The sequence below is a fragment of the Lissotriton vulgaris genome, chromosome 11 (assembly GCF_964263255.1).
Source record: "Lissotriton vulgaris chromosome 11, aLisVul1.2, whole genome shotgun sequence".
NCBI classification, from domain to species: domain Eukaryota; kingdom Metazoa; phylum Chordata; class Amphibia; order Caudata; family Salamandridae; genus Lissotriton; species Lissotriton vulgaris.
The window spans coordinates 3,647,577-3,777,086 of NC_141699.1; the positions used below are offsets into that span (position 1 = coordinate 3,647,577).

General features: G+C 46.8%; 1 protein-coding gene across 2 annotated transcripts; it reads right to left on the minus strand.

Annotated features, from left to right (window-relative positions):
* Nucleotides 1-15,677: 15,677 nt before the first annotated feature.
* Nucleotides 15,678-109,230, minus strand: LOC147678869 (catechol O-methyltransferase-like). Of its 2 annotated transcripts, none has more exons than XM_086942627.1 (5): nucleotides 76,127-76,198; nucleotides 45,312-45,594; nucleotides 37,401-37,594; nucleotides 35,918-36,049; nucleotides 15,678-16,798 (listed from the first exon to the last, which is right to left on the minus strand). In XM_086942627.1, the coding sequence occupies exons 2-5, from the start codon at nucleotides 45,592-45,594 to the stop codon at nucleotides 16,619-16,621; spliced, it is 789 nt and encodes a 262-aa protein (XP_086798753.1). In that variant the 5' UTR covers nucleotides 76,127-76,198; the 3' UTR covers nucleotides 15,678-16,618. The 2 variants fall into 2 exon arrangements, with proteins under 2 accessions (XP_086798753.1, XP_086798754.1); XM_086942628.1 differs by lacking the exon at nucleotides 76,127-76,198 and adding an exon at nucleotides 109,117-109,230 and having other exon boundaries at nucleotides 15,745-16,798.
* Between the last annotated feature and the right edge of the window lie 20,280 nt (nucleotides 109,231-129,510).

Here is a 129,510-nt window from a genome sequence, read left to right on the forward strand (position 1 = left end):
GACAGAGCACTACTGTGTCGTGGGCATCTGCAGTGTCCAGCATGGTAGAGGCGAGGGGCAGAACAATACTGGCCTCTGATGGGAAGGTCAGTAGACCGCCTCTCACCTCACCTGGGTACGAGGGAGTCCGCCTAGGTACTCCCCACCACCTCATCCCCACCCATCATGCACTCAATGTCACAGCAGGGGAACGGGGTAGGGGTTGATTTGCATGGGCAAGCGAGTCAGGGGAAAGACAGCCAGACCCCAGTGAGAGGCCAAGGGGTGAAAATGGGCCTTGTTACCTGGGTTTCTAAGAGGCCACACCTGAGCAGCTCCCCTCCTGCCCCGCCACACTCATTCAGTCTGCACACATAACTGTGTGCAGACTGAATGTCCCATACACCATCTAACAAGACGTTCCAGTATGGAGGCTGTTGAGGCCAATGAGAGCTTCCATCTGGGTGGGGAGGGGGCAGAGGCCCACTTACTGCAGCAGCAGGCCTCCAGAAGGTCGCTCAGGCCCCATTGTGCCTCAACACAGCTGAATGACCCAGACAAACGGCAAACATGCTGCAAAAAAACAGGAACCCAGCTGGCCCTCGGCCCCGGCCGGTGTCCACCTTATCAATTCGCCCCAGAGTACCGGTACTCTCCTTGGCAGTGGAGAAGTGCCGGTACTCAGCTTGATAACATTAATTAGTGCCGGTACTCAGTAGCGGTGAGTACCGGCCCATTTAAAGCACCGAGTGTGACTTTGTATGGGAGACAGACACAAACGCCGGAGATCCGCGTCAGGCGCTACCTGCTGACTTTACAAACCTGTTGGCCCGCCTCAGCACGGAACAAGTATCCTTGACACCGAGTCACACACGGATGATAAAACACAGACTAAACTCAATGCAAAGAAAGACTTCCTGCTGGAAGCAAAAATATAAGCGCGCACACCTTACACATGGTCGACTTTCGAACGTGTATGTATTTTACACGTTACATCCTGTATCAATGTAGGCGGGCTGGCCTACAGGGAAAAAGGACTGCCCGACAGACTGATTGATGTCTTTGAAAGGCTGGTACAGCCTAAAGCAGGTCAGGCGGTGTCTGACTGACCGTACCCCAGACCTACCACCATTCCAGGTGCAAAGGCCCCGTGTTTAATCTGCCCTTTCCCCCCCAAGGCCTTTCACTGACTGTGCCGCAGTCCTTGCACACTCCCTGGAATGCTGGTTCATCCCCCAAACCCGACCGACAATCACCGACTCTGCACCAGGCCCGCCAGTTTTTCAGGTGTATATAGTTTCGGATTTTATCTGCATGTGGGGGAGGGAAGCGACCCCTTGACCCACGCAGGGTGCGGGGGTTATATGTTTTGATATTAAAGGCTTCGAATAACACTCACTTCACCTGACAATATGGCCCGGCCCCCCTCTCTCTGAAAAGACCAGCGGCAAACTAATCACCAAAGATGCAGAAAAGATGCCCCTCGCCCAAGTACACAGTGGAAAAGCGCCTTGAATATACCACAGGAGTGCAGCGCTTAGTGGCCCCAAAAAAAATATCTAACATGTGTATCTACAACAGGCTCAGAGAGAGAGAGAGAAAACGAGCTAAAGAAAGAGAAAATGCAACAGAATAGAACGAGAGAGTGGGAGAAACGAGGACAAAGGCAAAGAGGAAAGGAGAAATACATAGGGAGAGAAAAGTGAAAAGAGAAACGAGCCCAGCGCAGACATCAGAGAATAATAAGAGACAGGGGGAGCAAAAGAGAAGAGAAAAGAAAAAGGGCAGAAAAGAAACCCAGACAGAGAAGAGAAACCGGGGAAGTCGTATGGCAAATACAGACAAGAACATGACGTCCTAACACCCATTTCCTTTATGGCCTTGAATAAAGTTCCCAGGATATGTTGTTTACAACACTGAGGAGTAGTGACATGAAATAATATCTGAACTCTTAACTCCGATTAAACTATTCCTCGTTATGGGGCCTCCCACTAAGAAAACTCCCGCACCTGCGACTTAAAATTGCAAATTAAGGTTCAAAGGTGGTACTCACGGTATGGAGGCGCGCGCTGCCTGTGATGCCAGACTCAGCTCCGAGCCGGTTTGGTGGTAGCAGGCCGCGTTATTGCGTCATCGCCACGACTTACGTCACCGGAGTACGGTACCGACGTACGCCATACGTGATCGATAAGAAAGCCCCCTCCCTCCCCACATCCCAACCCTGCCCAGGCTCCCCATGTCACACACACGCATGGTGTTAGTCCGAGGGTTTCCCCAATGCATCCTGGGAAGTGTAGTCTCGGTTCACTCCACTTGAAACAACTGGATGAACACACCTGGCAGCCATGGCTGGGAGCAGCGCGCAGAAAACTCGGAGTCACGGTGACTAGCAGCCTCTGATGCACCTACCCCGAGGCAATGACCTTTAAAAAGTAAAGAAATAGGGCCTAGTGCTGTAGTTTAAAACACACGTCCAAAAAAGCATTCAGGATCCAGAAAAGAGAGGTCTGAAGGGGACTCAGGGTTTAATAAACCCGTTTAATAAAGTCAATACACCAGTATGGACGAATTGTCATCACCCCACGTCAATGCTTGTAAATAGGTCATTCTGAAGGGGAAACCCTGGTTCTCAACCCTATAGCACGCATTTGATCAACCTCAGAATGATGAAACACTGAGTGGACCACTCCAGTTCTGAATCTGTGACCTGAGACCAAACATAGATCACCACACTGCATACTTTAGCTCACTGAGCCACCAAGCCCGGGGTGTGAAAGAATCACTACAGATCAGTCACAGTCGTGCTGTGGGGCTTTTAAAACAGAGTTTGTCCTGGGGTATCAGGGCACCCCAAAAGTCAGTCAGAATAACTTTATTCGATCTAGCTAGACCATAAATGTATAAAAGAACGCCAATACATACATCAATCAATCTATATTCCTTGTAGGATAAGCAACATCATCTTAAAAAAAACGTTAAAACATTAAATATCCAGTAAGAACATAAAAAGCTATACAGACAAGTAGACGCGCGTCACTTTTCACATAATAGCAGGAGTCCTCTGTTGTATGGCGCGTTGGATATAAACTGCAGTTAAAAAGTAGACCTTCACAGGAGGGAGTGACTGCAAACGAATAAAAGCTGCAATATTGAATATTCTCGTCTTTTTAAAAAGAGGTAACAGATAGGGCCACACGGTGCGAATTGCAAAAATCGTCCGTTTACCACTGCAAAATAGCCTTTCAAATTGTATGAAATATATATTCATCCTGGCAATGTACGCTCTGAAAAAATGTTCTCGGTTGTCTTGATTGCAAAGATGACTACAATATACGATTCTTAAAATCTAAAGCCTTGTTTCTCTATTCTGGCCAGATAGATAGATTCCGTATGACAATGCTTTGTAAAAGGAATAGATGGCCCTGAATAGGGTGCCCCTGGTGACATGGCCTATCCGTAAACGTACTATGCGTTAATACCAGCCTAAGGGCATGAGGAAGAGGAGATTGTATATCTGATAGACATTGAGAACAGAGCCAAACTTTGCAATTATAAAAACTTTATTATGTGACACCCCACCAAGTCAGCTATGCCAGGTTTGAGAAACTCCAGACAGTCCTGGCCTTCGAGCCAATAGCAGGTTGCATTTTTGGAGATGTTATTCATTTCCCTCATGTATGAGGTTGGAAATTCCACCATTCAGTGTGCTTAGCCGAAGAGCTGGAAAGGGCTGAGGGTATCACACTTGCTACATATCAATCTTGCATAGATGCAGATATTCACTCCCTGCCTCTCTCTAGAGTATGCACAAGCACAGCCTGGCTATGTGGAACTTCAAGATCTGATTGTGCGGAGTCACGGGATGCCTACTCTGGCTTGAGACGAGGCTACTATGCTTCACAGGTAGGAAAAGACAATGAGGAGACAGGGAGGCAAGGGAGAGGGCAAACATGTGCGGCAAATAAAGAGCACGAGGGAGAAGCTGAGTGAGACAGAGACAGAAGGACAAAGAAAGGAATAGACAGGCAAAGAGAAAACAAGCATTTACAATGCAATGGTCTCGGCATTATTAAAGTTAGAGCTATTGGCATTGCTCATGATTTTTTTTTTAATCATAAATAAATGGCATTGTCATTTACATTGCCAATAGCTTAATCATTAAATAAATGGCATTGTCATTTACAATGCCAATAGCTTAATCGCTCGCAAATTCTTGACCTATTGCATTTACACCCACACAGAGCCACACACACAAAGCCACCCACACACACATAGAGCCACCCACACATAGCCATTCACATAGAGCCACCTACACAGAGCCACCCTCACACAGACAGAGCCACCTACACAGAGCCACCCTCACACAGACAGAGCCACCCACACATAGAACCATCTACAAAAAAAGTTATCCACACATAGAGCCACCTACAAAAAAGCTATCCACACAGAGCCACACACACAGAACCACACAGAGCCACACACACACAGCCACACAGAGCCACACACACAGAGCCACACAGAGCCACACACACACAGCCACACAGAGCCACACACACACAGAGCCACACACACACAGAGCCACACACACACAGAGCCACACACACACAGAGCCACACACACACACACCCAGAGCCACATACACACACACAGGAGAGCAAGCACAGCAAGGGGGCAGGAGAGCAAGCACAGCCAGGGGGCAGGAGAACAAGCACAGCGAGGAGGCAGGAGAACCAGGGGGCAGGAGAGCAAGCACAGCCAGGAGGAAGGGGAGCAAGCACAGCCAGGGGGCAGGAGAACAAGCACAGCGAGGGGGCAGGAGAACCAGGGGGCAAGCACAGCCAGGGGGCAGGGGCGCAAGCACAGGCGGGGGGCAGGGGAGCAAGCACAGGCAGGGGGCAGGGGAGCAAGCACAGGCAGGGGGCAGGGGAGCAAGCACAGCCAGGGGGCAGGGGAGCAAGCACAGCCAGGGGGCAGGGGAGCAAGCACAGCCAGGGGGCAGGGGAGCAATACACACCCAGAGCCACATACACATACCGAGAGCCACACACACACACACCGAGAGCCACACACACACCAAGAGCCACACACACACCGAGAGCCACACACACCGAGAGCCACACACACACACACCGAGAGCCACACGAACACACACCGAGAGCCACACACACACACCGAGAGCCACACACACACACACACCGAGAGCCACACACACATACACACCGAGAGCCAGACACACACACACACACCGAGAGCCACACACACACACACACAGATTCACAGACACATACCTATCCACAAAGTCGTCTCCAGTTTATCAAAATTGATTGGCTGATACACTTACCGGTTATCTCTTTCCTTGCCTGACTACCCAATCCTTGAATATACATTTCCACTGCTTTCATTTACTTAAACACTCATCTTTACTTCGTTACAAGCTAGAACGTTTTTGGACTCTATAAATATTCTGCAACAGACTTTTGAGGTTCAATAACCTTAAGCTACGAGCCAATGAGCATTCAGACGTTAAATGCCACAGGCTAATGTGAGCTGATAAAGCAATCTGGAAAGCATTGCAGAAGAACACACTAGAGTTATGTGACAAGGCTAGGCCATGCATGCATTAGTAAGTAAACAATTTCACATAAAACAGAAGTATGGTTTTAACTTTAAAGGAAAGCAACACACAAGTAATATGTGCTCAACCTGCGTGGAAACGTTTGCACCTGTGACAGCATGTTTTCTGACAGAGTGTTTCAAAACAGAAAGGCTTGGCGGACTGTAAATAAGGAGTATTAGCTACCAAAATGGCTAGGCAAAGCATACGAGTTGAATGAATTACAACTATTTTACAAAACGTCTGTGGAACAGGACCAGTGTATTTTTTTTATGTGTTTATGGAAGGTTCAGAATCACTGCATACTTGGAGTATTGTGAACATCAGACCTTTGAATAAATACTTCCATCAAGGAAAGTCAAATCCCACGCCATGATCCTGCAAAGAAAACTTTAGTGTTTCTAGAATACGAATGGTGCATGAATTGTCATAACTTATTTCATTGCTTTTATGTTTCTTGCACATTGTTTGGGCATCCAATAAATGGAAATTTAAGTTCTAAAGAGATATGGCCAAAATGATGGCTTTAAAACATCCTCTGGGCATTATTAGGAACGTGGACAATTTTTGCATCTGATGAGGGTTTAATTAAGCACATAATCCCCCCCGAAAGAATAAAGATGATGGCCCACACTTACAAGCACTTTGCGTCAGGTTTGCATTACTTTTTTAATGTAACCACAAATCAAAGTGTAGTGGTGGTATTTGCAATCCAACACAAATCATGATTTGCAGTGGATTGAAACCAAAAGCAGCACAAAGCTGCACAATGTGCTGCCTTGTGCTACTTTGAAGCAAGGGGGCCTTCAATGGGCGGTGAATGGGCGTTCCCATGCAACGATCATGGTAGATATGGCGCTGTTCTGCTCTCTCCTGTTCCCATACCTTAGCAACTTTACTTGCTGTGTTGCATGATTTTTTTTATTAGATCTGGGCCCATCTATTCTCAGAATGATTTGAAGGCAACAGAACAGATAAAGCAGCAGAACTGTAAGGTTGTTTGTAAGATTAGTGGCACAACATTCTGCTGCATCAAAAGCTGTCAAATTATTAGGATGGGGCGCATCTGTGCAGCGAATACCGGAAGGCAGCACATGTTTGTTGCACAGCTGGATTGCACTAAAGATTGCACAGCTGGATTGCACTAAAGAGTGAAGAGCACAATCCGGAAGATATGGTTAGCAAGGAGAGCTAATGCAATCTCAGTCACAATCAACCAGATCATGGTTACCACCTTAAATACAGCAGCAGTAACACATTGGTCAGAGTAAAACTAGTTTCTGCATTACTCAAAACAGGCTGCATTTCATTTCCAAGATTAATGTACAGCTACATTGCAATAAATGTTATGCAAGCAGCGTAAACCCTCAACTTTCAGTGAAGAATTCTAATTACCTATTTAAAATATGAAGCGTGGGTTTTTATAAAAGTCTTGACACACGTGCAACCACAGAAAACTGCTGACACTGTATTTACAACAGGGAAGCCGCCCTTGCAAAAACGACTTGCAAGATCAATAGAATTCATCACAAGAGCCACTACTCTACGAAAGCGAAACCATAAAATCACTTTGAACAACTAAACCACTGCTTTAAATGAGTTAGCCTGGGTGAGTCATGATTTGCTTTTAATGCCTAGGCCTCAAAGAGCTTTGGGATGTACTGGAGTCAGAAGGTTCTCGGGTTAACGCAAGGGGAGAAGCATAAGTGACCTTTCCAGTCGTCGACACCCCACCACCTAAGATTATTACATTCTTACACTCCATTTTTGTCGGTTCGACTTTAAGTTGACACCTTGCCCACCCGGAGCACACACTCGCTAGCAACATACAAATATTACCCTACTTGTTCAAGAAAATATAGTGGGAACTCGCTGACCACTGCTTCCATCAAACAGCCAGTCATATGACTCAGTCTCTTGCGCATTGGGGTTTATAAACACAGTGGAGTTGTTTAACAGAATTTGAGAAGACTGTCAGACACGGCTTGTAAAGAGCCAAATTCAAAAGTATGCATAAGTCAAGGTGTGGTTCAGCTCACATATTAATAGAGGAAATAGTTCTATTCACCCACGGCTATGCATTACGACATACATCATGGGAAATGTTTGATAAAATCACCATCCAAACCCATTACGTACGACTTAAGCCATTAAGATGTCTTGGCAGCCAATTTAGCCTATTTAATTATGTAGAAACTGGATAAGATAACCTGCATTGGCGATGTCTAATGGTCTGGCCTTGGCAAGCAAGCAACATTTTATTTTGTTTATGCATTTAACTGTATAGCAAACATTGGCACTTTATTTTGCATATTGCATGACATTAAAAAAAAAGGAGTGACCTGAAGTGCACTACTTTAAGGGAGCTCTGCCATGTGATCAAGCAAAATGCTGCCACTCGCAGTGCAAGAGAGCAATGGGTGAAATGTACTTACCCACTGCTACATGGGTACGATGAGGCGGGCAAAGTGAAATATGAAAGACACCTAAACATACCAATGATTGAGAGCGCTGAACCCCCTGTATTCATTCATACTAGTAGGTAATGGCAAAACAGTTCTCAGGTCAAAAGGTTGAACGCTGCATGCAAGGCAAATCTTGCACTATTCTAACAGGGAAGCCATACTGCACCTTTTAAATGCCTCTGATGCATTCCTCTCACATTCCCCAGGTTGCAGGAGACTTTGAACGGCTGGGTCTTTTAGCTTCTCCTCATAACCAGACATGAGCCCGCTTTTGCTGATCTGCACCACCAGTCCCCGAATGAAGCCTCCAAGGCACAGTATCAGAGTCTTGGGCCCTGCACAAATGGAAGCCAGCTGGTGAGCTAGGCCACAACAACTCCGTGATGAGCGCCGTCTTACCACTCCCAGGTCCCCCAACCAAAAGCACCCCCCAACCCGCCCCTTTCCCAGAAGGGGCGGTAGTAGCATTGTTCCCAGAAAGAGACCCAGGAGATGGATCCACACCCGAGCTGCTACAGCAGATGTTTTTTTCCTGGAGGCAATGCTGAAGTTTGTGGAACACCCACTCTCTACAGTAAAAATGTTTTCCATGCAGAGCAATATTATGTGGTGTATTTATTAGGAACACTAATAATGAATACAAATAATGAAAGCAGCAATATAAGGTACCGACGATATGTATTTCCAGGTAGGCCGGCAGCAGAAGTGTTCAGTTTCTCAAAGCAGACCACGTTTGTGTCCCTGAGGTGCCGACCACGGAAGGACAGTAACTAGTCACACTCGACAACGTGTGCTTGCCCTGGACCGCTTCCCTCATGCGCTGCCTCAGGACCCGCCATCCGCCTGGAGTCCCCATTCCCACTCCACAGCTCAGCAGACACTTCCACAGCCCGAGAGGTATCATTCACCTTCCACACAGCCCCCGAGTCGTTACTCACATCCGTTACTGGCCGTTCATGGTCAGCCCTTCCCAGCAGCCTCTGCGGCTCCCGCACTCACCTTGGCACCCGCACCGCCGCCGCTACCTGCACAACCTGTGACAGCAGCGCGAGCCTGGCACCTTTTGCCCACACCCCTGGCCCTCGCGGCCACGCCCACCTCCAACCTCCGCAGCCAGTCCGGGCGCCGCTCCTTCGACCCGCCACGCCTCGCTGCCCGCGTATAGAAAGGATTGGCTGGCTCAGCTCAGAGGGCGGATCGTGAGAGGAGGGTCAAAGTTACGTCAACAAAAGTGTGTAGACTTTCGGTCACGTGACTGAGACTGCAGCCTAATTGCCACGTGGGTCAGTTGCGAAGCAACAGGATGACCCTGACTGTACAGGTGCGGCTACTATTAGGCTGCACGCGCAGCTGCATTCCGTTCACTTTACTGTAAGATGTGCACAGCAATGTACATGCATGACTTGAAAAACAAGACAGCAGTGGAGTCTCTAATAGGCATTTATAGGGCCAACGGATACAAGTGCTGCTGCAACATGCATACATACAGCAATTAAAACATTTTAGGCCGACTATTACACATGAATGTACCTGCCCACATTTCGTAACAGGAAAGAGGGTGAAAGTGAAAAAACAATTGGTGGCATGTATTTTCCTCATTGTATAACATTGAAATAGGGGCAAATGTAAACAAGAGACGGCTAAAATAAAGCAAGAAAAAAATGGCACAAAAAACAAATGGCGGCCGCAAGCTTCCGAAATTTTCGGAATCGGGGGCGTGTTTTTGGCGTTCTGAGTGACGGATGACGTCACATGTGGAAAGAACGCCAAAAACACACCCCCGAATCTGAAAGAGACGGGGCTTGATCGGAGTGATGCCCCTCTCCTCCAATGGCTGGCCTCCGTTTAGGAAGCCAGCCAATGGAGGAGAGATGGAGGAGAGAGGCGAGTTCAAGCCCCATACTCAAAAACATAAAATCTCCGACTAAAGACTGCGCAAGCGCAGCCTTTAGGTCCTCAACCTAAAAATAGACTTATAGAGGGATATGGAGGAGAACAGTGAAAGAGAAAGAGAAAGTGAGTCAGACGACTAAACAGAGAGCCAGAGAGAGTATGAGAGAGATAAAGGAATATATATGGAAAGACAGAGAGGGCAAAGCAGGGCACAGCAGTGAGCCTGGGTTAAAGAACAAGAATGTGGAAAAGATAGAAAAAGAACAAAAGCATTGAGAGAGGGGTACACGCATACAGTTTCTAAGCGATGTTATTAAGGTTCCAACTCAATGCCAGTATTATTGATTTTCAGTTTTTTAAACTCTTGTTATAGCGCTGGCATTTCTAGGTAAAATAAGTGCATAACCTTTAGATGAGCAACAAGAACAAGCACACTGATACACATAAGTGGGTGTGTTTTCATTCTGGGCAATGAGTACCTACGTGTTTTGTACATGACTGCAATCCCTTCCTTGTTTTATGATCATTGAGACCCTCAGCTGTCTCCGGCTGTGCACCTGATAACACTTAAATTAAGTGCCCACGTGCTGCTTTCAAGCCGAACAAGTTGAATGAAAAGAACTTGACACTCTGACAAGTCTGAATCAGAGCTTTGAGTAGCAAGACATTAGTAAAGGAAAAGCCCATAGAGCACATTGTATGTGGGAGCTTTCTGTTGCTGAAATCTGCCAAGTATCTGCAGAAGCGGTCAATAAAACCTTATTGATAATATTGTCCAAACTTAGACCCCATAGACTCCTCAAGTCTGAACCCGACTCACGCATCCATGAGGTCACCAGCAGGTTGTTAGCCAAAGCGGAAGTGCGCAAGGATCTTAGGAGCATCTGGTTACAGTGAGCTCATCCAATCATGTTGAACGAGTCCCTCGGGCGCGCGCTGCGATAGACGTCACAGGTGGTTGACTCACGAGTGGTACGAGGTCTTGTTAGTGAAACTGCTCTTCAACACTAATTTACACGCTTTCATTGCTGACCACAGGGCAATGACTTTTAAAAGAGTTCCTGCTTTTATTATTTATTTTGTGAATCGTTTATAGGTGTGGGTTTTTAACGTGGTGTGAAATATTCTTATAGTTCTATTTACAATCATATATTGAAAACTGAACAAAAAAACTAACTGCTCGAACATCTAATTTGGCTGGTAGGAGCCAGAACCCTGCCTGCTCGATGACCAGTAGTTGTAAACATAATATCCGACTGGACAACCCAGTGCAGTAACCATGTAAATAGATTATGATCATATGAAATACCCTAAAAAGACCTGCACAGTTGCTCAAAGCTGCGCACATACCAAAAAAAACAGGAAGTGCACGATTGTCTCAAATTAATATAATCTTTTTTTGATTTGTACTTTAGTGGTTGTCTATTTACACACTTTTATTCTATCGGGAAACTTCCTCTGTCCGTGAAACTTACCTTTTAATCCGAAGTTTTGTCCTGAATTTTGATCTTCTGTCCCTAATTCTTGTCCTGAATTTTGACCCTTTGTCCTGAATTTTTACACTTAACGTCCTGAATTTGCACCCATGCCAGTTAGTCACCATACTTCCTCCATCAACCAATGCAAAAACAAGTATGGCACAAAGCCAATAGTAAATTATATTTGCACATTTGGCATCTTCAATCAATTCCACAAAAATACCTTATTTCGGCAATAGCCACTTTTTCCCATGGCATGGCAAACTGCTCTTTTATCCCTAGTTCAAGTTCAAGTTCAAGAATTTATATAGCGCACTACTCACCCAGAGGGTGTCAAGGCGCTTGGGGAGGGGGTTCATTATTTATCGAAAAGCCAGGTTTTAAGTTATTTTCTGAAGGAGATGTGGTTCTGTGTAAGGCGGAGGTGAGTGGGGAGTGAGTTCCAGGTCTTGGCCGCCAAGTAGGAGAAGGATCTACCTCCCATGGTGGATCTTTGGATACGTGGAACTGCGGCTAGGCCTTGATTGGATGATCTTAGTTGGTGAGTGGGTGTGTAGAAGGATAGTCGAGTGTTGAGGCATTCGGGCCCTAGTTTGTAGAGGGCCTTGTGTGCGTGGGTGAGAAGACGGAACGTTATTCTCTTGTTGACGGGAAGCCAGTGGAGGTCTTTCAGGTGGCCGGTGATGTGATCTTGGCGAGGGATGTCCAAAATGAGTCTTGCTGATGCGTTTTGGATACGTTGGAGTTTTTTCTGTAATTTGGCTGTAATTCCGGCGTAGAGGGTGTTTCTGTAGTCTAGCCGACTCGTAACCAGTGCTTGGGTGACAGTCTTTCTTGTCTCGGCGGGGATCCAGCTGAAGATTTTTTTTGAGCATACGAAGTACGTTGAAGCAGGAGGACGAGACGGGGTTGACTTGGTCATCGAAAGTGAAGAGTCTAGGATGAAGCCAAGGTTACGTGCATGGTCCGTGGGTATGGGTGCTTGCCCCAGATCCAAAGGCCACCATGAGTCGTCCCAGGCAGAGGGGGATGATCCTAGGATGAGCACTTCCGTTTTGTCGGAGTTAAGTTTAAGGCGGCTGTCTTTCATCCATACGGCTACTTCTTTCATGCCTTCGTGAAGATTGGTTTTGGCGGTGTTGGGGTCTTTGGTGAGAGAAAGGATCAGTTGGGTGTCGTCAGCGTAGGAGATGATGTTTAGGTTGTGTTGACGCGCGATGGAGGCGAGTGGGCTCATGTAAACGTTGAAGAGGGTGGGACTGAGTGATGATCCTTGTGGTACACCACAGATGACTTCGGTGGCTTCTGATTTGAAGGGGGAAGTTGGACTCTCTGAGTTCTCCCGGCTAGGAACGAGATGATCCAGTCCAAGGCTTTTCCTTTTATGCCGACGCTGCTGAGGCGTTGTATGAGTGTGCTGTGACAAACAGTGTCGAAGGCGGCGGAGAGGTCGAGTAGAATGAGGGCCACTGTTTCTCCGTTGTCCAGTAGTGTTCGGATGTCGTCTGTTGCTGCGATGAGGGCGGTTTCAGTGCTGTGTTTGGCTCGAAAGCCGGACTGTGATGACGGCTTTCTCAATGACTTTGGCCGGGAATGGGAGGAGGGATATGGGGCGGTAGTTTTTAAGTTCGGAGGGGTCTGGTGTGGGTTTCTTCAGGAGGGCGCTGACTTCGGCATGTTTCCAGCTTTCGGGGAAGGTAGCTGAGATGAAGGAGCAATTGATGACATCACGGAGATGGGGTGCGATGATGGAGTCTGCTTTGTTGAAGATGTTGTGGGGACATGGGTCGGTTGGCGAGCCAGAGTGGATGGAATTCATGAGGCGGATGGTGTCTTCAGTGGTGATTGTGTTCCATGCGCTGAGGTTCTTAGAGGGAGGTTTAGGTTCTGAGGGGGGTGGAGAGGATTGTTTGTTGGAACTGTTTTCGAAGCTAACCTGGTCGATAAAAAGAGATTTACATAAAGCAATCAGCCTGAGCATTTATCACAGAGCAACTGTCAGTTACAAGACAAATAATTTATTTATATCTTACCATTTGAAGCACAGAGAAATTTCCTGTAACTCTGTAATAAATTATCAAAAATGCCAAACTTCTGTTTTTTAAAAATAATAATGATCAGGAGGAAAATTATCAGCACACTCTAAACAGAAAGAAAATCTAGCCAAAGAAAGTAACAATCAATAAACATAGTTGGGGGTTAATTTTTATTAACTCTGTTTTCACCACAACTTTCTTGGCATCACTTTCAATTCTAAATTATTTATTTGGTAGTCATTAGAAAGCTGGGAATGTTTCTCAGAAATTGTCAATATTGCTATATTGGTACTTTTTACATGATACCATTACAGGCAGATACGCACAATAAAGGGAGCATGAAATCCCCTACAAACACACCTCGCGTAGTATAATAGTTTATATCAGTATACCCTTTTACTCCTCTGTGTCGATCATCCTTCATTAGAAAAGTCAACACTTTCTGTATTTGGTTTATTTGTACCCTGTTTGTACCCAGATAAACTGCTACAAAAAAGCAATAGAAAAAGAACACATTAGTTAAAAATGTTAGCGACTATGCACATTTTTAAAGACAACGTAAAAAATGCTAATTCACATACAAATACAAATGCTGTTACATTACTCCTTTGCATACGTACAGTTTGACCTCGTGTTAAAAAGAACACACAGTTCATGCTTTGTTAACTTTGGACTACTTGAGATCACATTCCAGAAGTATATATCCTCCCAGTAAAGAACAAAAGTGCCACCTCTGGGCTGGTCATCAAAATGTTTTTAATTCTGTTTGCGGTAAGCCAGGAACACGTGTGTCCGGTCCATGGTGTCTAGATCTGCTACTAGAATAGGCCTCATGCACACATGTAATGTTTTCTATCACTTTTCTCCATGCCCACTGTCCAAGAAGTTATTAAAGCATGAAGGAATCCAGAGATTGGGAGGTGGGTATGCTCAGATAGGTTCTTAGCACAAAGAGTGCTGCTTGCCCAAACTCATTGCCAGCACTGAAGCTGGACTCTTCTTTGTGGAGTCTGCAGAATGCTTGTGGTGGAGCCGAAGTGGTCAAATCCCAAATGAAAGGCAATGGCGTGCGTCTGTAGGAAAGAGATAATCTGTCTTTGGTTTTATGTTTGGGTGTTGATGCAACCTGGGAAGGTTGCTCTGCTGATAAAGCAAACTTTTGATAGAGGCAAACACTTCAGGGATGTCATTAAAACCTTCATGCTATATATTTTTCCATAAAGTCTTCCCTACAATCACTGTAGAATCCCCACACCCCTTATATTCCCAGCCACTAACTCCAAACCGTTTTAATTTGCATATCCAGGCCTCTGTTCTCAATCAATCAATCGAATTTGCCGTGCGCGTCTGCATCACCTGTGAAGGTCTTGAGGCGCTGGGAGAACGAGCTGCCTGTTATCCCTTTGGTTCAACATCCAAGTCTTGGGGTCTTTCCTGAACTGCTGGAGTGATGGTGAGGCTCTGAGGTGCAGGGGGAGGTTGTTTCAGGTCATAGTCGCCAGGTGGGAGAAGGAGCGGCCTCGGCTATTGGTCCAGTGGATACAACTTGAGGCTGCTCGGAAGAGGGATTTGGAGCAGAGTTTGCAGGAAGTTCATTTGAGTGTTGAGGAACGCCGGTCCTTCGTTGTGTAGCGCCATGTAAGCATGGGTGAGCAGCTTGAACTTGCATCTCTGTACGACTGGTAGTCAGCAGAGTTTCCTGAGGTGCGGGGTGTTGTGAATCCGTCTGGGGAGGTCACAGATGAGTCCGGCTGCAGTGTTCTGGAAAATCTGAAGTTTCGTCATTAGTTGGGCGGTTGTTCTAAGTTGGAGGAAGATTCTGTAGTCTAGTCTGCTGGTGACACGAGCTTGTGTGACTGTTTGCCTGGTGTTGGGTGGGAGCCATCTGAAGACCTTCCTGAGAATGTGGAGGGTGAGGAAGCAAGCGGAGGAGACGGCGCTGACCTGCTTCTTCATGGAAAGCTGGCTATCGAGGATGATTCCATTGTTGCGGGCGTGGTTGGTGGGTTTGGACCGACCTCAGGTGGCCACCATTTATTGTTCCAAGAGGCGTCCTTGCCTTTACCGAAGAAGAGTACTTCTGTCTTGTTGGTGCTGAGTTTGAGACAGTTGTTGTTCATTCAGGTGATACATCTTTCATGCATCTTTGGAACTTGTCCTTGGTGGTTGTTGGGTCATTAGTCAGGGAGAGGATGAGTTGGGTGTCCTCCAAGTAGGAGATGATGTGGAGTCGGTGGCTCTTGACGATGTTTCCCAGGGGTGTCATGTATATGTTGAGGAGGGTTGGGCTGAAGGAGGAGCTTTGAGGTGTTGTTCTCACTCTTTGGTGTTCATAAATTGCCTTAAAGCAGGAATAGAACTCCTTGTAGGGTCGGGTGCGGTCCCCGCACAGAATCTGTAGGACAACAGTTCCAGCTGTAGACATTTGAAGCCCACAGCAGACTTCAGAGATTGCGTGTGCTGTGGTTACTAGGGAATTCTTTCTTGGTTTCTCTCAGTTTGTGTTTGGTTTCATGACACTGATCTTGATTCATTTACATGTGGATTGAATGTAAATATTTAGCTACAGCTGCTGCCTCTATCCTGGTTAAACCCAACCCTTAGGTTTTTAATGTAGGGCATAGCACCTCTGAAGATCGACTGAGAATTGAAACTAGTATGAGACAACAAAGCAACACCACAGTAAAACACACACATTTTTGTAAAACTGTATAAGTGGACTACTTTTGGGAGTGACTGCACATTGTGCAAGTGAAGAATTACATTGCTCAAAGACCGGTAACTTGATGGCTAAAGTGGGCTGACCCCGGCCCTATGTTCTATACTGTGATGAGTGGGACAAAAAAGAGAATGAGACATGGACAGTCAATTAGATGAAGAAAGCGGGCTGAAAGCTCCTATAAGTAAGGACATAATATACAATTATGTTACAAAGGCTGAGATCAGACGTAGAACAACTTTAATCTAAGGGCGTCCAAAGAGAATTTATTTACAAATAAATACAGCTCCACAGGGGTGATGAGGTGGACACTTCTGAAAACCAGAGGTCCTCTGCTGCCGTCATATCCTCCGACAAGATTTGAACCTGCACAAAAGGCACAAGGAACAACAAACACCACAACCACAACACAGGAGGTGGCAGGTAGTAGGCGCTTATCCCCTAAACACTGCTTTCTCCAGGGCATCCTCGTTCTTCGAGTACTCCACATGAGAGGGGTAGTTGGTACAATCGTAGCGCCCACTTGTGCGAACGTACTGGAGGAATTCCGGCGCACCGGGGCAGATGACATTATCAGCCACTAGCACGGAGCCTTTCTTCAGCAACCCACAGGTCTGTAAAGAGGAACATGGAAAGGTACCAGTTAACAGTTTATAAAAAATTTCTAAAAAATAGTTTTATATCAAAGGCAGACACAGTTTGAATGCGTTCTAAGTTGAAGATTTTATTAATACAAACTCAAAGACACTCATTTAGGGTGAAGAAGGGATTAGGCAACTCTTTACATACAGAGAAAAAACTTGTGGACATTTGGACAACAAATTTGGCAAGTACACAGAGGGAATTGGGGACAATCCTTTGAGTATTTTGTGGAACAAATGGAATATTTAACAGTATGCTTAGCGCATCAATTATACGCATACATTATGTTTGCAAACTTTATGAACCTCAAACAATTGTGATTGGGAGAAACATATGCAACCAAATTGGGTCACAATTGTGTTGCAACTATTAAGCAATGTAAAGGTACTTCCAATCACCCCTCCAATCCTATTTTACAGAAAATAATTGCAGGGGGCTTGTTGGGGAAAAAGAGTCAACAACCCACACAAGGGAACTTCAAGGGAGATACAGAGTGGACGAAAATGCCCTCCTTAAAAAATGTAAATTGCGACCCAGAGTTCACAGACCCGATTTCAAAACTCAGAAAGCAGTAATCACATGGACAGTGATTACATATCTCTTCATGAATAGTTTACAAACCCAATTAGGCATTTACAAATTGTCGTCATCATCAAGTGGTTCCTGATTGACACCCAAGCAACATCTGCTGATGTCTACGGCTTAGTGGACTGCACTGCGGCATGTTTAGCACTTCATACCTTTGAAAAAGCTGCATTTAGCTTCAGGTTCAATGGGTCCCTTTCAGATGTGTGGTTGGAGGGACATTGATCGTAGTGTGTCGTACATGGGCGAAATTAGGTGACCTGCATGATGCCCAAAGACCTCATCCAAACGATGTGTGGTGATAATCGGTGGCATTAAGAATGTAGGGGCAGATGTACAAGCCCCTTTGCGTCACTTTTACACCACCGTTATGTCACTTTTTGTGACGCAGTGGCGGCAGAAACAATGCACCACATTGCGGCCCATTTACGACGTGACGCATCTAGGGAGGTGCGTCACATTGTAAAGCCCTGCACCACATTATACCTGCGTCACGTATAATGTATGCAAGGTGGGTGTTCCCAAGCAAAAAAGCCTTGTAGAAGTGACGCAGTGAAATCTATAAGATTTCACTGCACCACTTCTAGGATGGAACTGCGTCAAAACCTTACACCTGCTTGGAGCAGGTGTAAGGAGCAACGCAGTGTGGTGGGAATAGACCTCCCCATGCATTGCTGGAGATGCATTGTGTTTGCGACATGACTCCAGCACTGCGTGACTTTGGCAGCAAATGATGCTTCAGAATTTCTGACGCCTCTATGGTTCGCCTTATTTTAAATACAGCGCATTCATGGTGGCGCAAGGGTTCTGCAGGGAGGCGCAGGGAAACTGACGCATCTGTACAGAGCGTCAGTTTCTTGTAAATCTGACGCATGGATGTGGGGTGTTTGAGGCAGATCGCTCCAGGCTCGTTGTGTTCTAGTTGTTGTGGTGTATTTAATTCATACCTCATGCTAAACTGCCTGCCACCGACAAACACCCTGCCTAAACGTAACTTATGCCTAACGTACAAGAGTAGCAATGTATCTTGTGATTACAGTCCACAAAATCACATTTAAGCATATGTTCCAGTGCTGTGGAAATCACTCGTTTGATTTGCAGCTTTTTGCCAAGTTCCCTGGTCTCTTCATCTATGGGGATGGTGGGTGTCCACCATAGGACCTAGAGGGCCGGATTCATACAAGGATTTCAGGGCAACCACAATGTAAAGGATTTTCATTTACATTTATTGTAATTGCATATGGAACATCTGACAGAACCCAGTGTTTGTGGACATGTCGGACATGATATAGCGCCTTTGCTCTGACACTTTCTGAACCGTTGGAGTTTGAGGCGCTTTACATTACTGGATGCGGCTTCGCAGGACTCCAGGCCTCACTTGTCTTCGAGTCGTAAGGTGGCGATGAGAGGGTGAAAGATGCTTTCAGTGGTTTGCAAGTACCAGGGATAGTTGTGGTTTCAGGGGCCATTGCGGTTAAATGTCAAAACAGCCTCTCCATATATCTTTAGGAAAATGCATGTAGGGTTTCTTTTCCACTCCATCCCTCATCTGAGATTCGGACCAACCCCATTATTTTTATTTCAACTTGAAGTACTGCACAGATTTCATCCTGACAATGTCACAGTGTTGCACACATTTCATCCTCTCAATGTCCCAGTGCTGCACACATTTCATCCTGACAATGTCCCAGTGCTGCACACATTGCATCTTGACAATGTCCCAGTGCTGCACACATTTCATCTTGACAATGTCCCAGTGCTGCACACATTTCATCCTGACAATGTCACATTATTGCACTAACTACACTTCGCGGTCACTTTGAGGACAAGAGGCATCTTCTGAAGTGCGAAGACATAGTGGCAGAGCACTCAAAGTGAACATCTATCGGTGTCTGCAGGTATTAGCAAGCATTGGCAAAGCCAATGGGTCAGGCTTTACGGTGCCAACACATGGCATCACAGTCAGGCACAAATGTGCAGTGTGCCTCCAGTAGCACGTTCAAGCAGAACTATTGGCTTTGACAATGTGTTTTCTTCTTTGCCTTCCGTCTTTTACAACTGATCACCACGGAATAGAACCCACAAGATCTGAACACGAACACCAGATCTGGTGGCTGCATTACAGAGAATAGCTAAAAATTATTACAAGCAAACCCACTGCATTTGAAACCTTCCTTTGCCTTGCTCAATGCAGAGGCTCAAATAACAATAAATAATATATCCAATTGGAAAACGGATCTTTTGAAAACGGATTGGTGTTGATTTTCTCAGCAACGTTCACCTTTTAACAATGCACACTATTACTAGATACATAATCAGTCTGGAAAGTGACAGAAAAAAACTAAAGAACCATGAATACGGACAGGGATCATTTATTGCATATCCTGAGATTTGCAAAAAAAACTGTAAATGAATGAATGAATGAATTTGGTCAGCACTCTAGCACCATGAGGCTTCTTGGCTCTATGAGAAGAGGTTGCAAAAACAGCTAAAGAAATAGAAACACTAAAACAAGGGGGCAGATCTACGAGGAAGTGCTGCAGCGTAGCACCACAAGCCCTTTGGGTGCGCCACGCTGTGGCACTTCCGAAGCACAGGGATGCAAATATTTACAAGAATATGTCGCATCTCTGTGCTTCTCCCTGCGCTGGCGCACAAACTGCAGCCATGCGCTGGCGCAGACACCCTTGCACCATGGTGCAAGGATGCCTGCGTCGTGGGAAGATTGTTTTTGTGCAGGAAGGGGCACCTTCCTGCACAAAAACAGACATTTTCCCTCTGTAGAATGCAGCACGCATTGAAAGAGTTAAAAACAAGGAGAAATGAAAAGATTTCTCCTCGTTGTGCCTAGCTACGCCACCTCTAGGGTGGCGTAGCATTCACGCACATTTCCAGATTTACGATTTCTCGTAAATCTGGAGATGTGTCTTGTTCCATGGGTGTTGCGACAGAACACCCACAGCAACACCCATGGAACGCCCTTTCCTCACAAAGTGCTGCGTGTGAAGGGGCCGTATTTACAAGGAGAGGAAAAGCCACGCCTTGTAAATATGTAGGAGCCAGCAGTACGTCATGAAAAGTGACGTACTGGTGGCGCAGGGGGCTTGTAAATCTGCCCCTAAGTATGCATGAACTGGGGTGAGCGAAACCAAAAACAGGAAAGAGCTGAATCCCCAGCATCGCCAACAACAGATACACAAGTTTTTAGGCTTTTTATTTTTTCGAAAAATTGAGGATTTTTCCAGTGAGCGGAGAGAGTTCCAGATTCCCACAGAAGCCTGACCGCTTGATTTTAAGCATTAGTACCAAGTGCTGATGGAAGAGCGAAGGTTGTGAGAAGGCATACGGGCATGTAGAATCCCAGAAATATCAGATTTCTTTTGCCCATCGAAGGCTCCTTGGCGATTCCTTGAAGTGAATCCTCCGTTTACCCAGAAGGCAACGAAGGGATTTGCATACTGCCAAAACATGATCAAATATTTTGAGTGTGGACTGTGGAAGCCCTGGCAGCTTGGCCAACAGACAGGCAGCCGGGCTATGTACAGCCTCTTACAACCTTAGAGGGAACGCATGCCACGACCACCAGTTTACGGAACTCCTTAGGGAGAAACTGCAGCGTCGTCCTCAAACCTCGAAGACTTATGGTCAGAGGACCAAACAGAGAGTGATGGTCTGCTGTTTCAGGAAGGGCTCCTGGTCAAGGAGTATTCCAAGAGATTTTACAGAGTGGGAGAAGAGCCCGGGCATTTTGGCCAAAGGTTGTGTTGCCAGCGACTCCGATGTTTCCCAATGATGAGGAGTTTTCTTGCAATCACTCTCCGGTGGTGAAGGCTCATTGGTTGGTGGATTGCTGTGAGAAGGGGCAAAGATGAGCAGATGAAGACGGGGCTTGATTGTCCAGTCGGATATTTATCGATGCCTTCTGCGTAGGATACGCCCAGACAGCCAACAGATCGAAACAAAGCTAGAAAATGCTGGACATAGATGTTGACTAAGTTTAGGGTGTAAGGGGAGCCTTGAAGGACTCTGAATTCTACTTCCATGCTACCTTATCTGAGTCTTAAAGACTCACAGGCACATGCATCAACCATTTTTGCGCGTGCAAACTATGCCGTTCGAAAAAAAACAGCCGTTTGCAACCGCAAAAAGGGCATTTGCAGTGCATCAAGGTTCAAGGCACTCGCAATTTGAGAATTCGCAATTAATAGTGATTTCTCAAATTGTGATTGCATTTTAAGAAATCACAATTTGCGATTCCTTAAATGCAATGCAAGAACCATTTTAGAATAGCGATTTCACTACTAGGGGGTGCAAATTACCATCAAGTTGAACTTGATGGTAATTTGCAATTTGCAAATTGCTATGATTCAAATCTCTATCCTTTTCCCCAATCAATACTAGTTTCAATAATTAGAAATTTAAAAACATTCACCTATCACTTTCCTCTCACAATCCCATACCCTAAAACCTCCAAAGGATGCGACCTATACCTTGTTCATTCCCTAGAAGCACGCAACAGTTAGAATGATATTAGTTCTATAACTGGTACATGCTGAATTACGCTTTGATGATTACCGCAAATTGTAGCTTTACCAGAATGCACCTGAAATAATTATTTGCTTTCATGCCGTGCATGTATGATGTTGTGCAAGCTTTTAATCCTTCATTAATTATAGGACTGACAAGCAATGTTGATGAATTTTGCAATAACGCAATCACCCTATCATGGTCATTGGACCGATACGGAATGAATCATCTTTGACTGTAACACAGTACAAGGCGAAACGCATAATTTTGTCTTCAAGTTACTATTATCTTGAGGTAATGTTTTTGTGGCTTTAATTAATTAATACATTTTTTAGAAGCAAATAGTAATAATAATAATATTTACTACATTCATTGAAGTAATTCCTTAAATGTTGTTCTTTAATGAATAGCGTAAAAATGCGCTAAGTATTTTTTCTATATCTAGCAACATTGTAGTCTATTTCAATGGGAATTAGAGGTTCAGGAAGCAACTTGACAAAGACTAATGCGGAAACGCGTCGTCCTTGGATTTTTAGTGCACAATAAATCGATGTGCTGTTTCCTGGTGTGCGGCCTCTTTATTCATAGCCAAACGAGTTGTGGATCAAGGAATTTGCAAATATATATATATATATATATATATATATATATATATATATATATTCACTGAAAAAACCATAGGTTTCACACCGGTTATAGTTAGGAATTAGCATTTAAAAAACCTATTAAATTCACTGAAAAAAACATAGGTTTCACACCAGTTATAGTAGCTGGAAATTTTACTGATATAAAACCATTGAAATTCCCACGTTATAGTTAGTTGGACTCACTATAACTTGCGCGTGCAATGCACTGCTGATGACATCACATATTACATCACTCATGACATGGTCAGTGACATCACTCATGACATCACTGATGACATCTCAAATGACATCACTGATGACATCGTCCAGTGAATGTGTGTCTTTCTGAAAAATAAATATATTTTATATATGTATATGTTAAGATCGATGGAAGAATAAATGTTTAAATAAGTGTCTAAATGGATGTTTTTTTAAAAAAAATTGATTGGTTAACTGGCTTATTAAGTGTATCTTAGTGAATACAAATATTAGCGAGTTATGTTTAAATATTTAAATATATGTATCAGTGTTTTACTTTGTGTATAAGTGGCTGCATGGGTTGGTGAGTAGCTACATGTGTGTGTATATGGGTTATTAGATGTTTTTTTAGTATCAGTATGAGTGTCTGTATGGTTTGGTGGGGCTGTTACTTAGCACATAGATGCATCAATGACTGACTCACTGTTTGTATGTGTTTTGAAGACAGCATTTGTGTAGGATTGTATGGGTGGATGAGTGTGTATATGTGTGTGTTAGAGAGTGAATGCCTCTCTCACTAGTGTCTTTATGAGTAACTACATATGTTTTAATCTTGTATATATGAGAATTGATGTATATAAGTAAGTATATGTGAGAGTGAGAGATTGAAAGAGTTCCTGTTTAAATAAGTATGTGTTTCTATAAGTGATTGTTTAAGAGAGTAAGTATGTGTAAGTTTCCTTAGAAGTAATGTGCTAATGTGTGTATAGTTGTATATGCAAATAAATTGATGTTTATTAGTTTATTTGCATGTGTGAGTATATGTATGAGTAAGTTTTTTGATGACTGTCAGTGTGTAACAGAATGAATAGGGGTATCACTACATATGATGAGTGAGTATATGTATGAGTGAATACATAAAATTGTTGGTGAATGTGTGAATTTGTATATAGATGGTGAAATTACTGAATTCGTTGTTGTAACTGGTATGGGTATATCCACTTTTTTGTTAATGTTAGTTTCTATTTTTGAATATGTGTTTCAAAGGTTACTTTACAGTGAAAGGAGGTCTGTCACTGTGTTACAAGGATGGTGTCATCAGTGATGTCATGAGTGATGTCACTGACCATGTCATGAGTGATGTAATATGTGATGTCATCAGCAGTGCATTGCACGCGCAAGTTATAGTGAGTCCAACTAACTATAACGTGGGAATTTCAATGGTTTTATATCAGTAAAATGTCCAGCTAACTATAACTGGTGTGAAACCTATGGTTTTTTCAGTGAATTTAATAGGTTTTTTAAATGCTAATTCCTAACTATAACCGGTGTGAAACCTATGGTTTTTTCAGTGAATTTCATAGGTTTTTTAAATGCTAATTCCTAACTATAACTGGTGTGAAACCTATGTTTTTTTCAGTGAATTTCATAGGTTTTTTTAATGCTAATTCCTAACTATAAGTCTCACTTTATAAATAAGACTTTTAGCACTCTAGTTGTTCTTTAGAACACTCTGGTACATTCTGTCATTGGGCTACAGTTGGGCTACATCTAGTTGAAATTTGGGCTACATTTACATTTTTTGGTCTCTGGTGGCCATCTTTGGGCTACATTGGGCTACATTGGACTACATTTGGGTTACATTTTGGCATTTTGGCATATATATATAGCCCAATGTAGCACAATATATATTTTATCAAAGTTAATTTTCGTAAAAACCACTTAAGAATAGGGCTACCAGTCCCTACAATTTTTCCCATTTTTTTATTTTTTATTTTTTGCTTTGGAGCGATCCCGGTGCGCTTCCCGGGGAGCGCCCCGAAAAGCGTACTTTTATAAAGCGCCCCCGGGCGCGCTCCGAGGATCGTCCCGTAAGCTCCAATATCGCGAACGAAAACATGATCATGACGTATCGCGTAGCCGCGTCCGCGTGATACGCACGGCGTAAGCGCACCCGGAAGTACTCGAGCGAATACGATCGCGCAACGTAAACATCCGACGCGCTTACGCTACGCGACCCGAAGCGCCCCCAGGCGCGCCCCGGGGCGCGTAGCGTAAGCGCGTCGGGTCATGTGACCTGAAAATAACACTTTTCATTGGTTCATAACAGTTTTTGTTTCATAATGATGAAGCCCCTGGTCTTGTGACCTGAAAATAACACTTCTCATTGGTTCAGGACAGTTTTTTTTCTAAATGATGAAAGACCCCACCTTTTTTCCTTATTCTGACTTTGTCCTTTGACTGAGGAAGACCTGTTTGTACATCTCTGTACCTTTTTGATATTAATAATGGCTTCAGTAGCAGCAGCTGGTGCATCTGCCCCACCACCACCACCACAACCACCAACAGGACCAGCTCCAGATTATATTGGTGGTCAAGAACAGGAGGAGGAGGAAGAGGAAGAGGAGGAGGGGAGGAGAAGATGGCTGCCTGAAGAAAATACCCCATACAAACCCAAGCCACACATTGTATGGGAGTTTTTTTCAATCCCAGAGGGCAAGAAAAAAGTGAATGCGCCCAAGGTAACTTGCCTAATCTGCAATGATGAACTTTCACGGGGCAACCCAAACAAAAAATATTCATTTGGTAACTATACCATGATTCGTCATATGACCAGAAAGCACCCAAACAACTACTCTTGTGCTGAGTTCAGGGAACTGGCCAGTAACCTCCCCCAGTCGTCAAGGACCACCTCCCAAACAAACCAACCCACTTCATCGGGACCAGAAACATCCGAGATGATGACTTGCATTCAGCCAAGATTTGCTGATTTTAAAATCACTTGTTCTGCATGTGGCAAGCTTATCGCCTATGGTGAAAAAAGCGTTAAGCTCATCGTCCTTGCAGGTGATAATCACAAGTGCCCCAAAAAGAAGTAATTTTTTGGGTTTTTTATTTTTTTGCTCCAGTGGAGCCAGTTTCAATTCCCTTTTTTTGTTTCTCCCCCTAAAAAAATACAAAAAAAATATAAAACTGTTTTGAAAAGCCAAAAAAAGTTCAAAAAGTTCAAAAAACACAAAAAAATATAAAACAACAAAAAGAAGAAAAAAAAAAGTTTTTAGAACTACCTCCAATTTCTAAATAAAAACTTCATTTTTTAAAAACTCTGTCATCTTTTTTCCTCATAGTACGCTCCCCGGGCCGCTCCCCGGTGCGCGTACCGGGCGCTTCCCCCGCGCAAAACGAAAAAAAAAAAATATTTTAAATGCCCCGCGGGGCCCTTTTATAGCCCCTACATCAAACCTAGGGGGTCAAGGGGGGGTCTACCCTGCCCCCTTATGGTCATTTCCCTCTTTGTTTTGCCCACCTCTCGTGTCTCGATCCTACCGAGAAACAAGATGGCGGCCGCTCCAGACTGTTTCGAATGTTTACAGACACCCGAGAGCCAATCAGCTTTCCGTGCGCACCTCGCGTGGCGTGCCCGGTGCGCGTACCGGTGCACGTACCAGTGCGCGGCTATAGATATATATATTTTTTTGAACCTTAATTACTCAAAATCGACTGGAGCACATATTTTGAGACATAACAAAGGCACATCGGGCTACCAGTCCCTACAATTTTGCCAAGTTTGGTGGAAATCCATTCAGCCGTTCCGGCTAAAAGTGAAATCGACCGCCCTATGGAAATTAACATGGGGAAAACGCGTTTTGGGACCCCCCTTTTATCTCGGCCCCCGCTTGACGAATCCCCCCCAAACTTTCAGGGAAGGACCGGAACGCCGCGAGGCCATTTTGAGGAAATTTTGAGGCAGATTCGTCAACCGGCGCCAAAGTTATTCCAAATAGAATTTTGAGATTTAACATTGAAAAAAATCCTAACTATAACTACCTACTGGCGACCGCCAGTAGGTTATATATATATATATATATATATATATATATATATATATATATATATATATATATATATATCCCAAGACTTGGCCACACAACATCCACTTCACGGATAAGGACGAAAACGGACCCAATTTTGCAGTGCGTAAATCTTTATTTCTTGCCACGCACCTCTGCCATGATGCGTTTCGACCATCAAGAGGTCTTGTTCACATAACGCTCATGCGAAGTGTCCCAAAATTTCAACTGCTAGTGCATTATCTCGTGACCAATCACATGACCAAATTTCATAAAAATAGAAGAGTTGGTATGCAGGCATATTTAAAACCAGTCAAACAGTCCTTTATAATTCGGGCACATAAACGTATTGCTGCAAGATGTAACTTGTCACTATAGAACCTTTTAAAAGCATAATGGTAATGGAGCGTTAAACCAATTCATTGCTTTACGTATCAGTTAGTTTATACGGATATATACTACTATACAAATTTACAGACATACAAAATTCTTACGAAGATGCCATTTATCGCAATTACAAATGATTTCATAATATCAACGAAAACATTTTAACTGCAAAAACTCCTGCAAAGGCTCAATGCATACTGGTTAAATTGTGTGTCCTGCACTGGTTACATCCCCGTTTGTTTAAAAATGCCCAAAGTAGGCCTTGAATCAACTCATCACCATGATTATAAACTAAAGTGCTAGTGCAAAAAGTACTATAGCATTTGACCTGTTTATTTCCTACTGAGGTTCTCCGAATATCTACAATAAAAAGATTTTGAAACAAAAAAGAGAAAGAAAGAAAGGCCCAATACAAAGACGGGCATGAGCACAGTGGGGGGGGAGAGGAGGGGGGGGTGACCACCCACAGCGGGCTGTGCCCAGCGAAAACTCATGCATGGAGCAGTGCTTAGTTTGTAAAAAAAAAAAATACGTGCCACGACTCTCGTCAGGAGGCCCCTGCAGCTTCTACCAAACACTGCCCCAGCCATGCTGCCAATGTAGCAACATTGTAAGAACACAACTACTAACCCTCACACTCCTACAAGTGTGACAATTCAGACTATTTCAGGTCTCCAAACTATAAGAATGACTTGGGAGGCAGGTCATTTTTTATGTATTTTTAATTAATGATTGCCTCTTGTTGTGGTTACCTCTAAATTAGCCAGGCAGTGCCATCATGTGGCAGACTGTCACAAGCGCCAGTGTTGGCAATTAAGTGCCGGTGCCAAGCACCGGAAGCCGCCGGCTCAAATTAAGCACTGGCGTGGAGGTATTGGCTGATTGCAGAGGGGTGGGAGCAGGGTTTGGCCTCAAGCTTGGAAACACGCCGAGATCAAGGCCCTTCTCAAGAAACCGAAGGTGGACCCAAAGGACCTCAAGAACAATTGACCCATCTCACTGCTCCCGTTCCCGGCGAAAGTCATTGAGAAGACCGTCAACACACAACTAACCCACTTCCTGGAGGAGAACAACGTCCTGGACTCCTCCCAGTCCGGCTTCCCCAGCAACCACAGCACCGAAACTGCCCTCATTGCCGCCACCGACGACATCAGGACCCTGCTGGACAATGGCGAAACCGCGCACCTGGACCTCTCGGCTGCCTTTGACACCGTCAGTCACCACACCCTACGCACATGCCTCCATGACACAGGGATCCATGACAAAACCCTGAACTGGATCACCTCCTTCCTTACCGGCAGAACCCAGAGAGTCCGCCTCCCCCTTTCAGATCCAAAGCCACCGCGATCACCTGCGGCGTACCCCAAGGATCATCCCTCAGCCCGACCCTCTTCAACATCTACATGGCACCTCTCGCCAACATCGTCTGAACACACCACCTCAACATCATCTAGTACCCTGCTGATCCTCTCCCTCGCCAAGGACCCGGCCACCGCCAAATCCAACCTCCACGAGGGAATGAAGACCGTTGCAGAGTGGATGAAGACCAACCGTCTGAAACTGAACTCTGACAAGATGGAGGTCCTCATCCTTCGGCTCTACCCCCTCCGTGTGGGACGATTCCTGGTGGCCGGCCACGCTGGGAGCTGCTCCAACACCCTCCGACCACGCATGCAACCTGGGGTTCATCCTGGACTCATCTCTCTCAATGACCCAGCAAGTCAAGGCTGTCTCCTCCTCCTGCTTCAACACCCTCCGCATACTCCGCAAGATCTACCGATGGATCCCCACCAAAACCAGAAGGACGGTCACCCAGGCCCTCGTCAGCAGCAGGCTGGACTAAGGCAACACCGTCTACGCAGGAACCACGGCCAAACTCCAGAAAAGACTTAAACGCATACAGAACGCCTCTGCACGCCTCATCCTCAACATCCCCCGCCACAGCCACATTACCGCCCACCTGAGAGACCTGCACTGGTTCCCGGTCGACAAGAGGATCACCCTCAAGCTCCTAACCAAAGCCCACAAAGCACTACACAACGCCGGATCAGCATACCTCAACGAACGACTCACCTTCTACACCCCGAACCACCAGCTTCGGTCCACTGACCTCACCCTCGCCACCATCCCATTTATCCGCCGAATGACCGCCGGCGGCAGATCATTCTCCCACCTCGCCGCCAAGACATAGAACACCCTCACCATCCACCTGCAACAGACCCAAGACCTGCTGACCTTCAGGAGACTTCTTAAGACCTGCCTGTTCGATCAGTAGTGGCTTCTCCCCCCCCCCCAAGCGCCTTGAGACTCTCACGGGTGGGGTGAGTAGCGTGCTCTATAAATGTCCTGATTGATTGATTGATTGATGTTTGCCTAATCCCACTGCTTCAGGGGTTGGCCAACTGTAGAGGGTTGTTTGAAAGGCCTGGATACAAAACAAGCATCTGCAATGCAATAGGTCCCGCATTAGGAAAGTGTGAGCTATTTGTATTGTAAATGACAATTTTTTTAAAATATGTGTTGGCTTTGAAAATATATAAATTAATAGCATTTTTATTTACAAAGCCAATAGCTTACACTTTCCTAATGCGAGTCCTATTGGCTATGGCAATTGGTGTTGGTAGCAAGCAAGGGCAGTGCTGTTGTGGTGCTGAGTGATGCGGTTGTGGTGCTGAGTGATGTGGTTGGGCTGAGTGATGTGGTGGTGTATTAGAGTGATGTGGTGATGTCCCAGAGTGATGTGGTGGTGTCCCAGAGTGATGTGGTGGTGTCCCAGAGTGATGTGGTGGTGTCCCAGAGTGATGTGGTGGTGTCCCAGAGTGATGTGGTGATGTCTGTGAGTGATGTGGTGATGTCTGTGAGTGATGTGGTGATGTCTGTGAGTGATGTGGTGATGTCTGTGAGTGATGTGGTGATGTCTGTCAGTGATGTGGTGGTGTCTGTCAGTGATGTGGTGGTGTCTGTGAGTGATGATGTGGTGGTGTGGTGGTGTCCCTGAGTGATGTGGTGGTGCCCCTGAGTAATGTTGTGGTGCTGTCCCAGAGTGATGTGGTGCTGTCCCAGAGTGATTTGGTGCTGTCCCAGAGTGATGTGGTGCTGTCCCAGAGTGATGTGCTGCTGTCCCAGAGTGATGTGGTGCTGTTCCAGAGTGATGTGGTGCTGTTCCAGAGTGATGTGGTGCTGTTCCAGAGTGATGTGGTGCTGTCCCAGAGTGAGGTGGTGCTGTCCCAGAGTGATGTGGTGGTGTCCCAGAGGGATGTGGTGGTGTCCCAGAGTGATGTGGTGGTGTCCCAGAGTGATGTGGTGGTGTCCCAGAGTGATGTGGTGGTGTCCCAGAGTGATGTGGTGGTGTCCCAGAGTGATGTGGTGGTGTCCGAGAGTGATGTGGTGGTGTCCGAGAGTGATGTGGTGGTGTCCGAGAGTGATGTGGTGGTGTCCGAGAGTGATGTGGTGGTGACCCAGAGTGATGTGGTGGTGTCAGAGAGTGATGTGGTGGTGTCCCAGAGTGATATGGTAGTGTCCTAGAGTGATATGGTGGTGTTGTGAGGTGTGCAGCAGTGTGAGGCGTGCAGCAGTGTGAGGCGTGCAGCAGTGTGAGTCGTGCAGTATTGTGCAGCATACAGCAGTGTGAGTAATACAGCAGTGTGCAGCATGCAGCAGTGTGCGGTCTGCAGTAGTGTGAGTCGTGCAGTAGTGTGCAGCATGCAGCAGTGTGAGTAATGCAGCAGTGTGCAGCATGCAACAGTGTGAGTAATGCAGCAGTGTGCAGTATGTAGCAGTGTGCGGCGTGCAGCAGTGTGAGGCGTGCAGCAGTGTGAGGCGAGCAGCAGTGTGAGGTGTGCAGCAGTGTGAGGCGTGCAGCAGTGTGAGGCGTGCAGTAGTGTGCAGCATGCAGCAGTGTGAGTAATACAGCAGTGTGCAGCATGCAGTAGTGTGAGTCGTGCAGTAGTGTGCAGCATGCAGCAGTGTGAGTAATGCAGCAGTGTGCAGCATGCAGCAGTGTGAGGCGTGCAGCAGTGTGAGGCCTGCAGCAGTGTGAGGCGTGCAGCAGTGTGAGGCGTGCAGCAGTGTGAGGCGTGCAGCAGTGTGAGGCGTGCAGCAGTGTGAGGCGTGCAGCAGTGTGGGTGTGCAGCAGTGTGAGGTGTGCAGCAGGGTGTGGCGTGCAGCAGGGTGGCGTGCAGCAGGGTGAGGCGTGCCGCAGTGTGCGGCGTGCAGCAGTGTGCGGCGTGCAGCAGTGTGCGTCGTGCAGCAGTGTGCGGCATGCAGCAGTGTGCAGCATGCAGCAGTGTGCAGCATGCAGGAGTGTGAAGCGTGCAGCAGTGTGAGGCGTGAGGTGAGGGTGAGGGTGAGAGGGTGTGAGGGTGAGAGGGTGTGTGATGGTGTGTGATGGTGTGTGAGGGTGAGAGGATGTATGAGGGTAAGTGAGGGTGTGTGAGGGTGAGGGGGTGTGAGGGTGAGGGGTTGTGAGGGTGAGAGGATGTGCGAGTGTGAGAGGGTGTGTGAGGGTGAGAGGGTGTGTGAGGGTGAGAGGTTGTGAGGGTGAGAGGGTGTGTGAGAGGGGGAGTGAGGGTGTGTGAGGGTGAGGGTGTGTGAGGGTGAGGGTGTGTGAGGGTGAGGGTGTGTGAGAGTGAGGGGGTGTGAGAGTGAGGGGGTGTGAGAGTGAGGGGGTGTGAGAGTGAGGGGGTGTGAGAGTGAGGGGGTGTGAGAGTGAGGGGATGGGTGAGGGTGTGTGGGTTCTGAGGGGGTGTGGCTGTGTGAGAGAGAGGGTGAGGGGTGTGATGGTGAGGGGGTGTGAGTGTGAGGGGGGTGTGAGGGTGAGGGGGTGTACGTTCTGAGGGTGTGTGGCGGCGTGAGGGGGTGTGAGGGTGGGTGGGAGTGTGTGTGAGGGTGAGAGGGTGTGTGAGAGGGTGGGTGAGAGGGTGAATGAGGGTGAGGGGGTGTGTGAGGGTGAGGGGGTGAGGGTGAGTGAGGGGGTGAGGGTGAGCTAGGGTGAGAGTGTTGTGAGGGTGTGAGGGTGAGTGAGGGTGAGAGGGTGTGAGTGAGTGAGGGTGAGAGGGTTGTGAGGGTGAGGGGGGGTGGGTGAGGTTGGGTGAGGGTGAGTGTACTTATAAGGTCCCAAAAGCGAGAACTATTGGCTATGCCAATGCTGTTAGTTCGTGTACGCCTTCATTACATATGCCACTCCTCTTGGACAGAATTCCTACTTCCGCTTCTTTAGCTACGTCCTTCTTTAAAAACGTCTTAAGCACTTGAAGCAGATGTCATGCTGATAAAACAGTTTAAACAACATTTGAATGTAATTGTTCTTGCTGCAAGTCTAGACTTCAACTCGAAAGTAAAACATTACGACCTGAAGAGTATATTTACCTTGATAGCAGGCGAAAAGGTTGTGACCGGCACTAAAGTGAATCAGCGTTCCGTCTGTTGAGGCTACTACCCGTCATTACATAATACTTCTAATGAATTTATAAGCTTATTTCACGCATGCACACTAAACATTATTGTATGTCCCTGTTGGCTGGCACTATGGTAAGGAAGGAGCAACTACACTGCCCCCAAGATTTCGAGGATTTAAGTTATCCAGTACTCGTATTCCTAAACACATTTCTTCTATACCTCTACGGTTTTCGGTAGATGCCTATGTTATGTTATGTTATGTTAATAACATTTATTAGGCGCAACAGCTGCCCCAGCGAAATACAAACACCCCCGGTACTTCCTACAGTTAAAAAAAACGGTTATTTCTAAAGTTAGTTAACCTGGAAAAAAAGAAGCTTAAAAAAGTCACATACATGGGTTAAGATAAAAAAAAACATTGTAACTTCAACAACAAAAACAGGTCAAGAGTATACAGATTTAATAGGGGAACACGAAACAGTATAATAAATAGGTTTACCTTGCAAAATGGCAAGGCACCCTGGTAAGCACGGCACAACCCCATAAATGTTCGCGAGCGCGAAAAAGCAGCCACCCGGGGCCGTTCAGTTTAGCTAAACACATTTTATAAATCAGAGTCACTGGGAGCCTAAACATAGCAGTCACTCTATATCATTGTAGCATCTCAACGCCCAGCAGAATGAAAGGGAACCGTGGCGGTCTGCAAAGCATGCGTTTCAGAAACCCGACCTTTCACCTGGAAATGATTAGCATTTACTCACAGAGTTCCTCTAAAAACGCAACTTGAATAGGAACCTGTTGGTTATCGATTAAACTTCGCGGGTAAAACAACAGAGATCTCATTCAAAACTTCGTTTGCATTCAGTCGCTCGCCAAAACATTTCAAGGCATTGTGGGTAATGTAGTTCTCGAGCTAAATGACGGATTACTGGGAAGAGGTCATATTTGACAACACTACCACCACGGAAGTAACAGATATGACAATTGGTTTCCTCCCCATCTATGAATGTTAATCTTCAAAAACGTAAACACGCTTACTCAGGCTCACCAAGCAGCAATTGTTCGGAGCGGCCCACAGCGGTACCAAGTGGTCAAATTTAGAAAGTCTGAATTACATTGTGTGAGCGGTACTGCAAAACCATATAATATTGAATACTAGAACAGCACAAGTTGGCATGTTTTCATTACAGAGGAAACCGAAAGCAGCTCTCAGGACTGGGCTGCGACTGAGGGCGGGGGCTGCCCGCGCATGCGCGCTCTTGGCTGGAGAGGGAGCCCTGGCGCTAAGGCAGCTGAAGTCCCGGGTCCCGTCCCGAGTGACCACCAGCGCTGTGGAGCTCCCACGCCGAGACACACCCAATGGCTGCCGAGGGAGAGAGGGACACGGACGAGGCAGAAAGAGCACGGTGAGTGGGAGAGGGGGGTTGTATCTGTGTGTGTGTGTGTGCGCGCCCGTGAGTGGTGGGGTGCGTGCGTGGCTGTGTTGGGGGGGGGGTGCATGTGCGTGTGTGGCTGTGTGTGCGTGCGCTTGTATGTGCCTGCGTCTGTGTGTGTGCCTGCCTGCGTGTGTGCCTGACTGCGTGTTTAGGTGAGAATCTGAGGCAGGGGATGTGCACGGCGCCGGGCTGGGCGTGCTCGCCCACGAGGTGAAATCGCTGATGGAAAGCTCGTGCACATCCCCTGTCTCACATTCATAGGAACACGCCAACAAAAGATGTCTTTGCAGACAAAGCATGCTTCGCATGCTTTTTAGGTCTGCTCGCCCTAAAAAGGACAGGCACCCAACCGCCACCGTGTATGGCTGAAGGCAGTGAGCTGCAGGGACTGGCCACCTGCAACAGATTGACTCTGGCCCCAGGTCAGACTGTGGCCAAACTCCTGCTATGCATAGACAAATGCGGTGTGCTTCAGAGTTTGACGGATATCAGGGGCTTGGTGCAGCGTCTGTCCAGAGACAAGGCCCTGCACCCAACTCCTGCTGTGCATGGCCGAAAGATTAAGGACATCAAGACAAAACAATGAAATTCACCGAAACAAACACAGTTAAAACCAAGTTATAATTCTGGCTGAAACGTGACAAACCACTGAAAGTCAACAGTAATGGCTTCCAGCGCACAGAACCCACGCCTTGACATGCTGGCCGCCATGCTGTTCTCGTGATCATGTTTTTCTTGTCTGTTTCTAGTGCCATTGGCAAACTGACATTTTGAGCCTGGCCGTAGCATGTTAGGTGTTCTGGTAACCATAAATGACAAATGTCAGTTGTTTGTCGCGTATGAGCCTCAAACATAATTGAGTTTTTAACTGTATTTTTTCCAGTGAATACATTTATTGAAAGCAGATGTTATTATAAATGGTTCATGTAATGAACTATTCTATAAAGTGCGCTGCTCCCCCTGGGGCTAGGATACCGCTTTATAAATAACTATTATGTATAGCTCCTTGGATGTGGTTGATGGATTGAAGGCCCTACATACAAAAAGGTCTATAGGAGAATGTATGTTTGCCGCTGTTATTTCATATATTCCCATATATCCTAATCACTTGACTCTCTTGCCATGAACCTCCATCCTCAAACATCTGTGTGCCCAAATGTCCTCACACTGAGCCAGATAAAGAGGTGCATGGTGTAGGGGTGCCAGCATTATCAAAGCCAGAATCACTGAGTTCAGCTGATAATTGAAACCTTGCATTTATGGGTTTTACAGCCACATGCATCAATGTTTTTTGCGAGCGCAAAAGTTGCGCTTCGCAAATCTTCTGTGATGCATCAAACTGTAAGGCTCTCGCATTTTAAGAACCGCAATTTATTGCGATTTCTTACATTGAGATTTATAGCGATTGCATTTAACGAATCGCAAATTACGATTCCTTAAATGCAATGCATGATGCATGATGAAATCGCAAATAGCGATTTCGCCAATAGGGTCTCAAATTACCATCAATTTGAACTTGATGGTAATTTGCAAAAACTTTGAAAAATGCACTAAAGCCATTTTTTCAAAGTTGTAGGTTACAAACACATGCCATTGGGGCATGTGTGTGTGTGCAACATGTGTACACAGATCAATTTCAGGTGTGCAACAGGGTGTCCTTTTGACACCCTTGCACCCTTGAAATTGCATGCACAATTTGTGAGTACCTATTGGGTACTCGCAAATTACGCATACAATTTCACATTCATCCCTATGGGCCTGGAGGCCCATAGGAATGAATGGGAAGGCATTCCTTAATTGCGACTTACAATTTGCGAGTCGCAATTAAGGAATGTTTTGGAATCGCTAATTTTATAGTGATTCCTACATAATCAAGGAGGGGAACTTGGACCATCTGGAATCAGCTGGCATCCCACTCCAGTTGAGTCTCAGTCAGCCCCACTGTCTTCCTGTCTCCAAAGCCTTGACTTTCTTGGTTCCTTAAAATCCTTTCTAATCAGGACAGACGAAACGTCAAGAACATGTTCAATTTCTTTATCACACGTAAGACAACATTTCTTAGCGACATACAAAACATCTCTTACTTCCAACAGTTTTGTGTCTGATGTATAGGCATCCTTAAAGTGGTCGATAAACACAAAATCGAAAGTGTCCACTTCGTATTTCTTCTTGAGCTGAGGGATCACCTCATTGGATGGTCCTTCAACAAACTGGACCTGAAACAAGGAAGATCTTGGGTTAAAATGCTGGCTTTTCACCTCACAAGCACCAGCCTGATCGATGTGCACTCCAGAGGTCCAGTGAAAGGTACCCTTAGGGGTATAGACCGAAGGGCTTGATTGGTGAATGGTGCAAGTGGACATACCGTAACTAACCTCAAAGTGTTCATGGTGGAGGAAGGACCCATGTGATTTGGTCTCTCTCCTCCAGGGCAGTTTCCTTCAGTTAACTGATGAGGCAGCAGGGTGGCGTCTTCGAAAGGAGACCCGCTTTGGTGCCACAATCATCCATGAGAAGGAAGAAAACTTTCCGAAGGGTCGCAATAACTTGTCAAGTATTGTACGGAGAGCTTTTCTAGCTGGCATCATGTAAGTTCCCTATTTATTAAGTATATGGTGCGGATAAGAAGCTACATCAATGGATCTTCTAATGCTGCCCTCAGGCTAGCATTGTAGGCTAAATACAGAGGGCCCGATTCACAGAACTAACTTAAGACAAAATCCTAAACTTACTACTTTTGGTATTCACAGAAGTTAGGATTTTGTCTTAAGTTTGACTTAAGACAGACTTAAGACAGACTTAAGACAGAATCCTAACTTAAGTCTGTCTTAAATCTGTCTTAAGACAAAATCCTAACTTCTGTGAATACCAAAAGTAGTAAGTTTAGGATTTTGTCTTAAGTTAGTTCTGTGAATCGGGCCCCATGTCCCTATAGGCACCAAGCTGGGACAGGGATCATTACAATAAATCGTCGTAGGCTCAGTTCATCAGGTTCACTGTTGCCTTCAGGCGAGGACTGTGGACTAACTCCAGCAGGCCCCTTGGTGTCCCTCGGAGTCATGCCACAATAACCTTTGTAGCCTCCAGATTAGCACTTTTTGCGTATCCACCAGGCCCACTGTAACCCCCAGACATGGATCGTGGAATGTAGCCTTCCTCCATCATGTGCCCTTTCGCACTGAGTCAACCAACTGGTGACACATTTCACCAGGCCCCCACCTGCCCTCAGACTAGGACAGAGGAACATGACTCATTACACCAGGTCCTCTATTCTCCTAAGGTAGGCAGTGTGCACACATTCCCTCGGGTTAACTGTAGCCCAACCCCCCTCCCCAGAGTGATTTAGTGCATGGTGAGCACACCCAACCAAGTGCCTCTTTGCCCAAAGTATGGGTCTGTGCACAGTGGGTTCATCTAATAAGTCACACCTTTGTCTTCAACAGGGAGCTCTGGGCAGTGAGTCCATTCTGGCAGGTTGTTTCTTGCCCCCAGCTGAGCCTGTGCATGATGATGTCACTCCATCATATCCCCTTTTGCCCACCAACAAAATTAAGTGAATCCCAGTACCTTATCCTGCAGCCCAGCGTGTTCCACCGTCTGCTTAGCTACTACCAGATTCGCAGCACTTATGTCAACGCTGATAAGTAGCGACCCAGGTTTTAGCAGCCGGGCAACCCTCACCGCCGAATAACCGCAGTAGGCGCCCAGCTCAAGGCACATTGAGGGGTTCGTGTCCACCAGGATCTTATCCAGAATTGACCCTGGAAAGCAAAAGAAAACAACAGTAATTTTGTTATATTTCTGAGCATTCAGGAGGTGCAAAAGGGATCTTATTATAATGAAATGCTTTTTACAATGGACCTCTGCTCACCAAGACCACAGAGGGGACCATTTCATGCCTGTCTTCACGCTACTGCCTCGGGCTAAATGTTAAGGACAAAAAACACAGAGGGGCAGATTTATCAAAACACCGCACCACTGTAAAGCGACACAAAGTCTTGCAAGGATATTTACTTTCCACTTTACTTTGATTCTCTCGAAGGAGCAGACAGTCTAGGTTTCTGCTTCAGGACCAGCCGCTCCCAATATTTTGCCCGCTGCCTACTCTACCGCTCATCGGGTCGGGACCCACCTTCCTGGCCACCCTAAGAGAGACCTTACATCCTCTTAAACTACAATACGTGAACCTCACCACTCTGGGTGATTTCAATGATCACTTTGAGATCTTCAAAAATTCTGAAGTTTCTCATCTCATAGATACCCTAAACATAATCGGTCTCACCCAGCTAGTGACCGCACCCACCCACATACTGGGACACACCCTGGACGGGGTCTGTACCAACCACCCTCAACCAGTACTTGAAGATCCTATTGTCCAATTATGGTCTGATCATAGCTTAGGCCCCTTCAGACTTCCGATGAACACCCATAATCCCTCCACTCCCAGTACTGATGTGGGCACACCCACCCTGCTCAAATAGGGAAAGTTGAGGACTACCCTAATCTCACCACCCATTTGTCCACTACTTCCCCGGATCTTACTGGAAGACTATCTACTGATCTTAACACATTTAACAAATGGATTATGAACACGGTCAACGAACAAGCGCCCCCAGTTCGATCCTGTAAACGCAGGTCACCCCCCTCTGCACCCTGGTTCTACCCCACTGTAGCAGAACAGAAATTGCACTGCAAACAGCTAGAAAGCAAATGGTGTCACACCTACAAACTCAAGGACCTGTTTGGATACAAGACTGACCAGAAATACTACCATAATCTGAAGAAGGCCACCAAGAAAGCCTATTTCACTGCCCACATTGAGGACGCAAGCCACCACCCAAAAATAATATTCAAAATCTTCCCTACAACTCAAAGCCCTCTGCAGGGAAAATTCCCCCCTCTCAAGCCCTATGTGACCAGATCGCACAGCTATCTTGGAGCAGAAGATTCAAACCATACAACAGGGCTTTTTAATCTTCATCTCCACAACTGACCATCTCTCCGAGAGCCCCTCCAAGGTCATAACTGTAAGACCAGACTCCTTACAGAATATTTCGCTCTTAGAACCTCGCCTAGCCGTTCTTTCCTGTAAGTCTGGCTCTCCCAATGACCCTTGTCCACCAACTATCCTCCACATGGCAGTCAATACAGTCAACCCCTTATTCAAGAAGATTCTCAACACATCTTTATTTACGGCTGAAGTCCCTACAGCTTGGAAACTCACAGTTGTTAAACTCCATTGAAAAAAGTCCCTCGGAGACCCCACCATCCGTCAACTCTCTGCTCCCGGCATTGACTATTTTGCTAGAAAGTATTGTGAATGGTCAGCTCATTTTGTTTTTTTAGAAAACTCCAATTCCTTACACCCGACAATCCAGTTTTTGACTCAAATACTCAAGAGTCAGCCCTACTACAAGTTTCTGAAGCAATTAAACTGACCCTGGACACTACTAACAATGCGGTCCTGATACTACTGGACCTCTCTGCAGCGTTCAACACCATCTCACACTCCATACTCCTTCAACGGATTCAAGAATGAGCCTTCTCCCATGAGGCTCTGTCCTGAATCAAATCATTCCTGACTGACAGGAGACAAAACGGTAGCCCTAGGACAATTTGCATCAGCAGAAAGGCCACAGGACTCATCCCTCAGCCTGCACTATTCAATATCTATATGGAGCACCTGATCTCTCCGATTGTCTCATTTGGAATCACTACCACATCCTATGCTGAGGATACACAGCAGATTCTATCCCTAGGCAAATGCTCTTTCGGTTTCAAACAAAATGTCCAAATTTGTTTCACCAATGTCATCCTGTGGATGCATGACAACCACCTTAAATATAACACGGATAAACTGAAATCCTGCTATTCGGCAAGTCTAACGTGTACCTAACCCCTACCACAGTAGAAGTTACAAACTATTGAGGGGTCAAAATCCACACCGCCATCTCCTTCCATCCTCAAGCTCTGGCAGTAGCTGGAATGCGCTTCAAGCTTATCAAATTCCCTGAAAAAATTATTAGATTTTTTTTCCATTAGCCGCTTGGAAAACCTTCACTCTAATCACCTCAAGGCTTGACAACTGCAATAGTCTTTATACGGGAGTCTCCATGCAACTACTCCTTAAGATCCAGATGGTACAACATGCCTCCCCTAGATTAGTACCAAAACTTCCCAAATGGTGCTCAGCCTCCGCATCCTTCATAAAAACTACACTGGCTACCAATACACCAGAGGAACCTATTCAAGGTCCTCCTAATGGTTTTCAGAGCTTTTAATTCCATCGGACACAAATACCTCACTGCCCGGTTCAGCCACTACAAGACTTTAGAAGGTTCTGAGATCATCCAATGCTAACCTCTTGAAGCACCCACCCTTTAGACTTAACCGGTTCGATGCTGATGACGGAACCCCTCCGTCATCAGCTGCTGTGGCGCTGTGCTGATGACGGAGCGGTTCCGTCATGGCCCGCCTGACGCGCTTGCGCAGCGCTGATTTTGCGCCTGCGCGGCGCGTTCTATTGAGCGGGCGGGGCCAAAACGTAACAGCTCCGTTATGAACACAGCCCAACCGCGGCTGGTGCGGAGCGGTTCCGTCACCAGCATGCGCCCGCCGCGCGGCCGCCCTGCCCCCTTAGCGCTGCGGCAGAAGAGCCGCCGCAGCGATGTGGTTAAAACCCGGGTGGAAAGTCCTTCACAGTAATAGGCACCAAAGCCTGGAGCCAACTCCCAGGCTCCATTCGCTTCTTGGACACCAAAGCCATACTAAAAAAAGACTATGCAAACCTGGCTCTTCCAAGCACCAGACACTCTCTGCTATTCCTTAATCTTGTCCCTCTTTCTGACTTTCTACTCTCTCTTCCCTTCCTGTACCGTCACTTTTGGTTTACACAGTATCAAAGCTCAGGATTCATTCATACATGCATTTCAGCACAAAGTCTTTACGGCAATAGAAAAGTGGCCTTTTCTTCAGCACAAATAGCGTTTGCACTATTTTGAGTCACGAGGGAGATACAAGGGTGGGTTTTGGGTGTTCAAGCGCAAACACCCATGGTTTTATCTACAAAAATTTCAGACCAAGTTTGGCATAAAAAAATAACGCCTCCTGAAGGCAGATGCAAAGAACAGCTCACACACTGCATGCATGCTGCACTCTGCAGTACACATCCAATGTGTGAAATCTTTACAATTTCTCCAGGAGTTTTACTGGACCGGTATACCGCGAGTAGGCAGCCTACTCTATACATCCCACCTTGGTGTAAAGGTGTGTGTGTGGTGCAAGGTACCCTGTGTGTGCACCAGGGAATTCTAGTGAACTGTGGGCTCTTCCAGACTCTGTCGCCTTCTCTGAGACGTAGTATGCTGAGCCAGCAGGTGCAGGAACGCCTTTCTAGTGGCTGGTCTGTACCAGTGGTTGCAGGTGGGCTACACCGGCATTCATTTTTGGGACCAGTTCTTATTTTTCCTTCAACATTGTAACATTCACACATACCACTACGATTCGGTAATAACATTACACCAGTGTTTTCTTTTTGAAAACAGAATGGGTTCCAAAATACCTTTCCGTCTCATTACTACTGTAAAAACCGTATCTATGCAACTTACACAATAGCTACATTCTCAATACTTTCGCTGGTTATCTTTTATCATGTTCTACCTTTTTTAGCTTACTTGTTTTCAATCGTGATTTATGCTTTGAAAGTCTGACATTCCTGTGTTCATTTTTGTAATAAAAAAAGAAAGATCATAAGTAAAATGTCCATGTAATACAGAATCTGCTGCATAAATATTACTTTCAGAAAATGCAGATGAAATGTATTATTACAAAGACATAACTAATAAATGTACCAGCTTATACTAGTGTTCGGAAACTGACCATAGTTCGGATTAATTTATCTCAAATTAGGTTTATCACTGGAGCCCTATTTCTTGGACATTAATTACCCATGCTTCCCTGGGTGTGAGAGTGTCCACCACTTTTAGAAAAATCTACTGTGGCCACTGAATGGTGCACAGCCCTTAACTGCTGTGAGGTCCAATGGCATGCATGACTCTTTCAGCTCCTCTTAGGTTTTATCAAAAATCACTCTAGGCTCGCGTAGGCTACAACCCATAGTATTAAAGGTGAAACAAAAGTCCCAGAATCCTGGCTCTCTGGTCAACAGACCAGAAAGCCAGAACTGCCTACAGGTGTCACACACGGCACGGATCCACCAATCAGTATCAGCCGTCTGGATCACCCTGACTAGAGGAAACAGAACTATGTAATACAATAGTTACATACCAAATGATGCACCAGCATGAAGGTTTGCGAACCCATTTGTGCATACAAAAACAGCATGGGGAATGCACAAACCCTATTTTGCGTATCGCAATTTTTTGCTACGCGCAAAATAGGGTTTTGCAACTCGCTATTAGGAAGGGGCAGTCCCTTCCTAATAGCGAGCACAACCCTATGTAAGAATGTTTTGTGTCCGCAATTGTGGGCGCAAAACACTTGCAAATTACCACCCTCTTCAAGAGAGTGGTAATGCATTCGAAAAAGGAAGTGGTCCCCACGGGACCCCTTCCCTTTTGCAAATGCAGGGGAAATTATTCCCAGCGACTACTGCCTGCCCTTAAAAAATGAAACGAAAACGTTTCAAATTATTTTTTTTAAATGCATCCCGTTTTCCTTTAAGGAAAATGGGCTGCATTAAAAAAATGCTTTATTTAAAGCATTCTCTGACATGGTGGTCTGCAGAGCCCAGCGGACCACCATACCTGGGAGGGCCGGCCATGCCCAATGGGGTCGCAAATTGCGAGAGGCTCATTAATCTTCATGAGCCTCTCAATTTGCGACCCCATGAGGAGTCGCTAACAGTGTGAAATACACTGTTGTACATTGGAAATAGCGCCTCACAAATTGCGAGCCGCAAAAAACTCGCAATTTGCGAGGCATTATTTCCACAGTCTTACATCTGGTCCCAAGGCCCTTGGCGTCTCCCTCGACCAGCACCTCCCCTACAAGGATTATATCAAGAAAAGTTTCCAGGACCTATGACATCTGATCGGCCTGCTGTAAGATCAAAAAATTCCTTTTAAAAAAAAAATAATAATAAATAATTCCTCTCAAACCACACATCCACTCAACTGTTCTGGCTCTTGTCCTCTCACACATTTTCGATGAAACATTACACTTGCTGCTTTCCAGATGCAACACTCACCTTACACAAGCTGGCATTCATAGCATTGATCACTAGTCAACGCAAGTACAACCACACCACTCCCACACACTTCACTGGCTCGCTCTCACAGCCGGCAGCAAATTCAATGATCCGAGTAGCTTCAACAAAACTGCGCAGACCCTAAAAAGAACTACTTTGCTGCAAACTGTGCCCTCCCTGCTGGGCCAACTTCACAGGCAGCACAAAACATCACCCCCAGAAGATTCCTACCACCATAAAGTAGAAAACAAAGACAAATCTCCTTGTTCTCCCCATATTTGGCTCAATCTCCACCCTCGTCTAATGCTACTTCCCTCACCTTCTGGAAGAAACTTCCTGTAGATTCCAACCCACACCCCCTCTGAACTTTACTTTGACTTGGATCCAGTGAAGACCTCCTTCAATGTGTTCCACACCACCATGGCGCTTCACCTCTCTGTAATCCGCTGCTGGTTCATACAATCTTGTGCTTATGAACGCATTCTTGTTGCTCGCCTGCAACCTAAGCGTTGCGACACACAACGTTCGGTCCAATGTGAAGTGCTTTGCACGCGTCCAAGGAAAGGTTGGGGCCATATAAAAATTTAACATGATTAAAATAGAAGAAACAATCACTTAATCAATCAATCAATCAGGGGTTTATATAGCTCGCTACTCACCCGCCAGGGTCTCAAGGCGCAGGGGGGAGAGGGGAGGGGGGGGGGGGGGGTCGGCTGCGGGTCAGTCAAAGAGCCAGGTCTTGAGGTCCTTCCTGAACGTGTGCAGGGTGGGGGTGTGCGTCTGATGTTGACAGGGAGCTGGTTCCAGGTTTTCGCTGGGATGTAGGAGAAGGCTCTCCTACTGGTTCTCTTTCTGAGGATGCAGGGAACCTCTGCCAGGGCGAGGTCGGAGGAGCGGAGGTTCCTCTTCGGTACGTGGAAGGATAGTCTTTCGTTGAGGTAATTGGGTCCGATGTTGTTGAGGGATTTGTAGGCATGGGTGAGGAGTTTGGAGACCCTCTCTTCAACGGCCAGCCAGTGGAGGCCACGTAGGTGTTGGGTCATGTGCTCGTGGCGCGTTGTCCGGAGGACGAGTCTGGCTGCAGCGTTCTGGATGGTTTGGAGTTTGTGTAGGAGAGTTTTGTTGATTCCGGCATAGAGGGCGTTGCAGAAGTCCAATCTGCTGGTTATGAGTGTGTGGGTGACGGTCCTTCTGCAGTTGCGGGGATCCATTTGAAGGTCTAACGGAGGAGCGAAGGCAATTGATGCTGGTGGAGATGACGGCGGTGATCTGGAGGTTCATGGAGAGGGAGGAGTCAAGGATGATGCAGAGGTTCCGAGCGTGGTCTGTAGGGGTGGGTGGGCTCCCGAGGTTGGAGGGCCACCAGGTGTTGTCCCAGGCGGTGGTAGAGGGTCCAAGGATGAGGACCTGGGTTTTCTCTGAGTTTAGCTTCAGGCAGCTGTCTTTCATCCAGGTTGCCACGTTCTTCATTCCTTCCTGGAAGCAGAGTCTGGTGTGTTCGTGATTCTTCGTGAGTGAGAGGATGAGTTGGGTGGCGTAGGATACGATGCTGAGCCCATGCTGTCTGATGATGGCGGCGAGGGGGGCCATGTAGATGTTGAAGAGCGTGGGGCAACAATAAAGTTAGGAGACTACATTGACCCGTGGGAAATAATTGAAGAATATTAATTGGATACCCGCTTCTTTCAACAAGAAAAGTGTGGAAATTTCTAGGAGTCCCACTGAGTATGAGCAGTCCGTGCAGGGGTTAGACAAGTTCCAGCAGTCGGGAAGGGGGCGGTCAGGGTAGGAATTTCAGGCAGGCTCTATGAATCAGGGGGTTTTCATGTTGAAGGAATAGGGGCTTCACACAGGATCTGTGAGTCAGAGGGTTTCAGACATGATCTATGTGTAGGTGGCTGGGCCCACTAATTCCAGGATTTGAGGTTTCCAGGCGTGTTACAGATTCGGGGTGTCCTGAAAGGCTCTAGAAGGAGGAGTGAAGGATTACAAAGGGAGAAGGGGTTCAGAGTGGATCCAGGAGTCAACGGTCTTAGGGCCAATTTAGATCTTGGCGGGCTGGTTACTCCATCACAATGGTAACTAATATTCCGTCCACCGAAACATAAATCCCATTATAACCTAAGGGATTTATATTCCGACGGACGGGATATCCGTCACCGTTGTGACAGAGTAACCTGTCCAACAAGATCTAAATCAGTCCAAAGAGGCTGGAGGAGCCTGAGAGGTGAGCCTGTGTTCTGCCAAATGCATCTTAGTTGTGTGCTTACCTTTCTCATCTCCTACATTCATGGCCCACTCCTTCTCATAGCAATACTTGTCGATGGTGTCTAGGACGCTCTGTGGGTCGCCCTTGACCGCATTCTGCAGCACATAGTCCAGAATCCGCTGCTCCTTTGTGAGACCCATGAAGAAATCGGCAATTCTTTCAAGCACCAGCTCGTTCCAAAGGATCGCTGCCAAGCCGTTGTTTCGGATTAAGACGAAGAGAAGTAGACCAGCCGTAAGAAGAACCCCAGAAACAGAGTAGACAACTATAGAGGCATCCACCATCTGAATGGGGTAAACAAAAAAGTTTGTCATGTGATAAATCATAGATAAATCATATATAAGACATGTTAAATGCATGATTGATTTGCATCAGATCACTGGAAAAAGGTGTTGGAATGACAAAGTTGACAAAATCAGACAATTTACAGGATTCAAATTAGCTCCACAACAGTTTTTTTAACGTTAATCTAGATTTCAAAGGATTAATAACATTGCAAAAAAAAATGTTCAACAATTCATTAACAAAAGCTAATAAAGAGGAACGTGGTGTACTCAAAAATCAGCAAATTATTTGGCCTAGAAAGAGATCCAGCTGCCAACTGTATAACGGAGTAAGAAAATGATCAACAGAATAAAAAGTGAAAAAGAGTATGCAAGAGCACGAATGTTTTACAAATGGATTAACACTTTAAGGGCCATATGTATGAAAGTTCGGTTTTGCTATTCTCAAACAGCGATTTTTGGGGAATCGCTATTTGAGAATCGCAAAATGCAATGTATGTAGGATTTGCAAATAATTTTGCGAATCCTACATATTCCTTAATAGCGAATACCTCCCCATTCAATCCTATGGGCCTAGAGGCCCATAGGAATGAATGGGAAGAAAGTCTCAATTTGCGAATCTCAATTAGAGAATCGCAAATTGAGAACGCAATTTCAAGGGTGCCAGGGTGTCAAAAGGACACCCTGTTGCATCCCTGGAATGTGCATGTGTGCACATGTGGTACACATACATTCCCTGAGGGCATGTGTCATTTTTCAGAGAAATAGCAAATCACCACCAACTTGAAGTTGGTGGTAATTTGCAATTCCTTAAGCCCAAATTGCACTTTTTCTGTGCCTCCTACATTGTATTTAAGGAATTTGCGATTCCTTAAATGCAATCGCAAAATAAGGAATCACAAATTTTGCGAGGCAGTTTTACCTTAATAGATCCCGCTTACCTAAATTGCGATCGCAAACGCCGAAATTCTGCGAATTTCGGAGTTTGCGATCGCAATTTTGAATGATACATTCGGCCCTATGCCCCTTAACTGAGACTTATGGGAAAGTCAACAAGCACACAAGACTGGTTTTAGTGAACTGATTTAAAGTAGTATTGAAAATGTGACTTCATAGACTGGAATGATTTTAAGAGTAAGCTGCCTTCCTAGCGGATAGCTCAGCAACGTCCACGTCTAAATATTCCGCCATCCTTCTAAGATCTACCACAATCTTTCAAACAATTTTACATCAGCTAGGATCTTGAAGGACCGAAGCTGCTTAACACAAAAAGAATCAGGGAAGCCTAAACCACATAGAAACATTCTAAGGTTTTCCAGAAATGACAAATAATTAACTCCTCTTAAAAATGTATCCTTAGGTCATGATGACCAACAACCATGGACCCATTTCCATCTTGGTCTACTTGGCAAAATTACTGAACTGAGCATATCTTTTTCAGCACAAACCTTTTATTAAATGTAAAACTCCTCTCAGAGCACAAGACAGTCCATTATTATCTCAGTACTTTAAGACCTAAGGAGGAAAGCTACCCATAGCTCTGCTGGTGTAGCTATGCCCCCTGTCCGCTCCGTGGGCTTCGTTAGTGGTCATTACCTCTTCATGCAGCAGTTGGCAGAGCGCAGCATTAAGAGGTTGGCTACTTCGCGGTACGAGTCCTTCTTACGCAAGAAGTATCTTCCATTTTATTTCCTCCATTGTTTCAAAATCAATTTTCCCCATTTTACCCTGGAGCAGAAATCCTTCTTTAATATTGACTAGAGATGGGCAGAATTGTCAGAATTTGGGGACTCCACGTTACTCTTGTATTGTGGCGTTCCAGCCAAAATCCGCCATTCACAGTGTGGCTGCATTTTTCCCTGCGAGACTCCAGAAATGCAAGCAAGATTTGGTGTCCCCTAGTGCTATTTTCTGAATGCGGGTGGTCACAAGCTGGCACGGTGAGAGATCAGCAAAATTGACTTAAAAGGCCACCCGCTTGTGCACTGCATAGTGCCGGACCAGACAAGTCAACGCCGTTTCATCATCTTGTTTCAACATTCTCCGCATGCTCAAAAAAACATTTCGCTGGATCCCCACCGAAACTTGTAAAACGGTCACCCACGCACTGGTCACTAGCCGCCTGGACTACGGAAACACCCTCTACGCCGGTACCACCGCAAAACTCCAGAAAAAACTCCAACGCATCCAGAACGCTTCTGCCAGGCTCATACTAGACATCCCGCGTAAAGAACACATCTCTGGTCACCTGAAAAACCTCCACTGGCTCCCCGTAAATAAGAGAATTACTTTCCGCCTACTAACCCACGCACACAAAGCACTTTACGAACTTGGACCTGAATGCCTCAACACACGACTGTCCTTCTACACCCCCTCCCATCAACTACGATCCTCCAACCAAGCTCTTGCCACTGTACCTCGCATCAACAAAACCACCATGGGAGGCAGATCCTTCTCCTACCTGGCAGCTAAAACTTGGAACTCTCTTCCTACTCACCTTCGCCTTACTCAGAACCACCTAGCATTCAGAAAGCAACTTAAAACTTGGATATTCGACAAGTAATTCCCCACCCCTCCTCAAGCGCCTTGAGACCCTATGGGTATGTAGCGCGCTATATAAATCTTTTGACTTGACTTGACTTGACTTGACTATTTCCACCCGTTGGTGGAACTCTGCGGAATCTCAAAGAGTTTTTATAATGCGTGAAAGGCATATTTCAGCCCGCTGGAGGAAACTCTGGAATCTCAGAGTTTTTATGAAACCCGCAAGTTCTGCCCACCCTTAATATTAACCACAACAAATTTTGTTGACCCTATTTATTCTTACAGTGACAGCCAAACAGAGCAACTGTGACTGGCTCTCTTTATCCTCACGTCTGTGACATTGCTTCTGGTTAGACTGTAAGACCCATTGTGATTTTATCAACTATAAGGCTCTTTAAGTGGATTCTCCAATCTTTGAGTGAAAGGTATAGCCCTATCAATTTTGCAAAACTGGAGGCTACATCCCCTGCAGGGGACTAGGCATAAGGCATCAGATCCAACAACATAAACTATCCTGGGGTGGTAGTTAGTAGACATTCTGCTCTACTGTGCCATAGCTGTCATTATTTCTATGATCCGGGAGCTCAAGTTTAGAAGGTCACTCCTTATGCGAGATTCTGCAAAACCTGCTCCCGTGATAACAGGGATAGAGTTCAGATGGGGCTACCAGTTCATAAGAACTGAGGTCATGGATGGACTTTCCAGAAAGCCACAGGAAACCTTAAATGAAACTTTGCCAAGCCATTCTGTTAGCCCTGGCACTGTGTGATTCTGGGCAAACGTGTCTAAAAATGGAAATCTGTGAAGTCCAATCGTAATATGTGAAACGTGGTCGTGCCATTAGTTAATCTCTAGTTAGGTTTGCGATACATTAAAAAATAGTGATATCCATAGGAGTAGCATTCCCATGCTCCTTTACAGACTTCAAGGCACATCAATGCATCAATAAATACAAATGTCCTAAATCGATATGGGATATCATGATATCCAAGTGCATAGACCAAATGCCAAAGACCTATAGCTCACGCTAGAAAGAAAGCTCACTTTTGGCAAGGAGCACTTTTACGCTTCATTGTAATTATTTTGCTCATTCATATTCCCCACATGAAACAGAAGAATGAATAAATGAATTTAACTATTCTTGCATTGCCTGGGTTTTATTCTCATCAATATTTTTGTGGTTTATTAATTACACTATGTCCAATGCTTTATGTTTCTTGTACGTATAAACTTTGAGAGAACACTGATGTCGTTTATAGCTCACATTGATAGCCCCGAACTTTGTGATCAGAAGTGTAATGGGCTACGTATGTGGGGCTTCTTACTTATGTTGTAACCCACAATCTGTAATGCACCGCCTCCAACAATATATTATTACTTTATTCACAGGCCATTCAATGGCAAAGTCTCTGAATCTCTTGGCCATGTGTTTTTAAAATACCACCCAACTTGAGCAGAGTGATTCACTAATATGACCAGTCCCAAACTTTAAAAGTAGTGAATTTAAAGGCAGATGACCCCAGGCTTGGGGTTTCTCCTTGGGCATGCAAGACCTGCACATAATGGAAATGCAACAGACCACTTTAGTTTCCACCATGTACTTTGAAAAGTGTCCTTGAAAGATGGTACATGACATGGCGCAGAGGCGCAGCCAATGCAGATGTGACGTCACACTAGATATCATGTTAAACACCAACATAACAGCATGATATTCCCAAAACAATTGTCCCAATATACTCCCACATGAACACCACACTGTGTTTTGGGTGAGAGTGGTATCCTGGTTGAGTTGTGGTAAAGCCTGTCCCTGAGGAAGCGGAGATTTAACATTTGATTTTCATTTAGTACCGCAAGTGATTCCCACGATAAGCAACAAACATGGTCCTACAGTAAACTTCAGGTCTACTCTTTTGGTACATGCCTCATTTCCATAACATATGCATTTGTACATTCACCACAAGGGGCTATACATTATATAACAGATGTTTATTGATACCCAACCAAACTATACTCATTATATTGCCCTTAGAAGAATGAATGGCTGACTGGATCCAATGTTATCTGTGACCAAGGGGTCAAAAACAGATCCTTGCAAAGGAAACATTAATTCAGTAAGGTATGAGGCCCGACCATCAGAGCATAAGAAACTGTGAGGAGCAGAAACAGTTTGGGTCTTATGGGGTAACCAAGGAAGATGTGTTGGGCGTCTGGGTCAGAATTCAGGCCTTATCTGCATTTTTCCCAAGGTTACGGGATATAGATTTTGTATCTATGAGAGCACAGGGGACAAGACCGGAAGCAGCAGTGATGCAAGGCAAAATGATGGGGTACCTCTACCTCAAAGATATTTGTGTTGCCTAAATGGAGGCCTTCTACATAGTGGGGTTCAACACTGAGCCACAGGGGCTTGTGTTACGCTCCTGGGAGCCGGTTATGGTTTATTTGCAAAGAGCTTATGCAGGTCTGGACTACTTTGGAAGGGGGCTCAATGGTCACTACTAAGCAGAATACTTCTCTTTGGAAAATACCATAATCAGAGCTTGCCACCCCAAACCACCAGAAAGGGTACTCACTTGCTGTGTGTGAGAAGCACAAGAAGACCTCATTCTGTAAAGAGTACTGGTTGGAAACACTCACTATATGACAGGGGCCGGAGAGAGCCATGTCCGAAACTTAATCTCTTCAAAGTGCTCCAGGGTTGGCACTGGTTGACTCACTGTCTTCCCAAGAGACATCTGAGCCTCAGGCCTCTATGATGGAGATGCCAATTCCCAGACCAAGCCAAAGGACCGTGGGAACCAGAACAGGAGCTGAGATTTATTCAAGAACTTAAACGAATCGAACATTGTACCTAGTACCCTCTCGGCCCTGCTTACGACACTTATTCATATTAAAAGAAGGTCACTTTGCTCATCACTGGCTGCCGCAAAACTGTGCTCGCTTTGTAAATGGAAATCTATGTACACCCAAACATTTGAAGAACTGCTGTCAGAAATAGGGGTGATGGCCTCACCAAAAAGAGTGAAATATCAGCTGAATAGCCAGATGCAGTAATTGAAAACATCGAGAATCCTTCGAAACATCAACATTTTCCCAATGGCATGTGAGCAGAATTTCTGTCACATCTACATTAGCATCCAGGAATATCTGCCCATGTAACCAAATCCTACACGATATGGACTTGCCTGTTGGAGATAAACAAATACTTTAGATATCCTGGTTCCCCATTATTGACCTTCAATACGTTTTTGAAAGGGTCTGCGGTAAGGTTTGGCTAATTTAACTGAGTGCCCATACATATGGAGCTTATCTGTTATGATGCTTTTGATGTTGAGTATCACATAAGGCCATTGGATATAGCACTTGTAAGAGGGTGAACGGGATATTTGTCACACGTGTGACAAGTGTCCCGTCTGCCCAACTCTAAGGCCCACAGAGCCTTAGGTTTACCATATGATGTATACTCTAGTTCAATTTTCCAATGACTGTTCTCGCCTTTAACCTTCTGGTTCTTTTTCTTGACCTTTTGGGGCACTATTTATCCATTAATCTTACACAGCAAGAGGGACATGCAGAGGTACCACGGTACTGGGTGCTAACCTGCAACCGGCCCATCCTAAAAAACCTAATAATATTGAACACTGTTCCAGTGTGTATCCTCGCTGGTCCACAGGACAAACTTACCCTGCTCCACCCTCTTCTTACAAGTTGCAAGCCCATCCCGCCTTCCTGAATAAATCCTGCATCAAGCTTCTATAACAAGCATATTCTAATTTGGACTTTCACTTTTTCTATTCCTCCCTTTCCTTTTATGTTATTATTTTTCCGTGTTTGACTCTTGGAATGCGTTGCGGAATCTGACAGGAAGAATTTGGTTATAATCAGTGTATAGAACTATGCAAAAATGTTCATTGTTTTTTCACCTGAACTCTCAATGCAGCTTCCAATGCTTTAGAAACTAAACTAGATTTGTTGCAGAAAAATGAAGAATAGAAATGCAGTAGTGTTTATATAAAGGTGGAACTCTATCAGTGGAGGAACTATTGCACATTGACTGACAGCTGCATTTCTGTTTAAGGATTGGTGTTCTGAAGAAGGTCAACTTTAATAATTAACAACCGAAACATTATACGCTTCCCCATGCTATACTTGGGGATGTTCAAAAATGTATATTAGGTAAGGCAGAATAGACCAGCAATGAGATCTAGAAAGCCAACTATGTATGTGCCCCAAGTTGTTTTGTGAAATTTGTGGGTGCAACGCGCAGGGGTCGGGCCCACCTTTGGGTTGCTGCTGCCAGGAGCTGCTAAGCTGCGCACGCCAATTTTGTTTGTGTATGATTAATGTTCTTCATTCACTGGACCTGTTCCCTAAGGCTCCCTTGACAGTTCGCGTTGCTTCTGCCAGGGCCTGCGCGCTGCTCCCGTGCAGCGGGCTGCGGACCTCCCCCTGCTCTGCTCTGTCCTTGCCGCTCTGCTCGGCCTTCATCCTGTGCTCGGCTGCAGAGCCCTGAGCTGCTCCCTCCATAGTATGCGCCCAATGTGACATTCACCCTTCTTCATTTTTGACAGTTTCTACCCCACTAAGCCCAAGAGTGTTGTCTAGGGCGTAGCCTTTTATTCACATCAAACCAGGTAATTCTTCACAGACCAATAGGAGAAGACCATCCTGTTTGGATATATACAATTATTCACCGCATCATGCTTTAGCCGCATCAACCTGTCAAAGGCATTAGGTAAATCAGGCACGACATTACTTGAACTTCCTTTTTGGCCGTACACTTTAGCGGCAACAACATGTCAGAGTCAGTAAGAAAATTAGGCTCAACATTACACCTGCACTTGAGCTTGGCATTACAATGGAACTTGCGGGCTCATCCATCCCGTCAAGCTCTCCACTCAGCTGCGCACATTGTGCCGGCAGGCCCCAACGCGCACAGCAAACAGTTGCATTACTTGCAATCCAGGGCGCCACATAACGCACCGGCCCACCAGGGTGCCTGAACACAGGCAGCCTCCCCAAAGTACTACTTAGTCCATACGTTGCGGGTTAGGGCAGTAGAGTCCAGGACCACCGGCAGGTCAGACTTCCTTTTTCGGCCTACCCTCAGCACACGTGGATCCTACCCCCTCCTGGGGTCCATCCAGTCTCTGCACTTCTCTTGTTGTGCATCCCCCTTTGTTGTTAACTGTCAGTGCTCCGCCACAGGGCGAGAAGCTACCCGGCGCACTCGCCATCCTTCTGCGGCCTGGTTACCAAGGCAAGCAACAGAAGGTACCGGCCCCATTGGAACTACAAGGAGTAATTCATACAGATGGTTCAGCTGCAACCAAAGTCTCTAGTGAAATGTAGGGCATGAAATGAGGAATAACCAGTAGCAAAGGGAACAGAATTACATATTTGCACTGTAAATCCTACGTATACCCCGGTACCTCTGTATCCATAACTTGGGGGGGGGGGGGGGAGAAGGTAGGGAGGGCGGAGTTAACACTTAACAAAACCTGGTACTTGTAATAAGGCCTCGCCTTTCCTTTCTTCCCTCGCGCCCATTTCTGTTTGCTTCACACCTTTTTTGCCCCACACTTCTGTTCCATTTATCTTTTTTCCTCCAGTGCTTCTGTCCTGTCTGTCAGCACTGTTCTTCCTGGCCTTTGTCATCCTTCTTGACTAAATTGTTTTTCTTCTCTATGAAACCTCTTCTTTTACCTTTCAATCCGCGTCTCTCTTGTCTGGTACCGTTATTACGTGGCTTCTGTGTCATTCTCTCTGTGGTGTCTAACTTCACCCTGTGCCATACTCTCTCTTCCTTGTATGATCTTTTATCTCATGTTTCTTAGTCTTCTTAGTTGGGGCCCTGGTCTCAATTCAGTCTCCTCGGCTTTCCTCCTCTGTTCTGCCTTTTGCTTAATAGAGCAATATCCCCTGCTCCGCTCGCCTTGCAACAGTCCTAAGCCCTTACTGCCCAGTTCAAAAAGTTTTTAATTCCATGACAGGGGTGACTCGGTCTTGAAAACGAAGGAGCAAGAAGTTTTTCCAAACTATTGTCCATTGGCCCCAGTTATTTTGGTGAGTGCACTATTTTGTCCTCACTATTTCTTTTGAGCAGAGAGTGGATCTTATATCCCAAAGAGACACGCACTGCATTTTCCTTTGTCTTGTTAGATCTACATACAAACATGTTTAGATGTCTCAAATCACAATCAGGAAGAGCACCCCATTTTACGTGTTCATTTCCCAAAGAAGTGTGAAAATTCAATCTCAGTTATCTGTCTTTCTTTATTTATATTCAACACTACAGCAAACAGCCAACGCGTTTCATTCCATTTTCTTTGTATGGAACTTCTTCAGGGCAAGAAGAGTTGGTTTATCGCATGCTCTGGCACTGCTGGCGCATACAGCTTCCCGGCCTCTTCTATTTTATATGTAGTCACATGTTAATGTAGCTGATTTCTGAGAGACAGAGGTGTGACACGTAGAGACCTAACTACAAGGACTAATCTTAAAGAGTGCTGGCTTCTTTGCTCTTAGTTTTAGATGTCTCGCCTCAAGTTTTTCAAGTGAAAACATCATAAGAAACATACATAATATACACACATACAGTGCCCTTCAGTCATTCCTTGACCTCTTCAAGTGCCCTACACATGTTGCTTCGCCCACCAAAGAGACAGCATTGAGAAATGGATCAGCCCACTTCATCCATTGGCTGTCTTGCACTCTGTGTGACAGCATTTTTCCTGATCACTTATACACAGCCACCTGAAAAGGAGAAAATAATTGCACTTCAGCGGCAGGGCCAGGGAGCCCAGCCTGCTGGACCACTCATTCATTATTATATTTTTCATTTTTACCGATTGTTTGTTTCCATGTTTGGAAAAAAACATTAAAATATTGCATGCTTGCAAAGGCCAGCCCTATTTGTGTTGCCAAGCCTGCTCAGTCTGTTGAGTGCATCATTTTTTTTTGTTTCGTTTGAATTGTGTAGCGTGTGCAATTATCCGTATTTGCGCTCTAGGGTTCGGATACAGAATCACTTCTCTGGACCCCTTCTTATGAGAATCACAGGTGGATTACATGTGAGAATAACTTGTAGAGGGCGGGCACTGTGTTTCTGTTTCCTTGTCTCACTGGCTGGTTCTAGCTTCTAACCCTGTCCACCCTTGGTGATGGCTCAGTGTGCTACCCAGTTATTGGCTCCATTCCCTGCTTCAACACATGACGTCTATTCTGCCTATCCCTGGCATCTGAATGTGCCTGCTGCGTGCCACTGCCTGCTTATGCACACCTGTACACCAAACACCTCCCAGATACTTCCTAACCAGGCTGAGTGCACCCCAGTGCTCCCCGTGTCAGGCTGAATAGAACCACTGATCGAATCAATGCGTATTCAGGGATTGAACCTCATTACAACAGGGTCAGTCAGTGGTGTTTAATTACCCTGGATTTCACTCTTTAGAAAACAGGAACTCACCCCCTCACTGCTGCTTCTGTTTGTAACATAAGGATGAGCTGGACACAAAACCCTACAATTGTGTTCAAGGTGCAGAATGGCAAACAGCTCTCTTATTAATGACTCCGCGTGAAAGTGATGCTCGAATTCACCATAAATTGACCTACCAACCAAGCAAGTGCACCCGGTGCCATTGGACTGCGATTCCCAACAATCCGGGTCACATTAGAACTGATGAGCTAGACACGAAAAGTTCTTCACCTCCGAGCTGAACCACTGACCCTCTTGGGTGTACCTGGTGACCACAATGAATCAATATTCCTAGTTTTGGTCAGAAACCACTGGATCCTCCAAGTAAGTGATCCTGGACTGCCCGAGTCCTGGACTGGTCTAAGACCCATTGCAGCCGGCACCAAGACACGTCCCTCATCAGCGACGAGAAGCCTGGCTCTCCGGCAAGAAGCCTGGCTCTCAGATGAGAACCTGGCTCTCAGACGAGAACCTGGCTGTCCGGCGAGAAGCCTGGCTCTCCGACGAGAAGCCTGGCTCTCCGACGAGAAGCCTGGCTCTCCGACGAGAAGCTTGGCTCTCCGACGAGAAGCCTGGCTCTCCTCCGACGAGAAGCCTGGCTCTCCTCCGACGAGAAGCCTGGCTCTCCTCCGACGAGAAGCCTGGCTCTCCTCCGACGAGAAGCCTGGCTCTCCTCCGACGAGAAGCCTGGCTCTCCTCCGACGAGAAGCCTAGCTCTCAGACGAGAAGCCTAGCTCTCAGACGAGAAGCCTAGCTCTCAGACGAGAAGCCTAGCTCTCAGACGAGAAGCCTAGCTCTCAGACGAGAAGCCTGGCTCTCAGACGAGAAGCCTGGCTCTCAGGCGAGAAGCCTGGCTCTCAGGCGAGAAGCCTGGCTCTCAGGCGAGAAGCCTGGCTCTCAGACGAGAACCTGGCTCTCCGGCGAGAAGCCTGGCTCTCAGGCGAGAAGCCTGGCTCTCAGGCGAGAAGCCTGGCTCTCCGACGAGAAGCCTGGCTCTGCTCCAACGAGAAGACTGGCTCTGCTCCAACGAGAAGACTGGCTCTCCTCCAACGAGAAGCCTGGCTCTCCTCCGACGAGAAGCCTGGCTCTCCGACGAGAAGCCTGGCTCTCCTTCGGCGAGAAGCCTGGCTCTCATGCGAGAAGCCTGGCTCTCCATCCACTGCTGTACAGCTCCGGCCACAGAACACAATGTCCTCCCTTAACCCTGGTGCACGCCTTGCCGTGGTCTTCTCCTTCGCAGTTCATGAGACAATTTTCTCTGCTTCTTCACACTGTCAGCTCTCCTGAGTGCGCTTGTCAGATGAGAACCACCAAAATGCCCCGGGCATCTGCCCTGGGTAACAAGGGATGCTTTCTGTGAGGAGTCCTGCACAGAACAGCTGGGCAATGCCAATCCAGATGCAATGAATGCCGGTGCCTAGGAAAGGCAAACCTTCACTCTGAACAGAAGAAGTCACAGATTTAAGTAAATTCACTATACTGTATTGAAATACCTCTTTTCCGTACATCAGAAATGAGCCCCAAATCTGCCTGAAATGACTGGCATTGGTACCGAGCTATATGTGAGTTTGACATCACATAAGGATTACCAGGTAACTCGAATCTTGCCACTTACGTGGCTGCCGGAACATTATAAATATACCGATTTCCCGGCTCCATCATTATGTTTACACTGCAGTTTTACCGGTAACAATCTTAGATTTCCTGAGCACTAAAGGCATGAAAACAAAATCTCATCTGCCTGGGTTTGTTGCGGTGTTTTTTTTGTTTTTGCAAATATGGGACTTCCTTGCGGTCCTCTCAAGCAACCATAGCACCCACCCTTCTTCCTGGACTTGTCTCATCCCTGGACCACATAGTCTAGAGCTTCAGATGGAAAGGCTCGCGCCTCGCCCAGCTTGCCTTTACTACCTGTGAGGAGTGTAAAGGTCTCTCCAATGTCCCCTCTTGCTTCTCTACTGTGTTTACAAATGAGAAGTTCTTGAATGTCTACAGAGTTGCTCTGTATCAATCTGGGCCACGTTTATGGCTTACAATGACAATTGTCCTGCCTTTTAATTCATTAATGGTTCAGGTTTAACAAATGTCACTAGAAACTTCAGTGCTATAATGTAACCTATTAACGTCACAGCTTCCAAGTGTTGACGAAATACACTTTTTTTGCGTTTCGACGAGACTTTATCATCTCTTACATGAGGTTTGTTGTACGATTTACATTCAGGGCTTTAAATGGGCCGGTACTCACCGGTACTGAGTACCAGCACTTTTTCATGTTCTCCCCTTGAGTACCGGCACTTTTTCTAGAATGAAGAGAGTCCCGGGGCCGCTACTCATGGACCTGACTTCAACCCAGGCAGCGCCTCCTTCATCCGCCACTGATACCTCTGCAGCACCTTTAACAAGCGCTGCACGGAATTAATCACGGGAGCTCTTGTCACCAGGACCCAGCGTGAGCCGCTTTGGAAGTTTGGAAGTCATCAGAGCGAGGGAGGGAGGGGGTCTGCCGAGTGGTTCTCGAATCCATTGTTCTTTCACAGTGGGGCTGAGCGGGGGCTGTACAATCAAATGGGTGGCGGTGGGACGCTCTGTTCAGGATTGAATATTCTGTGGACAGAACTAAAGAACGTTTGCTAATGCTTTCGCCATCGGCACCCATCTGAATTCCCTGCCTCACATGTGAATTGCCTACTTGCCGGCTGCTGCTTTCTGTCGGCTTCTGTTGCTGAAAATGTTAGTTACACTGACCAGCAGCGTTTCATTTAAAAGTGGGTTTATGGCTGTGGCAGTGATGTCCACTGAGTATTATCTAACAGCGGCACATTAAGCGCACCTGAGGACGGGCGCCAGCTGGCCTGCCCGTCTTGGACCCCTCCCGGGTACAGGGCTCGCTGGCCTGCCCTGGGTGTATGATCCACGGGAACGGGGGGAGGGGGCGAGGGCACCCATCTTCAACTCCTATTAAGAAAGTGCTTCACTGGCTACCATTACAACTTGATCTATATTTCCAAAGCCCCGCTTCATTCTAAAGCTCTGTCGTGTTGTGAAATGTGTTCTTTCTGTAAAGTATAATACGAATAACAGTAACTCCTTCCGGATTGAGTGCACTCGCATAGAGGGACGACGAGGCACAGCTTTCGAAATTACGGAACGCGTTTCTTTATATCGGATAAGTGCCAAGCGTTTGTGTACCTGGTTGAGAAAACAGGTAGGCCCTGGGGGGAGGCACTGAAGTCTGGCTGCTGTTTCAGAGTGAGCCACAGGAGGGAACACAGCGCACTCGGAAGAACACTCTTCGGATACCCTTCGATTTTATATTAAAAAAAATTGAAAACAAATGTTCATGAAATTCTTGATTTCACTGTTGCACAAATAAAACACAAATAGACATACATCCTGAATAAAAAAAAGATATTTGAAGAAAAATACTATGGACACGGACCTGATAATTTGTTATGTGTCTGTTTTATTTTCCTGTTAAGTGGTGCACCTTTGCTACTTTTTGAAATTGCCTAGAGGACTTAGAATAAGGAACCAACACTGATACCAGAGAAGCAGCTGCAGCACTGCCTAGAGGACTTAGAATGAGGAATTACCAATGGGACCAGAGTATCAGCTAGCAGCACTGCCTAGAGGACTTTGAATGAGGAATTACCAACAGGACCAAAGAAGAAGCTAGCAGCACTGTTTAGAGAACTTAGAATAAAGAATTACAGTCGGACAAGAGAACCAGCTAGCAGCAGTACCTAGGGGACTAAGAATGAGGAATTACCAACAGGACCAAAGAAGAAGCTAGCAGCACTGTTTAGAGAACTTAGAATAAAGAATTACAGATGGACAAGAGAACCAGCTAGCAGCAGTACCTAGGGGACTAAGAATGAGGAATTACCACTGGGGACCAGAGAAGCAGCTGCAGACAACACTGAGTAGTAGGCACAGAGAAGGTGCACAACGTTCTACTGAGTACACACATCGATGATTAAACTTGGTGTAGATGGCGTGTCCATGTTATGACAATACATTGTTGCAGATTAGATGTCAAGTTCTTCTTTTGTGTATTCAGTTTTTCATTCCACAGACATAGAATGGATGAAAGATCTTTTAATTTTAGGCAGTGCACATGAGAACTTGTGTCACTGCAAGGTGCACTGGTTTTTCCCCAATAAAACACAAGCCTGTAATAAGATTGGCTCTCTGCAAAGATTCACATAGCTAATGGGAAAGTGTTACAAAGATAGTCTGCAGGCAGAAGAAGTACAGACTCCAGATGGGTTCAGATAAGCTTTATTCACCGTCTCCACTGCTCCACTCCTGTCACAGCCTAGAGGTGCCTCACAAGCCTGAACATCCTAAGGAAGCCTTCAGAACTCTACAGTGGGAACATTCTATTTGACAATGGAGAGGAGGGGGGAGAGGAAGGTACCAAGTGGGAAGAATGAAATTACAACAGAGAGTCACCTGCAGGCCTCGATTTCTTACACATATTCACTCCTATTGGTCAATTTCAGACGTGCCTGTGTAACCTGAAAGGCCGGTTAACTAATCCTGTGCGGTTTTGTTGAAAAAAAAAGTGTGCTTGTGTTATGTGCTTTCATAACTCAGGCAGTTATTAACTTCATTGGTGGCGAGAGAGAAAAGGGTACAGGAAAGGTAAAGACAGAGCTCTGTTGTTCATGCATCAACTTGGCGCCAGGAATGAGTTTCTGGCACTAGGAAAAGAACAACATACAAGCCTTTCTTCTTTCTGACATCATGCCCACATTCACCTCCGATCCTTGCCTGGCGCACACGCTTGCATCTATCGCGGATATTATTAATCCAGCATTTAATCAGATCTTACATCTCTCCCTGAAGACGGGCCAGGTCCCCGACAGATGGAAGAGAGACAAAATCTTGCCCCTCCAAAAAAACTACCCTGAACTAGCTTCCAACTACAGGCCTACATCGCTGCTTCCTTTCATGCCCAAAGCCCTGGAAAAAGTGGTGAACAAGGTCACCATGGATTTTATCGAAACTAATTCTCTACTCCACCAGAGTCAGTCCGGGTTCAGGGCCAACTTCAGCACAGAGACGGCACTCCTGGATGTATCTGAAGTTATAAAGGAGAAAGTGGATAGAGGCGGCAAAGCCATACTGATACTGCTGGACTTATCGGTGGCGTTTGATACCGTCCCCCACGATCCCCTCCTGCAGAAACTCCAGGAGTGTGGGTTTGGGGGTACGGTACTTAATTGGTTCACCTCCTTTTTAAAGGACCGCCAGCAAACAGAGAGGGTTTCACCTTTTGCTGCCCCGATCCCCCCTGTGGAGGTGGGTGTGCCCCAGGGCTCTACGCTGAGGCCCATCCTTTTTAATCTGTACATGACACCGCTAGCAACTCTGGCTGAGAACCACGGCGCATAAATTGTATCGTACACAGAAGATACCCAGCTGCTCTTTACCAGCGGCAAAGACATTGACTTCAAGGGTGACATGATTAACAGGGTATGCAACGGTTACCACGCATATTTTACAACGCAGTACCGTTACAACGATACTTTTACCACGCAGGTCGTTACAACGAAATGCGCTGGGGGGCGCTCCAGGATAGTAAATACTTTAATTTACTATCCAACTCCTTTCCCTAGAGTCCACGGGGACTGGAGTTGGAATAGTAAATTAAATAATTTACTATCCAGCGCCCCTCCACGCAAGTCGTTGTAACGACTTGCGTGGTAAAAGTAGCGTTGTAACGGTATGCGTTGTACAAGTACGCGTGGTACCGTCATACATCCGATTAACAGCTGTCTAACAGATGTATTCTCCTGGCTCCAGCACAACGAGCTTAAATGCAATCCTGGTAAATCAGAGATTATTTTCTTTGGACACCGCCCCAGTAACCTCTGGTGCAGTTGGTGGCCCGCTGACATGTCCCCCCCCCTCCACGTCTCCCGTGAAGACAGTGAAAAATCTAGGGGTGAAGCTCGATGAAAATCTCTCCATGCAGGCACAGATCCAATCTGTGGCTGGGTCGTGCTTTGGCCTGCTTAAAATGCTGAAACAGTTCCTGCCCCTCCTATCCATCACCCACAGAAAAACGGCGGTCCAGGCATTAATAATCTCCAGGTTGGACTACGTGAATGTACTCTATCTGGGGCTGCCTGAGTATCTTCTGACTAGACTGGAGGTGACCCAGAACGCCGCAGCAAGAGCCATGCTCACGCTGGGCCCCAGAGCCCACTTGTCTTAACAGCTGAAATCCCTACACTGGCTCCCTGTCTGTAAAAGGATTCATTTCAAAGCCATGGTCCTGGCTTTTAAGGCTCTCCACGGTTTAGGAGCTGGGTACATCACAAAGAAAGTCCAATTTTATCATCCACACCGTGCACTCAGGTCTGCATAACTGCCACTGGCTCGGGCCCCCAGATACCTTCGGGCACATATCGGGGGTCGTTCCTTCCAGGTGCAAGCAGCAAAATTGCAGAACAATCTACCAGTGGATCTAAGGTTAACTCAGGATCTCCTGGCGTTCAGGAAATCTCTAAAAACGTGGTTGTTTCAGCTGTAAACCCCAGAACTTGGCTTCCCACCTGGCTTAGCCTTCATCCTGCTTCAGCCCCGGGACACTCAATTGAGTAGCTGTGCGCTCTACAAATAATCTTTCAACATAACATAACATAATACCTACCCCACCCTGTAAACACCTGGATTCTGAGCAAGGCTTCAATAGTATGAATGAACCTGCCTGTAAGGACTCTCGCATGATCATGGGACAACAAGGAAGGTGATGTTCCCACGATCACAATGTCTACGGTGACACATGAAGCCCAAATAAGGACTCCAGACTTTATAGCCTTCAGTTTATTAAATAGAGCCCACCTCCTCCCACTCGACTGTACACTATCCCTTGCCTCATTGTCCTTGTACCACTCTGAGCAGGGGCTGCCCTAAAATATTTTTGCTGTGCTGTGGATGCCTCAGCTTCACTAGAGTTATGTATGTGAGTCCACCCACCACAGACTTTACATAGCGCTGCATCTAATTCTTTGTGTGATTAAGTGTCTGCTTTTATTGCAGTATTATATTTTTAAATGGTACTTTATACATTTTTTTTTTACATATTTTACCGGTTGAGCACTAGAGTCACATATGTCTATTGTAGCCTACGTTTGCACCTATATTGGTTCCAGTATATCATTAGTATTTTATTCCAGTATGTATTTAGTATTTTAGCCCTACTTGCATATTGTATATTTTGTAAGCTGAACCCATCTCACTTCTTTCCCTATTATGCACTGATTGCTACCTCATATACTTTATTAAGTTGTAAGCTGCACCCATTCACTTTCTACTACTGGATTACACCGATGCTACCTCTTACATTTTGGTTACTTTTGGCCACTCACTAGCGCCACTTTGGTTCCATTTAACTGATTGCTACCTCATATATCTTGTACATTTTTGTAAGTTGCATCCACTCACTGTTTACTCCCGGACTGCACCGATTGCTACCTCTCATATTGGCTATTTTGGCCACTCACTAGTGTCTCTTTTACGCTATGTAACCTACGGTTGACAGTTGTTTTTGCACATGTGTATTACTATCGTGCCTCCTCCCATACCCTGCTATACAGCCACCCCAACATGGATCTCATCGGCAAGCACACTTATAGAATCAACTACCCATCCACTCTCACCAAAAAAGCCGCTAAACGCTTCAAACACAACTTCCTGAGGCCCCACCCTGAAACCCCCTTTGCCGACTCCTACTTCTCACCGGTCAATGGAGCCCTGAACATTGATATCATCTTCCACACATCACGCAGAGCACAATGGAGAAAAGCGTTCCTCACCCTACTCACCGTCTCCACCACCAGGAAAACCGCTCATAGCCTAACTCTCTCCATCACACCATCCCAACTCTTCCCTGGCAGAACCACCATTACTATCTATAATAACGGGATTGTCCTAATTCAAGCCACAGACAAGAACCTGGAACTACTAGACAACCTGTTCCCCAAGTTCAAAGAGCACCTTTCCAAGCTGCGGACCTCCACCTATAACTCCTCCAGCACTATCACACCTGACGTCACAGCCCTCACCCACAACCCTTCTAACCTAGCTCAGCATCAGACCGACATGCACCTCACCTCTACCCCCAGCACCCTAGTCAATCACCCACCTGCTGTTACCACCCCACACTCCTCAATCACAGGTACAAATCTCTCCCCCTCATACACTAGCCGCCCCTCTAACACTAACCCTTTGACCCCCACACATACCACTCCCATTCCTCTCTCCCCTGACATAACAACTCCTACCCACAACTCCTCTAACCTAGATCAGGACCAGAACGTAGCGCATAACGACAAATCCCACCCTTGGTCCCCCCCACCCTCAGTCCCCACTACCACCCGCTAATCAACCACGCAAGGCACACCACTCCTATTATCATAACTCCCCCTCCCCATGACAGGACCATCCCCGACCCCATCTCCCCCCCCCACTCTCAGCCCTCACTACCCTTCAGGCTCCCCCATCACCACCAACATACACCCCACCTCCACCCCGCTCTCTCCGCCTGCTACCAATGCCCCCCTCTACGCCACCAAAACACCCTGCACCTCATCCACTCCCATTGCCCTCATGCCCTCTCTCCTCCTTAACACCATCCCATACGCCGACAGCACGGAACCCTGCGTGAACACCAACCCACCCTCTCTCCCGCACGATAATCCCCAGGTCAGCCACTCACCCACGATTGACACCCCCAGCACTCAGCTCAAGGAAGACATCCACACCATCAAAGAAGACATTCACACCATCAAAGAGCTTCTCATCACACCCCCCAGACACACCTCACTCACCACCACCCCCCCTCGCAACATGCTCTCCACCCGTCCGGATGACGCACCCAGGCTACATCCAACACACAGGACCGCGATCCATGCCCACAATCGCAACAACCGCACCCGTCGCCCACACTGGACAGCGATCCCTGCCCACAATCGCAACAACCGCCCCCGTCGCACATGCAACCCTCTTTCGGATCTCGACACTCTCACCCTCCTCCGCTCCTACGATCCAGCTGCCCTAAACAACCCAACCACCTCGCACCTCCCCATTCCTACGATACACTCAAATCCCAGTAGACCCTCTTCACTTAACGACAGAATCTCCGTCCCGAATAACCTTAGAAAAGTCCCCATCTCTCTAATACCCTCTACCTCCCTTGACACACCCCGTCTCAAATGCACTCTCCTAAACTGCAGATCGGCTTCTAGACACTCCTCCGCCATCGCCGATCTAATCCTAACATTGGACCTTGACCTAATCTTCTTGACCGAAACCTGGCTAACCGAATCTTCTACACCTATAATGGACATTTTGGTTCCCCCCCAACTACCACATCATTAGGCTTGACAGGTCCGGCAAGATAGGTGGAGGAATCGCATGCATACACAGGAACAACCTTTCTGTGCTGATAGTCTCTGCATCGTCCCTACCCTCCCCAACTTCTTACGAATACATCTGCCTTGACATTATCAGTGAGGGCAAACCGATATGCTCCCTTCACGGCATTTACCACCCACCCAGAGACAACCTCCCCTTCGTCCAACAAATCATGGACATGATTTCAACCAACGCTGGACGACAGCTCACCCAAATATACCTTGGTGACTTCAACCTCCACTGGAACGATCACAATGATGCGGTGGTAAATAGTCTTAAAAACTTCCTCGACGCCCTAGACTTCACCCTAATATGCAACAGCCCGACCCACGAGAAAGGCTCTACCCTCGACCTGATCATCGCCAAAGAGGACGCCATCCAACTTGAGTCTATCCAACCATGTGACTGGTCTGACCATCATATTGTCACATTCATCATCAATGAAAAAGTCAAACTCAACACTGGGCAATCCTCCAGACCTAAAGTCTGGAAAAGAGACCTGAAAAAAACTCAACCCATACTCCCTAACCCCAAACAGCCGCGACCTCCAGCTCCCTCCTACGGGCGCCACAGATGTCCAATCCTTGACTGACCACTATTTCAACGCCATGACCTCAATAATTAATGAGGCTGCTCCCCTGCAACTAAAAAGAGTCTCCGCTAAAATCTCCAATCCATGGTACGACGGGAGTCTCAATGAAGATAGACGAGCCATGCGAATGGCAGAGCGCACCTGGAGAACTGCTCCCTCTGCACTGCATCTGAAAACGCTGAAGAAAAAGAGAAACGCCTACTTCAGGAAAATAAAGCGCTCAAAAGCAAACTTCTTCAGCCTCCAGCTCGACCAAGCAAAAAACCGCCCAAGAAAACTGTTTGAGCTAATCAAAACACAAACCAAGGAACAACCCCAACCTCTTAGCAATGCGTGCGAAGCACCCTCCTGTGAAGACTTCTCCGCTTTCTTTACACCAAAAAACTGACAACATTAAGAGTGATCTCCGTACTGACGCAAGCCTCTTCGCCACGCCCAACTACATAACACTCACCGAACCAAAAAACAATGCTACATGGTCTTCCTTTGACACCTACACTGAAGAAGAAATAGGCAAACTGCTCATCACCTTGAAACCCTCCAATCACCTCACGGATCCCCTCCCCGCTAATGCTGTCAAGGATTTCACTCCATTGCTACTTCCACTCTGGACCAAAATTATCAACAGCTCGCTCCAACAAGGAACCATCCCTGACTCCCTCAAAGTTGGACAAGTTACACTTTACTAAAGAAACCTATGGTCGACCCAACAGACCTAAACAACTATCGCCCCATTACCAATATTCCCACCCTCGCCAAACTATTGGAAAAATGCGCGCAACTACAACTGACTAAACACATTAATCAGTTTGATCTCCTCAACCCTCATCAATCAGGCTTCCGAGCAGGACACAGTACTGAAACTGCTATGACACACATAATTGACGATGCCCTTCAAATCCTAGATCAAAATGATACCTGCCTCCTCATCCTTCTTGATCTCTCTTCAGCATTCGACACTGTTAAACATGAGAATTTACTCGAACTTTTGAACACAAGGATGGGTATATCTGGGACTGTTCTCAAGTGGTTCACCTCCTTTTTACACAACAGATCGCAGAAATTCAAGAGTAACAACCTGATGTCCGCGCCAATACCTGTTTCGCTAGGCGTCCCTCAAGGATCCTCCCTATCCCCAACACTGTTCAACCTAGTTATGGAGCCTCTGACCACCTTACTCCAAGCATCCAATGTACTTTTTCACATGTACGCAGATGATACCCAACTATATCTCAAACTACAATCCCCCAAAGACATTTTACTCCTGAACTCAACGATCAGAAGCACCCAATCCTGGCTTGCCGATAATCATCTCAAACTCAATGCGCTGAAAACAGAGTTCCTTCTGATCTCACCTCCAGCGAAGATCTCTACTACTCAATCCTGGCTGAAACAGCTAACTGCACTCAATGTCCAACCCACCATAGTAGACTCAGCAAAATCTCTAGGCATAACTCTCGACTCCAATCTCAACATGCAGCATCATATCAGCAAGGCTACTAAGGGAGCAAACTTCCAAATCAACACCCTGAGGAAACTTAAACCCTTCCTGCCAGCCAAAGACTTCCAAACTGCAGTACAAGCACTAGTAATCCCGTGAATTGACTACGGCAGCATCGCCCTCTGCGGTCTTCCCTTAACCACTACTGCACCCCTAAGAGCTTCTCTAAACGCTGCAGTGAGACTCATCACGGGGTCAAAAAAACACTCGCATATCTCCCCTGACTTGAAATCCTTGAACTGGCTGCCTCTGGAAGCCAGAATTCACCTGAAAATCGCCTGCATGACACACAAGGCTCTACATCTGAGCGCTCCCGGATACCTCGCTCAGAAGCTGTCAATCTCTGGTGGCTCTAGAAACACCAGAGGCACTAACAATCTTCTGCTAAAACCTCGAAGATTCCGTAAGGAAAAAACTTATAAACGCTCCTTCTCAGGAATGGCACCCAGGATCTGGAACTCACTCCCTCCTGAAACCAGGCTCATCTCTTCCATCACACTTTTTAAGAAAGAAGTAAAAGCTATTCTCATGGCCAAATACACCTGAGCTATGAACGTTATCCGTATAGACTCTGCACCATTCTGTATTATTCTGCCTGCTCACTACGACTATGTGTTACCTGTATTATTGACTTACCTGACTATATATGCACACATCTATCTGTAATATCTGCATTTTGATGTACCTGTTTTACCTTACTCCCTAATGATCTGAGTTTCACTCTCTTGTTGGTATGCCCTGCCTTTGTAAAGCGCTCTGATATCTGCAAAGATCTTGTTCGCGCTATATAAAACTTTCAAAATAAAGAAATAAATAAATAAATATGCAAACAAAAACTATTACCTCCTGAAATGAAGAAGTGTCTCTTTCGCAAGTTTACCTCTCTAAAGTCCTACCTGGGCGTGACTGAAGTTGGTTCAGTAACCTCAAAGTATGACTAACGCCGTGTACTTGATTCAAGTCTCTAAAATGCAGAATCTCTACAAAAATGTATGGTTTGATGAGTTTAACTAAGCATGTTTAGTTATGCTTCCTCGAGGCACAATAATAGCTGTCAATGACACAAGCAAGCACTTCCTTCAACCGAGGACTTTAAGTGGGAAGAAAAAAGTGCAGGGAGGGTCTCTAAAAGCGGAGTGGCCGATGCAATTAAGTGCATGGCTTAAACATGTAAACAACATTTCTGTGATCCCATAATGTGCCACCTGAACGGCTGTGTTGGCTCCTTTCTGAACTTTCACTTATTACATCTAGGTATATAACACAATAACTGAGATACATCTAAAACCAGCCAGAACTATTTGCTTTGACAATGGTTGTTAGCTGTTTAAGAAAAATGGTAACTACAATTATTTTATGATAAACAATTCATATCGAAAAAAAAATCAATTCTGAAACTGTAAGACTGAATTCAACATTACCGAGGCCTGTGGAAGGGGTAGCGGTCTTCAGAGTGTTATTCACTCTATGTTAGATATGCATGTCCTTTTTCTCTCCACATCTTGTCCATCTGTATATCCTACACCTTATCTCTTTCCTCTTCATTATTCTATTTTCACTCTCACCTGAACGCACTTCCTCGCATCTCCTTCGCTTCACTACCCCTAAACACACTACACACACACTCACCCATAAGCACTGCATTTTATTTTACCTTGTTAATATTCTGACATGTTTACCTCCTTCACACACATTTACACAGAACCACAATTGCAACTGGAATACGTGACCGTTGCTCTGTGCACTCTGTGGAGAGGCCAAGGATTGGATGAGCATGTGTTTTGCACCCACTGACAGACACTGTGAGAAACTTTCACTACCCTCAGCCTCAGTGCAAGAGTTCTCAGTTGTGGCCGGTTCTGAACACCCAGAGGTAACACAATTCAAAGTATGCACTATACAAGAGTAATATTCTACACAAAAACAAAATACAGAAACAACATCCTGAAAACAGTAACACTCTTGGGGAATGGAAGATTGTGTAACGCATGTGAACTATAAACAGGAGCTAAATCGCTGACGTGGAATGCATTAATGTTTTTACATCCACTGTTCAGAATTCCATCAGTATTCGCATTAGAGTTATGGGCATGAATATAGGGCCTGGTAGGACCAGTTTCAATGTTTGTTTGTATTTACTACAAGGAAACAAAGGGAGAGACAGGGAGATTCAAGAACACTCTCTTAGTCCCCGGTTTTTAGATATGTAACAAAAGAAGAGAGGTTAGTATGAGTCTCTAAAGCCACAGAGACGGAGCAAGTTTGCCAATCCAATTCGGATGGATAAGACAGCCCTCACACACCGACCTGGTCAGTGTCATGCTTCATCATAGGGCCCCACCTCGGAGGCCGAGTGCCTCCTCGGTGTGCTACGACGCCAGGAGACTGCGTAGCTGGTTGTGTGATAGGGCGTGCAGTGAGGAATATCAAATAAAACGTGTCTAAAGGGTATCTTGAAAAATATTTATTAATAGATCCCTACAGCACAATTAAAAGGTTGTATGTGTCTGAATTAACAGCCAAAGATAATGAATTGAATTAATTCAAATTATTAGTCAGTCAACATGTTTCAGCCTTGTAAGTGGTTTAAGTTTACCTAGGCATTCATCAGGACTAGTGTAACCCCGGCGGTATGGACTCTCTAATCGTCCACCCTAACCTGAGGACGTGAAAGTGAAAAAACAATTTAAGTGAAAAAAGTGCAAAAAGATAAACAAAGGGGAGGGCAAAAAATGGCCCAAACCCAACACTCCTGATTTAGGATGTTATCTGCACTTTAAAATTTGGCGGTAACTGCACCATGGGTCTCGGGAGGGGGGTGGAAGTGTACCTGGCACATCGCCCTCAACGCTAGCCAACCGATTCAGCACCTAGCTTCTCCTCAGAACCGGACCCCGACGATCTATTTACTACCAGGTCTGAGACCAAAAAGGACCCGGCCCACTTGAAGCCCTGCTTTAATCTATAGGTCTGTGGACTTGTGAAGTAGAATTTTAAGCAATTAGTACATTTTTGTTTGCTGCTTCGCCTTGTCTCTCGGAGGTGAAAACCCCTGTACAGAGGTCCATCTCCAGACTTTCACAGTGAAATGAAATTTGGGGAAAAACTAGCAGAGACCCCTCTGTGCTTTAGCATCAAAGGGCTGTGGCTGTGTCTGAAACGAATCCAGCTGATCTGAAGCAGCTAACATCTCTGCCCCCCTCTTCAACTGCCCTGATTCTGTTTGTAGGGGTGAGAGCATGTTAACAGCAGGATATCAGCAGCCTCATATGGAGGAAACTATAAGAAATCAACATATGTTGATTGCAAAATCAGTAACTGGGAACACTCCCTTTTGGAGGCTGCGGGCTTGTAAACAGTGATGGATTCCAAAGAAACCTAAATGAAAAACGTGGACATTAATAAACATAAAAAAGTGATTTTACTTGTTAATAAACGTCTTGCTATTGTGCAAACTGTACCCAGGCCCAAGGAGATGAGCCTCACAGCCCTGTAAGCCGATGTGAGTCATCGAATGCATATTGTGGCATTGCAATAATACCAGCATCGACATATAATAAGAAACTATGGATTTACTATTCTTAGCTCCACAACGTCATACGTCGAAGATACTCGCAACTTTATTGAAAAGTGTGTTGTGGCGGATCATAATAAAAAGCTGATACTGTGATGAACCAGTCAGACATTTTCAAGAGAACAAGGATTGGCATGGCCAACAGGTCTCACCTTTGGGAACTTAGAAGTATTTAGGTATGCAGCACAATATCCTTACTGCAACAACATTAACTATTGCATGGCTAAACACTTATAAGGTCCCAAAAGCGAGATCTATTGGCTAGGCCAATGCTTGCTTGGTAATAGTGGGGTTAGGTGGGCAAGGGGGCTCTGTTAAAGGTAATTTACAGACTTTATTTTTTTTTTGCTATAGAAAAGGCTTTCTTGTTATGTGGTTAGAAACCCTTATAATATAAAAACAGTTGCAGCATATTCTTTAAAAGAAAAAACAGTATATAAAATTACACAGAAGTCCAAAATTTGCATTGTACTTTGGAACCTTGGAGACCTTCTTGGCGGTTAATGTTCCAACCGAGGGCCAGCTTAGGGTCGGCAGGTTTTTGGTAGTCAAAGAACAGATGCTGAACCCAGAGATGGAGTGTCACGCTGCCGTAATGGGGAGTGGTTGGGAACATTAATGGCTTCCAACTGTTGTAGCGCCTTCGTTACAAGTTTTGTTAATACGATGTTCAGCTTCATATTGCTCGGGTTTAAAGCTGCTATTATGGCTTGGGGGCATGACCGAATTCCGAGCCTGTTCCATTCTACACGCAGTAAAAAACGTCTGACGTCGAGCAATGCTGGACATAGACAAAGTATGTGTTCCAGTACTTCGCTGTGGTAGCCACACAGCCTACAATGAGTGTAGTTATCTAGTCGGCGCCTTTCTGGCAGATTCGTTAAAAAAGGCCATTCACCCATCCTTAGGGCCAAAAACGTTCTTTTAAAAAAAAGTGCAAATGTGCTTGATAAATGGGGGGGTAAAACCCCGGGTTTAAAATTTGTGATCACTGCCCAGGCGTGTATCCTTTTTGACAGTATTGCCCTGTCTGAATGGAAGGACCACAGCCTGACGCTCTTCTTAATGACTACTTTTAATGCCGACTGGGAGGGATTTGTTCCCCAGAATTGCTCAACACCGAGTTGTTATAAACTATGGTCCAAGTGGAGCCGATATTTATTACTGGCTTGACTTTTCTGGATTTCTTGCCAGAGTCTGGCCTCCAAAGAGCCCTCCCGGGCATGACGCAGTCGATTACAAAACTTTATGAATGCACCAGCCTCTGTGCTGTGGAGGTCGAGTAGACCTAATTCAAGGCGAACTTGTGCAGGCGATGCAGACTTTGGCAGATGAAATGCAGGTTTCAAAATGTTTGTTCGTAATTTATTTAGGAGGGTATTTGTGGTGCCCATCATGATCTCTTGGCCATATGTTAATGAATTGGTTATCTTGGCGTTCATCACCTTCAACAGTGGGATTAAGCTGGGGCCAAGTATTTTTTTGGAAAGTTTTATGGCGACAACTCTAAAGCCAGAGCTTTGGTCCGCAGTGCTTCTTTCTGTTTGACAAAAGAACCTCTGGAGTCAAGAAATATTCCCAGATATTTATAGTGAGTTGTTAAGTCTATTTTTACCTTGTTGAAATACCACCCAACACACCTTTTCTTTTGCTTCCCAAAGGAGATTGTTTTTGTCTTTGACAGATTGAGCTCTAGGAAGTTGCTTTTAGTGTAGGGGAGCAGTTCATCAAGTAGCCTCTGTAGGCCCACTTTCGTATGACTAAGCAACACCAGATCATCTGCGTATAAAAGGTTAGTAATACGTACCCCATCTAGTTGGGGCGGGTGGCTGTTCACGCTGTCGAGAATTTGTGAGAGATCCTATATGAATAAGTTAAAAAGGAGAGGTGCCAGCACGCAGCATTGTTTTACCCCACTTCTCGTCTCAATCTTCCTGGAGACATGAGAGCCTTCGCCCAGCTTGATTTTAATCCATGTTTCACAGTGGAGATGAGCTATCGCAAGTAGCAGAGACCGGGGTGCGCCCCAAGACTTTCATTTTTGCCACAGTAGGTCCCGGGGCACTCGATCGAAAGCCGCTTTAAAATCTACAAAGCAGCAGTGCAGTTGGATTTGTTGGACTGAGGCTTTCTCTATCAAAACGGATAGGGTTAGTAGGTTAGTTGTTGTACCAGAGTTGGCCACAAACCCAGTCTGATTGAAGGGGAGGCGCCTAGTTTCCTTGGTCCAGACCAGTAGCTCGTCCAACAGAATGTTGGCGTAGTATTTACTACAGACTTTATTGGAAGCTCTTTGAAATGTGCATGCACCTTGTTGCTAAAAGACAGAAGGGTGCTTAGGCGCCAAGAAGTCTGAGGTAGTGTGACAAGTTGCTATTTTTTTTAATGTTTGTAAAGGTGTTAATGCATACATATTTTATTGTTAAAAGAGACAAGAGTGGGTGGGACAAGAAGCCTGTGGTGGGGTGAACGGGTTACATTAAGTCTCCATTTGGTGAGAAAAAAAAGTTTTGCCTGTAAAAAAAGAAAAAAACAATATGCACAAGTAGCACTGTGGTTGCCATCGATATTATTGTCCACTGTATGTTGCCCAAAACACACAATTGCAATGGGTTTTAATGGTAGCAGGTGCACATAGCAAAAGAAATTACAAAGTCGCAGAAATGCTCAATAGTTTGTACAAATTTAAAAACAACAATACGTTACCAGCCAAGACCGTAAACCCTTTAGCCCTTTCCGTGCTGATGACGGAACCGGTCCGTCATCAGCTGCGGTTGGGCTGTGCTGATGACGGAGCGGTTCCGTCATGGCCCTGCCGCCGCGCCTGTGCGGTGCTGATTTCGCGCCTGCGAGGCGCGTTCTATTGAGCGGGCGGGGCCATGACGGAACAGCTCCGTCACAAGCACAGCCCAACCGCGGCTGGTGACGGAGCGGTTCTGTCACCAGCATGCGGCCGCCGAGCGGCCGCCCCGCCCACTTAGCGCTGCGGCAGAATAGCCGCTGCAACGATGTGGTTAATGCAATCTAATGGATTCTACCGTTGGCTAGGTGAGAGAAGGGGAGAGAGAGAGAGCGAGAGAGACAGAGAGACAGAGAGCAAGAGAGAGAGAAAGTGAGAAGAAAGCGAGCGAGAGAGAGCCCAGGAGCTTTGTGCACACGCAGTCTGCTCTTTTTCGAAACACATACTCGTGCTTGTGGCGCGTCCCTGCGCGCTCCCGCAAGATGTATTTTGCCACAAGCACGAGTATGTGCTACAAAAAGAGCTGAACGACGGCTAAAGGTCGTCCTAACCAGCGCATGCGTGCTGCGTAGGCGAGACCTAAAAATGAACAGTGAAGTGTTACTGAGGCGATTGAGTTCATTAAATAGGATTGTTTTGAGATGACTGTTAAATACCTCTAGAGGACCATCTTGTTCATCACTGCCCCCTCCCCCACCCCCCCAACGTTATGGGCTGTCCTAACTACTGTGGCACTTGGCTGGATATCTTTTTCTCACAGCTCTACAGAGGGCAAGAGGTGCCATTAACGCTCTTCTTTGACAGTGTTCCAGAAATGCTGCCCCCTGTATGCAGATTCGAGTCTTTCTTCGTTATCAATGCGACTATATGTTGTGGAAAATAATGCATGTATATCCATAAAATAGTGTGGACTCACTTAATGAAAACTCCGCAAACACCACAACTTCCACAACAGCGACCTTCCCCTTAGAAACAAGCTGCTTTTGAGGTAATGTATTGCCGTCTGACGCCCTCTTGTGGCCACTAGTGGCGTTGCCATTATGCAGCTGTCCACAGTCATGTACCGACCCAGCTTGGGGGGTGTGCATTCTTTCGGAGTGTGACTTCAGACGGACACAGACGCCGGAGATCAGCGTCAGGCGCTACCTGCTGACTTTACAAAACCAGTTGGCCCGCCTCTGCACGGAACAAGCATTCTTGACACAGAGCCACACACGGAAGAGAAAACACACAGAATAAACTCAACGCAAATAAGGACTTTATGTTGGAAACAAAAATATTTGAGCGAACACCTTCTAAAGGGTCGGCTTTCGAATGTGCATGTATTTACACGTCACATCCTGTATTAACGTAGGCAGGATGGCCTACAGGGAAAAAGGACACAGCCTCACAAGTGGATGTCTCTGAAAGGCTGGTCGAGCCAGGGTAGAGGGTACAGCCTAAAGCAGGTCAGGCGGTGTCTGACTGACTCTGCCCCAGACCTACCACCCCTCCAGGTGCAAAGGCCCTGTGGTGATCCGCCCGGTTCCCCAGCGCCTTTCACTGACTGTGCTGCAGTCCTTGCACACTCCCTGGAATGCTGGTTAATTTCCCCCGGCCCCTACCAGCAATCACCGACTCTGCACCAGCCCACCAGCCTCTCAGGGGAAAAGGCCTGTGGGTTAGTAACCATTACCCCCTCGTGGATCCGAACGCCCCAAGGGCATCCGCTGTGGGAACAGCGAGGGCGCCCTGGTGCCGTCCGCGGTGTGTTTAGGTGCTGACTTTATTATCTGCATATTATTATGCACGTGGGGGAGGGAGCGACCCCTTGACCCACGCGGGGTGCGGGGGCAATAAAGTGTTTTTATTTTAAATTCTTCGAATAACACTCACTTCACCTGATAATTTAATGGAGGAGGCGGTGCCCCCCCCCCCCCCTCTCTGATAAGACCGGCGGCAAACTAATCACCAAAGATGCAGAGAAGATGCGCTTCACACAAGTACACCGTGGAAAAGCGCCTTGAATATGCCACGGGAGTGCAGCGCTTAATGCCAAATACAATCAAACATATGTATCAAGAACAGGCAGAGAGGGAGAACGAGAAAAGGAGAGAGAGAGAGAGAGAAATAACGCGACAGAAGAAAACGAGAGAGCAAAGTTAGATTCAGATGTAGAGGAGGGTGAAACGAGGACAAAGGCAGAGAGGAAAGGAGAAATACAGAGGGAGAGAAGAATGAAAAGGGAAACGAGCCCGGCGCAGACATCAGAGAATAATAAAAGAGACAGCGGGAGCGAAAGAAAGAGTAAAAGAAGAGAAAACAAAAAGAAGCAGAAACGAAACCCAGACAAAGAAGAGAAAACAAGGAAGCCGGAGGGCAAATACAGACAAGAACACGAAGTCCTAACACTATTTCCCTGACGGCCTTGAATAAACTGTCCAAGGGGTCAGATTTACAAGCCCATTTGCGCCACGTTTGCATCTCTATTAACATGGGATAAGTGACGCAAAAGTGGCGCAAGTGGCTTGTATGCCCCAGGATATTTATCTGCAACACTGAGGGGAAGTGACATGAAAGAATATCTGAGCTCCTAACTCTGAATAATTTATTCCTCGCTCTGCAGCCTCCGCTAAAAAAAACCTCCCTCATCTGCGACGTAAAATTACAAATTAAGGTTCAAAGGTGGTACTCACAGAACGGAGGCGTGCGATGCCAGTCTCGGCTCTGAGCTGGTTTGGTGGCACAGTCCCGGTGCCAGCAGTATTTATCCGGTGACGGACAGAGAGTGCGTCATTGCGTCATCGCCACGACGTACGCCACCGGAGCCGGGTTGTCCCAGGACGTGATCGATAAGAAAGCCCCCTCCCTCCCCACAAACCAACCCTGCCCAGGCTCCCCAGAGAGTCCCATGTCACACACCCGCCTGGTGTCAGTCCGAGGGTTTCACCACTGCATCCTGGGAAGTGTAGTCTCGGTTCACTCCACTTGCAACAACTGGATGAACACACCTGCAGCCATGGCTGGTAGCAGGGCGCTGAAAACGCGGTGTCACGGTGACTGGCAGCCTTCTGATGCACCTACCCCGAGGCAATGGCCTTTACAAAGTAAAGAAATAGGGCCTAGTGCTGTAGTTTAAAACACACTTCCAAAAAATGATTCAGGAGCCAGAAAAGAGGTCTAAAGGCAACTCGGCGATGAATAAACCCGTTTAATAATGCCAATACACCAGTATGGAATAATTGTCATCACCCCACGCCAATGCTTGTAAATAGGTCATTCTGAAGGGAAATCTCTGTTATTCAACCCTATAGCACGCATTTGATCAACCTCCGAATGATGAAACACTGAGTGGATTACACCAGTTCTGAATCTGTGACCTGAGGCCAAACACAGACCTCTCCACTGCTTACTTTAGCTCACTGAGCCACCAAAACCAGGGTGTGAAAGAATCACTACAGATTAGTCGCGGTCGTGCTGTGGTACTTTTAAAACAGAGTTTGTTCTGGGGACATTAGGGCACCCCAAAATGTAGTTAGTCAAAATAACTTTATTCGATCTAGCTAGACCATAAAAGTATAAACGTACACTTCTACATACATCATTTAATATATATTCCTCATAGGATAGGCAACATCATCTTAAAAAACGTTAAACAAACATTAAATAGTCAGAAAGAACATAAAAAGCCATAAAGACAAATAAGAATAGACACGCATCAATCACTTTTTACATAATAGTAGAAGCCCTCTGTTTTATACCGTGTTGGATATAAACTTCAGTTAAGAGCAGATCTTCACAGTAGGGAATTATTGCAAATGAATAAAAGCTGCGATATTGAATAGTCGCCTCTTTTAAAAGAGGTAACATATAGGGCCACATGTATGAAATAAAATTGCATTCTGAAAAAGTGCAAATGGAAAAACCGTTAGTTTGCGACGGCAAAATAGCCTTTGAAAATGTATGAAAGGTTTTGCAATCACAGTTTTAGGTAATCACAAAAATTGCAAATACATAAAATTGGGACTAAAAATAGGGAATCGCAACATTAGCGATTCCCTTAGCAGATGTACCACGCGTTTTCTAAATGCAAACTGTGCATTTAGGATAATGCTATTACTATGGATTCCAAGTCAATGGTAACCATGGGCAAATTTTGAAAAAAGCATTTTTCTAAGTGTCATGTAGTTGCCCCTAGGGCATATGTGCACTATACATGTCCACAATTATTTTCTTTTGGGTGCTTCAGGCCTTAGGCCCCCGGGTACCCTTAAATTTGATTTACCTAATTTGCGATTACCAATTAGATAATCGCAAATTAGCTAATGCAAAACCATTTGCACCTATGGACATTTAAGCCCTATAGGAATGAATGGAGTAGTATTACTTTAATAGCGATTACCTATTAACTCAAGTTAAATAAGGTTCAATACTGGCATTCGTACAGATTCCCATATACGCCTGGACAGTTGCCTTGTCTACCACCCTCCGGATACACTCTCTTCCTGGCAGCCAGCTACAAACGTAACAAAGTTAAAAAGTGAAAAACAGTTATATTAACCAATAATAAATATAAATGGTTGGCAACGATACATACAAATCGCCTCCCTGACGGCTCAGCTGACCGCCCTGAGGTACCGATGGAGAGAGCGGGGCCTCCTTTTCTCCTGAGCAGTTGCCAGGTGAGGTGAGGCTGCTTCCTTGCAATTTCTAGACACCCTGAAATATTCGGTGATTGCGAAGGAAGGATTGTACATACCTTCAAAGAGGTGATTTGGTTGTATCGTTGCCAACCATTTATATTGTATTATTGGTTAATCCAACTGTTTTTCACTTTTTAACTTGGTTTCACTTTTTTTGCAGTAGCAAACATTAGGTGGGTCCTGACGAAGGCACTTGACAAAACGTTATCTGACTGTGCTGAAACATGTTGACCACTTTGTATATCTTTTTTCAAGACAGCTAATAGGTAAAACTGTCTTTTTTTGCACTGTTTTTAATTGTAATTTTGAGAGACAATAATAAATATAGGGTTTCTCATAATTCAATTTTAATTCTTCACTTTTCACCTATGCACTGCACTCAGTTCCTACACACTCCATTACTTTCATCTGATAGGAGTCATATTAAAACATCCTCGGCTCCCATTCACTATGATGGGGTTGTAGCCCTTAGGGCCACAAGTGTGACTGAAAAGAGTAGACCCAGATGATTAAGCATGGGCGGAAAATCCATTCCGCTCGCAGATTTTGCGGATTTTCGGTAAATTTGCAATCCGCGAGATTCACGAATTTCCCGCAAAATCCGCGAGCGGAACGGATTGGGTCAAAAGTTCAAGCTGACTTTTGTAACTCTTTTAGAATGGCGCTGGCAAGCTGCCAGAGCCATTCTAAAATAGTTACAAAAGTCAGCTTCAACAGGAAGCTCTAATAGATAAAGTAAAGCAGGTGCTGCTCAAATTCAGTTACACAATCATTAATCACCCCAAACTTGGGGTGATTAATGATTGTGTAACTTAATTTTACCTTCAACTCGAGCACCTGCTTTACTTTATCGATTAGTACTTCCTGTTGAAGCTATTGCTAGCTATTTTAGAATGGCGCTGGCAGCTTGCCGGCACCATTCTAAGTGGGGCTGAGGGCGGAAGGGCACAAAAGTGGGACAGAGGGCAGAAGGGGACAAAAAATGAGTGGGGCAGAAGGGCACAGAAACAAGTGGTACAGAGGGCAGATGGGCATAAAAAACGAGAGGGTGGCAGTGGCTAACCAGGCAAACAAAAAACCCCGCGAAAATGCAAAGCGCCTCGCGAACACCCGCGAACACGCAAAGTGCCCCGCGAACACACGCAAACTCCCAAAAATAAAAAAATCCGCAAATTCACACGAATTCGTGAATTTTGCAGATTGCGAATTCGCAAATCCGCGGATTGCGAATTCGCAAAATTCGCCCATGCTTACAGATGATGAAGCATGTCACCATCTTGGTGAGTGATGGGAATCCAGTAAATTAGTTAATATTTTTCCAGAAACTTGTTCCCTTTGCAGCAAGCGTCTCAATGGTGTGTTTTCTCTGCAGATCTTGCAATCTTTGGAAGAGTTGTGTAGACCCTTGTTTACTATAGGTATAGGAGTATTGTTAATTGGGGCAAGGTATCCAGGCTGGTCTCAAAATATTGCCTCTGACACTCCCCAAAAAAGTGTTGTTCTTGTTTATTCAGCACTACAACAAACAGCCAACGCCTTTCATTCCATTTTTTATGTGCAAAACTTCTTCAGGGCAAGAAGATGTGTTAGTTTATCACATGCTTTAGTGATGCTGGTGCATAAAGATTTCCGCCCTCTTTCATTTTATAAGTAGTCAAATCAAGTGTCCTACGCATTTTGCTTTGCCCACCACAGAGGACAGCATGAGGAAATGGATCAGTTTATTTCATCCATTGGCTTTCTTGCACTCTGAGTGACAGCATTTTCCTGATCACATGTGCACAGCCACCCGAAAAGGAGAAAAGAATTGCATTTCAGTGGCAGGGCCAGTGAGCCTAGCCTGCTGGGCCACTCATTTATTTTCATATTTCCAATTGTTTGTTTCTGTGTTTGGAAAAAACATTCAAATATTGCACGCTCCAAACGACTACGTTTCAAGATCTTGGGGGCGCCATTTTGGGTTTGCCCGAAGGATTGCTTATAGTTGGTGGGGACTTCAATGCAGTTGGATCTGGGACTTTAGACCGTCATCCATCCAGAGATGTTCGAAATGCGCAGTCCTAGCTTCCTGACTGTAGCGATTTCCTGGCGCTGTAAGAATCATCATCACTGTTATTCAGTGAAAAACGCAATATTGGGGAAAAAGCGCACAAAACTACATGTCCCAGCATCCCTAGGCTTAACACCGGCAAAAAATGAAGGCGGTGCACACTTAAGGGCCGCCCAGAGACCAGGAGAGTGCTTGTCAATTTTCCCTCGAGGTTTTGGAATGGTGGATGGTGCTCCCCGCCGGAGTTCAGCTTGAAGAAGGAAGAAAAGCCGTGTTCCATTGAATGTCACCTTGTTGAACTGTGTTTCCTGGAGGACTTCGTAGAACTTGTTTATATTGCCAGGTATTCGAGTCGGAGGAAGCTTTATGAAGAAGCAGTCATTTTTTAATTAGTCTTGCGACTGAAAACTGTTTCAAGCAGCCGCTGTGCTTTGAACGCAGGAGACGCGTTTTTAAAGGGCATGCGAGAAAATAGTGAAAGTGTTTATTCGAGGCGCGTCTGAGCTAAAGACGCCTTCTGTAGTAACGCTTTCCTTAGTGGCAAAAAATAGATACAGAATTGCAAGGCAATTAGTACCGTGGCAGACTTTGTTTGTTTAGTTAACTAAACTTCTATTCCGGAAAGAAGAAAATTGTGAATTGAGAAAGGCTTCCGCAAAACCGTAAACTGTTTAGTGTGGTATGAAGGAATACCACACATGAAGAAAGGAATGCTGCTAGCCTATTATGCAGATAAATGACTGCTCATGTTTTTGACTTATCCGAGGAGTACATGTCTAAAGTTGGATTCAGCTGTGAAAGTATTCTGTTCCTGATTTAAAAAATATATAGAGCAAGAGAACATTATTCAAGAGACAGTTTGTGAGCTATGGGTGAGTAGTGAGAGGAGAAATAGAAATAATAAGAGTCCAGGTATTTTCCTTCGCATTACTTATACCCATTCTTTGTCATCCTACTGTAGTGTGCACAACTTTGGGGTCTTCGCTGAAGGTTGGCCAGGACTACAAGTGATACACCGAGACCACAGCTGCTTTATTATTTTATCCTTTTTCCCTTCTTCCCTGGGGGCACGAATTCACGCAGAGGTAGTTATTTGCCCTTTGTTGGAGGTCGTGTTTCTGGGGATTAGGGGACTTACATCACCCATCGTCTCCGCTTGGCGTTTGGTAAAGGTTAGTGGCTATATTTGTATTCTTGAGCTACAGCCAATCCTGATAGATTGACAAGCCCAAGTATACATAGCCGGCCTGGACGATGGAGATTGAGACCGTGTTGACCTCTGTGGTGGAAAGCTTAGCGGCCTTACAGCTAGAGGTGAATGCTTCCAGATCAGAGAATCAAGCCTTGTATAAAGAAGTAGGCATTCTCCGGAGGGAGGTAGCAGGACTTTCTAGAGTAAGCACTGGGGGGGCTCCCTATATAAAGCCTGCTACGTTGCCTCCTCCAGTATCCGCAACGTACCCTGCTCCGCTAGGTGCAGAAGGGGGTGAATTTATTGTAACGCCACCAGTAACATCCCCTCCCACTGACCCTGCTCAGACGGTACATATAATTCAAAATATCGGGATACCCTTGGCTCCTCCTGAACCGTTTTTTGGGGATTCACGTAAATTCGAAACCTTCCTGAATCAGTGTAGGTTACATTACTTATGCAAACCCGGGGTATTCCATGATGACTCTGCCAAGACTGCCTTTATGATGTCCTATATGGGAGGGAACGCTGCAAGTTGGACGATACCCTTACTAGAAAGAAACAATCTAGTGTTGCGTAGTTTTCCAAATTTCTGTTTGGAGCTTCGAAAACTTTTTGATAGGAAATCCCACATGTTGACATTAGACAGGGAGTTGATTACATTGAAGCAGGGAACACAAGATCTTCTTTCCTATATTACCACCTTTAATAGGTTAGTGGTAGAAACCGAATGGCCTACTGCAAAAAGGATTTCCTTGTTCTATCAAGGATTGAGGGGAGAACTGAAGGATGTTCTGTCTCAAGTGGTCCAACTCTTAATACCTGCGAAGAATTGATAGATCTAACAGTTCAGTTGGATCATCGTCTCTTAGAACGAAAAGGGGGCAGAAATAGAGGGGATGGTCAATATTTTTTCCCTCGAGTCAGGAGCCCTGTTGAGGATCATCCTAAGGTACCTGAAGGCATTGAACCTATGCAGATAGGAGGAATTCGGGATCCCCTTTCACAAGAAGAAAGAGACAAAAGACGGAGACTGAAACAGTGCATGTATTGCGGAAAAATGGAAACTTTATTAAGGATTGTAGAGCCCGTAATGCAATACCTGGAAAATCTTTTGTTCCCCGTGTCCAAGCCAGTATTCAAGCACGTGAGCCGGCGGAAAACTGACGAACCCAAATCAGGAAGAGATCTCTGCCTTGGGTTCCCACTCTCCAACGATCTCACCAGTACTTGCTAGCACCTTGCATCCAGCTGTGACCCATATGAACCTGAAGGTCAAGCTTTGGATCACTTCTCACGATTCCTTGAATATTGATGCCCTGTTGGATTCAGGGGCAACCGGTAATTACATCGACCAAGAATATGCAATGAAGATCGGGATCGTTTGCATAAAGAAGGAAAAGCCTGAGTTGGTCAAGGCGGTGGATGGAACAGTTTTGTCTTCAGGTCCAGTGTCATATCATACTTGTTCTATGTTAATGCAGACCAGTGTAAACCATCAAGAATATATCCAGTTTGATGTTATTGATGCCCCTCAGTTCCGACTTATCTTGGGCATGCCTTGGTTGACACTTCATGATCCTCAGGTCAGCTGGGCAGCTCGCACCATTACATTGTCCTCGGAATATTGCAAAGAGCATTGCATTCAAGACTCGTTTCGTACCAGCTCCACTGGTATCAATCCTTCTGTATGTCTGGCTTCCTCCTGTTCTCTGAAGCGGTATTGTTGTGCCACCATCCTTCCTGCAGAGTACAGTGAATTTGCTCCTGTGTTTGATAAACAAAAAGCTACCCATTTGCCTCCGCATCGGGTATACGACTGCCGGATAGAACTGGAGCCTGGGGCTGATATTCCGTGCAGCAGGGTCTATGCTCTGACTGAAAAGGAAACGGAGTATTTGAAGAACTATATTGAGGAAAACTTTTCCACAGGTTTTATTCGACATTCGACCTCTCCAGCTTCCTCGCCCATGTTCTTCATTCCGAAGAAGGATTGCGCAGAATTGAGACCCTGCATCGATTATAGAGCCATCAATCGTGTAACCATAAAGAACCGGTATCCTCTCCCCTTAATCCCAGTGCTCATGGATCAACTGAAAGGAGCCCGATATTTTACCAAGCTTGACCTTCGTGGAGCCTACCATCTGGTACGGGTAAAAAGAGGGGATGAGTGGAAAACGGCGTTTCGGACAAAGTTTGGGCTGTTCGAGTATCGGGTGATGCCATTTGGGCTATGCAATGCCCCTGCCGCCTTTCAGTATTTTATGGACGAGGTGCTGCGGGGATGTTTGGAAACCTTCTGTGTCGTATATATCGACGACATTTTGGTATATTCATCAACTCTGGCAGAGCATATAACACATGTCAAAACCGTGCTTGGAAGATTGCAGCAATATACGCTATATGCAAAACTAGAGAAGTGCTTATTTCATGCACAGGAGGTGTAATTTCTTGGCTATGTGATTAACGCCCAAGGCTTCCAGATGGATAACAGTAAAGTTGAAGCCATAACCGAGTGGTGTACCCCCCAGAATGTCAAAGCGGTACAGAGCTTCCTCGGTTTTTCCAATTATTACCGAAGATTTATTAAGGATTTTTCAAAGATCATACATCCTATCTCTCGTCTTTTGCGAAAGAACGTTCCTTTTGTCTGGAGTGCGGAGGCAGACAAATCGTTCAGGCATCTTAAAGAACGCTTCACACAGGCACCTATACTCCGTCATCCTGATTCTCAGATCCCCTTTGTACTGGAAACCGATGCATCTCAATATGCAGTTGGAGGGGTTTTGTCACAACGCCATCCTGTGTCAGGTCAATTACATCCGGTTGCCTTTTTCTCAAAGAAACTCACTCCTTGTGAGACCAACTATTCCGTTTCCGACAAAGAACTATTGGCCATAAAGAGAGCTTGTGAGGAATGGCGTCACTACCTCTTGGGAGCTGTGCACACCGTCGAAATATATACTGACCACAGGAATTTGCGGTATTTGAAAACAGCCAAGGCCCTTACTCCCCGGCAATTAAGGTGGACCCTGTTTTTTTCCGATTTTGACTTTGTAATTAAGTACAAACCAGGACCCCAAAATGGGAAGGCGGATGCTCTCTCCCGTATAGGTGAAACAGGAGAACAGAGAGAGATCAAAGACTTAGAACCTCTCTTAATACTAACTGAAGTGGAGGAACCTTCAATGTCGGTGGCCTTGTTATCGTCACATAAATTTCTGGAAGACGTACGAGTTTCTGTGGCAGAGATGGATGTCCTTGAATGGGTACAGGAGGATCCAGAACATCGTTCAGAAAAGGATAACCTTGCATATCATCACACTGCCATTTACGTACTGACTGATACTCTTCGGCAACAAGTAATGGCTTGGATCCATGATTCCCCCTTGGGTGGCCATCTCGGAATCTATAAAACTATTGCCAGTATGGAGCGTTCCTTTTGGTGGCCTCAACTCCGTGATGATGTTCGGCTGTACAATAAGAATTGTGCTATTTGTGTGCAAGGAAAATCTCTCCACATAAAACCTGTTGGACTCCTCCGACCATTATCTATCCCTCCTCAACCTTGGCACACATTGTCCATGGACTTTATAGTTGAAATGCCACCCTGTGATGGAAAAACAGTGATCCTCGTTGTGGTTGACCATTTGACAAAAATGGGGCATTTCATTCCTTTGATTGGCTTACTGACTTCAGTAGAACTAGCGGCAGTCTTCCTTCAACACATAGTGAGAGCTCATGGTATTCCTTGTGTGCTGATTACGGATCGGGGGTCCCAGTTCACGTCTCGGTTCTGGAGGGCTCTTTGTAAGACCTTGGATATTGATGCCCGTCTGTCCACTAGCTACCACCCTCAGACAGATGGTAAAACGGAACGTCTAAACCAGACGCTGGAACAGTACCTTAGGTGTTTCACTCAGCAAAACGGATTGGAGTGGACTACGTTGATATGGATGGCTGAATTCGCCTACAATAATGCCCAACATTCCACATTAGGTTGCTCCCCTTTTTTCTGTTTACATGGTTACCATCCCAAATCACTACCCTTTGATATGCCTGTTCGTTCCCCTGTGCCTAGCATACATGAACATCACGCACATCTAAGGGCTGTACTGATTGCAGCTAAGCGTAGTTTGGCTGCCGCACAAACATCTCAGAAACATTTTGCTGATAGGCACAGAACAGAGGAACCAACCTACAGGGTGGGGGATAAGGTTTGGCTCTCCACAAAAAATCTCCATATCAAAGGGGTGTCCAAATTAAAACCTAAATATGTGGGTCCCTACAATATAGTGGAGGTCATTAACCCTGTGGCAATGAAGCTTTCCCTACCGGCGTCTTGGCAGATTCATCCTGTGTTTCATGTTTCTCTTCTCCAACCCCGTCTTCCTGGTATGAGACTACAGGAGAACCCTCTTCCAATTGAAGTTGATGGTGAAGAAGAATATGAGGTTCAGTCTATCCTTGACTCCCGTATGTTGAGGGGTAGAGTTCAGTATTTGGTGGAATGGAAGGGATATGGGCCTGAGGAAAGGACATGTGAACCTGTGGGTAACTTGCATTGTCCTGAGTTGGTGGACCGCATTCATGCTATGCATCCGGGCAAACCAGGTTGACTGCCAGGTCGGCAGTCCTCGAGAGGGGGTTCTGTAGCGATTTCCTGGCGCTGTAAGAATCATCATCACTGTTATTCAGTGAAAAACGCAATATTGGGAAAAAAGCGCACAAAACTACATGTCCCAGCATCCCTAGGCTTGATACCGGCGAAATATGAAGGCGGTGCACACTTAAGGGCCGCCCAGAGACCAGGAGAGTGCTTGTCAATTTTCCCTCGAGGTTTTGGAATGGCGGATGGTGCTCCCCGCCGGAGTTCAGCTTGAAGAAGGAAGAAAAGCTGTGTTCCATTGAATGTCACCTTGTTGAACTGTGTTTCCTGGAGGACTTCGCAGAACTTGTTTATATTGCCAGGTATTCGAGTCGGAGGAAGCTTCACGAAGAAGCAGTCATTTTTTAATTAGTCTTGCGACTGAAAACTGTTTCAAGCAGCCGCTGTGCTTTGAACGCAGGAGACGCGTTTTTAAAGGGCATGCGAGAAAATAGTGAAAGTGTTTATTCGAGGCGCGTCTGAGCTAAAGACGCCTTCTGTAGTAACGCTTTCCTTAGTGGCAAAAAATAGATACAGAATTGCAAGGCAATTAGTACCGTGGCAGACTTTGTTTGTTTAGTTAACTAAACTTCTATTCCGGAAAGAAGAAAATTGTGAATTGAGAAAGGCTTCCGCAAAACCGTAAACTGTTTAGTGTGGTATGAAGGAATACCATTCATGAAGAAAGGAATGCTGCTAGCCTATTATGCAGATAAATGACTGCTCATGTTTTTGACTTATCCGAGGAGTACATGTCTAAAGTTGGATTCAGCTGTGAAAGTATTCTGTTCCTGATTTAAAAAATATATAGAGCAAGAGAACATTATTCAAGAGACAGTTTGTGAGCTATGGGTGAGTAGTGAGAGGAGAAATAGAAATAATAAGAGTCCAGGTATTTTCCTTCGCATTACTTATACCCATTCTTTGTCATCCTACTGTAGTGTGCACAACTTTGGGGTCTTCGCTGAAGGTTGGCCAGGACTACAAGTGATACACCGAGACCACAGCTGCTTTATTATTTTATCCTTTTTCCCTTCTTCCCTGGGGGCACGAATTCACGCAGAGGTAGTTATTTGCCCTTTGTTGGAGGTTGGAGGTGTTTCTGGGGATTAGGGGACTTACATCACCCATCGTCTCCGCTTGGCGTTTGGTAAAGGTTAGTGGCTATATTTTTATTCTTGAGCTACAGCCAATCCTGATACTGACTTCCTGGATACCATGGGGCTTATAGATTGCTGGAGGCTACTTCATCCCGTTCAGCGCCAGTATTCCTTCCACTCGGGAGCGCACGGTAGCCTCTCCAGGATTGACTATGTTCTGGCATTGGCTGCCCACGCGTCGGCCGTCTCTGAGGGCCGTTTGATGTCCAGAGGCATTTCAGACCATTCCCCGGTCTGGGTGTCCTTTGACATCGTAGTGGCCTCGAGAGTAGCGCCAGTCAATCCGTGGTACTTCCGCAACCCTAAGACTCGTGACCTCCTGGCTAAAGCCATTGAGCTGTATTTTTCTGAAAATACGGGCTCAGTAGCGTCGGCCATGTCCCTATGGGAGGCCTTTAAGACTGTCCTGAGAGGAGAAGCTTTCTCCTTAATAGCCGAGGTGCGCAGACGTAGAGACGAGGATGTGGTGCGGCTGGAATCAGAGATTGCGGCCCTTGATTCCCAATTGGAGACTGGTCCGACACCTGCCCTGCTCCACGCTCTCTCACTTAAGCAGTCGGAGTACCGGGCCACTGCTACTGACGCTGCCAAGGCAATGGGCAGAGAACAGCAAGGGAGGATTTACGATGTCGGGGACAAGGCAAAGGCAGGCAAGCTTATTGCTTGGCTTGACAAGAAGGAGAAGGCCTCCCAGGTGGTTCCCGAGGTGCTTGGGGAGGACGGACTAGCCGTCACCGGCCCCAGCGCTATAGTCACGGTCTTCGCCGATTATTTTGAGTCCGTGTATACCTCGGCTTCCGTCATGTCTGAGGCGGACTCTGCCGCCCTCCTTGAAGAGGTTGACCTTCCGTGTCTGTCGGGCACCGAACGTGACGACATGGATAGAGGTATAACGGCGGACGAGGTCGCGCTTGCGATACGCTCTTTAAGGTCTGGCAAGGCTCCCGGCCCTAATGGCCTCCCGGTGGAGCTTTATAAAATAAAGGCCGGCACCATTGCTTCGCCCCGGCGGAACATTTTCCTTGAGGCGCGGGAGATAGGTGAGCTCCCCCCGGACCAAAGATTGGCCACCATAGTGGTCATTCACAAGGAAGGGAAGCCCAGAGACCTCTGTCGGTCGTATCGCCCAATCTCTTTGTTGAATGCCGAGCCTAAGATCCTGGCTAAACTATTGGCCAATCGGTTGGTGGGTGCGATTAGCGATCTGGTCCATCCGGACCAATCGGGCTTTATTCCTCATCGCAACACTGCCCTTAATCTTAGGAGGCTCCATGCGGTCATGGCAAGGGTCAGTACACTCCGGGAGCCGACCATCTTGGCGTCTCTGGACGCGACGATGGCTTTTGATTCCCTTGAATGGAATTACCTGTGGGCGGTGCTGGCTAAGTTTGGGTTTGGCCCTGAATTTATTAGATGGGTCAAGCTCCTATACGCTAACCCACTGGCCAATGTTACGGTCAATGGCCGAGTGTCCGCATCTTTTGCCCTTCGAAGAGGCACCAGGCAGGGTTGCCCCCTGTCACCTCTGTTATTTGCATTGGCGCTTGAACCCCTTGCTGCTTGGTTACAGGCGCACCCTGATATCAATGGAATACGGTGGTCGTCTGGTTTCGAAGACCGCGTGTCCTTATATGCGGACGACATTTTGTTCTACCTCACCTCTCCTTGTAGATCCCTGATTGTGGCTTGTGACGTGCTGCATATCTTTGGCAGATACTCGGGCCTGGTTATTAACTGGTCAAAATCTCACCTTTATGTATTGAGTGGTGAGATTCCGCGTCTTCCCAGGGGCTGCGCCATACAGATCGCGAGGCAGGGGTTTAAATACCTGGGCATTTATATTTCAACCGATGCCTGGACACAATATGCCCAGATTCTTGTATGCGCTCCAGAATACTCAGGACCCAGTCCCCTCTGGGTATTTTAGAGAGGTCGAAGGTTTGCAGCGGACCCTCCTCTGGGAAGGTAGACCACGGATTGCTATAACCAAACTGACGCTTCCGTGGTACAATGGTGGCATCGCTCTGCCGGACATCCGACGGTACTACTGGGTCTCCCAATTGGCCGCCCTTAACCACGGTTTCTACGGACCGGCTGATAGTCCGGGATACGCCATGGATCGGTGGCTCCTTGATGGCGGGAAATACTACAGGGCGCTGTATTCGAGATCTCTGGATGGAGGAATGACGGGCCCCACTAGGACAGCTGTGCACATATGGAGAGCTGTCACAAAGGCACAGGGTTGGAAGGGAAGGCTTACGTTGGCCACCCCGCTTTACGACTCAGACCTATTGGGCAAATTGAGGCACACAAAGGGGTTTGATCGGTGGGACCTTATTGGCATCTCTAGGGTAGACGACATGATGGCTAAAGGCGAGATAAAGTCTTTCGCCGCTTTACAAGCGGAGTTTCAGCTGGGAACGACGGAATTCTTTAGATATGCCCAACTACGACACGCCCTTATGGCAGTGCTGCCGGCAGGTGAGAGAGTCCCTGAGTCATCCACGCTAGAAGACAGGGTGTTGGATGGTCATATGCCGGACAGCGCCATTTCATTGGTCTACAAAAAATTGATCAACGTCCGAACGGACCTTCTACTGAGTGTGAGGGACTAGTGGGTGCGTGATGGAGTCGAACTGGATGATGAAGATTGGCAGTATGCGGTGTCTTCTCCCAAGGAAGTGGCAATCCCAGCTAGATTACGCCTGGTCCAATTGAAAATTCTTCATAGAGTGTATGTGACCGGCCCCTGGTTGATTCATATGGGGCACTCGGTGGATGGTCTCTGTAGGCGCGAATGTGGTGAACTGGCCACATTCATGCACATTATCTGGGAGTGCCACGCCATAGCCTCTTACTGGAGGCGTGTCCATGCGGTGATGCGTGAGGTGACTGGTGTGGATTTGCCGGTGGAGGCCCGGCGTTGCTTGCTGAATGTGTGGGGCCCCACGGATTACAATAACGCGCAAACCCAATGGGTCACCCTGGGAAACATGGTGGCGAAACGTGACATCGCTCAGAAGTGGGGCGCCCCGTCGCCTCCCTCTGCGGAACTGTGGAAGACCAACATGGATTGGTATATGGTTCGCGAGAAAACGGTGTACGTGGCCCGGGGCAAGAAGTGGAGTATGATCTGGGGGGCTTGGAATGAATACAGGGGTGATATCTGTCTACCTCCTGACACTGCCCCATCGGATATACGACTTTCCCCCTAGCCCTTATTTCCAACCGGCTCATCATTACATTGCCATCCTGGTTCTCTTTCCCCCCATAGTCGTCCATTTTGTACTGTTCAGGTGCACCCTGTGGGCATAAGGCCCTGCCCTCTCCTGCGTTGGGTATTGTCGCATTTATGTACTTATTCCTTGCCATTTCACACTGGTTTTGGTGTTTCTTTAGATTCATTATTTCATAGGTTTGTCATTATTATAACATAAAACTAAACCTGATACGATTTTATAACATGTACTGTGTGCACTGAACATCCTTTTTTTAATAATGCTGCCTAGCCTCCGGGATGTAAGGCTAAATAGCGGTGTGCCTTGATTTTTCAATAAAGGGTTTCAAAAAAAAAAAAAAAAAATATTGCACGCTTGCCAAGGCCAGCCCGACTGGCGTTGCCACGCCTGTGCTACGTGTTGCTCAGTCTTTTGAGTGCATTACTTTTTCTCCTTTTGTTGAATTGTCGGGCGTGGGTGCAGTTATTCATATTTATTCTCTAGGGTTCGGATACAGAATCACTTCTCTTGACCCCTTCTAGTGAGAACTGCAGACAGATTACATGTGAGAATAATGTGCAGAGGGGCACTGTGTTTCGGTTTCCTTGTCTCCCTGGGTGGTTCTAGCTCCTAACCCTATCCACTCTTGGTGAGGACTCAGTGTGCTACCCAGTTATTGGCTCCTTTCCCTGCTTCAACACATGAAGTCTATTCTGCCTTTCCCTGGCATCTAGACGTGCCTGCTGCGTGCCACTGCCTGCAGATCTGTACACCAGACTCCTCCCAAAGCCTGGCTCTCTGACAAGAAGCCTGGCTCTGACGAGAAGCCTGGCTCTCCGACGAGAAGCCTGGCTCTCCCCCGACGAGGAGCCTGGCTCTCCGAGGAGAAGGCTGGCTCTACGACAAGAAGCCTGGTTCTCAGATGAGAATCTGGCTCTCCGGCGAGAAGCCTGGCTCTCCCCCGACGAGAAGCCTGGTTCTCCCCCGACGAGAAGCCTGGCTCTCCCCCGACGACAAGCCTGGCTCTCCCCCGACGACAAGCCTGGCTCTCCCCCGACGACAAGCCTGGCTCTCCCCCGACGACAAGCCTGGCTCTCCCCCGACGACAAGCCTGGCTCTCCCCCGACGACAAGCCTGGCTCTCCCCCGACGACAAGCCTGGCTCTCCTCCAGCGAGAAGCCTGGCTCCCCTCCAGCAAGAAGCCTGGCTCTCCTTCGACGAGAAGCCTGGCTCTCCTCCAACCAGAAGCCTGGCTCTCCCCCGACGAGAAGCCTGGCTCTCCTCCGACGAGAAGCCTGGCTCTCCTCCGATGAGAAGCAGGGCTCTCCTCCGACGAGAAGCCTGGCTCTCCTCCGACGAGAAGCCTGGCTCTCCTCTGACGAGAAGCCTTGCTCTCTGACGAGAAGCCTTCCTCTCCCCCGACGAGAAGCCTGGCTCTCCTCCGAGGAGAAGCATGGCTCTCCTCTGACGAGAAGCATGGCTCTCCTCTGACGAGAAGCCTGGCTCTCCGACGAGAAGCCTGGCTCTTTCCCCGACGAGAAGCCTGGCTCTCCCCCGACGACAAGCCTGGCTCTCCCCAGACGACAAGCCTGGCTCTCCCCCGACGACAAGCCTGGCTCTCCCCAGACGACAAGCCTGGCTCTCCCCAGACGACAAGCCTGGCTCTCCCCAGACGACAAGCCTGGCTCTCCCCAGACGACAAGCCTGGCTCTCCCCAGACGACAAGCCTGGCTCTCCCCGAACGACAAGCCTGGCTCTCCTCCGACGAGAAGCTTGGCTCTCATGCGAGAAGCCTGGCTCTGCATCCACTGCTGTACAGCTGTGGCCACAGAACCCAATGTCCTCCCTTAACCCTGGTGCATGCCTTGCCGTGGTCTTCTCGTTCACAGTTCATGAGACAATTTTCTGTGCTTCTTCACAGTGTCAGCTCTCCTGAGAGCACTTGTCAGATGAGAACCACCAAAAGGCCCAGGGCGACTGCCCTAGGTAACAAGGGATGCTTTCTGTGAGGAGTCCTGCACAGAACAGCCGGGCAATGCCAATCCAGATGCAACGAATGGCAGTGCCCAGGAAAGGCAAATCTTCACTCTGAACAGAAGAAGTCACAGATTTAAGTAAATCCACTACACATGTATGAAAATCTGGTGTATTGAAATACCACTTTTCTATATCAGAAATTAGCCCCAAATCTGCCTGAAATGACTTGCATTGGTACCGAGCTATAGATGAGTTTGATATCAGATAAAGATTACCAGGTAACTCAAATCTTGCCACTTACGTGGCTGCCGGAACATTATAAATATACCGATGTTGGGGCTCCATCATTATGTTTACTCTGCAGTTTTACCGGTAACAATCTTAGATTTCCTGTGCACTGAAGGCATGAAAATAAAGTCTCATCTTCCTGGGTTTGTTACGGTGTTTTTTTGTTTTTGCAAATATGTGACTTCCTTGTGACCCTCTCAAGCAACCATAGCACCCACCCTTCTTTCTGGACTTGTCTCATCCCTGGACCACATAGACTAGAGCTTCAGATGGAAGAGGCTCGCGCCTCGCCCAGCTTCCCTTTACTACCTGTGAGGAGTGTAAAGGTCTCTCCAATGTCCCCTCTTGCTTCTCTGCTGTGTTTACAATTGAGAGGTACTTGGATGGCTACAGAGTTGCTCTGTAACAATCTGGGCCACGTTTAGGGTTTACAATGACAATTGTCCTGCCTTTTAATTCACTAATGGTTCAGGTTTACAAAATGTCACTGGAAACTTAAGTGCTATAATGTAACCTATTAACGTCACAGCTTCCAAGTGTTGAAGGAATAGACTTTTTTTGCGTTTCGACGAGACTTTATAATCTCTTACATGAGGTTTGTTGTATGAGTTACATAGAAAACATTTTCATGTCTCGAAAGGATGTAACCTGGTTATTCAAATGGAGTGCAGGGGTACTGGGTACACCTGCCGGAAAAAACACACCCCTCTCTCTGGGCACTGCCAAGTAACCAATCACTGCCTCGTTGCCAACAAAAACACGGCGCCCGGGTTTCCTGGTGATTAGCAAAGTAGGCATGTGAGTGTTTGTAGAAGACTCAAGAACCTTCCAGAATACAGCATCCTCGCTCGCAGGAAACGGAGTGTTCGCCCTTCAGAGGTGGGCACCACCCGACCCAGTGTCCCTTACTGCCCCCGCTCATCTTATCAGACGCCCTCCCAGGGTGCATGCCAGGGCAGCCCGGCCCACCATTGGCCCACGGTGGTGCCGCCTCCACAGAGTCTGCCGCCCACTGGGGTAACTTTGCTTAAACTGCTGACTGTGGTGGCCTGCACTTTGGCCAAAACCGCCGTGTTTGCTGCATCGAGGGCGTGGCTTGCAGCTGGCCACGCCTTCTTGCTGGCAGGGGTTGTCCTCGGATGGATTGCCCAGAGAGATGTGGACTCGCGAGCTGCGGCTTCTTCGGTGCAGCTTTCCAAGTTTTCAGAACTTTGGGCCCGATTCACAGAACTAACTTAAGACAAAATCCTAAACTTACTACTTTTGGTATTCACAGAAGTTAGGATTTTGTCTAAAACAGACTTAAGTTAGGATTCTGTCTTAAGTCTGTCTAAGACAAACTTAAGACAAAATCCTAACTTCTGTGAATACCAAAAGTAGTAAGTTTAGGATTTTGTCTTAAGTTAGTTCTGTGAATCTGGCCCTCAATTCCGTAACCTACTATTCATGAAACATGCATTGTAGTAAACCACGCAAACAGGCGTCTCTCTGTGGCCAGCAAGGCTAAAACAAAAAACAATTCACAACCAATCAAGTGACGCTGAGATCTAAAAAAACAAAAAAAGGCTGAGATCTAAAAACCAAAAAAAGACGCTTCGCAAACTACATACTAAAGGAGTTTGTGTAATCAGCAGAACTGAAGCAAAACTCTGTATAGCTCAGAAAAGCTGCGCTGCCCTGCCCTGGGCGCTACTGTAAAGAACCCCTGAGCTTTTAATCAGGTGGACTCAACAGAGCAGGGAGAGGATGTGGCCTTGCGGCCAGAGCTGCCGGTGGAACTGGGGAACCAGGTTCAAGTCTCGGCGACAGCTCATCATCGTGTGATTCTGGTCAAATCCCTTCATCTCCCCGTGCCTTCAAAAAACGAATGTGTCCTTCTGTAATGTAACTTGTGCTCTCCCTTCCACACCCATTTCCTGTTGATTCCAAGCTCATATAATTCTATGTCAGGACAGGAGGCTCCGATTATGCTTTTCTCATTTCTTTAATGAAATGCTCAGCAGCCAATAAATGAACAAAAAACTACATCTCCCATGAACACCAGGGAGTAACCATAGAGTATAGCGTATAAAAGGTCAACACATTAGTCTGTCTTCCTCTTTCTTTGCTGCTCCGCAGCCAGTTAAGTGCATTGTCTTTATTACTCTTGGCATTTTACTGTTTATGTTACATTGTGCCTTGTTGCTTACTGTCGCTTTGTGCTTTGCCTTTGCGCAGTGTGTCGCGCGTCTGGGGGCTCGGTCTCCGTTGTTTTTCATCGCGCTTTTTCGCCGCTTTTAGCGTGCAGTTTGCATGGTTACCGGAGCGTGTGTCTCACCTCCGTTTTGGTCGCCGAGCGCTTCCTAGCTGCTCGCGCGCTTCTTGTGGAGCGGGAGCAGGGGTTCCGTTTGTTTTGGAGCGCGAGCGCTCCTCGGCGGTTTTCACTGGCAGGCGACAGTCGCGCATGCGCGCTGTCCCATTTCCGGTTGCTTTCTCCTCAGCTGGTTGAGTGACGGCGTTTGTTGACGTCTTGCCCACGGCCTGTCAGTGCAATTAACCCCGTCTGACGCCGAGGTCTTTTAGGACTTTGGTTGTATATTTCCTGGCATAGGCTCTGCCTAGAGTGTTGTTTGGTGCAGGCTTTGGCTCCCTCCACGTCTTATTTGCTAGCAAGTCAGGTTTGTTCCTGCTTTTAAGCCTGCTTTGGGGTTTATACACTCCCCCTTGACTTGTGTTTTTCCAACACTCCATATTTTTTCTAGTCGTCTTGTGGGCATTTTACCTCTACCTTGGTGTAGAATGGCTGACTATTATGATGACGCTGAAGACGACTACTATTATGCTGATGAGGAGGAAGGCTCCTTGGAACAGGATTTAGTTGAACAATTGGACAAGGGTGTTCAACAGTCCGTTAACAAAGCACTTGTACGTGCTATTAATCCTTTGAAGCGTCATCTCAATCTCTATGCACAGCAGCAGGGCTGGTTGCCTGCTTCCAAGAAAACGGCGAAGTCGCCTGTTAACCCTCACAAGACTGACTTTCAGCGTCTGGCGAAAAGTTTGGCATCTGCGCCATCCTCAACTGCTTGTCTTCACGATGCTGATTCGGACAATGTGCTATCTTCCGCATCTTCAGACCATGTTTCTCCTCCACCTAAAAAACGGGTCTGTAAAGAACATTTTGTAGACGCTCCCGAGCGTCCTCCGGTGCTCAATTTCGAGCCTGCAGACATCATTCATCCGAACTCTTCCTCATGGGTGCCTTCTCCAGCTGTAGCTGCCTACATTGAGGCGCATATCCGCCAGCCTTTTGAGGCTTCAGTTCGTGCCCGGTTGCGCTCAGAGTGCCCGAGGCCTGATTTGTCTGCCCATTTGGCTGAGACACCAGACGTTGACCCCATGATGGTCACGTATTTGAAAAAATATGCCAAGGACCCGAAGAAGGGCCTTGATAGATCTTGGCGGTCTTGTCAAGATAAGATGTTGGACGTGCTTGGGCCTCTCACTAAGATTTAATACCTAGGTTACAGAGCACAAGAAGCTTCTGCCCTTGTGAACCCAAAGGAGATGATCAAATGGGCGCAACGGGCGATTTGCCAATTGGGAAATGCAAATTGTGCAATGTCTGCGGAACGTCGCAGGTCCATCTTGTTGAAGCTTGACCCTAGACTCTCTGAATTAGCCACTTCAGAGTCGGGCCCTGAGGCGGACGGCCTCCTGTTTGGTCAGCCATTCCTTAAGGAACTCACGCGCTTTGTATCCACCTTCAGTGGCATCGACAAGGCGCAGGCCTCCTTGCGGCGAGCCATGCGTCCGGTTTTTGGAAAGGCCGGACGAGGTAGGGGACGCTCGTTCGGCCGTGGTTCTGCCAATCAGTCCCAGAGAGGCAATTCCTCTCAGCACAGAGGCTCCTACGACGCAGGTTATTCATCGAGAGCCAACTTTTATCCTTCCAGAAAAGGAAAAGGCCAGTACGGCAAAGGACGTTCCGGTGGTCATCAGGGACAATACCAGGATTCCCACTCTACAGGTGAGCCTGATTCGTGCATGCGATGTGATGTTGGGGGGTCGCATTCAGTTTTTCCTGCAGAATTGGCGCATGCTCTCCGGCGATGCTTGGGTGCTACAAACTGTTCAAGGGTTCAGAATAGAATTCTATCACCCGATGCATCAGACTTGTCCCCCTCCTTGTCTACGTTTTTCTCTTCAGGATCAGGTTTGTCTCTCCGAGGAGATAGACTCTCTCCTCAAGAAGGGGGCGGTTGTTCCAACCACCCGTCATCCAAAGGGTTTTGCCAGCTCTGTCTTTCTGGTCGAGAAAAAAGGGGGCGGTGCTCGCCTTGTTCTCAACCTGAAAGACTTCAACGGCGGAGTCGTTTATCGACATTTCAAGATGGAGGGAATCCATCTCTTGAGGGATCTCCTTCGAGAAGGGGATTGGATGGTCCGGCTGGACCTCAAAGATGCGTACCTCTCGGTTCCGATTTACAAACCACATCGCCGTTTTCTCCAGTTTCTCTGGCAGGGAGTCTGGTACGAGTATCAGGTTCTCCCGTTCGGTCTTTCGTCGGCACCATGGTGCTTCACGAAGCTGTTGAGACCGGTTGTGGAACATCTTCGGTCTCTGGGTGTCAGGTTGATTATTTATCTGGACGATATTCTCCTTATGGCGGATTGTCCACTCAAACTTCTTCAACATATGGAATTGTCCATCACTCTTTTACAGTCTCTGGGTTTTCTAATCAATGTTCAGAAATCGGTTTTGGTTCCAGCTCAGCGTATCGATTTCCTGGGCTTCCAGATCGACTCGGTAGCTTGTCAACTTCTCTTGCCCAACCAAAAGATGCGTTATATCAAGAGAGAGTTGACATCTGTTATTTCCAGACCGACTGTGTCGTTGAGGTCGTTGGCACGTGTAGTAGGTCTGCTGGCGTCGTCCATTCAGGCGATATTTCCGGGTCCCCTACATTACAGGGCTATGCAGCGCCTGAAAATTCTTCATCTCCGGAAAGGCCTCGGATATTCCGATCAGATTCCTCTTACGGAGGAGGTCCGGTGGGAGATGCAGTGGTGGTTGGACCACATGGAGGCCTGGAACGGCCGAGCCCTCTTCGGTGTGTCCCCGGATCTAGTGATAGAATCCGATGCCAGTCGGTGGGGCTGGGGAGCCCGTTGCGGCTCGGTCTCGACCGGGGGTCGTTGGTCCCCTCAGGAATTGACACTACATATCAACTGTCTGGAACTTCTAGCGGGTTCCTTTGCGATCAAATGTTTTTCCCCCCTGCAGACCAGTTGTTGCGTCCTTCTCCGGATGGACAATATATCAGCAGTCCGCTATGTAAACAAACTAGGCGGGACCAGGTCCAAAGTCCTGGCGGAGATCGCCAAAGATTTTTGGCACTTCTGTCTGCAGAAGAAGATCACTGTTATTGCGGAGTACCTTCCGGGATGCCACAATCAGATAGCGGACTGGCACTCCAGGCATCTCCGGGATTACAGCGATTGGAGGCTGCATCCTCGGGTCTTCCGTGCTCTCCATCGGCGTTGGGGTCCTTGCCAACTAGATCTCTTTGCCTCACGCCTCAATGCGCAGCTTCCGCATTTTTACAGTTGGAGGCCGGACCCTCAGGCTCTGGCCACGGATGCCTTTCTCCAGCAGTGGCCATCGACCCTCTGCTATGCCTTCCCTCCATTTCTAATGATTGCCAGGGTATTGGCCTACTCCAAACGATTTCAGACGGATCTGATTCTGATTGCCCCTCTCTGGAGGGCTCAAGCGTGGTTTCCGGTCCTTCTAGAAATGTGTTCGGCTCCACCGTTTCTCCTTCCCCCATTGTGGAATCTCCTGTTGGACCCTCTCGGAGATCCTCATCCCCTGATCCTCTCAGGCTCCCTCCCCCTTCTCGCGTGGAGGATCTCGGGGATCGCTGGTCGCTCCCAGGCCTTTCAAGCGACGCTTCCAAACTCCTTAGTGAGGCATGGGCTCCCAATACTCACAAACGGTATAAGGGATCTTGGAAGCGTTGGTGCGATTGGTGTTCACAACAACAAGTTGATCCCGTTTCAGCAGATATCAGCATGATTGTTAATTTCTTGGCCTCCTTAGCCACCTCTGGTCTGGCTTATTTGACCATCAACGGTTTCAGGTCGGCTATCTCGGCGGGTCATGCGCACATAGATGGGAAACCCGCGGGTGAACATCCTTTTGTTTCCAGATTACTTAAAGGAGTTCGTTTTGCGAAACCTCCCACTCCTAAGTATGTTACCTTGTGGGATGTTTCAGTTGTCCTCAGATTCTTGGAGGCCTGGCCTTCCAATGCTTCCTTATCTCGCAAGCAACTATCGGCAAAACTGACTATGTTGCTATGCCTGGTCTCATGTAAGCGCGTGTCGGACGTACACGCTTTGGATCTGGCGGGTCGCAGCTTCACTCCTGAAGGAGTTTCCTTTCGTCTCTCCAGACGTACCAAATCTAATACGCCTTCTATTTCTTATCCTTCTTTTCCTTCTCACCCCAACCTTTGTGTGGTTCAATGCCTGAAGGATTATGAGGTGAGTACCGCTTCTTTGCGCTCAGACATGCAGGGTCAGCTTCTGATTGCATTACAAAAGCCTTTTCGTCCTGTCTCTCCAGCTACCTTGGCGCGCTGGGTGCGGGGGCTTATGTCTGAAGCAGGAATTGATGTTTCTGTGTTTGGCGCACATTCTGCACGTGGAGCGATGGCGTCCAAAGCTTATTCCATGGGTGTTACTCTGTTTGATATCATGAAGGCTGCAGATTGGTCATCTGCTTCTGTGTTTAAGACGTTTTATTTTAAGCCTATCGATAGTGTTGCTTCTGTGGTGGTGGATCAGCTTTAAAAAAGCATAATCGGAGCCTCCTGTCCTGACATAGAATTAAAAATTTGCAAACATTCGTGACAAGAATTTTCAATTCTATTAAGGACTAGGAGGCGAGGATTATCCCACCCGTGTTTCATATTTGTATGCTAATGTATTATGACTGTATACACGCGGTTACAAATGTTTCATTCCTTGTTCTCCCTCCCTGACTTGCTGTTCAGTAGTATTACTTTGGATATTATGGCTTCGTATCTTTTTTCCAGGTTCAGACCAGAAGTGATGATGTTTGTTCCTCGGCGGAATCGGTTGCTCCTCCTGGTTTCTGGACCCATGGTTCTTCGGCTGCCTACTTCAGGATCCTCTGGATGACAGCGGCCTGTTTGGAATTGTTGTTCCTGTTGTATTTAGGATTTTATTTTAACTTGGACGTTTTCCCACAAAGAAAGAGGAAGACAGACTAATGTGTTGACCTTTTATACGCTATACTCTATGGTTACTCCCTGGTGTTCATGGGAGATGTAGTTTTTTGTTCATTTATTGGCTGCTGAGCATTTCATTAAAGAAATGAGAAAAGCATAATCCTCGCCTCCTAGTCCTTAATAGAATTGAAAATTCTTGTCACGAATGTTTGCAAATTTTTAATTGTGCACCAGGAAGGGGGGGGGATCTCACTGGGACCAGGAGGGCTATCCTAAGGGTGATGAGAAGGGAAAGCATTGTAACGGACCCAGGTGGCCGCTCTGCATATTTCTTGGGGCTGCACCCCTCCTGCCTCAGCCCAAGAAGCCACTACATCTCTGGTAAATCTTGCAACAGCATCACCTGGCAATTCCATCGCCATATTGGAAGAGGCCTGTGAATTTGCCTGTCTGGCCATCTACCGATAGTTGCTTTAGACGCCTTTCTCCCTTTACCTGCTGCCCCATGAGGAATAAGCTTCTTGAACTGGAGGCTCTCACTGGTGCTTTCCACTTCACGGGCTGCTTCAACGACAGCGTCAGCCTCTTCATTTATTGCAAGTATCCATTGGGTTAAATATTATATTGTAAACATGTTTTCAGCTGCTGACCTATGGGCCGCCTGATTTACAATATTTTTCAGGCACTGGCTTTTTTACCTCAACTATTTGCTTTGGTAAAGACTCTGTCTGAATTAAGTAGGTAGTTATTTTGTCACTTGTTGCATAAACTTTGATACAGTGGTATTTTATACATGGTGTCCTGCAATTTTCCATAAAACATGATATAAATAAATGTTAATGGTGTCCTAGGTGGACTCTGTTGGCAGAGGTCTTATTTTTTCCACTTGTTTTGTCCTTCTGGTACCTTTCTGTGACCGTAAGAATTTGCATCCTTGTATTGGAGGTTAAACACTGCCCGCTTTTTGGTCTCACCTGAGAAAGTGCATGTGATGTTGTTTGCGAGCTTAGAGACAATCCTTTGCCATTGTGTTGTAATCCACAAATACCAGTCGGAGGCACCATGTGGTTCATGTAAGTTTATTTCATAACAGCACAGCACCAGCGCGCCCGTTCACTTCCGCCAGCGAAGCCTCACTGACGGAGAACCGGCGGCGCTCACATTAGAACGTTCGGACATCGGCGCATTCCACTGTGGCGCGGGGGTGCGACCACAGTGGAGTCACAACATACCCCCCTTTCCTTTCAGGTAGGGAGTTGAGTGATAAACAATGAAAGTACAGAATTAATGGGAGAAGGGGACAGGGAGATAAACAACAATTCAGCCAACAAGAAAATCAACCAAATGTGGAGGAAGTCTCCTGATACTTAAGGGTCTCTGATGGGCTTGAGCCCCATGAAGGTTCTGAACTGCATCACTTGAGTTGGTTGCCCTTTGATCAATGCCCACGTTGTCCCCTCCAGGGCCTGGTGCCCTCGTCTCTGTACCCGTGCTTGCACCGTCAAGCAATTGGCGATCCTGAGCTAGCATGTACCCTGAGCAAGTATCTTTGGTGATTGCATTTCTATTGAAGGTTTCAGGAGAGTGGTCTCCAGAGCTGTACTTAGCCACCCTGCGCAAGTTCCATTTATCTCCATTCTCCAATACCACATAGAAGGGATGCACTTCTTTCACCTTGAATGGTCCTTGAAACTTACGCATACCTCTGACCCAACGTCCAGACCTGACTTTGACACAATCACCATCCAGGATTTTAGACCAGTCTTTTCCTATTTCTTGAACCTTCCTGGAACCCCGCACGGGAATTCTCACATCACACTCACCGCCATTCTTCCCTTCCACCAACTCCCGGATCCACGGAGGCACCAGTTTGGAGGTAGGTGTTCTGCCTCGCATGGCTACAAAAGGGACCACTCCAGTGGTGGAATTTACTGTCGTGCGATAAGCCCACACTAACTCGTTAAGAGTTATTTCAATGTCAAGATTATTAGCGAGTTCCAGACTTATGGCGCCCTTGATCATTCGATTGGCTCTCTCTACAATCCCATTGGATTGTGGGTTGTACAAAGTGGTGAACACATGTTTTATTCCACATTCACTCAGGAATCCCCTCATCTCATTTGAGGATAATTGAGTCCCGTTGTCCGTGATAAGGATCGCGAAATAGCCTTCCTCCTTAAAAATTGAATCCACAAATACCAGTCGGAGGCACCATGGGGTTCATGTAAGTTTATTTCATAACAGCACAGCACCAGCGCGCCCGTTCACTTCTGCCAGCCAAGCCTCACTGGCGAAAAAACGGCGGCGCTCACATTAGAACGTTCGGACATCGGCGCATTCCACTGTGGCGCGGGGGTGCGACCACAGAGGAGTCACAACACATTGGCTGGCTTCATCGTCACATACATTGGCTGGCTCCTGATTGGTCAGCGTGTGCCAGTTTCACTTTCTCTTTATTTGGTTCTCCCTTCTGTGGAGCATGCACCAAATACAGATTGCTTGTCTTTGATTAGTGTCCTCCTGCTACTGCTGGGATTCAGGTACTTTTGTTTTCATTCCTCGCCCCCTCACCAGCTTTGTTGCTTGTCTGTCGTTGAGGCTTCCTTCTAACCTCACTCGTCGTTGGTTGCCGGTTTTTGCAGGTCTTCATGACAACTTCTATTTGAGTTCCACTCTTATATTAGTGTTCAGTGTGATCTGCCTTGTTAGTCCCCATAAAAGGACACTGCTTGACAGCATTCTGGTTTTATTTTTAACCTGTTGGCGTTCACATATATTTTTTATGTGTGAATTTTATGCAAGTTCTGGGCCGACGTGAGGACGGGGTAGGTGTTGATAAGCTGGCACCGGAGTTATTGTCCTGGTAAGGTGCGGACACCTGTAAATGTAAAAGGCCAGTATTCGTAAAGCGCGAACAATTACCCGAAGGTGTCAAGGCGCTGGGGGCCGTCGGAAAGATTAAGCGAGCTATTGCCCAGAGTCACATGGTGCTGGGCAGACCCCTGCCGCCAGAGCCAGGGATAAAACCGTGATCCCCATGTCCAGCGTCAGTCACCCTGGCCGCTGCGCCACACCTATTCCACACATACATAGCTGTTGGAGTTTTCCTCTGGCATTTTCTAGGCAACTATCAGGAAGCAATCTCAACCATTTAGTTGTAGCCCACCCGTAGTAAGCCCAGGTTTGACCCTGCACTGATCTCACAGAGGGTGACTGACCCTCTGTATTTATTTGTCTTTCTATACATTACTCCTTAACACATGCACTAGACACCACACAACGTTTACTAGGTCCTGAAGAAGCGCCATAGATCCTATGGGACCCTAGAGGCACGAAACATGTCGACCATTTGAGTTAGCCAGGCCCATTACGCCTTATGGGGTAACACTTAACCTACAGGTCTTTTACTTTGGCAAGGGTACCACCTTATTAAAATGTATTCTCTTGGTGACCCTTAGTCAATTTTAAATCACTGCACGCACTTTTTCACTACTCACTTAGAACTCCCCCTGCACACCCGCATGCACCATACAGCAGTTCATAGAAGATCTCCGACAAAGTGACCCTTCGGGGGACCCGTGGGGCATTGCAGCGCCGGCCCAATGAGGAGCAACTGCCCGATGATGTAGCATGACATCCTTCGGGGTGTGTGAGGACAACAAGTAACACGACTTGTTCTTCCCTGTCACCAGTGAGTCCCAGGCCTAGGGCACTCACTTCTCTTTCTTCATCTTCTCTCAAGGGAGCGAGCGACACTCCGCACACCTCCCTAGGAACAGTGCCTCCTTGTTCTTCAACCTGAATTTTATGCAAGTCATTGAAAAAGTAATTTTTTCTCATGTTCAAGTCCATGTCAGGCAAGCAAAGCCCATAGGGCTCAAAGGGCTTTAGCCTCCCCCATCGTGTGTGTCAGCCCGGGCTAAGACCGCTTCCCAGGCACACACACACAGACAGTGTTTGAGCTGCTGGGGGCTGGCTGGTCCGGCGTCCGTCTTATCGCAGCCGCACCCGAGTACTTCACAGGTCTTTAAAAGACCATTTACTTGTTAACGAGGCTCTGTTGGTTTTCTCACCCCTTCTTAGAGCCCCTGTATCTCCACTCTGCCTATTGCTGGAAGAATTAGCACCCCCTCGAAAATCTTTAGTAGCCCCCCCACCCCCTGAAATGCGGCTCTAGCTGCGCCTCTGGTCCATGTACACCTTATAATTACTAGACTTTCTGCTCCAAAGCTCGGGGTGTATTTTGCACTTTTATGGAGAAGTTCGAGCTGCGGGCCGCTTGCACGCAAAAAGAGTTTAGATATATTTTTCTAAAGTCCCGTAGATGTAGGTTGATAATGAAACAATGTGATGTGTGTTTGGAAAGCGGCTTCTCTGGCATAAAACAGCCTTGTCGCACGTGTCCGCTTTCGCACGCAGCAGGCTTGCTTTTGATTCAAAGGAACCAGACTTCTACCGATAACGCTGAGTAGTAGCACAGAGAAGGTGCACAACGTTCTACTGAGAACACACATCGATGATTAAACCGGGTGTAGATGGCGTGTCCACGTTATGACACCACATTGTGCAGATTAGATGTCAAGTTCTTCTTTTGTGTATTCAGTTTTTCATTCAACACATAGAATGGATGAAAGACATCTTTTGATTATAGGCAGTGCACACGAGAACTTGTGTCACTGCAAGGTGCACTGGTTTTTACACAATAAAACACAAGCCTGTAATAAGAGTGGCTCTCTGCGAAGATGCACATAGCTAATGGGAAAGTGTTACAAAGATAGTCTGCAGGCAGAAGAACTACAGCCTCCAGATGGGTTCAGATGAGCTTTATTCACCGTCTCCACTGCTCCACTCAGGTGCCTCCCAATCCTGAACATCCTAAGGAAGCCTTCAGAACCCCACAGTGGGAACATTCTATATGACACGGAGAGGAGGGGGAGAGGAAGGTACCAAGTGGGAAGAATGAAATTACAACAGAGAGTCACCCGCAGGCCTCGATTTCTTACACATATTCACTCCTATTGGTCCATTTCAGACGTGCCTGTTTAACCTGAAAGGCCGGCTAACTAATCCTGTGCGGTTTTGTTAAAAAAAAAGTGTGCTTGTGTTATGTGCTTTCATAACTCAAGCAGTTATTAACTTCATTGGTGGCGAGTGAGAAAAGGGTACAGGAAAGGTAAAGACAGAGCTCTGTTGTTCATGCATCAATTCAGCGCCAGGAATGAGTTTCTGGCACTAGGAGAAGAACAACATACAAGTCTTTCTTCTTTCTGACATCCTGCCCACGTTCACCTGCCCCGCCCTGGATTCTGGGCGAGGTTTACATGGTATGAATGAACCTGCCTGTAAGGACTCTCGCATGATCATGGGAGGACAAGGAAGGTGATGTGCCCACGATCACACAGTTTGCGGTGACACATGAAGCCCAAATAAGGACTCCAGGCTTTACAGCCTTCAGTTTATCAAATAGAGCCCACCTCCTCCCAGGCGACTGTACACTATCTCTTGCCTCATTGTCCTTGTACCACTCTGAGCAGGGGCTGCCCTACAACATTTTTGCTGTGTTATGGATGCCTCAGCTTTATTAAAGTTATGTATTTCAGTATGCAAACAAAAACTATTACCTACTGAAATGGAGAGGTGTCTCTTTCGCAAGTTTACCTTTCTAAAGTCTTACCTGGGCGTGACTGAAGTTGGTTAAGTAAATTGAAAGTATGACTAACGCCTTGTGCTTGATTCCTTGAGGCACAATAATCGCTGTTGATGACACAGACAAGCACTTCCTTCAGACCAGGACTTTAAGTGGGATGAAAAAAGTGCAGGGCGGGTCTCTAAAAGCGGAGTGGCCGATGCAATTAAGTGCATGGCTTAAACATGTTAAACAACATGTCTGTGATTCCATAATGTGCCACCTGAACGGCTATGCTGGCTCCTTTCTGAACTTTCACGAATTACATCTAGGTCTAGAACACACTAACTGAGATACATCTAAAACCAGCCAGAGCTATTGGCTTTGTCAATGGTTGTTAGCTGTATAAGAGAAATGGCAACTACAATCATTTTATGATAAACAATTCATATTGAAAAATGTTTAAATTCTGAAGCTGTAAGACTGAATTAAACATTACTGAGGCCTGTGGAAGGGGCAGTGGTCTTCCGAGTGTTGTTCATTCTATGTATTACACGCATACGTCCTTTTTCTCTCCGTATCTCGTCCATCTGCATATCCTACACCTTATCCTTGCCTCTTCGTTATTCTCTTTTCACTCTCTCCTGAATGTCCATCCTCACACCTCCTTCACTTCACCACGCCCAGATACACAATGCACCCACTCACCTGTAAGCGCTGCATTTTATTTCACCTTGTCAATATTTCGACATATGTGTACCTCCTCCACACACACACACCGGCAGCGAACCCCAGGTGCAACTGGAATACGTGACCAGTGCTCTGTACACTCCGTGGAGAGGCCAAGGATTGGATGAGCATGTGTTCTGAACACTTTTCTGACCCACTGACAGGCACTGACAGGGACTTGTTTCAATGCTTGTTTTTATTTTCTTCCAGGTCTAAACCCCAAAAGGACCCGGCCCACTTGAACTCTTGCTTTATTCTATACGTCTGTGGACTTGTGAAGCAGAACTTTAAGCAGTTAGTACATTTTTGTTTGCTGCTTTGCCTTGTCTCTCCGAGGTGAGAATCCAAGTACAGAGGCCAGTCTCCAGACTTTTACAGTGAAATGAAATTTGGGGGGAAACTAGCAGAGACGCCTCTGTACTTTAGCATCAATGGGTTGCGCTACCTGCTGACTTAACAAAACCTGTTGGCCTCTGCACGGAACAAGCATTCTTGACACAGAGCCACACACGGAAGAGACAACACACAGAATAAACTCACTGCAAATAAAGACTTTATTTTGGAAATAAAAATATTTGAGCGAACACCTTCTAAAGGGTCGGATTTCGAACCTACAGGGAAAAAGGACACAGCCTCACAGGTGGATGTCTTTGAAAGAAAGGCGGATAGAGCCGGGGTACAGACTAAAGCAGGGCAAGCGGTGTCTGACTGACTCCGCCCCAGACCTACCACCCCTCCAGGTGCAAAGGCCCTGTGGTGATCCGCCCGGTTCCCCAAGGCCTTTCACGGTCTGTGCCTCAGTCCTTGCACACTCTCTTTATATCCATAAAATAGTGTGGACTCGCTTAATGAAAACTCCGCAAACACCACAACTTCCACAACAGCGACCTTCCCCAGAAACAAGCTGATTGTGATGTAATGTCTTGCAAACTGGCGCCCTCTTGTGGCCACTAGTGGCGTTGCCATTATGCAGCTGTCCACAGTCATGTAGGACCGACCCAGCCTGTGGGGTGTGTATTCTTTCGGAGTGTGACTTTGTATAGGAAACGGACACAGACGCCGGAGATCCGCGTCAGGCGCTACCTGCTGACTTTACAAAACCTGTTGGCCCGCCTCTGCACGGAACAAGCATTCTTGACACAGAGCCACCCACGGAAGAGAAAACACACAGACTAAACTCAACGCAAATAAGGACTTTATGTTGGAAACAAAAATATTTGAGCGAACACCTTCTAAAGGGTCGGATTTCGAACGTGCATGTATTTACACGCCACATCCTGTATTAACGTAGGCAGGCTGGCCTACAGGGGAAAAGGACACAGCCTCACAGGTGGATGTCTTTGAAAGAAAGGCGGAGAGAGCCGGGGAACAGCCTAAAGCAGGTCATGCGGTGTCTGACTGACTCTGCCCCAGACCTACCACCCCTCCAGGTGAAAAGGCCCTGTGGTTGATCCGCCCGGTTCCCCAGGGCCTTTCACTGACTGTGCCGCAGTCCTTGCACACTCCCTGGAATGCTGGTTAATTTCCCCCGGCCCCTACCAGCAATCACCGACTCTGCACCAGCCCAGCAGCCTCTCAGGGGAAAAGGCCTGTGGGTTAGTAACCATTACCCCCTCGTGGACCCGAACTCCCCAAGGGCATCCGCTGTGGGAACAGCGAGGGCGCCCTGGTGCCGTCCGCGGTGTGTTTAGGTGCTGACTTTATTATCTGCATATTATTATGCACGTGGGGGAAGGGAGCGACCCCTTGGCCCACGCGGTGTGCGGGGGCAATAAAGTGTTTTGATTTTAAATGCTTCGAATAACACTCACTTTACCTGACAACTTAATGGAGGAGGCGGTGGCCCCCCTCCCTCTCTGATAAGACCGGCGGCAAACTAATCACCAAAGATGCAGAAAAGATGCGCTTCACTCAAGTACACTGTGGAAAAGCGTCTTGAATATACCACGGGAGTGCAGCGCTTAATGGCCAAATACAATAAAACATACGTATCTAGAACAGGCAGAGAGGGAGAAGGAGAAAAGGAGAGAAGGAGAACGAGAAACGGAGAAAAAAAAGAGAGAGAGAGAGAGGGGAAGAGAGAGAGAGAGAGAAAGAGAAAAAGAGAGAGAAAAAGAAAAGAAAGAGAGAAAGAGAGAGAGAGAAAGAAAAGAGAGAGAGCGAATGTAGATTTAGAGGGGGTGAAACTAGGACAAAGGCAGAGAGGAAAGGAGAAATACAGGGGGAGAGAAAAAGAAAGAGAAAGAAAGAAAGAGAAAAAAGAAAGAGAAAGAAAGAGAGAGAGAAAGAGAAAGAGAGGGAGAGAGCGAGCGAGCGAGAAAGAAAGAGAGAGAGAAAAAGAGAGGGAGAGAGAGAGCGAGAGAGGGAGCGAGAGAGGGAGAGCGAGAGAAAGAAAAAAAGAAAGAGAGCGAGAGAGAGAGAAGTTAGATTTAGATTGAGAGGGGATGAAACGAGGACAAAGGCAGAAAGGAAAGGAGAAATACAGAGGGAGAGAAAGAGTGTAAAAGGAAACGACACCGGCGCAGACATCAGAGAATAATAAAAGACACAGAGGGAGAGCAAGAAAGAAGAGAAAATAAAAGCGGCAGAAACGAAACCGAGACAAAGAAGTGAAACCAGGGAAGTCGGAGGGAAAATACAGACAAGAACATGATGTTCTAACACTCATTTCCCTGATGGCCTTGAATAAAGTGACCAGGATATTGTATTTACAACACTGGATTTGGAAGTGACATGAAAAAATATCTAACTCCAAACTGATTACATTATTCCTCACTCTGCAGCCACAGCTAAGAAAACTCCCTCGTCATCTGCGACGTAAAATTACAAATTAAGGTTCAAAGGTGGTACTCACAGAACGGAGTCGCGCGATGCCAGTATCGGCTCTGCGCTGGTTTGGTTGCACAGTCCCGGTGCCAGCAGTATTTATCCGGAGGCGCCAGAGAGTGCGTCATTGCGTCATCGCCACGACGTACGCCACCGGAGCCGGGGTTGTCTCAGGACGTGATCGGTAAGAAAGCCTCCCTCCCTCACCACAAACCAACCCAGCCCAGGCTCCCCATGTCACACACCCGCCTGCTGTTACTTTGAGGGGTTCACCACTGCATCCTGGGAAGTGTAGTCTCGGTTCAGTCCACTTGAAACCACTGTATTAACACACCTGGCAACCACCATGGCTGGTAGCAGGGCGCTGAAAACGCGGAGTCACGGTGACTAGCAGCCTTCTGATGCACCTACCCCGAGGCAATGACCTTTAAAAAGTAAAGAAATAGGGGCCAGTGCTGTAGTTTAAAACACATTTCCAAAAAATTATTCAGGATCCAGAAAAGAGGTCTAAAGGCGACTCGGCGTTGAATAAACCCGTTTATTAAAGCCAATACACCAGTATGGACGAATTGTCATCACCCCACGCCAATGCTTGTAAATAGGTCATTCTGAAGGGAAAACTCTGTTACTCAACCCTATAGCACGCATTTGATCATTCTCAGAATGATGAAACACTGAGTGGACCACACCAGTTCTGAATCTGTGACCTGAGGCCAAACACAGACCTCTCCACTGCTTACTTTAGCTCACTGAGCCACCAAAACCAGGGTGTGAAAGAATCACTACAGATTAGTCGCGGTCGTGCTGTGGGGCTTTTAAAACCGAGTTTGTTCTGGGGACATTAGGGCACCCCAAAATGTAGTTAGTCAAAATAACTTTATTCGATCTAGCTAGACCATAAAAGTATAAACGTACACTTATACATACATCATTTAATATATATTCCTCATAGGATAGGCAACATCATCTTAAAAAACGTTAAACAAACATTAAATAGTCTGAAAGAAAATAAAAAGCCATAAAGACAAATAAAAATAGACACGCATCACTTTTTACATAATAGCAGAAGCCCTCTGCTTTATGGCGCGTTGGATATAAACTTCAGTTAAAAGCAGATCTTCACAGTAGGGAATTATTGCAAATGAATAAAAGCTGCAATATTGAATAGGCGCTTCTTTTAAAAGAGGTAACAGATAGGGCCACATGTATTTGCATTCGCAAATGGTGTGGACTGCAAAAATAGTCTGTTTGCGACTGAAAAATAGGCTTTCAAAATGTATGAAAGGTTTTAGAATCATAATTTTAAGTAATCACAAAAATTGCGATTACCTAAAATTGCGACTACAAATAGGGAATCGCAATATTAGCGATTCCTTTAGCACATGTACCAAGCGTTTTCTAAATGCAAACTGTGCATTTAGGATAATGCTATTACTATCGATTCCAAGTCAATGGTAACCATGTACACATTTTGAAAAAATGCACAAAAATGCATTTTTCGAAGTGTCATGTAGCGCCCACATGCCCCTAGTGCATGTGTGCTCTATACATATGCACAATTATTTTATTTGGGGTGCTTCAGGCCTTAGGCCCCGGGCACCCTTGACTTTGATTTACCTAATTTGAGATTACTAAATAGGTAATGGCAAATTAGCTAATGCAAAACCATTTGGACCTATGGGCCTTTAAGCCCCATAGGAATGAATGGAGTAGTATTACCTTAATAGCGATTACCTATTTACCGAATAGATATTAGATAATATGAAGGACTCGCTAAATCTTAGATGATCCCTTTCATACATTGCATTTTGCGATTACCAAATAGCGATTCTGTAAAAATCGCTATTTGGTAATCGCCAAATGCTTTTTTGATACTTTTGGCCCATAGTGCTGCTTTCTCAGCAATAAATTGAATTTGCAGAAGAACATCAAGGGCCTGATTACGATTGGATTTGGCTTTTCCAAATCCGATTTGTAGCCCTTTTTTCCGACCGAATTGACACAGGTCCGAACGACCAAGTACAATACGAAGATCGCGTACATGGCGACCGAATCGTTTCCCAACCCGATCCTGTCAGCACGACTCATTCGTAGCCGAGTCGTGCCGCGCAATGGAGCTGGAGTCTGAGCGAGCAAGTACGAGGCACGATTTGGACAGCCGCATCGACTCGGTCTCAGCGAGACGAAACATCTTTTGGAATCAAACTTTGGGGGGCTGTAGCAGGCTCCCCCTACACCGGACCCTCCGAATCTGTCACGGGGGTGCCCATGGGTCCCCCTGATCCAAGCATGCACAGTGTGGCTGGCACCATGGTGTGCCGGCCACAGGGTGTACGCTTTTCCCTACCCACCCCTTTTTGCTGTGGGAGCCTGTGTATGTGTCCAGTCAGGGCCGGCTCTAGGCTCATGGTGGCCCTGTGCAGGGAGCGTAGGTGTGGGCCCCGAAAGAGGGGGTCCGGACCCTCATGGACATCGATTCGCCAAAATGTTATGGGTGACAAAAGCGACATGTCACTCCCTTTCACACCCAGTGACATCACAGGCGTGTCTAACCTTGGACTTTCGACGGCCTCTTATTTACTGCTTGAGGTGTTATGGAAAGAGCAAGAAATGGAGACAACAGAAAAGTAAACAAAGCTCCATGGGCCCTCTTTAGTTTCTGTTCTCTCTGTCAGTCAGTCTCTCTCTCAGTCAGTCTCTCTCTCTGTCAGTCTCTCTCTCTGTCAGTCTATCTCTCTCTGACAGTCTCTCTCTCAGCCAGTAAGTCTCCCAGTCTCTCTCTCTCTCTCTCTTAGTCTCTCTCTCTGTCAGCCAGTCTCGCTCTCTCCCAGTCAGTCTCTATTTCTCCCAGTCAGTCAGTCTCTCTCAGTCAGTCATTCTCTCTCTACCTCAGTCAGTCTCTCTCTCTCTCTTCCTGTCAGTCCCCCTCTCAGTCAGTCTCTCTCTCTCTGTCAGTCTCTCTCAGTCAGTCAGTCTCTCTCAGTCAGTCAGTCTCTCTCGCAGTCAATCAGTCTATCTCTCTCAGTCAGTCAGTCTCTGCCTCTCTCTCTGTCTCTCTCTCTGTCAGTCAGTATCTCTCTACCTCAGTCAGTCAGTATCTCTCTACCTCAGTCAGTCTCTCTCTCTGCCAGTCAGTCTCACTCTCAATCAGTCTCTCTCTCTCTGTTAGTCAGTCAGTCACTCTCTTAGTCAGCCAATCTTGCTCTCTCTCTCTGTCAGTTTCCTAGCCAGTCAGTCTCTCAGACAGTCAGTATTCAGTCTCTGAGTCAGTCAGTCAGTCAGTCTCTCTCTCTCTCAACTCTCTCTCTCCATTCTCTCTCTCAAATCTGTCCACTCCATCTCCACTGTCTCTCCACTGTCTCTCTCTCCACTTTCTCTCTCTCTACTCTCTCTCCACTCTCTCTCCACTATCTCCCTCCACTGTCTCCCTCCACTCTCTCTACTCTCTCCCCACTCTCTCTCCCCACTCTCTCTCTCCACTCTCTCCACCCTCTCTCCCTTCACACTCTCTCTCTACTTTCTCTCCGCTCTCTCTTTCTCTCCGCTCTCTCTCTCCCTCTCTCTCTCCACTCTCACTCCACTCTCTCTCTCACTCTCTCTCTCTCACTCTCTCTCTCACTCTCTTTCCACCCTCTATCTACTCTCTCCACCCTCTTTCTACTCTCTCTCCACTCCCTCTCCACACTCTCTCCACTCTCTCTTTGCACTGTCTCCTCCACTGTCTCCCTCCACTCTCTCCCTCCACTCTCCCTCCACTCTCTCTCCACTCTCTATGCACTCTCTCTCCTCTCTCTCTTCTCTCTCTCTCCACTCTCCACTCTCTCTCTCCACTCTCTCTCTCTTCTATCTCTCTCTCCACTGTCTCCTCCACTGTCTCCATCCACTCTCTCTCCACTCTCTCTTCACTCTCTCTCCACTCTCTCTCCACTCTCTCTCCACTCTCTATCTCCTCTCTCTCTCTCCTCTCTCTCTCTCTCTCTCTCTCTCTCTCTCCACTCTCTCTCTCTCCTCTCTCTCTCTCTCTCTCTCCACTCTCTCTCTCTCCACTCTCTCTCTCCACTCTCTCTCTCCACTCCCTCTCTCCACTCTCCACTCTCTCTCTCCACTGTCTCTCTCTCCACTTTCTCTCTCTCTCTCCACTGTCTAGCTCCACTCCCTCCACTCTCTCTCTCTCTCTCTCTCTCTCTCTCTCTCTCTCTCTCTCTCTCTCTCTCTCTCTCTCCACTCTCTCTCTCTTCACTGTCTCTCTCACCACTTTCTCTGTCTCTCTCCACTCTCTATCCACTGTCTAGCTCCACTTTCTCTCCACACTCTCTCTCTACTCTTTCTCCACTCTCTCTCTCTACTCTCTCTCTCCACTCTCTCTCTCCACTCTCTCTCCCTCCACTCTCTCTCCCTCCACTCTCTCTCCCTCCACTCTCTCTCCCTCCACTCTCTCTCCACTCTCTCTCTACTCTCTCTCCACTGTCTTTCTCTCCACTCTCTCTCCACTCTCTCTCCACTGTCTCCCTCCACTCTCTCTCTCTCCACTCTCTTGCTCACTCTCTCCACTGTCTCCATGCTCTCTCCACTCTCTCTCTCTCCACTGTCTAGCTCCACTCTCTCTCCACTCTCTCTCTCTCTCTCTCTCTACTCTCTCTCCACTCTCTCTCTCTCTACTCTCGCTCTCTACTCTCGCTCTCCACACTCTCTCTCCACACTCTCTCTCCACTCTCTCTCTCTCCACTCTCTCTCTCTCCACTCTCTCTCTCTCCACTCTCTCCCACTCTCTCTCACAAAGTAGTGTGCGTTCCATGGGCATCCGCAGAAATGTTTCCGGGGGGGGGGGGGGGGGGGGACCATTTTTAACTTCATCTCCATCCCCCTTGCACCTTTATCCCCTCTGCCTTGCAGCACCCTTCTCGCCCTCCCCCTTGCACCCTTCTCCCCCTCCCCTTGCACCCTTCTCCACCTCCGCCTTGCACCCTTTTCTACCTTGCACCATTCTCCCCTCTGCCTTGCACCCTTCTCCCCTCTGCCTTGCACCCTTCTCCTCTCTGCCTTGCACCCTTCTCCCCTCTGCCTTGCACCCTTCTCCCCTCTGCCTTGCAGCACACTTCTCGCCCTCCCCCTTGCACCCTTCTCCCCCTTGCACCCTTCTCCACCTCCGCCTTGCACCCTTTTCTACCTTGCACCATTCTCCCCTCTGCCTTGCACCCTTCTCCCCTCTGCCTTGCACCCTCCTCCTCTCCGCCTTGCACCCTTCTCCCCTCTGCCTTGCACCCTTCTCCCCTCTGCCTTGCACCCTTCTCCCCTCTGCCTTGCACCCTTCTCCCCTCTGCCTTGCACCCTTCTCCTCTCTGCCTTGCACCCTTCTCCCCTCTGCCTTGCACCCTTCTCCCCTCTGCCTTGCACCCTTCTCCTCTCTGCCTTGCAGCCTTCTCTGCCTTGCACCCTTCTCCTCTCTGCCTTGCACCCTTCTCCCCTCTGCCTTGCACCCTTCTCCCCTCTGCCTTGCAGCACACTTCTCGCCCTCCCCCTTGCACCCTTCTCCCCCTTGCACCCTTCTCCACCTCCGCCTTGCACCCTTTTCTACCTTGCACCATTCTCCCCTCTGCCTTGCACCCTTCTCCCCTCTGCCTTGCACCCTCCTCCTCTCCGCCTTGCACCCTTCTCCCCTCTGCCTTGCACCCTTCTCCCCTCTGCCTTGCACCCTTCTCCCCTCTGCCTTGCACCCTTCTCCCCTCTGCCTTGCACCCTTCTCCTCTCTGCCTTGCACCCTTCTCCCCTCTGCCTTGCACCCTTCTCCCCTCTGCCTTGCACCCTTCTCCTCTCTGCCTTGCAGCCTTCTCTACCGTGCACCCTTCTCCTCTCTGCCTTGCACCCTTCTCCTCTCTGCCTTGCACCCTTCTCCCCTCCCCGTGGCACCCTTCTCCTCTCCACCTTGCACCCTTCTCCCCTCCGCCTTGCACCCTTCTCCCGCTCCCCGTTGCACCATACTCCCCTCTTCCTTGCACCCTTCTCCTCTCCACCTTGCACCCTTCTCCTCTCTGCCTTGCACCCTTCTCCCCTCTGCCTTGCACCCTTCTCCCCTCTGCCTTGCACCCTTCTCCCCTCCGCCTTGCACCCTTCTCCTCTCTGCCTTGCACCCTTCTCCCCTCTGCCTTGCACCCTTCTCCTCTCTGCCTTGCACCCTTCTCCCCTCTGCCTTGCACCCTTCTCCTCTCTGCCTTGCACCCTTCTCCCCTCTGCCTTGCACCCTTCTCCCCTCCACCTTGCACCCTTCTCCCCTCCGCCTTGTACCCTTCTCTCCCTCCCTGTTGCACCATTCTCCCCTCTTCCTTGCACCCTTCTCCCCTCTGCCTTGCACCATTCTCCTCTCTGCCTTGCACCCTTCTCCCCTCTGCCTTGCACCTTCTCCCCTCTGCCTTGCACCCTTCTCCTCTCTGCCTTGCACCCTTCTCCCCTCTGCCTTGCACCCTTCTCCCCTCCGCCTTGCACCCTTCTCCTCTCTGCCTTGCATCCTACTCCCCTCTGCCTTGCACCCTTCTCCTCTCTGCCTTGCACCCTTCTCCTCTCTGCCTTGCAACCTTCTACCCTCTGCCTTGCAACCTTTTCCCCTCTGCCTTGCACCCTTCTCTACCGTGCACCCTTTCTACTCTCTGCCTTGCACCCTTCTCCCCTCTGCCTTGCACCCTTCTCCCCTCCGCCTTGCTCCCGTCTCTACTTTGCACCCTTCTCTACCTAGCACCCTTCTCCTCTCTGCCTTCCACCTTTCTCCCCTCTGCCTTGCACCCTTCTCCTCTCTGCCGTGCACCCTTCTCCTCTCTGCCTTGCGCCCTTCTCCTCTCTGCCTTGCGCCCTTCTCCTCTCTGCCTTGCGCCCTTCTCCTCTCTGCTTTGCGCCCTTCTCCTATCTGCCTTCCGCCCTTCTCCCCTCTGCCTTGCACCCTTCTCCCCTCTTCCTTGCACCCTTCTCCTCTCCACCTTGCACCCTTCTCCTCTCTGCCTTGCACCCTTCTCCCCTCCACCTTGCACCCTTCTCCCCTCTGCCTTGCACCCTTCTCCCCCTCCCTGTTGCACCATTCTCCCCTCTTCCTTGCACCCTTCTCCCCTCTGCCTTGCACCCTTCTCCTCTCTGCCTTGCACCCTTCTCCCCTCTGCCTTGCACCTTCTCCCCTCTGCCTTGCACCCTTCTCCTCTCTGCCTTGCACCCTTCTCCCCTCTGCCTTGCACCCTTCTCCCCTCCGCCTTGCACCCTTCTCCTCTCTGCCTTGCATCCTACTCCCCTCTGCCTTGCACCCTTCTCCTCTCTGCCTTGCACCCTTCTCCTCTCTGCCTTGCAACCTTCTACCCTCTGCCTTGCAACCTTTTCCCCTCTGCCTTGCACCCTTCTCTACCGTGCACCCTTTCTACTCTCTGCCTTGCACCCTTCTCCCCTCTGCCTTGCACCCTTCTCCCCTCTGCCTTGCACCCTTCTCCCCTCTGCCTTGCACCCTTCTCCTCTCTGCCTTGCACCCTTCTCCCCTCTGCCTTGCACCCTTCTCCCCTCTGCCTTGCACCCGTCTCCTCTCTGCCTTGCAGCCTTCTCTACCGTGCACCCTTCTCCTCTCTGCCTTGCACCCTTCTCCTCTCTGCCTTGCACCCTTCTCCCCTCCCCGTGGCACCCTTCTCCTCTCCACCTTGCACCCTTCTCCCCTCCGCCTTGCACCCTTCTCCCCCTCCCCGTTGCACCATTCTCCCCTCTTCCTTGCACCCTTCTCCTCTCCACCTTGCACCCTTCTCCTCTCTGCCTTGCACCCTTCTCCCCTCTGCCTTGCACCCTTCTCCCCTCTGCCTTGCACCCTTCTCCCCTCCGCCTTGCACCCTTCTCCTCTCTGCCTTGCACCCTTCTCCCCTCTGCCTTGCACCCTTCTCCTCTCTGCCTTGCACCCTTCTCCCCTCTGCCTTGCACCCTTCTCCTCTCTGCCTTGCACCCTTCTCCTCTCTGCCTTGCACCCTTCTCCCCTCTGCCTTGCACCCTTCTCCCCTCCACCTTGCACCCTTCTCCCCTCCGCCTTGCACCCTTCTCCCCCTCCCTGTTGCACCATTCCCCCCTCTTCCTTGCACCCTTCTCCCCTCTGCCTTGCACCCTTCTCCTCTCTGCCTTGCACCCTTCTCCCCTCTGCCTTGCACCTTCTCCCCTCTGCCTTGCACCCTTCTCCTCTCTGCCTTGCACCCTTCTCCCCTCTGCCTTGCACCCTTCTCCCCTCCGCCTTGCACCCTTCTCCTCTCTGCCTTGCATCCTACTCCCCTCTGCCTTGCACCCTTCTCCTCTCTGCCTTGCACCCTTCTCCTCTTTGCCTTGCAACCTTCTACCCTCTGCCTTGCAACCTTTTCCCCTCTGCCTTGCACCCTTCTCTACCGTGCACCCTTTCTACTCTCTGCCTTGCACCCTTCTCCCCTCTGCCTTGCACCCTTCTCCCCTCCGCCTTGCTCCCTTCTCTACTTTGCACCCTTCTCTACCTAGCACCCTTCTCCTCTCTGCCTACCACCTTTCTCCCCTCTGCCTTGCACCCTTCTCCTCTCTGCCGTGCACCCTTCTCCTCTCTGCCTTGCGCCCTTCTCCTCTCTGCCTTGCGCCCTTCTCCTCTCTGCCTTGCGCCCTTCTCCTCTCTGCCTTGCGCCCTTCTCCTCTCTGCCTTCCGCCCTTCTCCCCTCTTCCTTGCACCCTTCTCCTCTCCACCTTGCACCCTTCTCCTCTCTGCCGTGCACCCTTCTCCTCTCTGCCTTGCGCCCTTCTCCTCTCTGCCTTGCGCCCTTCTCCTCTCTGCCTTGCGCCCTTCTCCTCTCTGCCTTCCGCCCTTCTCCCCTCTTCCTTGCACCCTTCTCCTCTCCACCTTACACCCTTCTCCTCTCTGCCTTGCACCCTTCTCCCCCTCCCCCTGGACTCCAAAACGTAAGCTGATCACTTTCTTCAAACAAAATAATTTTGACTTAATAGACAAGCTTTTTATTTTTAGTAAATGCATGGCAGGTGCTCTACTATCAGTTTGCAGTTTTCATCCAGTATCCATATGTACTCTGGCTATACAAGGAAAGTGCCACCATCCCAAGCCAAGGATACACACTAAATACTAAGAACTACCAACAATATATCGGCCAAACAAGGGTGGGCAGAGAGCACATCACCCTCACATGCATTCATGTTTTAATGAGGATGCTTTTCTCTCACAATAAAATTAATGTTTGTACAAATGCCATTTTGACACCTCTATGCGCTGTACATAACGATTGTCACTGTAACTCAGCTTACCGAACTCAGAGGGAAGGTTGACTTGGTACACCGAGAGAATAACAAATGACTCGGAGGACTTAAACAGATGTCAGGGTGAGCGTGAAACGGACTACGATAAAGCAAGCAATTAAAATTGTATTTTGTTTAAAAGAACCATGACTTGTCGGAAAACACAATTTCTATTATGTATAAAAGTTCTTAAAAATGTCACAGTGATTACAAACTATATTACACAGGCACGTATGTTGGAGAAAGGACCTACAGGCTGTCTGAACAGAGATAATCTTCCCTTACTTGCAGGCCCGTTATCCCATTCCACCGAGACCTCTGTTTCACCTTTCAACAATAAAAATACACTTACTCACTGTCTCGTTCCTTGTCTCAAACTTGGTGGCTGAGGAAGCGCTTCTGCATCTGGAGCGTTCTTTCTAATAATTATAATTCACCATGGGCCAACCTGTGCACAATCACATAGCAGAACACTGCGTTCGCCACATGCCAGCATGCCAGCTCTCCACATTTACCAAGGCCCACTCAAGAGGGGTGTGCAAATCGCTTTCACTTTCGCATGTTAGACATGCGTACTCGAGCCGGCTAAAATCATCCAGAAAATGTAAGCATGCTTTTAAAATGCTGATGTGGAAACAGAGCCAGCTTCAACATTGTAATTGTGTCTTTAGATAACATGTAGTGGGGAGTCAGGGAAGCAGTTTATTAAGGGTGCCACAATCCCATTAAGAGGTCCCCAGCCCATGTAGGCCCCCAAACCCTGACAACCCCCCTCCCCCACCCCTCACCCCTCACAGCCCTGGCCTCCTCTCTTTTCAAAGGAATAGTGCCCTGAGGAGAATGCACCATCCTAGGGCCCCCACCCCCTCCTCTTTCCGGGCCTGGCTCGTGGCTTTGACTGAAGAGAAACAATGGAAGTTGATACTTTGTTTCTCTTCAGTCAAAGGTCAGCAGCGCAAGGAGCTGCTTTAGAGAGAGAGAGACACAGCTCTCTACCGGAGGGCTCAGCTGAGGGGCCCCCTTCAACTACTGGAGACTGACCGCCCCCCTCCCCCCCCCCCAAAACAACAACACGTGCTGAGAGATGGAGAGAGAGACAGGGGAAGTGCGAGATATCCTAAAAAATAATAGAAGCCGGGAGGCTGCCAAATCCTGCCAGGGGGCCGCTAGTGATCCTTCTGATCTGATCCTCGTCGTGGCGGCCCCTGGGGTTTGGCGGCCCTGTGCAGGTGCACAGTTTGCACATGCCTAGGGCCGGCCCTGGTCCAGTATACAGGCTCCATAGAGTTGAATGGGAGTCTGAGCGAACCGAGTCCGTAAGCATATGGATGCATCGTACTCGCTTGTTCGGACTCCAGGTGCATGATTTGCTCGTAAAGCCCTCCAGATCTGAGTCGTACGGAGGGCTTTACTACGGAGATCGTAATTGGGCACTAAGTGTTATGCACTTTTTGCTGAGTGATCATTGCAGGGACAAACAGATCAGATGCGGATATATGAACCCTGTTGAGGGAAGGCAACCAAAAAGTGCCCAGTGCATAGTCTAACTCTAACTAGCAGAAATCTGTGATGCTGGTCACACACCCAAGTTAAATAAGGTTCAATACTGGCATTCGTACAGATTCCCATATACGCCTGAACAGTTGGCTTGTCTACCACCCTCCGTATTCTCTCTTCCAGGCTGCCAGTTACAAACGTATTCTTCAAGGAAATGAAGGAGCTAGCCGTCACGCTGCCGGGAGAAGTAAAAATGTCTTCCTGTAATAATCTGAGGCAGGTGTAGTGAATATATCTTACCCAGGAGAAATGTAGGCACTGGTCAAGATTCAGGCAGTCAGCAAGCAGGGTCCTATTGAAAGAGGTCTAACTCTTTGACCAAATTCTAAGGCACATGAGGAGTGGTTGCATAAACCCAATCAGCACCACTGAATGGCATATGAAGGAGCTAGTGATGGAGCGAGGTGGCAAACACAAAATTTTGTGTACCCCTCCCGAAATTAATGTCCAATAACGTTAATATTTACTGATTGCATGTTTTGTGAAATTAACCAACCATAGAGTAAAATGCACACATTATTTTTTATTATTATACACGGGAATACTAATTTTGCTTGCAGGTTGCAATAAAACTAGCTAATATGTATTGTCATTGTGTTGTGAATTAATGTGCAGCTTAGTTGTAAACGAACGCAATTTAAACGTGCTTATTGTACACGTTTGGTGCTAAGAAGTGGTCGATTATGTAAGTATAAAACGCATTTTTGTGGCTTACTTGGTAGGTAACAACTAATTGGAAACATTAGTATGGTGGGAGGTAAACAGAATGGTTTTTAATTCAATAAATTAACATGAATGTGTGTTTGTTTCTGTGATAGTTCCAAAGGTGGCTTCTGAGGCCTAAAATAAAATGGACGTCTGGGTAAACTGTGAGCAAGAGCTGGACAGCGCAGGCACGCCAAAAGCCTGCAAGTCAGAGTGAACTGCTTTTGCTCAAGGAGGTTCAAGGCTGCCGTGGCCCGGAACCTAGGATGGGTGCCAAACCTGGACGCTTGAACGTTGTGATCATGTGAAATTTGGTTGATGTATGTACTCGAGGAAACAGCTAGGCCAAAGACTGTCCTAAAACAAAGACCCTTTATTTTCTGCTGAACCATCGAGAAAATGATGTTGTAATGGTGAGATGATGCTCACCCACCCTGAAATTGTCCAATGAAATTTTGAATAAGAGACGGTAGTTACAATTTAGATAGATTAAGTTAGAGAAATAGGGTATAAAAACCCCTGGTTTTAGCTAGAAGGGGTTTCCGATTTCTACTGGAGATGCTGCCCGATTGCTGACCGATTCTTGGATGTAAGACTCTAATGAATTGTACTTGTTTGCTTTGCAGGATTGAAGGATAAGATGAGGGTGTTAGTTAGGGATGTGAGGGGAGAATGAATTTTGGAACTATCTGCTCTTTACTAAACTTTAACTGAATTCTAAAAATGCGACTTTCCTAAGCTCTAAATAAAATGATCATTTTTGAAATAAAGTTTTAAGATTTACTGAATAAAGATTTGACTAATGCATAAATGTCAGACATAATAAAGTTTTGCTTTTAATAAAATTGGGAAAATTGAATTTTAAAAGCTGGTCTTGTGATTTTCCTACGCCTGATTTTCTTTCTAGCAGATCCATTGCCACTATGGTGGTGTGTCTGAATAATTCAATGTTTAAATAGAACCATGGTAAAATGTTTTAAAATTGCAGGTGTAAATAATAAATGGTTAAATAGGTTTAGACGCTCCACCATATGTTACAGCATTTCTCCATTGCGATTCACCAAAAGCCTTGAAGCCAAGTGTAAGTGAACAGAGTAAATGCGCAGTGTTATGGGCCCCACTGATGCATGATTTGTGTGTTTTAAGGTTTCAGGGAAATGGTGAGTAACATTTAGAAATGATTTTTTTGGAGCTGCGCTGTAGCACTAGTACTTTTAGGGACAGGTAACAGCCTTTTACTCAAACCATTCTAGATTGTTTCCAAGCCCCCTGATCACTATTGCCCCACACCACAGCCCCATAGGAGGTAACTGTACAGCATTTACCTTTATAAATGACCGTAAGTTCCCTAATGGACTTCTGACCTTGTCTAGGGGCAAAGTTGAGGACAGCCTCAACAGCTTTGGAAAAGGTAACAGCTCTACTGGACTTCATTGGAGCGCACGTTAAGTGCATGTCAAAAGGAATACCAAAATAAGAAAATATGGGGACAGTACTGACTTTATTGTTGTTTACTACAAAGGCAGGACTATCCTTTTTCCTTGCGCCAAAGACCATAACCTGTGTTTTGACCAGCTTGACCCTTAGGTTTAGGCTGGTCATGAACTGGCAGAAACGGTCCCATGCGCATTGTTGACCGATCGCAGTCTTGGCTATTAGGACAGTATCGTCAGCATAAATGAGCGTGGGAACGCTGGGATCGTCTATGCGGGGACAATCCGTACTAAACTGTAGCAGCTGTTCCTCCAGGCCATTTACACACAATGAGAAGAGGAACGGGGCCAGGACACAGCCCTGGCGTACACCCCCTCACCAGACTAATGGCTGTTGTTACCTCCCCCTCCCCCACCCGGGCCATACCTCATACTGGCAGTGATGTCGTTGTGAAGCTCCCTAAGGAAATAAACAATGTTCTCTTCGACCCCACGAATGTCACAACGCTCCAAAGTTTGGACCTGTCCGTGAATGCCAAGTACATCTTGCCCCTCTTGGCCATGGTCTATTTACTTATTAACAGGTACAGGTTAAGAGACTTCTGAACTGTTCCTAAGGCGGGACAGAAGCCAAATTGAAGCTCTGAAAGTACACTATGTTCATTGCACCATGTCTGTAGGTGGTCCAGCAAAATCTGTCCCATGATCTTCACAGTCGAATTGATCAATGAGATGGGACGGCAGCAGTGCAGATCACCTTTTGAGCCCTTTTTGATGATGGGAATGATGGTGGCATGGAACCAACTCTTGGGCGAGCCAATAGCGAAGGCAACATTGAGGGCATTGGCGAGGAGTGGGCTCCACAATGAAGTATTGGCCTTGAACATATCCGAAGGGAATGTCTGACATAATATCGACAGACAGAATATCTACATACAAAAATATCGACACAAAAATATCGAAATCAAAAATATCGGAGTCATATCTTCATAAAGGTAAGTACAAAAATATCGAAAAATTAACATCGTAGTACAAAAATATTGAAAATAAAAATATCGTTTTTTAAAATGTATTAATAATAATGTAAAAATAATTTTAAAATACATATAATTTTACAAATATTAAATAAAAATATTAAAACATAATTAAAAAATTTAAACTAATACATATACATTTAAAATACATTAAAAACTTAATATTTTAATGTAATTTTATTGTTTTTAATTTAATTGATTTAATTTAAATTTATTTTATTTTTACCCTGTACGACTGTACCCCAAAAACCCAAAACTGACCCTGAACCCTAAAAATACCCCTTTACCCAAAAACCCAAATCTGACCCTGAACCCTAAAATACCCCTTTACCCAAAAACTGAAAACTGACCCTGAACCCTAAAAATACCCCTTTGCCCAAAAACCCAAAACTGACCCTGAACCCTAATAATACCCCTTTACCCAAAAACTGAAAACTGACCCTGAACCCTAAAAAGACCCCTTTACCCAAAAACTGAAAACTGACCCTGAACACAAAAAATACCCCTTTACCCAAAAACTGAAAACTGACCCTGAACCCTAAAAATACCCCTTTACCCAAAAACTGAAAACTGACCCTGAACCCTAAAAATACTCCTTTACCCAAAATTAATTAATATTATTTAATTACCAATTAATTATTAATTAACAATAACAATAAAGAAAATATATTAGCACATTAGCTGTAATTAATTAAATTTAATAATTAATATTATTTTTTCCCAATTAATTAATTAACAATAACAAAAAATTATATATATAAAAAAATTACTCTAATTAATGTAATTAACTAATTAATATTAATTAATTATTAATTATTAATTAAAATATGTAAAAAATTATATTAATTAAATAACTAATTAATATTAATTAATTACCAATTAATTATTAATTAAAAATTATTTACAAACATATATTAATTAATGAATTATTATTAAATTACTTCCCACCCTATTCCCCTATAAACCCACAACCCGCTCTGATACTAAAACGCAAAATGTAAACAAATTTACAAACTTTCAAACATACATTACAAAACATGTTTAACAAACATATAAACAACATAATAAAATACATAACACTAATTTTTTTTTCGATATTAGTAAAATTCGATATTAGTAACATACATACCTTAAAAAAACGATATTCTGTCTGTCGATATTTTGGACATCGATATTCTATACTGTCGAAATTAAAACATCGATATTATTGTATATCGATATTTTAATTTCGATATTTTGTCTACCTACCATCCGAAGGGATCCCATCTGGGCAAGGGGCTCACCGAACTGGGCAGCTGGTTACTACCAGCAGAACCTCGCTCAATTAGATCTCTGGCCCGGCAGGAAATGTTATCAGGGGCCGAAAGGTTATAGGAGAACATGGGAGCTACTCATGTGAGCTAATAGGGGTTTAATCTGGGGGGGAAATATTCCCCACGTCAGGGTCAGCATAGAGCTTCGTATAATGGGTGACCCAAATATCAGGTGGAATCACAGTTTCAGTGCTAGGTTGTTTAACGTGCTCAAAATAACTGCAATTTACTGTTGCCCAGAATACTTTACTGCCTCTTAGCTCCATTGCCTGCAGTACAGAGAAATAGGCTTCTACTCTGATGGCGTTGTTCCTCACTCTAAGGGTATTTTGATTCAGGGTCCGACAGGTTCGCACCACATCCTGATCTCTGGGTATCTTCTTCAGGGCAGCTAACAACTGGTTATGAGCCTTGTACAATTTGAATCAAACCACTTGGCTGGCGGCCTGCTACCTGATTTAATTGGGACCAACAACCACCAACAGCCACCAACAACAACCACCAACAACTATCAACAACAACAACCACCAACAACCGTAAGCCGCACCAGAGATCCTGTCGAAACTATTGAGAAGCTCAATGCCACACCCCTGATTATAATCATCAACTAGTCAGTCCAAGAGATCGGGGAGTGAGGAGGCCATCAAATGTATTAAAAAGGAAGTTTCATCTCCCTTTGACCAGCTCTTGATCACCCCACGATTCCTTGGTCTCAACGGGCATTTTAGCGAGGAGCGAAGCAAGCAGTGAAAGAGCCAAACCTCTATGGTCACTAAGGGGCGAGCCAGCGAGACTGAATTCCAGCACTCAGTCCAACAGTGTCCGTGAAAAAAGAATAAAATCAATGTGACTCGGAGTACCTCTCCCGACATAGGTGAGCATAGTGACCGGTACTGAACTTAAGGAGTTGTAGGAGAAAATTAGATTACATTTTGCCAGTAGTAAGTCGAATTCATCCCCTAGAGGGCAGTGAGCAAAGTGGGGAAAAGGGTCCCTAATATCCACCAGCCTGAAAACATTAGCTGAGGAAAACTGGCAAGGTCTCAGATTGCAATCCCCCAGCAGCACCACCACAAAGCCCCATTGTATACTCCTAGTACAATTTACAATGTCCTTAATCAGTGAGGCTGCTAACTCAATTTTGGTGGTATCGAAAACATTATTTTATAAATGTATTAGTAACATTCGGGTTGTTTGACACTGAAGCAAGATCAGCTGGTAGTACACAGAGCCGCAATACGACCATGTCACCTGGGCGGCGAATGTAAGCGAGATAAAGACCCCCATGGCCCTGCCCATCGTTCCTGCAATGGCTGATCTAAAGTGGGTGACATACCCATCCATAAACACAGAGTTCAAGAGCTAAGTCTCTTGTAAGCAAATGACCCCATAGCGTTCAATGAACTTGAGCCAGTCCTCCCCCACCCTCCCCCACTTGCTTGCTAAACCAGTGACATTCTATGAAGCTATCAATATTGGCTGGGTTTTGACACTTCCAGTGCCCCGGTTGGAAGTAGACCTGTCACTGGTGGCCGAGAAAGGCGTGGAACCTATGACAGTCTTTGGCAGCCCAAACTCCACCGGTGAGTAGCATGTGTCGGGAATGCTGTCATTACATCGCACTACTATTACAACACGGTTGTTGCAACAACCACGTTGTTAGTACGCAATGCATTTACATCGCAAGTGAGAACATCGACTTGCAGTAGGGGGCGCTGAGGTATTGGAAAATAATTCAAACACCTTCCCTACTGAGGCGCAAACTGGAGTAGGAATAGTAATTAATACTATTCCTAAGTCCAGCGCGCCCCCTAGTGCAAGTCGTTGTAATCCCTTGCGATGTAATGGCATCGTGTACTAAGAATGCGGTTGTTGTAACGGCCGCATTGTAAAAGCACGCAATGTAATGCATCGCGATGTATGAGCCATATTCGCATGTGTCAGAGGGGATCGCTACACCAGACAGTCCGTCCTTTTAATACAGCTGTGAGAAGGGGCAAAGTTGAAGGTAGGGACAGCGTTACCAGGCACCAATGAAGTAAACAAACATGCCTTAGTTTTATACAAATATCTAAGTGGGAATGCCTCAATAGGTGTTGTGGGTGGCCCAGCAAAACTTAGCTTAGTTAAAGTGTCCTTTGCCACCCTTCTTTCTCCGAAGGTAATTACAACGTAATCAGATCCGTCCAGTTTTGGAGTGTTGTACTCCCATGGGACTCTACAAGCACAGTGGATCTGCCTTTGCGATAACCCAGGGCTTCCCAGTCTGCTATTAATCCAGTGAATCACCTTGTTAATTAGTTGGTCATGGTCTTCACGTGTGCCACGGCTTAGTGACAAAACGTTTTTCAATATAATCACAAAGGGGGTTGCCTGGGGTGGGAGATACAGCGTGTTAGCTGTAATGCGCAGAAGGGGCAGAGTTAGGCCAAAACTAGTTCTACCAATGGCACAGGCCCTGTGCTGAGCCCACGCCTTACTTCTAGCTCCAGAAGCGTTCCGCAGACCCAACCTGGACATGGTGGTAGGCCTGTCTTGGCTAAGGCCTTTTTCTCAGCTGGACCGTCTGCAGCCTTGGACTGTAAGGATGGGGCCGCATTAGTGGTACTGTCCTTTGGGCCAGGTGGCAGCGATCTTGCGGGACGATGCACCAGCAAGGTGTCCCTCAGGTTAACCAGTGCTTCCTCCACCTTTCCAGCAAATCAGATTTGGGCCCAACGCACTTGTGAAAGAGGACAAGACACTCCTGCACACTTCCCCAGCTAAGCTGAACAGAGACTCCTGCATATGGTTTGTAGATAGAGAGCATGGTTCCGAGTTTAAAACAGGAGCTGGGGTGAATGTCGCAGATGGGGGCCCAGGGCATTGTCTCTTAGATTTGGCCCCCCTTTCCACCCTCTTCTTCTTTCTCTTGCCCCCTGGCTTTTTGTCTCCCCTGTAGTGGTCGGGCAAGACCACTGAATGGTTCCTCCTGGAATAGATACCAAGCCCCTAGGCCACGGTGACATCACGAGTATTTGCACCAGTAGGGGTAATAAGGGCATCATAGCTTGTAGTTAGCACAGGTGAGTCAATGTTGGGGTCAGACGTGTTGGCCGACGTATAGAGCACATGGGGGGACAGATAAGGTACCATCTCAAGCAAGGATGACACAGACAGGCGTCTTTCCGCAAGATCGAGTTCCTGGATCTGTATGGAAATGTATGCTCAGCTGCAATCTTTCTCTTTATAATTGCATTAAGGCTGCAGTACCTTATGTGGCTAATAGAGGTCCATTTACAACTCCATGGGGACACCTAGTAAAAGCTTGTGGTATTGCACCCTTTCCTTGCTTTGTGGATGGGGGAGATGCACCGCCGAAGCAGCAAGTAAAAGGTAAAGCGCAATGCTTGTGAAACGGGCGCCACATTGAGGGTGAAAGTGTGATTTGTTATTTAAGAAATGGAGGTGGGTGAGCCACGCCATGCAGAAGAAAAGAAAGACGCGTCTGTCATATTTTAAGATAAAGCGCAACATGCCGCGCTGCAACAAAAGTAATTTAATGAATTTAAAATACTATTATGGTGTGGGAAGTGCAGTCAGAAAAACAAGTGATGCCCGGTTGGAGGAGAAGAGGTGGCATTTTCCTAAATGGAGACCACAGTGCATCTATTCCAGTTAGAGACCCCGGCTGAAGATAAAGGCACAATCTCCCTAAGTAGGCAGTGGTGAAGAACCGGGTTTTCAAATACCCAGCGGTGCCAGGGACACGCCCAAAGTCCTCTGGGTTCCCTTGCCTTGGTATACAGAGACACGGAATACTTCTAGGTGGCGTCAGAGATCAAATTTATTAGCTGCAGCTAGTAGCAGGAATCCCAGCAATACAACACGGTGTACAACTCAATAAACTGCTCAATTTTACTAAGGCGAGACATCCCTATTTATACACAAAAAGGTACATTTAAAATGCACGCCCCTGCACCAAAATTCAACCAATAGAAAATACATGACATCACACAGCATCATACAGTAAAGCTCATTTTATAGTTTCCCAACCCACAAGTTAATATTAAGGCATATCTAAATAATAACCCATGAAATGAAGGAACAGTAAAGAAAAGTAGTTTCAGATAATGTGCAAGATAACAGAAACGTAAAGAAACTTAAAAGTTAACAAATGTCTTGAATGGTGATTGGGAAAGTAAATAACGATCTTGCAGGGAAATTGGCTTGGCAGGGTCAATTCCAGGTGAAAGGCCAGCTTCTAAAATTAACTCCAGCGCACAAAGAAATCCTTAGTTAATGTGTATATGATCCACAATAGGTCAGACTGCTTTGCTCACAGACTAACTTCTGAGGCCTACGTAAAAGGCAACACCAGATGGCAGTCACGACGCATGGCAAAAACCCATGTTTAGAAAAGAAAGTCTTAAGGAAAGAAACAATTTAGATATTGTTTAGGATAAGATATGTGCAAGGAAACTAAAGGTTAACGAGGTCCTGAACAGTGATTGAAAAACTCAGACAACGATCAGCTAGTGAAACTGGTTTTGCAAAAGGTCAGTTTCAATTGAAAAGGGTTACTCTCTCTGCAGTTCATTCAGAGTCAGAAAAACCCAAATTAATATATGCACGAACTCAGAAGGCAAGGCCACTTGTTCGTTGGGCCTACTTCACTGGCCTACGTGAGGGCAAGACTAAAATAGAGTCAGGTTTGAGATTTACAGAACCACAGTGGTGCCGGAAGGAGTGTAAATTAGGCAAGCTTTTTTTGGTGGAGCGATGGAGAATACCCCACGGTGAGATGCAGTGCAGAAGCTGCAAGAAACAGATAAAGCATGGCGCTCGTTAAAACGGCACCATGCTGAGAGTGAAACTTTTTTTATGTTATTTAAAAAATGGAGGTGGGTGAGTCACGGTACGTCGTTCTGAACAAAAGAATGGCGCGGTCTCCATACTTTAAAATAAGTGAGGCATCGCAGAAGCTGCAAGTAACAGATAAAGCGCGGCGCTCGTTAAACGAGCACCATGCTGAGAGTGAAAGTATGTTTTCAGTTATTTACAAAATGGAGTTGGGCGTGCCGCACCGTGTTAAACTAGAGAAAGGCGTGGCCACCATACATTAAGAAAAAATGCA

What these genes read in the sequence shown, in the direction of transcription:
- LOC147678869 (XM_086942627.1), bottom strand. Translation starts at nt 45,594, where the DNA reads ATGGTGGATGCCTCTATAGTTGTCTACTCTGTTTCTGGGGTTCTTCTT. An exon ending in GAATGTAGGAGATGAGAAAG is followed by an intron (nt 37,595 to 45,311) that starts GTAAGCACACAA and finishes TTTGCTTTCCAG; the next exon opens with GGTCAATTCTGGATAAGATC. An exon ending in CAGACACAAAACTGTTGGAA is followed by an intron (nt 16,799 to 35,917) that starts GTAAGAGATGTT and finishes TCCTCTTTACAG; the next exon opens with ACCTGTGGGTTGCTGAAGAA.